This window comes from Bos taurus, chromosome 21, assembly GCF_002263795.3.
Source record: "Bos taurus isolate L1 Dominette 01449 registration number 42190680 breed Hereford chromosome 21, ARS-UCD2.0, whole genome shotgun sequence".
Taxonomy (NCBI): Eukaryota; Metazoa; Chordata; class Mammalia; order Artiodactyla; family Bovidae; genus Bos; species Bos taurus.
In genome coordinates, this window is record NC_037348.1 from 62995941 (window position 1) to 63140119 (window position 144179).

Here is a 144179-nt window from a genome sequence, read left to right on the forward strand (position 1 = left end):
CTAGCTTTGTTTGTAGGGATGCTTCCTAAGTCCCACTTGACTTCACATTTCAGGATATCTGGCTCAAGGTGAGTGATCACACCATCTTGGTTATCTGAGTCACAAAGATCTTTTTTGTGTAGTTCTTCTGTTTATTCTTGCCACCTCTTCTTAATATCTTCTGCTTCTGTTAGGCCCATACTGTTTCTATCCTTTATTGTGCCCATTTTTGCATGAAATATTCCCTTGGCATCTTTAATTTTCATGAAGAGATCTCTAGTCTTTCCCATTCTATTATTTTCCTCTATTTCTTTGCACTGATCCCTGAGGAAAGCTTTCTTATCTCTCCTTGCTATTCTTTGGAACTCTGCATTCAAATGGGTATATTTATCTTTTTCTCCTTTGCCTTTCACTTCTCTTCTTTTCTCAGCTATTTGTAAGGCCTCCTCAGACAACCATTTTGTCTTTTTGCATTTCTTTTACTTGGAGATGGTCTTGATCACTGCCTCCTGTATAGTGTCATGAACTTCCATCTATAGTTCTTCAGGCACTCTGTCTATCAGATCTAAACCCTTGAATCTATTTCTCACTCCCACTGTATAATTGTAAGGGATTTGATTTAGGTCATACCTGAACAGGCTAGTGGTTTCCCCTAATTTCTTCAATTTAAGTCTGAATTGGGCAGTAAGGAGTTCATGATCTGTGCCACAGTCAGCTCCCAGTTTTATTTTTGCTGACGGTATAGAGCTGCTCCATCTTTGGCTGCAAAGAATATAATCAATATGATTTTGGTGTTGACCATCTGGTGATGTCCATGTGAGTCATCTCTTGTGTTGTTGGAAGAGGGTGTTTGCTATGCCCAGTGCATTCTCTTGGCAGAACTCTGTTAGTCTTTGACCTGCTTCATTCTGTACTCCAAGGCCAAATTTGCCCATTACTCCAAGTATCTCTTGACTTTCTACTTTTGCATTCCAGTCCCCTATAGTAAAAAAGACATCTTTTGGGGGTGTTAGTTCTAGAAGGTCTTGTAGGCTTCATATAACCATTCAACTTCACCTTCTTCTGATTACTTGTCAGGGCATAGACTTGGATTACTATGATATTGAATGGTTTGCCTTGGAAATGAACAGAGATCATTCTGTCATTTTTGAGACTACATCCAAGTACTGCATTTTGGACCCTTTTGTTGACTATGATGGCTACTCCATTTCTTCTAAGGGATTCTTGCCAACAGTAGTAGATACAGTGGTCATTCAAGTTAAATTCACCCATTCCAGTCCATCTTAGTTCATTGGTTCCTAAAATGTCAATATTCACTCTTGTCATCTCCTATTTGTCTACTTCCAGTTTACTTGATTCCTGGACCTAATATTCCAGGTTCCTATGCAGTATTGCTCTTAATAGCATCGGTCTTTACTTCTATCACCAGTCACATCCATGTTTTTGCTTTGGCTCTGTCTCTTCATTCTTTCTGGAGTTGGTTCTCCACTGATCCCCAGTAGCATGTTGGGCACCTACCAACCTGGGGAGTTCATCTTTCAATGTCATATCTTTTTGTTTTTTCATATTGTTTATGGGATTCTCAAGGAAAGAATACTCCAGTGGACCATGTTTTGTCAGAACTCTCCACCATGAGCCACCTGTCTTTGGTGGACCTACATGGCATGGCTCATAGTTTCACTGAATTAGATGAGGCTGTGGTCCGTGTGATCAGGTTGGTTAGTTTTCTGTGATTGTGGTTTTCATTCTGTCTGCCCTCTGATAGATAAGGATAAGAGGCTTATGGAAGCTTCCTGTTGGGAGAGACTGATTGAGGGGGAAACTGGGTCCTGTTCTGATGGGTGGGTCCATACTCAGTAAATCTTTAATACAATTTTCTGGGCTGTGCTCCCTCCCTGTTGTTTGACCTGAAGCCAAACTATGGTGGAGGTAATGAGGATAATGGTGACCTCCTTCAAAAGGTCCCATGCAGGCACTGCTATACTCAGTGCCCCCGACCCTTGAGCAGACCACCCCAACCCATGCTTCCACTGGAGTCTCCTGGACACTCACAGGCAAGTCTGGGTCAGTCTCTTGTGTGGACACTGCTCTTTTCTCCTGGATCTTGGTGAGCACAAGATTCTGTTTGTGCCCTCCAAGAGTCTGTTTGCCCAGTCCTGTATAAGTTCTCATGTTTGAGCAGCCCTTACCACATATAAACCTTTTAAATTATTTTAAGTTTTCAGCATCCTCTCCTCCATTCTCCACACACACACATACACACACACACCCCTCATTCCTATCCTGCTATTCTACTGCCCATCATGGTCAATTGTCCAGTCATGTCAGACTCTTTGTGACCCATGGACTGTAATCCACCAGGCCCACTCTGCTTAGGATTCTCCAGGTAAGAATGGGCTGCCATTTTCTCCTTGAGTGGGTTGCCATTTTCTCCTCCAGGGGATTTTCCTGACCCAGGGATCGAACTCGCGGTTCCTGTGTCTCCTGCATCAGCAGGTGGATTCTTTACGGCTGAGCCATCTGGGGAGCCTCCACTCAAAGGAATAGACTAGAGCATATTATTTTTCCAACCCATGCCTCACTTTCTCTTTCCTATGGCAAGGGTAGTTCTTCCAGGTCATCTGGAGCAGAGGGCATATGGCACCTCCTCCCCATAGACTCCCTTCAACACACAGGCTCACTTAAGTGTTCTTCACAGGTCTCTACTAAGTCTTGCCCCTCTGTCGGGGCATGGAAGGACTTCCTAAACTTTGGAATAATTCCATGTTACTCTCATGTATTTACTCCCAGATTGTGAATTCCTTGAGACAATATTTTATTAAAATTTGCTCTGGAGGCTTAGGGTAATACCTAGAATTTTCCTGGCATTTGCTATATATTTTATTGGATAAAATCATCAGTTTGTAAGTTGGACATAATTCAGGTTAGGTTTGTCTCAACTGAACCAAAGACCTAATAAAACCCCGTCATCACAAGCAATTGAATTTTAGGATTCATCTCCATCACCTTTCGGAGAACACAATGGCAACCCACTCCAGTACTCTTGCCTGGAAAATCCCATGGATGGAGGAGCCTGGTAGGCTGCAGTCCATGGGGTCCCTAAGAGTCGGACATTACTGAGCGACTTCACTTTCACTTTTCACTTTCATGCACTGGAGAAGGAAATGGCAACCCACTCCAGTGTTCTTGCCTTGAAAATCCTAGGGACGGGGGAGCCTGGTGCACTACCGTCTCTGGGGTCGCACAGAGTCAGACACGACTGAAGTGACTTAGCAGCAGCAGCAGCAGCCATCATCTTTAATCACCACCAAAAGTCATCTCCCTCTTCTTTACATTGCTGCCATCATCATCTTCATAATTTTATATCATCAGCACCACCATAGTCCCCCTCATTATCACCATTCCATCATTATCTTTACATCTTTGTCATCACCATTCTATAAGTTCCTGTGACTTCTAGCACTTGGTAAATATTTGAGAAATTCTCTGAAGTTCCTTTCGGACCAAGCCTTCCAAAGCAGGTTAGATTTTATTTATTCAGGGGGATCATTCATTTTATCCAGTCCACTAGGAGGCAGGGCTTCAGTTCTGTGGGTGAAATGAATTCTCTCCACTGTTTCAAGTTAGTAGAATAAAGGAAGCTGGAGGTTGGCTTTGAGTTTTATACATTTAGGTAATTCCCCTGAGTAGAACTTCAAGGGAACTCAAACTCCCATGTCTGCAGCTGCCTAATTTCCTTGCAGAATCTGCCACCTATCCTGTGACGTCTCATCATATTAAGGTTGATGGTGCATTAAATTCCAAGCAGATAGAGCTGGTCACATGCTCCCTACCGAGAGCTTAACCCCCTACTTTTTCTTCAGTTTTGGGAGTTGAGTATCTGTAGTCTTTATCTGGGGTCCTTTGGGAAGTGTTTCTCCATAAAATACCCTGAGTTCCCTGGGATGTAATGTTGCCCTCTCAATAAACAGTAATATCCCACTCACTAAAAAAGTAACTCTGAATCTAAATGATTTGTGGGACATATGCCTGAGACAGAGACAAGTCAGCCTTGAGGATGACTTTTACAGAAGTCATTTATCTCATTTTGAAGAACATACTCTGCTAACACATTGTAATTCATTTTAAGGAAAAGCATAGACCTCAGAAATAGGTACTTATATATATACTTTATATAAAAACTTTTTCAAATGCTTAAAATTATGTTTGTAATTCTTAGTAAACGTGTCTCTTTGTACACTTCTATGTTAAAATGTGTAATTTTTAATTAAAAAAATCCAGATCTATTCATTTTTTTTTAGCTATAAGATGCTGTTTATATGAAATCTACAGAATAGGTAAATTTATACAAAAGCATACTAATGGTTGTCAGGGACTGGGGGGGAGAAAACTGCGGACTGACGTCTTAATGGCATGAAGTTTTTACATGGTGGTGAAAATATTTTGGAATAGATAGAGTTGATGGTTACACAACATTATGATTGTGCTAAATGTCATTGAAATGTACACCTTAAAATGGCTATTGACATTGTGTCAATAATTTGACAGTGTGTAAATTTTGCAAAAGAGAGAGAGAGAGGAAAAAAAAGGCCGAGGGAAAGAGAGAGAGAGTGCAAGGTAACACAGATAGCTATTGGTCAGAAAGAACAGAACTTTATTTTGATCTCACTGGTTTTGGAGGATAAAATCAGAGAAGTAAGGGAGATATTTTGGAGTCACACAGCATATAAGTTCAGGGCTGAACAAGTCATTTCAATTCACGGGAGGAAGAGGAGAACAGCAGTGTGCCAGGCCTCCTCCCTGGTCTAGAGGGGAAGGTAAGAAGGGACACAGATCCCCTCCAAGTCCTTCCATCCAGCCCCTGCCTCTGTCCAGAAATAATGTGTGCATGCTCTTGACTCCTCCTTCTCCCCATCTACCCAGACCTATTCTAAATTCACCAGGTTACTTAAAGTCAGAGGAATCTTGAAATGTATTAGTTTCTTCTGGCTGCTGTAACAAATTACTGCAAACTGGAGGCTTAAAACAATAGAAATTATTTTTTTCACAGTTCTGCAGGCCAGGAATCTGAAATCAAGGTGTTGGTGGGCAGAGCACCCTCCAGTCTCCAGAGGAGGATCCTTCCTGGGCTCTTGCAGTTTCTGGTGGCTCCTGGCATCCTTGGCTTAGAACTGTATCAATCCTTTTTCTCTGTGGTCACAGCCTTTCCTCTTATGTGTTAAGACTCACTCTGCCTTCTCTCATGAGGGTATATGTGATGGCGTTTAAATTCAGCTTCTCTCTGTAGCTTATCTCATGTCTTTTGGGCTTCCCATGTGGCTCAGTGGTAAAGAATCTGCCTGCCGATGCAGGAGACACTGGAGATGCAGATTCATTCCCTGGATTGGGAAGATCCCCTGGAGAAGGAAATGGCAACCCACTCCAGCATTCTTGCCTGGAATATTCTATTGACAGAGGAGCCTAGCCATGCACAGTACATGGGGTCACAAAGAGTTGGACATAACTGGACACAACTGAGCAACTGAGTGCAGCAACAATCACATATGTTGCCATGTTATTACTGTTCATTCACTGAGTGATGTCCAACTCTTTGCCCTCCCATAAACTGCAGCATGCCAGGCTTCCCTGCCCTTCACTATTTCCTGCAGTTTGCTCAAACTTGTGTCCATTGAGTCAGTGATGCCATCCAACCATCTCATGTTGTGAAGGTTCCAGGCCCCACATCTCTTGCAACATAGGATACTAGTAATATGCATGGTTCTGGATATAAGGTCATGGATATAACATATCTAGACATCCATCCATCCACCCATCTACCCATCCACCCACCCACTCACTCACCCAGCCATTCATCCATCCATCTGCTTATCCACCCACTCTCCCATCCATCCACCCACCCACCCTTCCATCCATCCATCCATCCATCCACCCATCCATCCACCATCTCTTCATTCAGTGCATATTTGTTGAATTAGGCAATGGCTGAAAGGAGGCAGACAATTTAGAAAGCAAACAAAAACCAGATCATTTCAGAAAATGACAAGCACTACGATTAAACACAAATAAATATAGATGCACGATAATATGCAATCTTAAGGCCCTGAAAAAAAGGGATCAGGAAAATTTTATTCAGGGTTAGCCATAGGTGACCTTTGTTTATGAATAAGGAGTAAGGACAATTGCTGTTCTATCATGTTTGCATTAAATATGAACAAGGGAAAGGGAAGTCGCTCAGTCGTCTCCGACTCTTCACGACCTCATGGACTGCAGCCTACCAGGCTCCTCCGTCCGTGGGATTTTCCAGGCAAGAGTACTGGAGTGGGATGCCATCGCCTTCTCCAAAATATGAACAAAGTTATCCCAAACTCATTCCCTGTGCCTTTGGAGGAAATGTAGGTTTAGGATGTAAGAGCCGTTCTGAACTGCCTACAAAGCCTGAAAACAGGATCACTCTTCGCCCCATCATCTTCTCTGCATTGGGTCCAGTACAGTTCTGTCTGGAGACTTGGCTCCAAATGAATCTCTGGGATCATTTCATTCTTACGGGGTGAAGTCAAAAGAGAAATGACCCCCAAAATTTTACGCCCTAATCCTCTTGAACTGTGGATATGTTACCTGACATGGAATAAAGGACTTTGTAGATGTGATGAAATTAAGGATGTTGAGATGTAAGGATTATCTTGCATTACCTAGATGAGTTCAATGTCACCACAAGTATCTTTATAAAAGGAAGGCCAGGAGGCTCAGAATTGGAGGAGATGTGCAAATAAAAGCAAAACAAGAGAGTCGAAGATATTATGATACCGCCTTTGAAGATGAAGGAAGAGGTCATGAGCCAAGGAGTGTTCAAGCCAACTTCTAGAAACTGGAAAGGCCAAGGAAACAATTTGCCCCCTAGAGTTCCCAGAAGGTGTATGGTCCTGTTGACATCCCAAGTTTACATTAGTAAGATACATATTGAACCTTTGACCTCCACAAATTTAAGATAAGTTTGTGCTGTTTTAAGCCAATAAGTATGTGGCAATTTTTTTAAACAGAAGTCATAGGGAAGTAATAAAGAAAGTTTCAGAAGAAGTAATATATATCCACAGAATCAACCTATTGCCCTCAAGATCATTCCATGTTGTTATAATGACAGGATTGCCTTCTTATTCATGACTGAATAATATTCTATTGCATATACATAGATACACCACAGCTTTATCCATTCATCCAGGGAAGGACAGCCAAGTTGTTCTTCCATCTTGGCTATTGTAAATAATGCTGCAATGAACATGGGAATTCAGATATCTCTTTGTGATACTGATTTAATTTCCTTGGGGTATATACCCAGGAGTGGAATTGCTGGTTCACACAATACTTCTATTTTTAGTTTTTTTGAGGCATCTCTAACTGTTTTTAATAGTGGCTGTATCAATTTATAATCTCACCAGTAGTATACAATGGTTTCCTTTCTTCAGATTCTCACCAGCACTTATCTCTTGTCTCTTTGATTATGCACGTTCAGTCGCTTCAGTCGTGTACAACTCTTTGCAACTCTATGGACCATACCTCAACAGGCTCCTCTGTTCATTGGATTTTCCAGGCAAGAATACTAGAGTGGGTTGCCATGCCCTCCTCTAGGGGATCTTCCTAACTCAGGGACTGCACCTGCATCTCCTGAACTGCAGGTGGATTCTTCATCGCTGAGCCATGGGGGAATCCCCCTTTTTGATTGTACCCATTCTAAATGTGAGGGAATATCCATTGTGCTTTTAATTTGCATTTTCCTGTGATGTTGTGATGTTGAACACCTTTTCATGTACTTGTCAGCCACCTGTATGTCTTCTCTGCAGAAATGTCTGTTCAGCTTTCTACCCATTTTTAACAAGATAGTTTCATTTTTTGCTATTGAGTTGTATAAATTCTTTACATATTTTGAATATTAATCCCCTTGTCAGGGCTTCCCTGGTGGCTCAGACCGTAAAGCGTCAGCTTGCAATGTTGGGAGACCTGGGTTCGATCCCTGGGTCAGGAAGATCCCCTGGAGAAGGAAATGGCAACCCACTCCAGTACTCTTGCCTGGAAAATTCCATGGACAGAGAAGCCTGTCAGGCTATACAGTTCATGGGATCACAAAGAGTTGGACATGACTGAGCAACTTCACAACTTCACATCAGGTACATAATTTGCAAATATTTCCCCCCTATTTCATAGGCTGTCTTTTCACTTTATTGATTGCTTCTTTTTCTGTGTAGAAACCTTTTTCATTACACTAAGTGAAATAAGTCAGATAGAAAAAGGCAAATACTGTGTAACATCATTTATATGTGGACTCTAGAACTGTCAAATTCATATAAACAAAATAGGATGGTAGTTAGACCAGGGGATAAGGGAAATGGAGAGACAGTCAGAGTACAAACTTCCAGTTATAAGACAAATAAGTTCTGAGGAGAGATATGACATACAGCATTGTGATTATGGTTAATAATACTGCCTTAGGTAGGCTTCCCGGGTAGCACTAGTGGTTAAGAACCTGTTTGCCAATGCAGGAGATGTGAGAGACATGGGTTTGACCGTGGGTTGGGAAGATCCCCTGGAGAAGGAAATGGCAACCCACTCCAGTATTCTTGCCTGGAGAATCCCATGGGCAGAGGAGCCTGGCAGGCTACAGTCCTTGGATCGCAAAGAGTCAGACTTTGCAACTTAGCATGCATGCTTATACTTGAAAGTTGCTAAGAGTGTATATCTTAAATGTTCTCACCACAAAAAAGAAAGAGTAATTATATGATGTGATAGAAGTATTAATAATATTATGCTAGTAACCATTTTGCAGTATATATAAAATCAACATATTGTGCACCTTAAATTTATACAATGATATATATCAATTATGTTTCAATAAAGCTAGATAAAATAAAATAATAAAAATGAGCCTACTGTATGATGAACAGTATACAGCATTTAAAATATTATGTTGTTTATTTCTCAAAACACTTCCACGAAGCTATTTCCATTTTAGAGACGAGATACTGATGCACAGAGAGGTTAAGTACAATGGCTGTTAGGAAATATTAAATTTCAAGGAGAATGGACAATAAAGGATTTCTCTAAATGGGATATAAGTATAGAGAAGCAGTATCAAGAAGAAAGCAGATGAAAGAGCTTTCTTCATTTCCTTCTCTCTTTTTCTCTCTCCTTTCTTTCTTTTTTATTCTTTCTTCCTCTCTCCTCCTTCCTTCCACCCTCTCTTCCTTCCTCCTTCCCCACTCCTTCTTTCTTTCTTTCTTTCCTTCCTTCCTTTCTTTCTCTGTTTCTATCTTTCTATCTCTCCTGGAGAGTTGGGACAGAAGCAATGACCAGTATTCCTTGCAATAACATAAGAGGCAAAAAGGAGAAAGGAATTTTGGTTTACTGAGGTGGCACTTCCCGTCTCTCCTACTTGCTTGGCCTGATGGTTTATTTTATGTGTCAACTCAAAGGGAACACTTGGTGCCCCAATTAAATATTATTTCTGGGTCTGTTTGTGAGGTTGCTTCCACAAGAGATTATCGCTGAGACTGGCAGTCTGAGTAAAGCAGATAACCTTCCCTATGTATGTAGACAATGTAGCTGGGCATTACGTTAATGTCAAGAGCTGGGGTAGAACATGGAGGAAAGGGGAGATTTGCTTTCTCTGCCTGACAGTTCCAGTGGAATACCAGCCTTCTTCTGCCCTCAACTGGCACTTTTACCACTGGCCTGTGGTTCTCAGAACTACATCATCAGTTTTCCTGGGTCTCCAGCTTGCAGGGACTTAGCTTCCATAATCACACATGAGTCAGTTCTTTATAATAAATTGGTTCTATTTCTCTGGAGAACCCTGGCTAATGCACTAACCAGTCTTGAAGTGCGGGCAAGGCACAGAGCTTCAGTGTTTCTGTTTCCTCAATCCCACAATGTATAGAAATAAATTGATCCAGAAAGGATTGTTTTGAGTGAAGAACAAATTGGAGAAAAACATTTTGTAAGGATTCTGTTTATCAGATTGCACTTGCTGTCATTAAGCTTTTGTTGTTGCCTAGTACTACAAGAGAACTCATCCCCCATAAAGAAAGCTAAAAGTAGTACATGATATGGATATTTGACCTGTTAGAATCTTGTATGTGTTTTGAAACAAGATCCGTGCAACTTAAGCCCTTTCTATAAAGCAACCGTGTACCTATTTTGTTCAATTTTCATGTCTTTAATAATTTATTCATTTTTAAATGGTTGCAATAAAAATAATACAGTGAATATACAATTAAATATATGTGCAGCTAGAATGTTATGGCTAGAGGGGGAAATGTGAATGATATTCCAACCTAGAATGACTCAGTTGACTTTACAATTTGTTGCAGAGCATTCTGATATTCCAAGTGAAGTGCAAGTGCAATCAGTCATGCAATTTTCCTTGTTGACAAAGAGGGTTAAGACCAGTCTGTTGGGGTAAATTAATATATTTTAGGACTTCCCTGGTAACTCAGTTGGTAAGGAATCCACCTGAAATGCAGGAGACCCTGGTTCAATTCCTGGGTCAGGAAGATCCACTGGAGAAGGGGTAGGCTGCCCACTTCAGTATTCTTGGGCTTCCCTGGTGACTCAGTTGGTAAAGACTCAGCCTGCAATATGGGAGACCTGGGTTTAATCCTTGCATTGGGAAGATTCCCTGGAGAAGGGAACAGCTACTCACTCCAGTATTCTGACCTGGAGAATTCCATGGATGTATAGCCCATGGGGTCACAAAGATATACTTTAAGCCCATAGGGTGGCAAAAATATATTTTAAGCTGTGAAATTATAAAAGTAATTTTTCCATAAAAGTTTTTATATAATTTTATATTTTGAAATTTAGATATATCATGGCATAGTACTAAATGTGCAGAATATTATGGCAGACTCCTTTCAGCTCAAATCCTTTATAAAGTAGGTTTATGGCAAACATTATTTGCTATTTACTTTTACTCTCAGAAATACAGTTTCCTCACCATGTTCAGAGAACCATTTATGTTTAGCAAGGTCTCTGATGCCTTGTAAATTCTCAGTATACAATTGTTGCTATTACTACTATTTTTATTATCATTATTTGGAGGGCCAGGAACACTGAATGATTGAGCAGACAATATCCTTCAAACATGATTCCAGCAAATGTGTTTCTGGTAGTATAGCAAGTTGATGATCAGACGAATGTCATGGCTGAAATACTACCAGATCTTGGGTTAGCTAGAAATTAATAACAGAAAAACAGGTAAACATAATTGCCATGCTTTTCCAGGCTTTATAGAATATAAGAGGCGTCTAAAAACAAACAACTGTACAAAAAGATGACTGAGCCTGATTTCAACATGGAACTTGAATATTTAGCAAGTCTCCCTTGAAGAATCTAAGTCTAGAGTCTAGACTCTAGTATTATGGAGGAGCTCAACCTGAGGGCTATACTTTGAACCAGGAAGCTTATAAACCAAAAGTAGTCCCAGGCTGTAACATTCTCTGACCCTCAGAAAAAGCAAATGAAAACCCTCTCTGGAGATCATATGAGGCTCCCATATACATGTATACAGAGTTATACATATGATGTAAAATAAATGTCTGTGAAACGTTTAAGAAAATAAAACAAGCTTAGAAAAGGATAAAATTCAATCAAATGTGTCTATGTAGGATTGAAAAAAATAAACATTAATCTATTTATAAATAAAATTATTTAATTTCAAAACCCCATAAATGGGTTAAACATTGACTAGGGCACAAATGAACAGACAGTTTGGAATCACAATGGTAAATCAGAAGAAATTCTCAGAATATTTGAAAAAGAGGCAGGAAAATGAAAAACATTGAAAGCAGTTATAGAATAGAAATAATAATAAGATAAAATGCACTGTATATTAAACAATGTTAAACTGAAGAACTTTGCACTAGACTCGGTGTAAAAATGCAGAACATCAAATAGAATTCTAAAAGCGGAAAGAAAAAGATCAACCAGCTGAGAGCAGACTTCTCAATGGAAATAATGGAAATTAGACAGTGGAACAACATTTTTTTGAGTTTTGAGAGACTACAACTTTCAACCAAAAATTGGACAGCCACAAAAACTATCATTAAAAATCAAAGTAATGCTATTTTCTGATATTTCAAAGCTATCAGATAAAATTATGATCAGCATCCTACTCTAAAGTAAGTTAAAAAAATATTCTTCAGGTAGATAGAAATACATTTTATAAGCAAAATATCTGAGATTCTCATATTTCTTTTTTAAAAAGTTTTAAGATACTTATTAGCTTTAAACTTTATTTAGTATACATGGCAAAACTTTCAGATGTAACTATCAAAAATAAAGTTACATACATAAATTTCAAACCAATATAGAAAAAAAAAACAATTAAGCAGCCAAATTCTACAGTTAAATCCCTAGAAAATAAAATTTGAGAAAACTGAATAAAGAGTCCAAAAAATGGCTTTATCACTAAAGGCATCAAATAAATGCTATGGACAATCAAAATAAATATAAAAGGATTAAAATCAGTAAAACATTTAAGACTCGAAAAATTACTTATATGTTGTTTACAAAGTTATACCTAACATATGACAACATAGAAAGATAGCAAAATATATGAGGCAAATAGTAACCATACTGAAATTACAAAAATAAAATTTAAGACAGGAATGATTATTATGTATAGTGGTAGTTTTTCTATAATGACAACAGGTGGCAAAGAGTTCCCAGGTGGGGCCAGTGGTAAAGAACCCACCTGCCAACGCATGAAATGTAGGAGATGTAGGTTCAGTCCCTGGGTCGGGAAGATCCCCTGGAGGAGGGCATGGCAACCCACTCCAGTGTTCTTGCCTGGAGAATCCCATGGACAGAGGAGCCTGAAGGGGCACAGTCCATGGGGTCACAGACAGACACATGGAAGCCACTTAGCACACACACACAATAGGTGACAATTAATCAAGAAGATACAAATAATATGACTTGATTTTAATATTTAATACATTTTTAAATACATAAAGCAAAAATGATAGAATTACAGGGAAATTGAAGAATTGACACCATTGTAGTAAGATATTTCAAAATTATTATTATCATATTTCAAAATTATACAAAATTATTATATAGAATTCAGTTATATACACAATCACTTGATAAATATTTATTGAACATACAGGTGGGGAATGCTTATGATTATCTCTTGGTAGCATTAGATTTAAGCTGATGATATAAAATTTAAACCTTGTCAAAGTTAGGAAGCTCTGGCAAGGACCAGAATATGTGGGTTTCCAAACTGAGCTGTCTAGAAGGAGCATGTCTGAGGTAGCAGTTACAGACACACAGCACATTCCTTAAAGAAGCTTCCATAAATCTTGGGCAGGCTTTTGACAGGAACATAGAAACATGATGGTCTGATGATACCTTCTCTGAGTACCTACAAAAATGTCCATATTCTGAATTAAAGAGTGAGTGTTCCGTTATAAAAGCCTATTGAGCATTCATGAGGCTCCCTTTTGCAGGCATACTTGAGGGCCTTAAGCAAGACTCCTGAGGATAGAGGTCATTGAGAGACGGCGTCGGTCTCAGCAATCCAGTGAATGTGTTAGCCACTCAGTTGTGTCCGACCTTCTCAACCCCGTGAGCTGCAGCCCACCAGACTTCTCTGTCCATGGAATTCTCCAGGCAAGAATACTTGAGTGGGTTGTCATTCCCTTCTCCAGGGGATCTTCCCAACCCAGGAATTGAACCCAGGTCCTTCTGCATTCTAGGAAGATCCTTTGCCCCATTCAGCAATCCAGCAACATCTTTAAATCATAGACTATGTTTAATCAGCAAGAAAGTCATGCTTTCAAACTAGGGGGACAAGGGGTACCTACATGTATGGCAAAGTCTTTAAAAGAAAATTTGATTTTGAGGTCAATGGCCTGAGTTCCAGTCCTGATTCTACTCTTTAGAAGCTTTGCGAAGCCTCTTGTCTTAAGTAAGTGAACCATGACATCTTACCTACATCTCCAGTTTGCTTACCTCCGGCACAAACATCAAATGAGATAGTGGACACAAAATCACATTGCAAGCTCCAAAAGCAGTGTACAAATGGAAAGATCTGTCGACCTTGTAACCAAGGAAGGCAAGCCCACATGTGACCCTGACTCATTTGTGGACTAGGCTCTTAGGAAAGAGTGGAGAACACTGTCACCAGATAAAAATCTCAACAGAGAGAAGGCTGCTTTGAATATGGTCAGAATACTTTGTGTGTGACTTGTGAAGAACCATGAAGCCTTCATAGAGGCATTTGGGCAGGTTGCTTAAATATTAGTGGTATCAAAATAAGGATGGGGTGGGAGGGGAGAGGGAGGTTCAGGAGAGAGGGGACATGTGTATAACTATGGCTGATTCATGTTGATGTATGGCAGAAATGAGCACAGTATTATGAAGCAATTATCCATCAATTAAAAATAAATAAAATTTTAAAAACACACACAAAAAATGAATTGAAGTGTATATGTTTTGCTTTGTCAACTCAGAATAAGGATATCCATTGAGAAACACTGACCCTTTCATATCAGTGTTCTACTGAAGTTCTCTGAATAGTTTATTTTAATACAAATTGGTCACATGACAGAAACTAAACCAGTCAGAATTCTTCCCTGGAATATTTTCTAATTTAATCTTGAAAAAGAGCCAGCATTCCTCTCTGGTGACGACAGAATGGCCACACAGTTCCCAGACACTGCAGAGCCAGGATGCCGGCTCAGTCTTGCCAGCCCACTGCCTTCTTACCATCTTCTGTTACATAATGGTGGAGGTGGCACCGCAGCCAGAACCCTTTCTGCTGGGTCTTTCATAACCCCCTGACCTTAACCTCTAACGCTAACCCTCCTCTATGCATTACCCGAGCGATTTCTCTCACATCATCCCATTTGATCCTCACAACAGATGCATGACCCGGACCCTGTTGCTGTAACTTAAAGGTGAGGTGTGAATAGACCGATGTCATCCAGTTCAGAAACAGTGATGCCCTCATTCCAACACACCCCATTACACGCTGCTTCCAGCCGTATTTTCTCCTATCCTAAACCCAGGATAGGTTCTAGTCAGTGCTCTGGTTTGGATAGGATTTTAATTCTAGCGGTTTTCTATTCATGTTGAGGGTGGGGAGCATTTGTGTCACATTACCCTAGACACCATTAACTGGAAACACACACACAGCATGGAGGACTCTAAAGCCATTTTCCCTTTCTGACAATGACAGGTGCTTTGAAATCTTATGTTTTGCCCTGGCAGTTAGGTATTGAGGAAGAAGTCTTTCCCTGTTCCATGGAATTAGTGCAGATCCAAAAAAAAAAAAAAAGAAAAGTGGATTTAATTTGCAAGACAAGGCGCTGAAAAGCAGATAGATGAAAAGTAAACAAACGACTAAATCACGAGCTAGAATAAAGCAAGTCCCCTTTGAAAGCTTGCTTCTCAGTGTAGCTTTTGAGCCAGAAATGTTCTTCCTGTCGTTGCTACGAAAAAAATTTCTGCCCCTGATCTGTCAGTTTGTACTTCAGCACGTGGAGATTCAAATGCGATCAGATGTGGGCACTTTTCCTTAGCTGCATTTTTAAGGGCCTCAGAATTTTCAGTTTGATTAACACATTGATGAGACATGGATTTTACTTAAAGCAAGGATGTCTGGTGGGATTTGGCGGGGGGGGGGATTCCAAAAATGAGGCCACACTGGAAATATTAAATGCAGATACAGTAGTAAAACATTCAGCTAAAATAGCAATAAAATGGACCTTCGATGGGCCTCCTGAGGAATTAAAAAGAGCAGCTTTATTCCGCGGGTGTGTTCAGACAGAAATAAATCAACTCCGTGCTGCCGAGTAGAAATAAGACCTGGGTATATCTTTATTTAAGATATGGGATGCCAAGTCCGAGAACAGTAGAGGAGAGAGACATATTGTTTTTGAAACTGAAACATGAATATGGTTGCGGTTTTAATGTTTCTTGCTGGAAAAAGGTCATCTTTGGCGAGGTCGGGGTTTTCTTAAGGTCATTTCACATACAGATCTCTGCCTTCCTTTGACATTTCATCTTGCAGAGACCCAACTCTTCTGACACATGAAATGGGTTCTCAGCACACCCCATGGCTATTTCTATCAACATCTGTGATTCTTACACAGAGAGGAATATGCGCTGATTGGGGACAAAGATCCAGTCTCTCTGAGGCTGGAGATCAAATTGAAAAAATGGAGAGAAAGTTTTTATTATCATTTAAAGGGACAGTGGTCGTATTTCCAAAAGAAAAGTATAGCTCCAAATCCCTGGGTGGAGGGAGGGGATTGGAACAGGATATAAATGCAGGAAATATGATGCTTGCTGTTGCCTTCCTCCATAAAAAAGTATACTTTCAAAGAAGATGCATTTAATTCATTTCAAAGTACGACAGGTGACCCTTTCTTTCAGGAAAGGCAGCCCAGATATATAAATTCACAATAATGGTTTTAATTAAATTGTCTGAGGTTATCCTTGCTGTTGTTTTAGTTACTAAGTCATGTCTGACTCTTTTGAGACGCTATGTACTGCAGCCCCGCTGCCCCCCAGTCTTTTCAGTCCATGGAATTTTCCACGCAAAAGTCCTGGAGTGGGTTGCCACGCTTTTGTCCAGCAGATCTTCCCAACCCCAGGATCAAACCCATGTCTCCAGGTTTGCAGGCAGATTCTTTACCTTTGAGCCACCAGGGAAGCCCTTGTCTGAGTTACTTTCTAGTAAAATAGACCACAGCTTAGTCCTTTCTATGCTCAGAGTCTTAGTGCTGAGTCCTGAGGAGCTTACAAGGGTCATATCTAATCCTGCCATATGTCTCCGAGTGGTTTATAAAATGGTCTGAAATGGAAGGAATCACTATTATTATTACATTTTCATAACTGACAATTATGACATTGAGTTCTGTAGCTGGGTATAATGTAGCTAGATTTCCTATAGGGAACGTAAAGAAAATGCAAAGAAAGGAAATTAGAAAGAGAATACAAAACAAGGCTGGCTTGCTAGGGAATTGATACTGTATATGTAAAATCTAAGCTGAGCCTTTCACCTGTCTTTTCCCAATATTGTGTTTTTGGACTTGGTAAATAATTGAATCAAGGTATAGGAAAAAAAACCATCATTTTTGCTTACCTCCTGGTTCAGAGCCCTTTGTTGTCTGAACATTTCACTATGCAAATCATCCAACCCCTCCTACTGGGGTGGGGGTTTGGACTTCTCCTGTGTGATAATAGTGGCCTCAGAGAAGAAAATCATCTTCCTGAGAAGCGGGAGAAGCTATAATGCACGGTGCGGGATGGTGGCGTGACTCATTCAGAGCCCACTCCCATCCCACCCTCGCTGTACCCCTCCTCGGATGTGGGGTCTGAGTGATCTCGCAGTTGACGGTTCTGTCCAATATTTCAGCAGGAAACAAAGATGTGTGGAAACCCTCCAGCCCGTGGGGGACCCAGGTGTTCCCTTTCTGGAAAGTATCCAGCTGCCCCCAGGGCTCAAAAGAGGTGAATATCCAGGTGTCACTGCAACTTCTGTTTCTTGTTGCTTCCCAACCTGCGCCCTCCTGCCTGCACCTGAATGGTCTCGGGCAAGTGCCAAGACCACACGTTCATGTTCTGCCACGTGCAGAGGCCAGAGGCCACCAGGGAGGGCTGTAACGTGTTCTGTTCATTCATTTAGGATGATTAGGAAAATAGAGCACGAAAGTTCTTCTCCTGTACCTCCCCTGGAGGACCTACCAAAACAGTTCTCTAAAGACAGACCTTTCCTGCCTCGTAAGCCAGAATCCTCTCCCTTTTGACAGAGAGGAAGCAAAATGCTATACAAACAGCTCTGCAACCCATTGTAGGGAGACTGCATTCAGGCTCTCTCCCCTTCTTGTTTTGTTTCTTCCCTCACTCCTTGAGGGCTCTGTCTTTGAGGAGCTCATTATCTAGTGGGGGATGTCCACCAATAAAGGTTAAGAGGACAGTAGTGTTGAGTGCTACAAAGAAATGGTAGGAGAAGCAGGTGTGGACAGGGGATCAGGCTTGGAGTCTTAGGGAGAGGCTCCTGGAGAAAGCCAAGAAGGAACCAGCATCCTTAGGATGGAGAGGATCAATCTGGCTGCAGGGAAGGAATGGGCAGAGCCTATCACAGTTCTGGAGGGAGCTTTGATGGTGCCCTTGGGGAGTGGAAGGGAAAAGTTCAGCAGCTTTAAAATGTGATCCACAAATCATCTGATCTCCTTTCATCAAAGGATGGGGTTTATGTCCTTTGAAAATGAGTAGTCCATGGGGTCGCAACTGAGCGACTTCACTTTCACTTTTCACTTTAATGCATTAGAGAAGGAAATGGCAGCCCACTCCAGTGTTCTTGCCTGGAGAATCCCAGGGACGGGGCAGCCTGGTGGGCTGCCGTTTATGGGGTCGCACAGAGTCAGACTCGACTGAAGCGACTTAGCAGCAGCAGCAGACTTTTGTGATGACCTCGAGGAATAGAACTGATGGAAGTGATGCTTTGTGACCCACAAAGCTAGAACATGCAAGGCTATGCACTTTCTGGCAGCCTGTCCTCAGCCATCCCAGCCCAGACCCCAGGCTCATGATGAAGATGCCATCACGGAAGGGGGTCCTCCAGCCTTCTGAGCCCCAGCCCCTGGTCTCAGACATCTTCATGGGGCTCTTTCTGAATTTCCCACCCATAGAATTTCTGGTTTCATGAAACATTGCTGCTGGTTCTTCTAAATGTGGAATGGTTTATGTCACAGCAAAGGACAACCTGAACAAATGGCCTGGGTAGTGTCCACCAACGAGGTCAGAGATGCTGTGAAGTGAGATGGGAAGATAATATGCTCTAGACTGTACCTGGCCTGGGGACCAGATGGTAGGCTTTGATGGCTATCCATAGAGATGTGAGAATTTACTGGGAGGTTTTAATACAGGAGAAACAAATCCAGATTTGTTTTTTGTAAGATTATAGACACTTCAGAGATTGTTTGAAAGCGGCATGGATTGGGTTTGGAATTAGAAATCGTTAAAGTGTCTGGATGAGAGATGATGACATCATGAGTAAACAAGACTGTGGTGGATCTTAGTTTAAGTGATAAGAGTAGAAAGAGGGTAAAACTGCCTTGTCTTGGCTGTGGGTTGACTAGGAGGATGAGTCTCTACAAGAGGGCCTATTGACTCCTAAGGGACCAAGCCACATTGCTTATTAATGGTGATGCCACTTATTAAGGGGCTTCTCAGGCGGTACTAGTGGTAAAGAACCTGCCTGCTGATGCAGGAGACATAAAAGACACAATTTTGATCCCTGGGTTTAGAAGATCCCCTGAATGAGGCCGTGGCAATCCACTCCAGTATTCTTGCCTGGAGAATCCTGTGGACAGAGGAGCCAGGCAGGCTACAGTCCCTGGGGTCGCAAAGAATCAGACACGACTGAAACAACTTAGCACCGCTTATTAAGATGGGGCATGACAGAGATCAAGAATTTGGTCTCAAACATTTTGAGTTTAATAGAACTTTCAGCATTCAGAGTGGAGGTAATGTATAGGTAGCTAGATATATGGGTCTACAACTCAGAGGAGGAAACTTGTCTTTATCCACCAGGTTGGAAGTCACCAGTCTAGAAATGACTTCTGGAGCCAGAGGTTGAATTTATTTGGTTTAGGAAGGAAGTACAGAATAAACATTTGGGGTGGCAGATGAAGGAATGACAACATTAAATGACAGTAATGGCAGAGAAGAAACTCATCTATGGAGGAGGAAAGCCAGAAACCATGGGCCCTGGAAGGCTGAGGAAGACCATGGACAGGATGGAACACCCCATGGCCTGAGGAAGAGCATCTTGAAGCACAGATATGAGCAGAATGTGAATAGTTATGACGGAAATGTGATGCTTAGGGATTTCAACGGGAGCAGTCTCTGTTCATAAGACATCAGTGAAAAGGAGAAGTGATTAAAAGGAGGTTGAGGGCAGTACTCTTTTTGCTCTCTAAAAGTGGCAAGATCACGATTGAATGATTGAGTATTGTTGTCAAGAATTTAGCAAAGTGTACTGGAGAGAGACAAGAAATAACTGAGCTCTTGAAATGTATGAGAGCAGGGAAGGCCCTCAGAACATGGGGACAGAAATAATCTTCCATGAAAGAGGGTGTCCCCTCGAAGTTACCAGAACAGAAGGACAGGATGCAGGCGAGCTGAAGGTCCAGTATTCATGTGAAGTTGAGAGGGACCTCATCTCATTCTCCCAATTTTCTCTGAGATGCTGGAGGTTCTGCCCTGTTCTGTGTATTACAGAGAGACGTGGTTAGAGTCTGACATATTTGTTGTAAAAACAGGACCTTGATGGGCTCCTGAAACCCAGGAGGGCTGCCTGGCGCTGGTGAGTCTGCTTTTGAAGTTGATCATCAATACATTCTTCCTCGCTGGACCATGTCCACCATTACTTTATTCTTGAGTGAAGATGATGGATCCCTGAGATCTGCTGGAGTTTGGATTTCACTCAGACGATTGTGAAAAATGGAAGTTAAGGGATTAAAGGGTATTGGCAAACATATTCCTGAAATAATCTAGACTGCTCAAGGAGGAAAGTGAAGACAAGAGTAGGGAGAAATCCAGGAGATTGATTGATTGGAGATTTTTAACATCTTCTTCCAGGTAACCCTGGGAACTGCTCAAAGACACCAGAATTTATTGAGAATATGAAGCCCTATGCAGCCCCCATACATGTTCTAGAAATATGAGGCAGTTCAGCATAGGAGCTATGAGGTCAGAAACCTACATCACGCTGGCCAGAGCTCAATCTCAATTCCTCTACCTAATAGAGTTGCTAGCATTGGCACATCACTCAGTCTCACAGGAGGACCACTCTCCCCACCTGTAGGATGGAGAAGGTGGTCATTGTCGAAACTACTTCACAAACATGCTGCACGTGAGTTAATATGCACAGAATATATTGACAATGCAGGCCTGTGTAAACAACGCATGTTAGATAGCATTGCCTCAAACACTCATCAAAAACCTTGAAGCAGTTCTTACCGCCTCTCACACATACTTGAAGAAATGGAGATATGGAGAAATTAGGCAGTTTGCCCAGGATCTCAGATAACGAAGGTCTAAGGCCAGTGTAACCATACTAATACTTAAATCTTACATATTGATAGGTTTGCTTGACATCCATTGCCTTATCTAGCAACTGGGCCAGTTGGAGCATGAACAGAGAGCTGGCTGTACGTCTAAGTTGCTGCACCTTGCACTGTTCCTAAAATGTGTTCTGGAGAGTTCCTTAGGCTGTTTCTTCATCTGCACCTTGGGGGTTATTGTATTTGCTCTGTCCACTTTATAGGTGGATTATACATATGAAATGGGATGTGAGAAATGGATTTGACACCTATAGACAGTTTCTCTTCTCTGACTTTATCTTCCTCCTTCTTTCTGCCTTTCGTATCTTCCCATCTTCTAGGGTACCTTGTACCTCAGTGTGCAATAGCCCCTGGATGTTTCTGCTTTGCTCCAGTCATGCACAAGAGGATTGGGAACAAAATTGAGGGATTTCAGCCAAAGAGATCTGTCAGCAGTGCCATCGGCCTCTTAAAACAAATCCTCTAACAGAGATAGTGGATATTTTACCTCTTTCTTATCAAGACAAAGTCAACTAAGGAGATGGAAATACAAGATAACAGAGGACACTCTTTATCATGACCATCTGGAAGGGTCCCAGTCTTTGTGACCTAGCCACACTATATTCTGTATCTAGCAATCAACTATTTCCCTCTTGGGAGCTCAGAAGCCAGAATCAGCTATTTCCTTCTTGTGGCTTACTAAAAAGATGGAAAAAGGAAAAACGCAGGGTGGTCATAGAGAAGCTTAGTGACTGAAAGGCACTCAGTCATGTCTGACTCTTTGCAACCCCATGGAACATACAGTTCATGGAATCCTCCAGACCAGAATACTGCAGGGGCTAGCTGTTCCCTTTTCCAAGGGATCTTCCCAACCTAGGGATCGAACCCAGGTCTCCTGCATTGCAGGTGGATTTTTTTTTTTTTTTTTTTTTTTACCATCTGAGCCACCAGGGAAGCCCAAGAATACTGGAGTGGGTAGCCTATGCCTTCTCCAGAGGACCTTCCTGACTCAGGTATCAAACTGGGGTCTCCTCCATTGCAGGTGGATTCTTTACCAGCTAAGCTACCAAGGAAGCCTAGAGGAGGAGCCTCAGCATCTCTCAAAGAAAACTTTGCCACTTCTCTCTTCTTCAGGTTCATCTGTGCCTGCTATGTTAAGGAAGAAGCCTTTATCTGTCAGAGCTCCTCTCAATAATGCCGTCCTTCCATCCTCCAACACATCTGGGCCCTTGCAGTTGAAAAGGGGATCCCGTCAGTGGCTTGCTACACTTTGTCACCCTCTGCCCAGCACAGAGCTAACCTGGCTTTCGGATGCTTTATTTAACTCCTGGGCTTCCCAGGTGACTCAGTGGTAAAGAATCCACTTGCCAATGCAGGAGATGCAGAAGACGTGGGTTCAATCCCTGGGGCACGAAGATTCCCTGGAGGAGGAAATGGCAATGTACTCCAGTATTCTTGCCTGGGAAATCCCAGACAGAGGATCCTGGCAGGCTACAGTCCATAGCGTTGCAAAAGAGTCAGATATGACTTAGCGAATGAGCACCGCACAGCACAGTTGAACTCATGACTTGACATACTCCCAGCGGTTCCCAGTCTCTACAGAAAAATACCCGAACCTCTAGCAAGATGTTTTCCATGGAAGGAAGTCAATGAATAATACTGGAAAGGGGAAATTAAAAGAGCATCATAAGGATATCATTTTAAAGTATATCAAAACATAAACATGTAGATGAGATGCAAGTGCTTGGCTCTGAGAAGCTGGATTTGGGAATGGACAGGAGAGGGGTCAGAGATTATGCACCATTTGACTCATTATATTATGTACATAGATTACTTTGATAAGCATTAAATATAAAAATAGCACTTTCTGAATGTTTAGATTCTATCTGTTGAGGGGTGGGAGAAGGTAATGACTTTTGCTAACTGCTACTCTTTAAGAAAAGCCAAAATGTAATTTTTCCACTAATACTTCAGTGCCGTCTGTGTTTATCAGTTATGACTTATCTTTTTTATTTCATCAGAAACATTTTATAATTGGAAAGAAAACAGGTAGGGGAGAGATGACAATCTAATGTACATGATAAAAGAATATTTAGAAAACCATTAGATAGCTAAGGTCCAAGGGCAGCCTACCCATTTAAAGTTTGCATGTTGCTTAAAGTTTTTAACGTTTACTCCTTTATCTTAAGTTTGCAGAGAATCAGAGCTTAGTATCTCCATGTTAGCTATAAAGATGCTGATTCTACACAAATTAGTTTGCCCATGGATTCATAGTCACAAAAGGAGTTTAAACTGGAAAATGGTAGTTTCTCTCTTCTCCCCTCCTTTTGCTGAGCTCTGTCCAGGACCTTAGATAAGCTGGGTCACGCTGTAGGAAGAAATAGCCCCCACATCTGGACAGAAGAGATGTCATCCTGCACCACGGAGATTCCTTCCTGCGGTAATGTTGTCCTCCCTATACATCTGTATGGACCGAGGAGCCACTGACTGGGTCAGTGCCAGACACCATAGAAGGACAAAGATCTGAGGCATCTACCTGGACAATCATATACTCTAGCCTGGAAATGCTGCCCCAAACTTCTGTTCAAACTCACTGGTCAAAAGACTCTTGGACTCCCATATATACTGTGCTTCCAGCAACATATTTTTTTTAAACTTATACTTGCTTTTTTTAATTTAATTTTTTTGGTTGTGCCAGTGGTATGTGGGATCACAGTTCCCACAGGGATCGAACCCCTGTCCCCTTTATTGGAAGCATGGAGTCTTCACCACGGAGCCATGAAGGAAGTCCCACTTACAGTTATTTTTACAGCTCAGAAGGAAAGGGATGAGGTATTTGTAGAAAAGGTCTGATGACTACCTTGTCTTCATGTGCCAAAACCACTCTTCTGTAACCACAACTCTGTTTTTTTATCACAGCTAGCTATGACAAACGTTTACCCTTATTTTCTTCTCATGGTCTGTGGCTCATTGATCCCCACCTAGCAGCAAACACTGGGGCAACAGCAGGAGAGGGGCTGAGGAAGGTGATGAGTATTATTAATAACGCAAGTGAAATATATTCTAGGGAATCATCAACTCAGTAATAGTTTAACCACTGCTTGCTGCCCCAGGTGTGAAAAAGAGGACCTTCCTTGTGTGATCCCCACCCCAACCCCTGTAGCCACCTGAGTAATTATTATCATGATAAATCATGGCAATAATGATGGTAGGTTTGAAGTGGAATTTTATTTGTTTTTTTGTTTTTTTCTGCCACAAAGATAATCTCTGGGAAGGAAGAAGCTTCTTTCACGTAAACAAAAAATTAGGGGAGGCTAGGTGAGGATGGAAAACCCCATGGACGGAGGACCCTGGTGGGCTGCAGTCCATGGGGTTGCTAGGAGTCGGACACGACTGAGCAACTTCACTTTCTCTTTTCACTTTCATGCATTGGAGAAGGAAATGGCAACCTGCTCCAGTGTTCTTGCCTGGAGAATCCCAGGGACGGGGGAGCCTGGTGGGCTGCCGTCTCTGGGGTCGCACAGGGTCGGACACAACTGAAGCAACTCAGCAGCAGCAGCAGCAGCATGTGAGGATGTTCAGAGCTGGAAGACATAGCATGAGGACAGGCAGTCAATACAATTATTTATCTTTGCACTGAAGATGAGGCTTTGGAGGCCAAGAATGGTTACACTGCTTACTCACAGCCATCATGAAAGAGAGAGCTAAAAACACACATCCATTACCAGGAGTGGCAACCAGAAGACTAGTCAAGAAAAGGTGAACACTTGAGAAGAATAACGGTATCTTATGTATATGGTTAGATAGCATCACTGACTCAACTTGACATGAATTTGAGCAAACTCCAGCACACAGTGGAGAACAGAAGAGCCTGGATTGCTATAGTCCATGGGGTTGCAAAGAATCGGACATGACTTAGGGACTGAACAATAGCAGCAATATATTGATACCTTTTCTGCTAAAATAATCCAGATTTTGATTGCCTAGGAAAGTACAGAGTAGGCAGAACCATATATAAAATCAGCCTGCTCTTGGGAACTTCAATAATGAATCTTCAAGTGTTGGGGAACAAAACAATAACATCTAATAGTGTGGAGAAGAGGGGTTCCAAGTCAGGGCAAGTTGTGGTGAGTCCATATCCCCTTCACCACTCAAATCAGCAGGTGCTTTTGAAACATTAAGGGGACAGTGCATGTTTTTTACTCTATATTTCAGTTATATGTGGGATCTAAAAAGACAAATGAACAAGCTTACCTAAACAGAACCAGTCAGGGATTCGGAGAACCAACAGGTGGTACCAGAGGAAAGACACATAGAGGGTTGGGAAAATAGGTAAAGGGGATTAAGAGATGTAAACTCCTAGTTACAAAATAAATAAGTCATGGAGATGCAATGTACACACAGAAAATACGGTCGATAATACTGTAACAAATTTCTATGGCGACATCAACTGCACTTATTGTGGTGATCATTTTGCAGTGTACAAAAGTATCAAATCACTAAGTTGTACACAGAAACTTCTGCCCCTTCTTTGGTCTCTTAAAGTAACGAGGTATAGATCACACACTGAAGGAAAAATCCCTACTGCTGGCTTTATTCAGGACAAGCCCTCATTAGTAAATTGAAACCCAAATGAGATGGAAAATAAACTTTTCTTGTCTCTAGATGAATGAGACTTGTCTCTTCTGTGTACCAGTATTTTTCCTCTAGGGCTGCCAGGCAAATGACCACAAACTGGTAGGTTAAACAATATAAATTCATCCTCTAAAAGTCTTGAAGACCTGAAGTCCAAAAGTGAGACGGAAGCAGGCCCACACTCCCTCTGAAGGACCAAGGGTAGAAAGCTTCCTTGTCTCTCCCAGATCTTGGTGGCTTCAGGCATGCCTTGGCTTCAGAAAACATCACTCGTCCCTGTGTCTGTGTCTTAAATATCCCTCTGTCTTTCTCTTATAAGGACATCTGTTATTGGATTTAGGACATACCTTAAATCTAGGATAATCTGATCTCAATATTCTTAATTATGTTTTCAAAGACCCTATTTCTAAATAGGTGGTTGAGTGGTAAAGAATCTGGCAGTTAATGCAGGAGACACAAGGCAGGTGGGTTCAATCCCTGGATTGGGAAGCTCCCCTAGAGAAGAAAATGGCAGCCCACTCCAGTATTCTTGCCTAAAAAATCCCATGGACAGAGGAGCCTGGTGGGTTAAAGTCTGTGGAGTCACAGAGTCGGACACGACTGAGATCACACACGTGCACACACACACACACCCCAATAGATACATACATACACACTACACACATGCATTCATCCATTCATCATTTAAGCTCTCCTCTATCCATCTATCCATGCATTCGCACGTTCAGTTATCCATGCATCCATGCATGCATCCTTCTGTGTATTCATTCATCCACATATGCAAACATACATAACATATATACATCTATCCACAGCAACTCATCCATCCGCTCCCCTTTCACACTGTAGGGTGAGGGCTGCATTCAGTGCTGAAGGTAAATAGGGTGAAGTAAGATTTATTGTTAAAGATAAAAAAAATGAGGTGAAACTTAGTTCAGGTAGGCAGGGTGAGACCAGGTATAGGCTTATGGATAGACTGGATAAGATTAAGTTTAGGGTTAAGAGTGGGCTTCCTTGGCAGCTCAGTGGTAAAGAATTCACCTGCCAATGCAGGAGATGTGGGCTTGATCCCTGGGTAGGGAAGGTCCCCTGGAGAAGGAAATGGCAACCCACCCCAGTATTCTTGCCCGGGAAATCCCAAGGATAGAGGAGCCTGGCAGGCTGCAATCAATGGGTTGCAAAGAGCTGGACATGACTTAGCAACTGAGTTTGGGCAGGAGGGTTCAGGGTGGAGAGCAAGGCTAAAGTTTAAGTGTAGGAATGAGTAGAGTAAGGCTCTCATGCTTCTCAGGTGGCGTTAGTGGTAAATCATTCACCTGCCAACGCAGGAGACAGAAGAGATTCGGGTTCAGTCCCTGAGTTGGGAAAATCCCCTGGTGGAGGGCATGGCAGTTCACTCCAGTATTCTTGCCTGGAGAATCCTATGGATGGAGGAGTCTGGCAGGCTACAGTCCATGGGGTCACAAAGAGTCAGACACGACTGAAGCCACTGAACACAGGCACAAATCTCCAGGGTAGGGCTTGGATGGGGAGAGGGAAGGCTAGGTTTAGGGAGACATAGATATCTTCTGTGAGAGGTGATATGTGATCTGACTCTTGAATAGCCAATACAAACGAGTGTGTCCACCAACAAGTGGATTCAGAATTACTTCCCTGCAGAGGGAACGGCATGATCATATGATCGAGGAGGGGAAGCAGAAAGATGAATGCAGGGGACTTCCCAGGGGACCCCAGGCAGGCTGAGGGTGTTAGGAGGTGATGAGAGACAGGACGCTGAGGGTCAGGAAGGAAGTACCGAAGCAGCAATAAAGTGTTCAGTGTAACCCGGAGATTGTGGACAGTGTGGGAGGATTTTAGACAGGGGTTACCATCCAACACCTCCTTCCAGCTGTGAAGAATTCTTTCCTTTTCCTTGGATGAGTCCTCATTTGCCTCTGGAAAGATCTGCCAGCATAGACTGAGGGGATTTCAGAAACCCCTTTCCTAGGCAATGAAAGACTCTGAAGATATGAGTGGTCAGTTCAGAAAAGCTCAGTCTTCCCTGTTGCTGTACCTCTGGCTCCTGTTTGACCCCCTGTAACTCATAAGGATTTTAGCAGGATTCCTTGCCAAACCATAAACAATTGGTGTGTGTTCTTATTCCTCCACTCCCCCCTTCCTTTCATTCTTTCTCTCATTTGTTAAGGAAGAACCAAGATATTCTTCCTAGTTATTAACTGGGGAGGAACACTGAGAACACGAGCAGCCTGGCATCCTACAGAGTAGCAGGCAGAATGTGCAGAGGCCCAGGGACACAGGAGATTCTGGGCCTTTGAGATATAAAATGAAACCCTTTCTTTTTGAGAGCGGATACAGACTGAGTAGGAAGAAATGAGGTGATGGAGGTTATGAAAGCCCTATTAGCTCACTGGATTTAAATTTGGTTCTCAGGAGGAAGAAGGTAGAAGACAATAACATATTTTAAATTTAGGAGGGAGGTATTAACTTTGCGTGTTGAAGTCTTTAGTCATAGCTACAAAAGTTACTGAAGACAGAAAAGGGGTGTGTGTGTACACACATGTCATCACTGTTGTCCTTTAGTTGTTAAGTCGTGTCGGACCCTTTGTGACCCCATGGACTGCAGCCCACCAGGCTCCTCTGTCCATGGGATTCTCCAGGCAAGAACACTGGAGTGGGTTGTCATTTCCTTCTCCAGGAGATCTTCCTGACCCAGAGATGGAACCCGTGTCTCCTGCTTGGCAGACGGGTCCTTTCCCACTGAGCCACCAGGAAAGCCCATACATGCATGTATATGTATGTGAAAGAGAAATGATAGAAAGGTAGGAAAACACATAGATAGGGTACATCTTGGGGTGGATCACATCTTCCAAAGAAAACGTATGAACTAGAAGCCAAAAGAAAAGAGTGGCATATTCAAATACATAAAAATATAATTTTATGCCTTTGAAGATGCTATCGGAGAAGGCAATGGCACCCCACTCCAGTACTCTTGCCTGGAAAATCCCATGGGCGGAGGAGCCTGGTGGGCTGCAGTCCATGGGGTTGCTGAGGGTAGGACACGACTGAGCCACTTCACTTTCACCTTTCACTTTTCACTTTCATGCATTGAACAAGGAAATGGCAACCCACTCCAGTGTTCTTGTCTGGAGAATCCCAGGGACGGAGGAGCCTGATGGGCTACCGTCTATGGGGTCGCACAGAGTCCTACACGACTGAAGTGACTTAGCAAAAGATGCTATATAAGAAAAGACAACAGATGTATAGAACAGTCTTTTGGACTCTGTGGGAGAGGGAGGGGGGATGATTTGGGAGAATGGCATTGAAACATGTATAATATCATATAAGAAATGAATCGTCAGTCCAGGTTCGATGCAGGATACAGGATGCTTGGGGCTGGTGCACTGGGATGACCAGAGGGATGGTATGGGGAAGGAGGTGGAACAGGACAGGGAACACGTGTACATCGGTGGTGGATTCATGCTGATGTATGGCAAAACCAATACAATATTGTAAAGTAATTAGCCTCTAATTAAAATAAATAAATTTTTCAAGAAAGAAAAGACAACAGACTGAGAGAACACACTTGCCATAAATACATAAAAATATTATTTTTCAAAAACAATTTAATAGGAAAATTAGCAAGTGAATAGAAGAATGAGATATCAGTTCACAAGAAGAGAAATGCAATTAGCCACTATTAGTCTGAGAAATGCAAATCAAAGCAATAAGACAGCATTGTTCAACCACCATAATGTTTTTCTTAAAAAAAAATACAATAATTCTAAACTGCAGAGAGCTTTCACTTCTACTGAAAGCTGCTCAGTGAAATTTTAAAATTAGTGTGGTCTTTTTGGGGTATAATTTGTCAGTTAACTTTCACATATTCGTGTACAACTTTTTATCCAATGCTATGCATGCCCCAGAATGTATTTATTGCATCAGTACTTACAAAACAAGAATGGCACCCAAACTAATTCTGATGTCTATCAATACATGAAAAAAAAATTAAAGTATCCTAAATCCCCAAACCCTGAAATACCAAAGATCCATTGGAAATAAGATGGGTGGAGGAGAAGAAAATAAGATAAGACAGCCATATGAACTGATTTGAAATTCTCTCTCTACTGGTTGGAAAGAAAAGGCTGAAGAAATCGATGAATGTTCACATTCATCTAAACACACAAACAGAAAATAGAGTGTGTATAAATAGTTCTCAATGAATAAAAGATGGTCTGGAGCCTGGGGGGTTGTTTGAGGGTGCTATATTTTTTGGGGGGTGAGAGGGAACTCTTAATTTGCCCTGGTGGCTCAGATGACAAATAATCTGCCTGCAATGCAGGAGACCTGGGTTCAGTCCCTGGGTTGGAAAGATCCCCTGGAGAAGGAAATGACGACCCACTCCTATATTCTTGCCTGGAGAATCCCATGGACAGAGGCGCCTGGAGGGCTACAGTCCATGGGGTCACAAAGAGTCAGACACAACAGCGACTAACGTACACACACATTTTACAGTGAGAATGTATCTATTATTTATCCATGTGATTTTAAAGAAAACAAAAAACATGGCTTCAGAAATAGATCCTTTTGTTCTATTTAAAGTGGGGATACCGATATAGATCTCAAGGATTGCTGATGGGATTTTTTAATTAGATCATGTTTGTAAGTTCTCCTGCCTACAGTAAAGGATCCAGAAAAGTTTTTCCTCTTCTTTATTGGTTGACCTCTTTGATTCCCCATCCTTGTTCTGAGTTGGAATTTCCTACCATTTCAATGACCTTCTAAGACTCAGCTTTTTATCTTTAAAGCTTTCCTCCAAATTACACTCATTCAGTTCAAAAGGCTTTGTTCAAGTCAGTAGATCAGGACTGAGGATCACAAGAGTCTCTACAAAGCTGGAACAGGGTTCTTGGTCATTTGACTTCAAAGTCTAGCCTCATTTCACCACACCAACCTAAACTTTCTAGCAAGATCATACATGACAGTTGTATAGCTCAAAGATGATTGGAGAGAAAATATGGAGAGATAAAGTATTGAAAGAAATTTGAACAGCTTTCATGATCAGTTCAGTCCAGTTCAGTCTCTCAGTTGTATCCGACACTTTGCAACCCCATGGACTGCAGCATGCCAGGCTTTCCTGTCCATCATCAACTCCTAGAACTTGTTCAAACTCATGTCCATCGAGTCGGTGATGCCATCCAACTATCTCATCTTCTGTTGTCTCTTTCTTCTCCTGCCTTCAATCTTTCCCAGCATCAGGGTCTTTTTCAATGAGTCAGTTCTTCACATCAGGTGGGAAAGTACTGGAGTTTCAGCTTCAGCATCAGTCCTTCCAATGAATATTCAGGACTGATTTCCTTTAGGATCAACTGGTTTGATCTCCTTGCAGTCCAAGGGACTTTCAAGAGTCTTTTCCAACACCACAGTTCAAAAGCGTCAATTCTTCAGTGCTCAGCTTTCTTTATAGTCCAACTCTCACATCAATACATGACTACTGGGCAAAACCATAGCTTTGACTGGACAGATCTTTATTGGCAAAGTAATGTCTCTGTTTTTAATATTCTGGGTTGATCATAGAACCCCATGAATACTTTTTAATTAGTTTTTAGGACTTCCCTGGTGGCTCAGTGGTAAAGAATCCGCCTGCCAATGCAGGAGACATGTGCTCAATCCCTGGATCAGGAAGATCCCCTGAGAAGGAAATGACAACCCACTTCTGTATTCTTGCCTAGAAAATCCCATGGACAGAGGAGCTTGGTGGGCTACAGTCCATGGGATTGCAAAGAGTTGGCCATGACTGAATGACTGAGCATATGACCATTCTTTAAACAAGAAAAATAATTAAATTAACTATTTATACATAAAAAGGAAGTGGATACTTCTGGCAGTGATGCCCATGATAGATTGGAGGGATACGAGAGAGGAGGCAGGAATCTGGTGAAGAGGACCCTGTGGACAGAGTCTGAAGGTATGTGGGGAAGAGTTTCAGAGTCTGGAGAACAGAAGCTGAAGTCACGAGATGCTGAGAAGGCAGAATCCGGAGCACAGGGCGAGGCACCTGTCAACAAAGATGCTTGGAGTTTATTTGGTACGTGGCAGCATGCGGGCAGTACTGTTAACAATGATAGTCACAGAGAATGTGGAAAAGCAATTGAATTCTGAGCAAACGTGTATGACATTATTTTAGGCAAGGGTTATACATAAGAAAGACAAAACAACAACTGAGATCAAGGCTGGAGGAGATGTGTGAGCAGGTGGAACATTTTGTTTGGCCTAACTTAGGTGCAAACAAGTTGACTTAAATTGTCATGTGGCAAAGGTGAAATAGACAAAACTTGGCTTGGCTCCTAATCTAATGAAACTGAACTTTTTTCTAAAGCTGCTCAAAGATGCCAGGGAAACTCCTAACAGGTTGGCAGTGCTTTCAAAAGCCTAAAGGAAACCCCCTATCTGGGATGAGGCTGCCCTCACTGACTAAACAGTCCTTTGCTTTGCTTTTGCCTGAATTATTCCACATCTCTTGCTTGCCTGTGGCAGCTTTAAAAGCTCTTAATGATTAATTAAGTGGGAAAACCAAGAAACAGTCAAATACTTGTGGAAAACAATGATCTACAAAGAACAAGCTGCATTCCAGACATCTGTGGGTTGGGTAACAGCATGGACCTCAAGGCTGGGAAGCCTGGACATTCACTTTGCTCTTTCCCAGACTGGCCAGCAAGCCTTTTAGGGCTTGTTTTCTCCTTGGCAAAATGGATTCTTTTAAGTTCATTTCTGGGCCTTCCCTAGTGGCTCAGCGGTAACAAATCCGCCTGCAATGCAAGAGACGCGGGCTCCATCCCCTGGTCAAGAAGATCCCTCAGAGAAGTAAATGGCAACCCACTCCAATAGCCTTGCCTGGGAAAATCCCATGGAGAGAGGAGCCTGGCAAGCTACAGTCCATGGGGTCGCAAAGAGTCAGACACGTCTGAGTGACTAGACAAGTTCGCTTCCGTTTCCGTGTGACAACGTGTGATCAGCCTCAGTCTTGCCCTCTCCCTACTCTCACCCCTCCATCAGTGTATAATTTTTTCCTCTGAAAGGATAGTTGATTGATGGTAGAAGAGAGGATGGTGGAAAGAAAAATAAATTGAATTTATGCAAGTGGGGAGGGAATTGCCTCATTAACAGAATAATTGAGCTGTTAGTTAATTTTACTTGTTATCCTTAGAAAAGGGCAAAAATCTTCTAAGCAATGACTCCTCTTCTTCCAAATGATTAGAAGAACAACAAAAAGGTTTGTAGCTTAGATGTATCTAGTAATTATGTGCCTAACACTTTTTTTTCCCTCTTTTTAAATATCATACGAGGCAGATGTATTTTTAAAATCCTGGCAATTTACACAACACTGTGAAAGTGTCAGCTCTTCCTAATCAGAAATTTTCTGCACTTCCCCCAACCTTATTAGCAGTAATTCCTGCTAATTGATAATTATTACCTTTTCTTAGTCAAATCTAGTTGTTGGTGTAACAACACTTCCTGCTTTGCTAAGATCAATATGTTTAACTATCGCTGTAAATAATGCATAAAATTAATAAGAAAACTATGCTTGCTCAATAGAATGCAAACTTCATCTATTTTCATATCAGCTTCTTAATTTACAGGCATTTCATTTATTTATTTTTGTCACAGACTGGTAATAATAAGTAGTTCTTAAGTCCAAATAATGAAATTCTTCACATGTAAGTGTCATTAGGATTTTGACTAAAGCCCACTGGCTCAAAGATGTGAACCATGGGCTAAGTTCCAGGGGAGAATAAACCTGATCTCTCCTTCAAATCAATTGCAATCAATCTTCATTGATTTGTATACGAGCATTGTTCTTTAAGTACTTAAGTTGGACTGGACTCAGCCCTGTGTGATCACTCACGGGTTTGTGAAGGCTAATTTCCTGGACATTGATGATGTCTTCAAGGCAGTGAAGGGCAAGCCTAGCAGACATCCAGGTCTTAGTCCAAAATGACTTCTAATAAAGGAATATTGGCAAACTGCCTTGGAAGAGTTTCAGAGAGGGTAGCATAAACATCACATTATTCTGGCAAATGTCCCCCACCCCAAATCTACCTCCTTCCCACATTCTCAATTAAATTAGAAACACATAAGACAAAGACTGTGACTTCAAAAAAATTGAAATATAATTGATTTAAAATGTTGTGTTCATTTCAGACATACAGCAAAGTGATACATGTATATAGATATATAGACGTGTGTGTGTGTGTATGTGTGTGTGTGTATGTGTGTGCATGCACGTGCATGCTCAGTCTCACAGTTGTGTCCAATTCTTTGCAACCTCATGGACTGTAGTCCACCAGACTTCTCTGTCCATGGAATTTTCCAGGCAAGAATACTGGAGTGGGGTGCCATTTCCTACTCCAGGGAATCTTCCCAACCCAGGGACTGAACCCGCATCTCTTGTGTCTCCTGTATTGGAAGCTGGATTCTTTACCACTAGAACCACCTGGGAAGCCTCATATAGATATAGAGATATACAGGTATATTTATATGTGTGTGTATATATATATATATATATATATATATATATATATATATATATATATATTCTTTTTTAGGTTCTTTTCCACTATAGGTTATTACAAGATACTGAGTGGAGTTATCGTTTGAATATAGTAAGTCCTTGTAATTTATCTAATCCATATATATGGACGTGAGTTTGAGTAAACTCTGGGAGTTGGTGATGGACAGGGAGGCCTGGCGTGCTGCAGTCCATGGGGTCTCAAAGAGTCAGACACGACTGAGGGACTGAACTGAACTGATACACTAGTGCGTGTATGTTAATCCTAAACCCCTAATTTGTTCCTTGCCCTCTTTCCCCTTTGATAAACATAAGTTTGTTTGCTCTGTCTGTGAGTCTATTTATATCTTGTAAGTAAGTTCACTTGTATCCTTTTTTAATAGATTCCACATTTAAGCAATATTATATGATACATGTCTATCTCTGTGTGATTCTTTAAAAGTATGATTCAGAAACCTGAAAATACAGAAGGAAATCATAGATGGAAGAGACGTACTTACAGAGTCAGGGCTTTCTCCTAATCTTGCAGCCGGGATACTGAACACTGCTCATGGTGGCAGGAAAGGTGCTCCGGGTTCTGCATCATCTCCTTGTTAGAAATGATGCTCGCTGGGTGCTGCAGCGGAAGAGCAGGGCACGTCGGCTCCTGCTTTTGTGAACCTTTGCACCTTAGCTGTGTGACTGCACATGCCTCATCTTTATGGGCCTCAGTTTCGTCATCTGTAAAATGGAGAATTTCACAGTGTTAGAAGCTTCTCAGCCTCTTCCTACTCTCTCTGTTGTTGCTGTCCAGTCACTCAGTAATGTCTGACTCTTTGTGACCCCATGGACTGCAGCACGCCAGGCTTCCCTGTCCTTCACTATCTCCCAGAGTTTTCTCAAACTCATGTCCATTGAGTCGGTGATGCCATCCAACCATCTCGTCCTCTGCCATCCCCTTCTCCTCCTGACTTCAGTCTTTCTGTTCGTTATATGAAAGGATAGACATCTCCCCTATGAGATAGATTATGTTCACATCCACATAGCAAGCTCTATACCCAATAAGGCACACAAACCTACTGTATAGAACCCTCACAGGAAAGGAAATAAATCAAATCTGACTCATCACCCTTCAGTCTGTTAATTGTTGGTTAATTTGCTGTCTTCTCTTCTATTGGATTTTGAGCTCCACAAGGGCCAAAACCTCATCTCTGTAACCTCTATGCAGGATATTTTTCTTAAAAGTAGAGAACTAATAACTATTTGTGGACTGCTGGTGAATGAAACCTGAGACTGCCTTATTATGTGGTTCATAACTAATAAAAGTCCCTAGGTTTACAAAAGATCTTAGCATAAAGGTTAAAGTATAGTCTGTGATTAGGGAAACACAATAAAAATAAAATTAAATCTATAGATATCCTGAGAAAATGATCATGAATCTGCCAGGTCCCAATGTCCATGGAATTCTCCAGGCCAGAACTGGAGTGGGTAGCCTATCCCTTCTCCAGGGGATCTTCCCAATCCAGGAATCGAAGCTGGGTCTTCTGCATTGCAGGCAGATTCTTTATCAGCTGAGCTACCAGGGAAGCCTGGTTAAAAAATAGTCTGCCTACAAATGAATAAAAATCATACTGCTTTGAACTCTTTCTCTCCAACACAAAATGCATATAGACTGTTATCTACGGGCTTTGTGAGGAAAATCATTGTGGCCTAAATCTGTGTAACAGATAATGTTTTACTTCATCTAGTGCTTCCCTGGTGGCTCAGATGGCAAGGGATCTGCCTGCAATGTGGGAGATCCAGATTTGATCCCTCGGTCAGGAAGATCCCTTGGAGTAGCAGATGGCAACCCGCTCCAGTATTCTTGCCTCGAAAATGCTTGTGGACTGAGGAGTCTGGCAGGCTACAGTCCATGAAATCACAGAGTCAGACATGACTGGGCGACTAAAATTTCAACACACGTTTGTCGTTGTTGTTTTTATTTTAATTGGAGGCTAATTACTTTACAATATTGTAGTGGTTTTTGCCATACACTGACATGAATCAGCCATGGGTGTACATGTGTCCCCCATCCCGAACCCCACTCCCACCTCCCTCCCCATCCCCTCCCTCTGGGTTGTCCCAGTGCACTGGCTTTGAGTGCCCTGTTTCATGCATCGAAGTTGGACTGGTGATCTGTTTCACATGTGGTAATATACATGTTTCTTTTCTATTCTCTCAAATCATCCCACCCTCGCCTTCTCCCACAGAGTCCAAAAGTCTGTTCTTTATCTCTGTATCTCTTTTGCCATCTCACATATAGGGTCATTGTTACCATCTTTCTAAATTCCATATATATGCGCTAATATACTGTATTGGTGTTTTTCTTTCTGACTTACTTCACTGTGTATAATAGGCTTCAGTTTCATCCACCTCATTGGAACTGATTCATATGTGTTCTTTTTAATAGCTGAGTAATGCTCCATTGTGTATATGTACCACAGCTTTTTTATCCATTTATCTGCTGATGGACATCTAGGTTGCTTCCATGTCCTGGCTATTATAAACAGTGCTGCGATGAACATTGGGGTACACGTGTCTCTTTCAATTCTGGTTTCCTCGGTGCGTATGCCCAGCAGTGGGATTGGTGGGTCGTATGGCAGTTCTATTTCCAGTTTTTTTAGGAATCTCCACGCTGTTCGCCATAGTGGCTGTACAATCAAACCACGTTTTCTACTCAATGTTGGAAGGCAGGGGGATGGCACCATCATCTATCTAGACACTCAGAAACGGTGCCACTCACTAATCCTTCTGGAAAAAGAAATGATGAAGAGAAACAAGTTTTCTGAAAGATGAATCCAATTTGAGATCCTCAACGATCAAAACATCATAGCTGTTAAAAAATAAGATTAAGGTAACTGTGTTGGTAGCTTCTGATCAGAGGCTGTTTTACTGCAGATGGAGTTGTAGGTGTTTCCTCAGTTTAGGTTTCGGCAGTAGTAATCTATTTGGGTCCTATCTTACCTGTGAGATCCGAGGATGAATTTTGTCCCTAAATCAGGAAATATACTTTCTCAAGCCCATTTCTCAACCCACTTCTGTTGCCCAAATTTGATGAGCCCTCAGATAAGTCAGCTTTGCTGCAATCACAAATGAAACCCAGACCTCCGTGGGATACAGTAGCAACTGAGTCGAGTCTTTTTCACACTGAACTTCACCCATAAAGTGTTTCAGGTGTGCTCAGGTCTGCTCTGCCTGTCTGCATGATAGGCTCAAGACAAAAGAGATGCTTCTCCTAGGACTTGTTTTCATGGCCGAGAGACGAGGATGAGAAAGCTGTGAAAAACCAAACCCATTAACGGTTGTCACAGCTCCCGCCTGATGGAGATCTGTATATCACTTCCGCTCATACGCCATTGGCCAAAGAAAGTTATAAGGCTACACTCCGTGTCGGTGCAGCAGAAAAGCATATGTCTTATACAGGAAGGGACTGCAGCAATGACTGGAGATGTTCTTTTTTCCCTTTACTGGGAGGAGAAGTGAAAACCAGAACACAGGTTAAATTCAGCGTGGAAATGAAAGAAAAAGTTGGTAACGGGTCTACATGTGAGGCAAATTACTGAGCCATCCAAGCCGCCCTCAGAAACTTCAGAATCTGACCACAAATTACCTAAACTACTGTTTCTGGGCCAGGTTTGCTATGTCCCCCATATATCCCATTCTGTTATTTCCTTCTCTCCCAAAACCAAGCTGTTGTTTTTGTTGTTCAGTCGCCCAAGTCGTGTCCGACTCTTGGCAACCCCAAGGACTGCAGCATGCCAGGCTTCTCGTTCCTAATCATCTTCTGGAGTTTGCTCAAGTTCGTGTTCAGTGTACTGCTGATGCCATCCAACCATCTCATCCTCTGTCACCCTCCCCTCCTTTTGCCCTCAATCTTTCCCAGCATCAGGGTCTTTTCCTCTTCACATCAGGTGGCCAAAGTATTGGAGCTTCAGCGTCAGCAGCAGTCCTTCCAAAGAGTACCCAGGGTTGATATCCTTGAAGACTGACTGATCTGATTGCCCTGCTTTCCAAGGGACTCTCAAGTGTCTTCTCCAGGACCACAGTTCGAAAGCATCAATTCTTCCGTGCTCTGCCTTCTTTATTGTCCAACTCTCACATCCACACTTGACTACTGGAAAGACCATAGCTTTGACTACACAGACCTTTATCGGCAAAGTGGTGTCTTTGCTTTTTAACCAAGTTAGACCAAGCAAAATAACGGTCCAATTTTATTGCCAGAGAATTTACTGAATAACTTTCTGCTTCTTTCAACTTTACACTGAATGACTTAAGTTAATTTGAATGACTAATAAACTATCTAGTTATAGATATTACTGCTTTAATCAAATCTAATTCATTATCAATCATAAGAAGTATCATTGTTTCATGTACCACTAAGAAAAAAAAAAAGGTGTCAATTAAACTATGATATGCCATTAATTATAGCATGCATCCCAATTTCAGAGATGTTAAAATGTGAAAAATATGTCTTAGAATCAATGAAATATGATAGTTAGTATAGTTCTTCATTTCCAGTTGTTTCAGATGAGACCTATGAATTTTGTACTAATCATAATTTAAAACCAACTTATATACAAGATGACATCAACAATGTAAAACTGAAAAATATGTCAGCCTTAAAATATTCTAGAATATTCAAAGTGATTGTTATATCTGGACATTAAGACTAATTAAATTTCAGTTTCTTTGCTATATTTTTGTGGCTTTCTATTTTTAATAAATTACTGTAAATTTCACAATCATTAGTACTGTTTGTAGTTTAAAATAATGACATATGATTTTATATATGCAATATGATCAAAATTTTTGTAAGATACTGAAAAAGAGTAATAGGGAGCCATCAAATTTTAATGTTTCTATATCTGGTAATAAACTATGGCTGATATTTTTTCCTTTTCTCTACTTGTTCTCTTTTTTCTGAAAATTTTAGAAACAGGAAAACTTTTTTCCTTTTTTTTCCAGAAAAGCAGGTTATGTCCTTTTACAGAGATTTGAGCACACTAGTTGTAAGTCAAAAGTGAATTAATATTTGCCACCAAAGACCCATTCTCTCCTTTCTTAAGACGATTCCATGTTTATTCCAAGTAGTAAAGCACTCAGCTAAAGACTACTTCCCTGTCAGTCTTCTTCCACTGCAAGTGGCCATGTGAATAAGTTCCCATAAATGAAATATAAGTGAAAATATTCAGTGAGACTTCCAGTAAGCTTCTTAAAATCAAGGCAGGTGTTTCTTTTGTCTTCCTTTCTCCCTTTTTGAATACTGCCATAATGGCCAGAGCTTCAGCAGCCATTCTGGGCTTTGGGTTAGCTTGACAATGGGAGCAAAGCATGCTGAAGCAGACTGACAAAGTAGCCTGGGTGTTTGCTGATATTGGAGTTATCAGACTACCCTCAGGCTTCTCATCTTTGGACCACATATACAGGAAAAAGAAATAAGCCCCTACCTCATTTAAGCCTCTTTCAGTCATAACTGGTGGAAATTTGTAACTCACGCAGAAATGTAAATGGAGGTATAACTCAGAAGCCCTCCTCTGAGTCTATTCTATGTATGATGTTGAATGCAGACAATATGTTCCCAGACGATTTGAATTAAACATTTCTGAGTTGTCAAAGTTAGGTTAAAATCAGGCGTGTTCCACATGAGTGTCTAGAGCAGGAGGAAATTCTGAAATTTTCCTGCAATCAGATGAACCTGGCTACATGGATGGCATGATCTCTGTTACAAATGAGTGTTTTTTTGTTTGTTTTTTTTCTAGCCATTTTCACTATTCCCCATATGGGTCAGGGTTTCTGACCTCTTCTTTATTTCTTCCTGTGCTACCTTTTCCCTGAAGCACTTAGCTAATTTTGTGCTCCAGTGACTAAGATGGGCATTTGTCACTTTCTTCACAGAGAAATGAAAGCAGGTGAATGTGACGTTCTTAGCCACACTTAACTGAATCTTGGCTCAAGTGACAGCCCACAAGGCACTTTGCTTGGATATATATATATCTAGAACATGGACATTTTTCACAAGAAGCATGTATGTATTTCTTTCTATACTTCATGACAATGAACTTTTTTTTCCCCCAGAATACAGAAGATAAGATCTAAAAAAAAAAAAAAAGTGTTCTAAAAACACTTGAAGAATTCTTTCAAGAAAAAGCCCCTATGTAAGAGCTCTGCCTTATTTAGGGAATCTAATGGTCAGGCCTTAGTAATGCCGGGCAATTAAATCAATACACCTACAAAATGAATTGGCATGGACAGATGTCTAATACAAACAAACAGATCAACTTAGGTTTTTGTTGTTGAATTTTGTGGAAAAAAATGCTCTGCCCTCTCATTCACCTTGTAAACACTGTGGGGTTGATGACTAATTGAGGCATATGATTTAAATTATCCGACACCACAGCTATGGTCTTTGGCAAACATGCACCTCTGAGTTGATGTTACGCACTGGAAGTCTTGCCCAAGTGCAGCTCCCCACTATCTTTAGGAGGCTGAGTGAGGCAGTCCACGATCAGGACCATTCCCATCTGCTCCCTCCTTCTGATCTTCAAGGTCCATACTTACCCATCTGATATTAAACTCTTTGCATAAGCTCTGCCTCAAGAACCACATTCCTGGAAGTCTTCTTTTGTTTGTAGATTCCTCCCTTTGTATGCAATGCCATGCCTGTTCCCTCTGTTTGCTTAAGGAACTCCAGCCCAGTCTTCAAGATCCCGTCTAATTATTCCATTTTATGAAGGAGAAAATGGAGACTCAGAGAAGGAGAATTATTTGCCTAAGACCACAGAAGTGGTACCATGGTCAGGACTTGACTGTACCAGTCCAAATTTTGTATTTGTATCCGCTTGTGGGCAGAAAAAGAGTGGCTATATGCACTTATTAGATCACAGGATTATTCATTTATGATATCATTTATTTATATCAAACCCATATCAGAACCCAGATTCATTCATTTATATTTAAATTGGGTTTAATTTTATCCTTTTAGCTTCTTAAAGTGGAAGCTGAGGTCACTGATTTGAGGTCTTTCCTCCTTTCTAACATAAGCATTTTAGTGACATAAATTTTCCTCTAAACACTGCTTTGGCTCCATCCAACAAATTTGCTAGTCTGTGTTATAATTCTCATTTAGTTCTAGTATCTTATAATTTCTATCTTCTCATTCTGTTTTTGATTTCTTCTAATTTCTGCTTTTGATTCTTTCTGCCTAGAGTTCACCAAGATTCTTGTGTGTATAGAACTATAATTTTGATTAATTTTTAAAAATTTTAGTTGTTCATTTTTCAAATATTTTTCTACTTTTCCTTCTTTCAAGGATTCCAGGTGCATATATTTTCCATGGGCCTCTAATACTCTATTCATTCTTCTCTGTTTCCTATGTTTCATTCTGGATGGTACCCATTATTATATCTTCAAGATCACTAATCTTTTTTTCTGCAACGCCTAATCTGCTGTTAATCTCATATAACATATTTTTCATCTCAGCCTTTATAGCATTCATTTATAGAAGTGTAATTCTGGTCTCTTTTCACATGTCTCATTTCTTAACATACTCATTCCTCTAGATCACTGATCATATGAAATGCATTCAAAAATAGTTATAAGGCTTGTTTTAATAGACTTGTCAATTAATTTTATCAACTATTTAATTCTGAGCTTCAGCTGATTAATTTTACTTCTCATTATGACTCATATATGCCTTCTCCCTTCAATGACTTGTAATTTTTTTTTTATTTGATACCAGAGACTATGAATTTTACTTGTTGAGTGATGGATAATTTATAGTCCCATAAATATTATTAAGTATTATTCTGGTATGTAGTTAAATTATTTGAATACAGTCTGATTCATCTGGATCTTGGTTCTAGGATTCATTAGAGAAGACCAGAGAAATGCAAAAAACAAACAAAAAACCCCTCATTTGACTGTCCTACCTGATGTCCTGTGAGTTATTAGTTTTCCCACTCCTACTGATGGGACAAGGAACTTTTCAAGCCTGTGTGAGCTCTGGGGGACTTTCCTGGTGGTTCATGGGTAAAGAATCTGCCTGTAATGAAAGAGATGCAGATTCGATTCCTGGGTTGGGGAGATTCCCTGCAGGAGTAAATGACAACCCACTCTAGAATTCTTGCCTGGAGAATCCCGAGGACAGAGGAGCCTGGCGGGCTACAGTTCGTAGGGTCACAAAGAGTTTGGCATACTGTAGCAACTGAGCACAGCACAGCATAGAGCTCCAGGACAGTTTCCTCTGATTATTTCAGGGGGATCTTTCCTAGTCTTTTATTCCTCACCTGCCTGTGCTGATCAGTCTTCAGTTGGAGACTTGAGGGAAACTCACTACAGATCTCTGAATTCTCCCTCTGGGCAGCTGTCTCTTCTCCGATACTCTGCCTGGTGAACTCTATACATCTTGGCTTCCCAGTTATCTTTTGTCCACTCCTGGAGACTGCTAAGCTCTGGTAGGTTGCTTTTCCTTTTGCTGTAGACTGGAGATGCTCTCTAAGCAATAAACTAGGATCATTTGCACTACATCTGATTTTATTCTCATTGCTCAGGGATCCCTGCCCTTCATTGCCTCATGGCCAATTCTTGAAAACTCTTGATTTGTATATTTTATTATCCTTTTCTATTTATTTCATTTGTGACAGTACATCTGGTCTCTTTTACTTCCTCTGGTCATAAGTAAAATTTTGATTCAGCTTTCTATTGTAAAAAAAAAAAAATGACTCATGTTTGAATATTTGAGAAATGTCTGAGACACTTGTGCTGATTAGTAATCTTAATATTTTTGTAATATTGTAGGCAATTATTTCCTTAGCAGGGACCATGTTTCTTTGACCAGCACCCTTCTCCATTTGCCCCCAGTCCGAAAGACTAGTTTCACATCTCAATTGCCTCTTACAAGATACCTGGTATCAGGAAAATCATCTGAATTCTCTGACTTCAATGTTTTTTAAATCTGTAAAGTGGGAATACTACTATCTACCTAATGGACTTGTAATTGTTAAATAGCATATAAAACATTTTTCTCATAAGAAATGTATGAAAACCAGTTGTATAATTAAAGACAATTAAAAGTTGTATGCTCTAAAGTGTCAGAATTTGACATTGTGTCAAAGTCAATTATAGTTTTATATATATATATATTTACATATCTATTTTTATTTTCATCAAGGATTGTCTATAAAATGATCTCCTTTGTTAAAAGAACTTAAACTTTTTTTCTTTTCATTGCTGTAATTAAAATGATGCCATAAAATATATAGAAAGAAAATATTTATTTGAGTTTGATGTCTGCAGCCGTGTGTCTCACATATAAATGGGATTGAACCTCCTCTTCCAGGAGATAGTAAATTCTTCAATTAATTGGTTTATCTCCATAAGATGGCATTTTATTTGAGAAACCTGTTGCGATTCAGTGGAAGGTTCATCACTGGCAAAGCCAGAAGTTCCTACAATTCTGCCTGGTTCTCACTGAACTGTGGGTACAGAGCTGCCCCCAAATCTCAGTCTGAAGACTGCCTGTCGTCTATTTCCCCAGAGAGAGAGCATGTAAGACGCAGCCAGGCACAATGCTCTCATTCTGACCAGGGTGCATTGTGTGAAGGAAGCTTAAATACCATGTTGGTATTTAAGCTTCCAGAGGTTCACAGTGGCTTCCGGTTGATGTTTTAGTATGATCATCCATATAGTTTATTTTCCTCCACTGTTCATTCTGTAACGACCTGCAACAGAAACCAAGATTATTTCCTTATGTCAGTGGAATCCCCGGTGAAAAAGGGGGAGGGGACATTCCTTTATTTTTATATTCTTTTATAAATAAAAATGAGATTCTTCTTAAACTCTCACTGTAGTAGACATACTCACAGCCCCCTTAAACATACCCTTACATGCAGAAGAGGTACTTCAGAATCCATATTTATAAATGGTCCCAGTGGATTGGGCCAAGTGTGGACAGCTGACACAAGATGGGTGAATACATTTTAGAACTGACATTTATCAATTATTATTATTTTTTTAATTTGTTATTTGTTGTTGTTCAGTCACTCAGTCATGTCCGACCCCATGGACTGCAGCAGGCCAGGCCGCCTGTCCTTCACTATTGCCCAGAGTTAGCTCAAAAACATCAATTCTTGAGCGCTCAGCCTTTTTTATGGTCCAATCGCACATCTGTATATGACTACTGGAAAAACCATAGCTTTGACTGTTTGGACCTTTGTTGGCAAAGTGATGTCTCTGCTTTTTAGTACTCTGTCCGGGTTTGTCATAGCTTTTCTTCCAAGGAGAAAGTGTCTTTTGATTTTATGACTGCAGTCACCATCCACAGCGATAGTTGACACTAGATTAGCTGCTAACAACAACAACAGCAGCAGCAGTATCTTTGAAAGCCCAGAGTTGTGATTTAGATGTCCTCTACCAGATGGATACTATAAGCAGGAAAGAATATATGCAGCTATAAGAGAAGGAGTTGGGTTGGAAAAGTGAAGCAGAAATAGGACACAAAAAGTCCATTCGCTAGGCTTCCCAGATGTTGTTTCATCTTTTATCCAAGGACTGGCTACGTTCCCAACTTAAATTCCTAGGAGGCATGAGTATGTCTTTAAACCAAACACTACAATTTTACTTTGGCTTATGTTAGTTTCTTCTGCTTTCAAACAAAATGCCCTAATGAAGAACGATGGAGTGATGAGATGGGGGCAAGAGGAGAAGGGGATGACAGAGGATGAGATGGCTGGATGGCATCACTGACTCGATGGACGTGAGTCCGGGTGAACCCCGGGAGTTGGTGATGGACAGGGAGGCCTGGCGTGCTGTGATTCATGGGGTCGCAATGAGTCGGACACGACTGAGCGACTGATCTGATCTGATCTGATCTGATATACCTCTAAAGAGAGAGGCAGAACACCTTGAAATGACTAAACATTCAATGCAGACCAACAACCTTGCTACAAATAGATTCATTTCATCCAAAAAGCAGCCCGTAGGTGGTAGGCTTAGGTACAATTTACAAAGAAGTAAACTAAGGCTTGGTTAATTTAAGCAATTTGGCCAAGATCATAAAGTTAGTAGATTCTGAAGCCAGGTTAGCTGGCTAATTCCTCCAAGAACAAAAAAAAGTGATGGGTGTCATGAGGCTTCTAAAGTCCTTGACCACATGCTGGGTTTGGCTTATTGACAGATCATTGCAGTTTCCTCATCAAATTAACTTAAAAATCGTCTCAAGTGTCACTTAAAAGGAGTAAGATACAGCTAGGGACCCTCAGAGAAGACCTATTCCCTCCATGTATAATAATCAATTAGGTGAGTTTTGTGTTAATTCAATCAGAGAAGCAGAGAAAGATTACAACTCTTTGGATTAAAGTCTGAAATCAAATATTTTTTTTACACAGTTGACCTTTGTCAGTTTATTGTAAGAGGAACTGATGATGAGCCACTGAACTAGCAAATTAGCTTTGCAAAGCTGTTGACAGGGTCAGTAGGAAATCAAACCCATTTGAACAAATATGAGCTGGTTTCTAAGCTGTAGGACTCAGTTTGGGAGACTTTAGCCATAAAGATATTCAGAGGCACTTTGGAAGCAGGTGCTAAAAAAAAAATGCAGATTTTTTTTTTTTACCTTGAGATACTTAACTCTTTACTTCTTCTAGAACCAGTCAAGAGTGTAATGTTGGCTTACTAAAGTCTTCAGGAAGGCTGGACTCTTTCAACTGCTTAAAATCAAACAGAAATGTCAGGCACCTAATGTTTATCAGGCACATTCACTGCCATGGTGTGTTGACTCCTCATATCATAATCAGAGGCCTTCCCTGGTGGCTCAGATGGTAAAGGATCACCTTCATTGAGGAAACCTGGGTTTGATCCCTGGCTTGGGAAGATTCCCTGGAGGAGGGCATGGCAACCTACTGCAGTATTCTTGCCTGGAGAATTCCCATGGCAGAAAAGCCTGGCGGACTACAGCTCATGAGGTCGCAAAGAGTTGGACTCAACTGAGCAACTAAGCACACATCATAATCAGAAGTTGTTTCCAATTTACAAGGGAATAAAAGAAGGTACGGGAAAGTTTTGAAACTTACTCATCTCTTATCCCCATACTTATGTCAAAGTTTAAGATCACTGTGGAGGACATAAGATGCAGAAGTAAGGCAAAGACTAGATAGATGATCACAATCCTGTTCCTGACATATCCCAATTAAAAGCTTCACTTTATTTCCCAGGTAATTAAGTTCTAGTCAACGGGCAGTAAGCAGAAGAAATATGTAAAAATCACTTTCTGGTGTATAAAACATTCCCACAAATAACCTTTTGATTTTCTCTTTCAATGGCTTTATAAACACAGCAAATCGGATGCTCTGTGTTAGACATGAGGGAGTCACAAGGCGGATGTCATCTGGGCCCCTGGATCACCACTTGGAGGAGGGCTCCTCACCAATTGGGAATATTTATTTTGGATTTCACAGGGCAAAGACAAAAAAAATCAATGGTAGTATGCTTGAATCACCAAGACTGTAGCGACTTAGCGTGCAAGAACACACACACGCACCACAACTAATGTTAACTAGACAAAGAACAAAGGACCGTGAAAGTGATGAGGGCGTTGACGGAAGGTCTCTTACAAGGGCAGGAGGAGAAGCAAGTAACAGAGGATGCAGTGGTTGGAAAACGTCACCTTCTCTACGGACATGAGTTTGAGCAAACCCCAGGAGCTAGTAAAGGACAGGGAAGCCTGGTGTGCTGCAGTCCATGGGGTTGCAGAGTAGGACACTGAGCAACTGAGAAACAACAACTTTTACAAAGAAATATAGTTCCTTAGTGTGATGAATAATTTTATATATCAACTTGGTTAGACCGAGGAGCCCATAGTCTAACACTGATCAAATATTTATTAGTCTAGGTGTTTTTGTAAATGCATTTTTATTTTATTAAGTTTTTAGTTGTTCGTTTTAATTTTTTGATATCAAAGTGTAGCTGATTAGCAGTAATGTTATAGTTTCAAGTGGGCAGCAAAGGGACTCAGTCATACATGTACATGTAACCATTCTCCCCCAAACTCCCTTCATTCAGACTGCTCCATAACATTGAACAGACTTCCCTGTCTCTGTCTCTTTCTTTGTAGACGTGTGTGTATGTGTGTGTGTGTGTGTGACTTTTAAATATGTCATCACAATTCTAATTGGAAGGGCATGCAAAAGCAGGTCATGAGCTGGATTTGGATGCTAGGCATAATTGGCTAACCCCTGGTTGTACCTATTTCTTTGGGGCCTATTGTGCCCATTTCTTTTGATTTACCTTATAGGAGATCTCCACCTAACTTCTTTTCTGGAAGGAGCTAAAGGCTTATCACAAATAGGTATTCACCCCACACACACTTTGTGCATGCCCTGTACTAGTCAGCACACTTTCCCTCAATGCTGACCACGGGTCATCGGCTCTGCTCTTAGCTGGCTTCAGTCTAATAACATGGAAATGATATAGCTACTTGGCCCCTGTCCCTCAGGAGTGAGGTGGTCTCATTCATTCCTCCAGTAAGTACAGCTCATGAAACTGATTCTAGCAGGGAGAGCAAATTGTTTGTTTATGTGGATAAACGTTGATGAGCCACATTGTGACGTAACAAAGCACTTCCAGTGTGGGTGCTCAAGGTTGGCTTGCTGGATAGAAGCAGCATGTGGTTAGCGTGGATTCGACCTAGCCCTTCCTGATGGTCATTGTGGTCCACAGAGGTTATGGATCCACTTGTTGAGGGTTGTTATGAGAATTGGATGAAGCAGATGTTTATGGTCCATTGTAGAAAATCCCCACTGCAGGATAGTTTTCAAGATTGGCCCCTTCTAATACTTAACACAATAATCCCAGCCTTCCAAGTTCCTTGACAAAGCAATAACTGCCGTAGCAGAATCATCTATTTCCCTAAGAAAGATCTCAGGCTGCCTTGCATCACTTCTCTGTAGGCATGGCCCTACATTGGTTCACACTGGCTGAATCTGACTATTTTGCAATCTTTTTTAATAATGTTGTCTAACTCAGCTATTGCCTCTTCTAGTCCTTGGCATTGGCTTTGTAATTCTGTTTGTCCATCTGTTATTTGTCCTTCTGGCATTGTTGCCTGCCCATTTTTTATATTTTTCTGGATTTTTTTTTTGTTTTGTTTTTCCTTTTTTCCCCAGTAATTTTACAAAGCCTGTCTACTGTTTGATATTCTGTCTTGCTGCTTTTCTGAAGACATGCTGTGAGAAATTCTAGAACTGGAGGGAAATACTGGGTCTTGTTTCTCTGAGGGTTTGTGTCTCAAACTGAAGTGTCTCTGGGCACATTAAGAATGCAGCTGCAGATTTGTGGAAGCACAAGAAAAAGTCTCCATATTTTCCCAGGGCAGTTTTACATCACAAAGACTTTAATCTCTTTTATTTTAATAAATGTAGATTTTACATAGACTAGGTCAACCTTTCTGTTTGTTTTTAAGTAAATAAAAGTGCAACATTGCTGAATGCCTCTTTGGGTTTTGCATCAAGTCCCCCCTCTCCTGCTGGTAAAGGACTTAGATGAAAAAATCTGAGAAACACTGACTAAGTGATGGGTGGTAGGGGAGAGACCCACCTCCTGTACCTTCCTCTGCATTGGCTCTGCGCTCGATCCCCTGGTGTGTCTTCTTATTTAATTCTCATAATACATGGGGCCACAGTGATGTTTACACTTTTGATAAAATCAAGGTTGAAAGACTCAAACTCAGAATAAGACCGATAATGTTATTACCATTATATTAAGTAATTGTGCTAAAGGCACATCTTAGAAACAGACCAAGCTGCAAACGGAGTGCCAGTCTCTCACTTAGAAGGAGATATTCTTCCATGATATTATGGCCTGGATTGTGTCTCCCCTAAAATTCATATGTTGAAGACCTAACCCCTAAAGTGCCTCAAAATGTGACTGTGTGGAGAAAGGCCTTTAAAGAGGCAAGTAACCATGAGACCTCTAGGGTGGCCCCTGATTCAGTGACTGGTGTGTTTATAAGAAGAGACACAGACATACACAGAAGACAATGTAGAGATACAGGGAGATTATCTAGAAACCAAAGAGAGAGGTGTCCAACCAAACACCTTGATCGTAGACTTCAAGTCCCCAGAACTGTGATAAAATAAACTTCTCTTTAAGCCACCAAGTCTTTGATACTTTGTTACAGAAGCTGTAGGAAAATTAGTGCACATGGAAAGGCTTTTTAAAACTCAATTATTTTTAATTGAGGAATACTTGTTTTACAATATTGTGCTGGTTTCTACGACGGGCTCTTAATCATTCTTTTCCTTCTGTTTCTTCATTCCTTCTTTCTTTCTTTTTCCACCAAACTTTTTATCTCTCTCTACCTATCCATCTATCTACCTACCTACCTACATATCCTCTACTGATTCATCTATCATCTACAGCACATACAAACATCCAATTCATATACAAAAGTCTACAGGAAATATCTTTATTTATCTTTATCTTATTTATCTTTATTCCTGCTATCCTAAAACAGTTTCTGCTTTAATGGTGACACAGTCTTCTTATTTATACCTGCAAAATCACGGCAGATGATGATTGCAGCCATGAAATTAAAAGACACTTACTCCTTGGAAGGAAAGTTATGACCAACCTAGATAGCATATTGAAAAGCAGAGATATTACTTTGCCAACAAAGGTCCGTCTAGTCAAGGCTATGGTTTTTCCAGTAATCATGTATGGATGTGAGAGTTGGACTGTGAAGAAAGCTGAGCACTGAAGAATTGATACTTTTGAACTGTGGTGTCAGAGAAGACTCTTGAGAGTCCCTTGGACTGCAAGGAGATTCAACCAGTCCATCCTAAAGGAGATCAGTCCTGGGTGTTCTTTGGAAGGACTGAGGCTGAAGCTGAAACTCCAGTACGTTGGCCACCTCATGCGAAGAGTTGACTCATTGGAAAAGACTCTGATGCTGGGAGGGATTAGGGGCAGGAGGAGAAGGGAACGACAGAGGATGAGATGGCTGGATGGCATCACCAATTCGATGGACATGAGTCTGAGTGAACTCCAGGAGTTGGTGATGGACAGGCAGGCCTGGCGTGCTGTGATTCATGGGGTCACAAAGAGTTGGACACGACTGAGCGACTGAACTGAACTGAACCATAACATGTATATACATGCACATGTGCAGGCTCAGTCATGTCTGACTCTTTGCGATCCCATAGACTATAGACTACCATGGGATTTCCTGTCCATGGATCTCTGTCCATGGGATTTCCCAGGCAAAAATCCTGGAGTGAGTTTTCATCTCTTCCTCCAGGGAATCTTCCTGACCCAGGGATCAAACTTACATCTCCCGCAGCCCCTGCATTAGCAGGTGGATTCTTTGCCACTAAGCCACCCAGGAAGTCCCCAACATGCATATACAAGAATGTTCTCATACTTCCCCTGATCTTTAGTGCTTAAATATTGATTAAAATTTACAGAATATAATGAATCCTGCTAAAGTACATATATTTCTTTGTATATATTTATTGAAATATTACACATTTAATTATTATTTTCATGTGTTTATTCTAGAATCATTCTAGAAATGTACACAGAGTAGGAATATAATCTACAGAAGAAATTTTAAACTCACTCATAATTTCATCATGCAGAGATATTTGATTTGAACTGTTTTGCCTTTCGTATTTTACTCTATATTTGCATGGATATAAGGACATACACAGAGACCTCATAAATATGTAATATACTTTATTGTGTTCTTTACATAGAAAATATAGCAAGTCATTATCTGTTACCTTTGAGGCAAAGAGTCTCCCAGATTTCTGTTATTGTTATTTTCATTTAAAGAACTTTTAATTCTTACACATTCTGTGATATTTAATCATGTGGGATTTTTGTCATTTTTCTGCTCCAAACTTGTATCTCTATTCTGAGATGAAACAAATAGTCACCTAGACACTCTAAGATTTCATTTTTTTCCACTCAGTTGTTTAATCTATCTGAAATTTGATTTGCTACAGAGTATTTTATGCAAATTACTTCATAAGTAATTGATAAGCTGTTCTATTAATATTTGTTGGTAATACTACCCTATTACTATTCATTTTCAATTTCTGTGTTACAAACCCCACAAACATGTTAACTTAAGATGTCACCTAGTTATTAGCTCATGGTCTGCAGGTCAGAAGTCCTGGTACAGTCTCCTGCCCAGGGTCTCACAAAGCCAAGGTCAAAGCAGCAATGGCTATGTCTTCATCCAACAATAAAAGTTTTCATAATATAGTTAAGCTAGGTGCCTCTCCCTCGCCCCCCATCATTTTATCTTTTTTTTCAAAAATAATTGTCTGTATTCTCTTTTATTACTTATTTATTCTCTCAGATGAAATCTAGCGTGATTTATCAAAGATTCAGTCTCCATCTAGATATACTGTCATTTAAATTTTGATTTCAAGATAGTTAAATACATGCTTTTGTATTGGGGGATAATTTGCCTCTTTACAAAATTAAGTTTTATGTACAGACAATGCTCAGAGAAGGCAATGGCAACCCACGCCAGTACTTTTTGCCTGGGAAATCCCATGGACAGAGGAGCCTGGTAGGCTATAGGGTAGTCCATAGGGTCTCAAAAAGTTGGACACGACTGAGCGACTTCACTTTCACTTTTCACTTTCATGCATTAGAGAAGGAAATGGCAACCCACTCCAGTGTTCTTGCCTGGAGAATCCCAGGGATGAGAGCCTGGTGGGCTGCCATCTATGGGGTCGCACAGAGTCGGACACGACTGATGTGACTTACCAGCAGTATTTAACTTAATTAAAGGAATGTATGTTGTGTGTTTACCTTGCATCAGACATAGAAATGAACAAAAAGAATCATGTTCCATGGAGTTTTCATTTAAGGAAAGGAGATGGATGATAAACAAATAAATAAGTGGGTAATTTCAAATAATGGTGATAGTTGACAAATAGAGTCAAGTCATATAAAATGACTGGGGATGATAGTGGTCAACTTTGGATAAGGCATAAAGGAATCTTCTTTGAAATGACATTTGATCTGAAGCTCAGAAAAACTCTGAAGCATGAAACAATCAGAGGGAAAAGCATTATGGGCAGAGGAAACAGTAAGCACCAATGCCTCAGAACAGTGTGAGATAGAATCCACCAGGTGAGTAGGAACAAGATACCTCAATCAAGTCTTTGTTTCTATTTTTAATTAATGAATTTATGCAATGTTACCTGTGTATACACAGTATATATAGTTCTAAGTTTGACTTCTATGGAGAATAATTTTTCCCTGATATTTTCTACATGATTGATGCTAGTTTACAGAAAAGTTATTGATTTTTAGAGTATTTCTTTTGAAATGGTCACCTTACTTAACTGTGGTTAATTCTGCAAATTCTTCAGTTTATGCACAAATGGATTTTCGCTTCTTGTCTTGTGTTTTTGAGATAGACACCCAAAACAAATGTAGTAATACTATTTTTGCAGTCACATGCATTTTTCATGTTCCTTTTAAAAGGTCATTACACCTTTGATTTCTGTTTCATATCCTAACACTCGTTTTATTTTCACACATCTCAGTAGGAGTTATATTTCCCTTCTATAGTTAGTTGCATTTTTGTTTGAAATGGAAGGCATGGTTCTTTTTTAAAAAAATATATTTTCACAGTGAATATAGGAGTGTTTCCCTATTTGGATCTGTTATATGTAAAACCACTCTAGAGTATTTGCTTCTTTCAGCATTTATTTCTCCTCTAAATTATTCCCTTCAAGTGCATTAAAAGACCTCAAATTTATGGGTTAAAAGGAATCACTGGCTGTTGGACAGGGGTCACTGGGCTCTGGACAAACTTTACTAGCTACTTGCCTTCAAAAACCTGTCTAGGAGTTTACATTATAAATAATAATTTGATTGTCTTAGAGAAAAAGTGAAACTTTACTACAAAGTTGGGGAGGGAAAAAAAAAAAAAAACAGGAAAGGCAGACTGAGCCAGTCAGGGTCTTGAGAATGTGATTGGAAGTCTGCACCATCCCATTTTTGCTAGGCGGTTCCTGACTGAGGAATTGGCTCTCTCTGTCCCTGGGGAAGCTGTACTGTATACTGACCTGAATTCAGACTCTGCGGTTGATTTGCTGTGCAGCTTTGGACAAGCCGGTTAACTCCTCTGAGCCCCATTTTTCTTCGAGGAGACTATATCCTGTAGCTTCAGGGGCTGCAATTAAATTACAGAAGGTACCCCATTTAAAGAGTCAAGCGTCTTACTGTGGACAGAACAAGTTCTCAAATATACTAGTAGTTCCTTCTTTTTCCTTCCAAGCCAAAGGGGCTTTCTAGCTCCCATGTAATCTACAGATGGTTTCCGTTTGCCATCTCGCATGGAAAGCAGCCCCTCGGTGACTGGGAAGCGTTGACGCTGTGGCTGCTTTGTTGTTACTGTTTTTGTCGTCATCACGAAGAACATCATCATCACCTCTACGGAGATGAATCTAAGTCGTCTGGGTCACCTGGTGAGCACGGCTTCTTAATCTCCAGGCCAACTATGTATCTTGAAATACTAAAGCATGCAGGTAGTTACAGGCAAAAGAGGTGCTGCGTTTCTCATGCACTACAGGGTTGAGCATATTATTGAACAAAGCATCCCGTTTGCCTCTGTCTCTGCCCCGTGGAGACTCCTTCCCCACTCCACCACCTCAAACCCCCTCTGCTCACCAGCCTCTTCTGACTGAACAGACACTTCCGAGAGCAAACGTACCTGCATTTATCATAACTGCTCTTTACACGTCCTGAGACCAGACTGCCACTCTCTCCTCCCCACCCCACCCCCAAGCCCAACACACCAAATTTCTGTCAATTGTATGAATTGGTGTCCAAACTCGGCCATAATTTTTAACCATCTCTTTGGGTGCCATGTTTCCAGAATTTATTATTTCCTTTTCCACATCATTTCACAAAGAATGGGCTATGTACAAAATGAAATGTAAAATGGAAGGAATGATCAGAGAAATTTAAAGCACAAATGCCATTAAAATTCATGTTCCTGGACCTGAATGGTTGTGTTGAAACGATGTGGGCAGGTTGTGCTTCCTCGGGTACAGCAGTCCCTGTGCTGCCTCGTGGAGACTGGCTAGTGGTGACTTGGGCACTGTCCATCTGCCACGAAGCACCGTTCACGAGGGCCATTCTTGGCTCGCATGCAGACTGTCCACAGTGAAGAAAACAAAACAAACGAAAGGCTCTGCGGCCAAACTGCTGATCTCTGACATGATGTCAAATAATCCGATAGACCAAGCTTGAAATCTCGGCTCCTACACACAACTCTCCCAGAACTCAGTTTTCCGCCTGGAAAATTGAGAAAAGAACATTTCCCAAAATAGGAGCTTTTTGAGGGTGTCAGTGAAATAGTATTCATTTTATTTTATAAATAAAATGTTTTCTTTATAAAATAAAATTTTATCAATTAAAAATTTTATTTATAAAATAAAATTCATTTTATACAGACTGGCACTTTGCAAACCTCTAATAAATTATAACCCTCGTGGGTTTATTTATTATTTCTTGAGCCTCTAAAATAAAATGATTGCCATCGGTTGAATGTTGATAGCTTGTACTCTGAGCTGTGGTTTCAAGGACCAAGCCCTCATCAACACTTGTGAAGTCCATTTGCTTATTTAAAACTTGAAAACAATTTTCTCTCCAGTGAGCTAATTTAGGTGAACCAAGATCAACTTTCTTTTTGTAACCTCTGCTTGCTCCATCTCATTTACCCAACCCTGCTGCTGAGGGCTACCAGCCTTTCTCTTTGAGCCAAAGCCATAGCACTTTAGGAACCAAGCCTGGGACAAAACAGGAGCCTCTTCTGGGTTGTTCAGTGGGGTCCGGATGATGTTCATTTGCCCCTGTTTCATTGTGTGCTTGCATTAGGGATAGATTTAGGACAGATGGTAACTGCAGCCATGAAATTAAAAGATGCTTACTCCTTGGAAGAAAAGTTATGGCCAACCTAGATAGCATGTTGAAAAGCAGAAACATTACTTTGCCAACAAAGGTCCGTCTAGTCAAGGCTATAGTTTTTCCTGTGCTCATGTATGGATGTGAGAGGTGGACTGTGAAGAAAGCTGAGCGCTGAAGAATTGATGCTTTGAACTGTGGTGTTGGAGAAGACTCTTGAGAGTCCCTTGGACTGCAAGGAGATCCAACCAGTCCATTTTGAAGGAGATAAGCCCTGGGATTTCTCTGGAAGGAATGATGCTAAAGCTGAAACTCCAGTACTTTGGCCACCTCATGCAGAGAGTTGACTCATTGGAAAAGACTCTGATGCTGGAAGGGATTGGGGGCAGGAGGAGAAGGGGACGACAGAGGATGAGATGGCTGGATGGCATCACTGACTCGATGGACATGAGTCTGAGTGAACTCCGAGAGTTGGTGATGGACAGGCAGGCCTGGCGTGCTGTGATTCACAGGGTTGCAGAGTTGGACACGACTGAGTGACTGAACTGAACTGAACCGAACCAAGTAGACACTGCAAAAGATCAGCCCTAAGTCCTGGATGATCAGACTACATCACTGCATATCTTAGAGCCTGGTAGTCCCAAGAAACAGAGCCTGAGATGGAGACTTTTATGCAAGTGACTTATTGAGAAAGAAACTTAAAACAAGAGTGAGGAAAACAGGGAAAGGACAGGGGAAAGAACTGTTCCTACAAGATAAAGTTGCAGTTTTATGTGGAGTCTAGCTTATGCCTGATCCCATGAGAGCTGTGGAGTATGAATTGTACTGCAAGGCTGATGCCCCTTGTGACCCAGGCACCAAGCCTTAGCTACTAAGTGTCAGTCATCTGTTAGCTGCAGGTCACCTGTGTCAGGGGTGGGTAGGTGGAGAATGCAATTTTTAGGACAATTCTCCATAAACTCATTCAACAGCCAACTCTTGGAGTAATTGGAGGATGGGTGCTCTGGCTCTGTAAAGCCAACCTCTACAGAACACTCAAAGTGACCTCTAAACTGACCCTTCTACTTGGGTCCCTGATGCATACATCTGTTCCCATTTTGTGTAGAAATGAGGACTTGGTCACAGTTCTCAAAGAATGCCCAGAAGATTCAGCAGCTTTTCAGAACTTGACTCTGCACCTGACAATCTCCTACAATACTGACTGCTAAGAGCATTTATTACATTCATTTATTTAACTCATATCTTTTTCAGCAGATGATAAACTTCAGCCTGATAAGGACTCTGCACGGTAGGCCCTGCACCCAGACCAATACCTAGCTTATAATAGATGCTCAGTAAAAAATCGTGGGCAAACATATACAAACACACATGTCACACAGATACAACATTACAGAGACACATAATATTCAGTGACACATAATAACTCTCAGAAAAAGAGCAGTCTAAGTTCGTGTTAAGAGAAAATTGGCTATAACTGTAACATAATCTGCTTCTGTGTGCAGTGGAATTGGCGCCATCCATCACATACATCATCACACTGAAGAGACCCGGTCCTTTCAGTTAATCGTCCTGATTGCTGACCGTGCTGGAGTTCACCATGAATAAAAATGGACCCCACTACAAAATGACTGGTATCTCAGATAGATAAAGATTTAGTAGAAGTTTATAAGAATGGATTTTCTTCATCTCAAAGGACAGTAGTTATCCAAGTGACCCCAACCTGACCCAGAATAAAATCCCAGGGAAGATCTTCAGGTGTTTGACTTCCTCTTGGGTGCTAAACACAAGCAAGAAAGAGCCATATCCCAGTACTCACACCATGAAAGGAGGTTGCAAGGGATCTCATATCCTTTCCTGGTATGCAGAGCACCCCTGCCTCTGGTCACCCTCAGTCCCAAAGTCTCATTCCAGTCTGTTACTCCAGTCCGAATTTCCAAAACTCTCTTTTCTCTTCGGTTTTTTGATAGTTCTCCTCTCTGCATGCCCAAAGCATAAAGAGACTAGAATCAAAGTTCAGCCAATGCAGCTCAGGATGATGGTATACAAACATAACCACAACCCCGTAGTCCAAGCTGTCCCCAGACGTGAATGGATAGACAACCATTTGTTGTTCAGTTGCTCAGTCGTGTCTGACTCTTTGTGACCCCATGAACTGTGGCCAGCCAGGTTCCTCTGTCCAAGGAATTTCCCAGGCAAAAATACTGAAGTAGGTTGCCATTTCCTACTCCAGGGGATCTTCCTGACCCAGGGATTGAATCTGAGTCTTTTGTGTCTCCTGCATTGGCAGGCAGATTCTTTGCCACTGCGCCACCTGGAAAGACAACCCTTTGCTTTGAGTCAAAAATCACCCTCCTTATTCTCCAGTTCTCATTCTGTCACCTATATGCATACACAAAATGCGTTTCTAACTTTCATGATTGCTGTCATTTCTGAGATGATGGCAAGCATAAGCATGTTGCCTGCATGTGGTAACACACAAATTTAGGAAGCAGGACTTGAAACTAGAGGCAAAAATAAAATATTATTTAGATATAGGGAGGGTCTGAGCAAACAGAGCTTGAGATTCAGAGAATATAGCTTTTCTAGAAGGGAAGTCTGGAATAAGGCCTTAGAATTTGGTACAAGTTAAAGGGTAATGGCCACTCTTAGAGCCAAAGGACTCATCTTGGTTAGGCTGCTGCTCCTGAGGCTACAGAAGCACCTAGTGCCCCAGTGGCTCGATGGGGCTGGTGCAGCACAGCAACCTGGGAGACGGCAGCACCTCCGATGGGCAGGCTTGATTTGGTAGCTCAGCCCATATGATGCTGGGTGCTGGGGCACTCATGCCTTGCTTTCAAAGGAGCTCCTGAAACCTGGCTTCCTACAGCATCCTCCCGAACTAGATCTAGGGATGCTGAGACTGAACTTAGGATTAAGTTCACCTGTGAGAAGCCAAGGATATAGTGGGTAAGCCAGAAATTATCAAATTCGTCTTTCAAGCTTTTGAAGGTAAATGTTTCTCAGCCAAAGCTGTGTCTTCATTATGCTAAAAATCTCCAGCCAGCATTGCCACTGCCTGTACTTAACTCAGAAGTATTTATCCAGCACCTCCTGTTTGACAGACACTGTAGAAGGAGCTGAGGCTATTCACACAAAGTCCTAATTCCTGCCTGTGCTGGTTAATTTTATACATCTGCTTGATCTGATAACAAGACTCAGATGTTAGGTCAAACATTATTACGGATATTTCTATGACACCATTAGTTGGAAGAGATTAACATTTAATGGTAGACTTAGTAAAACAGATTGCCCTTCCCAATATAGATGGGCCACATCTAATCAGTTGAAGACCTGAACTGCTCCTCCTGAAAGTAAGTGGGAACTCCTCCTATTTGTCTATGATTTGAGACATAATTTCTTTCTGCCTCTGGACTCTAACTGAAAGATGGCTTTCCTGGCTCTTGAGTCTTCTGACCTTTGTACTACACTGTCAGCTCTCCTGGGGCTGTAGATTGCAGACTACAGATCTCAGGACTTTTCAGTCTCCTTAATCATGTAAACCAATTTCTTCTAACCTCTCTGTCTCTCTCTGTCTCTGTCTCTCTCTCTCTCTTATTGGGAACCTTAAAGAACCCTGACTAATATGTCATCTTCAATTTCATAGTATAATTACAGATATTTCATGTGGGAGACATAGAATGCCAACAAGAAGCCTGTCAATGCAATAATATGGGAAAAGTGTTGCAGTCGAGGGTAGTCCTGGTATGTATGGAGTTCAAGCTTGAGGAAGGCAGAAGATTCCAAATAAAGATTTTCCATTGCAAATGCAGACCCTTGTGCCTGGTGTACAAGGACACCCCTGCATCTGACTGGTGCTTCCCTACCTCTTATCTCTTCAGCATCATTTCCCCTCAGCTAAAAACCTGGGCTTTCAAGTTGAGCCATGCTGTTTGCATGCCACCTCTCCTCCTTATGAAGTATAGGACTTCGGGTAAATTACTTGACCTCTCTTTCCTTACAAACCTTAGTTTTCTTATCTGTAAACTAGAAATGTTAATATCCACCTTGCAGAATTTTGTAGATTAAATAAATACTATACTTAAAGCACTGAATGCAATGCCTGATACATTAAAAATGACCCATGTTAACAATTTTCAGCATCTTCTTTATCATCATCACCACCAAAATTTTCAGCATCACTGTTACCATTATCATTACTGAACCACCCACTTTCCTCTTCATCATCATCTTCATGGTCAACACCACAGCGGCATCGTCCTCTATTCTGTTTATTCATCATCTATTTCACACATTATATGTGTCAAATAAAATAAACCCCTCCTCAGATTATTTTAAATAAAATATACGTCTTTGGGGCTTATATAACTGTAGAATTCATACTCATCTAGTCTGAGGTGAAGATTGATCCAGCAACTCAAACAATATCACGTGGACCCATTTCGTCTCTGTCTTTCTGTTCTGACTTCCTGCAATAGTTCTGGCAGTCTTGGATCCTTCCCTGTCAGTTTAAAAATAAAAGGCTGACACAGGTGTAGACCTTACAACCTCATACCGCATTATCCAGAGAAAGAGTTCTGAGAGATTTGTGGAAGAGAGAGGAGGCTTCTCTTTCCCAGAGTGCACGCGTGCTCAGTCACTTCAGGCAAGTCCAGCTGTTTGTGACCCTATGGACTGGAGCCTGAAAGGCTTTTTTGTCCATGAGATTCTCCAGATAAAAATACTAGAGTGGGTTGCCATGCCCTCCTCTAGGGGATCTTCCCAACCCAGGGATTGAACCTAGCTCTCCTGTATTGCAGACAAATTCTTTACTGCTGAGCCACCAGGGAAGCTCCCTCTTTCCTGGAATCCCCAGAAAAGGCCTTAAGTTTCGTTGGCTTTGAGTGGGTCATGAGGTCACCCACGAACCAATCACAGTGGCCAAAGGTACGGGCACAATAATTGATGAAAACAGTGACAGCCTATCCCTAAACCTAAGGATGGGGCTCAACTGTACTACCTCACATGCCTCCGAGTGTGGGCGGCTCCCTGAATAACGTTCAGTGCTATCTGCAGCGGATGGTTGGATGGAGAGAAGAGAGCAGGCTCCACAGAAGTTTCACTACACTGACCTTCTCAGTTATATCTTTGAGTGTGCTTTTGCTCTCTCTGCCTCATCAACTCCCTTACCCTCATCTCAGACTAGCTCTTCCACACCCAGTTCAGCACCTCTCCTGACCATCCCCACCCTAAGTCTCCTAACAAACGCCTGCTTTTCTCCCAGCACTTATATCACAATGTATGCTGTGCTCAGTTGCTAAGTTGTGTTTGACTCTTTGAAACTCTGTGAATTGTAGCCCACCAGGCTTCTCTGTCCATGGAATTTTCCAGGGCAGAATACTGGAGCAGGTTGCCATTTCCTGCTCCAGGGGAATCTTCCTGACCCAGGGATTGAACCCATGTCTCTTGTGCCTCCTGCACTGGCTGGCAGATTCTTTACCGCTGAGCCACGTGGGAAGCCCTTATATCACTATAAGTGCATGTTAGTATATCGAGTCACTGGTTATTGTTACTGTGACCCATTAGGCTATAAGTTTTGGGGAATAGAACAACTTGGTTGTTTTTCCTATTATCACCAAGAGGAAACATAAAATCAGGAAGTACTAATTAAGCTAAAAAAGATTTTAAAAGGGAACACAGGGCTGGATGAACAAGCAACAGAATGACTGGGTAAATAATGCCGTGATTGAGTGAAGTGACCTGGACTTCAATCTTAACTCACAGGAAAATAAACATCTTATTTCCTGCACTCTAGCAAGCCAGGGGAGATTGTGTCTTCCTGGCTACAAGTCAAAATTGATAGAGGTTCCTGCTTGGAATAAAAGAAATACTGAAACTGGGGACAAAACCAATATAACACCATAAGAAAGAATTAGGGATACAAAAAAAATAGCAAATGATCACAATTACTTGTGATTTAAATAGTGGCCATATAGGAAGCTTTTCAGCCTGAATTAATGTAGTGAATTCCAAACCAAGGACCCTGTGGAGTCACATGAAGACTAACTGTGGGCCACGGTGCTGTGCTGGAGGACTGACTCAGGTCTCTTCCTCCTTCTGGGAATGTCACCCTTGGAGGTGACATTCCAGAGACAGGCATGAGTCTAGAGAGACAGGCAGAGGTGGAATTGGCATAGATATAATCAGAGATGGAGCGCAGGAGTGTCACTGAAAGGGCTTTCCCCCAAATCATGAAGCCGATCGTTAATTGCTACTGTGGAGCTTCATTCTTGCAATCATCCAGGTTGTTGTTGTTTTTTAGTGGCTAAAAGATGTCTGATTCTGTGCGACCCCATGGACTATAGCCCACCGGGCTCCTCTGTCCATGGGAGTTTCCATGCAAGAATACTGGAATAGGTTGCTATTTCCTTCCTTCCAGGGGTCTTCCCAACCCAGGGACTGAGCCCTCGTCTCCTGCATTGCAAGTGGATTCTTTACCACTGAGCCTGATACTCAAAATACAAGTCTGTGTCAACATTGCAATATACATGAGAAGGAACCACCCTGGCCATAATCACAATAGAAATTAATCAGGACGCACGGCCTCGGCACCTTACAGATAGAAGCCATGGCACTCCTCATGTTGTTATTGCTCCTTATCCAACCAGCCAGGAGGAAGTCATGCTTCTCCCATTTTACAGGAGAGAAAACTGAGGCTCAGAATACTAATGGGATTGGTGCAAGGCTACTAATAATTGTTCATCTGATGATTTGAACTCAGATTGCTTTTTCTACAGTCCATAATACAACTTGCTCACTCTCCTCCTATGTCAAATGTGAGCAGCATTAAATGGAACTTTCTCTAAAAGAACATTTTCATTCAGAAATTGAGGCAAGTCATTCATGGCATTGTATATACATCTGTGTGTGTGTGTGAGCATGTGGGCATATATGTGTTTGTATATATATGTTTGTGTATATACATGTGTGTATTCTTATGTATGCTAGAGTATAAAAAAATGTATAAAAAATAAACAAACAAACAAAAGCACCCCCCAGAAGTCAAAAAAGAGAATGATTTCCAGTAGGTTCCTGCAGAGCCCTTCTCTTTATTCCTGAGAGGTTCAATTAACGGGTGCAAGCCATAAAACAGTGCGTTTTCCCCCTGCTATGATGCATTGTTTTTAATCTCACTGCCTTGTATTATATCACATTCCTATAATTCTTCCGACAGGAAAAGGCTTGTTTCATAAAAATATAGTCCCCCGCATTTGAAATATAAGTTCACATGCAGGCAACATATATATCACCGCGCCGGCAAACTAACTCACTTACTTAATCCACTAAACTTCAGGTGCTTCCTATATTATGTGAAATGGCTTGAAACAGGCAGCAGCTGCCAGGACCCATCACTGCCTCTTTGCTCAAGAGAGACAGGGAGAGGGGAGGTGGGGGAGTGGAAATCCCCTCGGTGGATGCCAAATAACAAGTCTTTCATTATCACCCAGTGTCAGGACACTGGGTAATGTTCATTGTGCATGCACAATAAATTACTATTTACCTGGCAGCGCCTTTGATAAGCCCGTCTTCTCTCCCTCTTTCTGTCCACGCAGCACGGAGCAGCGAAACCCCTTTGCCTATAATTCTTATTAAGGTGATACCTTTTCTGAATAAGAAAGTACACACTTCCAAAGCCTGGCGCTCTCCGGGGTTTTTGAGGGACATTGTTTTTATTGGTTCCCTTTTATTTCTCCCTCCCTGCTGTGTTTTAATGCTATAGTGACTTCTGTGTATACAACTCTCATATTGAAATGTCGGCGGCTGCAGATATATGCAATATTAAAGAGCGCTTATGAATTTTTGACATCTAATTAGTCGCTACCCAGTTAACATGTCAGGACTCAGAGGGATTAGGGAGGCAGCCCTTTCTGAATAAGTTACAGCGAGGCCCCTGTCCTTTTCATGTATTATTCTTTAATGTAGATGGTGATTATTTGGCTGTGATTAATTGATGAAGCTCATTGGTCTGGCAAGTGGTACGGAATCCACCATTCTTCACTTTTATTTCTCACAGTAGGGCTCTGCCACTTACTCGGAAGGACTCACTTCCTTCCAGGCAGCCTGTGCTCTCAGCCCAGTGCTCCTGGTCGGGGGCTGGGGTGGGGGGTGGCGGCTGTTCCCTGGGCCTGGCCTTGACTTCTCCCACCTCTTGACTCACACATCGGCCATGGCTTTTGCATCCTGCCTTCTCTCGAAGGCTCCCTCTGGTGGTCCAGGCCCCCCAGAAACCCCATGGGACCCCTGTCCCCGAAGAAAAGCTTCTGGTTGCTCTGCTGTCTCCTGGCCGATGTTTCAAGCCTTGCCCCGGTGCCTTTAACACCTGTAGCATCCCAATGGGGTTCAGTTTCCACCGAGGTTCAGCTGCCTGCCAAGATGCCAGGTGACAGGCAGGGCCCTCCGTGGCCACTGCTGCCATTGTCTCCAGTGGTGGGGCCCCGGGAAACCTCACATGCCGCGATGTGCAGTCTGATAGTGTTCTCTCTGCCCCGAAGGGTAAGTGACACCAAGCTCTTAAAGAGATCGCCTTGTAAGCGGAGGTCTGCGGGAGGAAGTGCCCCGGCTGCCCGGAGAGGTGCCTGTCCGATGTCTCAGCTGTCACCCTGAATGAGTGTGAAGGCGGGCTGGAAAGAAACACCTCAGCCTGTTCAGTGCTGGCGAAGCCCAGGTTTTGCACATGACTGGGTCCTCTTTGGGTTTGTGAAAGTTGGGTTTCCATTGTCGTGGATTTGAAGATGAGCATGATTTTTAATTTTTAAGATAAAACAAGGATTGGGATGGTTTGTGATCTACAGCCCTGTATTTATTGCAGGGGTGGGGGTGCTATTAAGATTTATTTGTCTTCACTTTATGAATCTCCTTCAACATACTTGTGTATGCACACAGCCACATACACACTCAAAGACATGCGTGTGAACACACAGGGTATACACACAAGCACACACACATATGTATACATACAGACACACGCACCCAGTCAGGAACAAGCATCTACACTCACAGACACACATCCCATGCACACGTATAGCCACACACACACTCACAGACATGCATGGGGACACGCAATGGATATACGCAAGCATGCCTACATATATACACAAAGACACACATACCCACGCAGAAATGTAGGCATCTGCACACAGACACACATCTCATGGACACACATAGACATTCACTAACACACATACACACATGCACATTCTCTCCCCTGTGGCTTCTCAAACAAAGGCTCTGCCATCAGACTTTCATACCCCAGCCTCCTGGTTTTATGGGCAAATAATTATTTCCTGCAAAGCAGAATCACCCCCGCTTATGAACCCCCCACCATTTAAATCTATAATTGGGGCAGGAACAGAGCTGTGGTGGATTCTCCTTTTTAAATGCACCAACTCTGGACAAACCATCCTAAAAAATGTATAATTATAAATAAACCTTCACCTACGTCAGCTGGCGGGGTTTTTAATTACCGCACTTGATGTCAATCAAGGCCAGCACTGGGCACGCATGCGAGGGGCAATTTCAGAGAAATTTCACGGACATAAGCTGTCGCCTTATTCCATTATCTATATTTAAAAGAGACGGGAGGAGATGAGGCGGCTGCCACCAGAATGGGAAAGGGAGAATGTGGCGGGCTGGAGGGAATGGTGTGGAAGGCACTTTCCCCAAAGGGCAGTGTCCTGCCCTGGAGAAAGCTGGACTCCACGCAGCTGACCGCTCTTTGTCTCCCCAACCCTTTTCCTCCAGGAGATGAGCTGGGAGTGGGGTGTCTATTTGCTGATGAAAGGGGGTGGGGTGGATGGACTTCTGCAGGGACAAGGCTGGCTGAGTGGGGTGGTGGGGAACCAGGCAGAAAAGCGGGGAGCACAGAGAGCTAGAAAAGAGGGGCGCTAGAAGGGAAAAAAATCAACTGATGCAAATTCACTTTCTCCTTGACGGCGGATTCTCTCTGAAGGAAACACTGAACTTTGTAGTGTTAGCAGCAGCTGAAATTTAGAATTATTGTTTCCTTCTAACAGAAGACTCATTTTCCACGGCCGCATTTGCAGCATAATAAGCTTTTTGTTATTTTTTCAATTAGAGTCAATTGACCTAACAAAATGCTTGGCAATTAAGTGATTTTTGTAATGGTCCGGGGGTAATTTAGTCGAGCTTGTCAGCTGTGTTTCATGAAGCCGAGATGTCTTTTTTTTTTCCCCACTGCCTCTCTCTCTCTCTCTCTCCCTCTCTCTCTCTTGAGCATAATGGCTCATAATTTCGAAATCTTTTCCTTCTGTTTCCCTCACAATAATTCGCAATTACAGGAAGTTGTTGGAGGTGATTTTTTTTTCCTACCTTGCCTTTTGAGTCAGTAATTTTAAATAAAATGTACATACTTATAAAAAGGCAGCTATTACTGAAATCACTTTTTGTGTAAACTCAATTATTTTATGAATAGTGACACCAGCTTATACTGGGTCCTGCTCCTGAAAGCGGAGGCATTATTATCTTCAGGGTAAAAGGTTTGGAACACTCAGAACACACTTTCCAAATCAAACCAGCGTTCAGTAATGTAAACACAACTTGAGGAGACAGGAGGCATCAGGGTTACCTGGTCATGAAAAATGGCAGCAGCTACATCTCCAGTCTCCTGGCCGCCCCCACCCCTCCGCTAGGACTGAAAAGAGGGTCTCAGGCTCTGATTTATGAGGGAATTCCTCATTTGCCTAATTGATTCATTTTCTTAAGACGACATCTGGAGTTACATTTCCTTTTTAAAAGGCTGCAGTTAGATCTGATGACTGGATCAGATGTTCCTTCATTGTACTATTATCTGTTTATACCTATATTGAAAACACACACACACAATATTCAGTTTGTAACTGCATGCACACATACATATACAAATGGCGAGGAAGCCGTGCGCCCTTTTCTTTCAGAACAAATTTGACAAAAGTCACATTTGACAAGGCAAGTCATTGTGGGGATGTGTGTTATCAAGGTTCATCTCTTTTAACCTTTAGGAGGCTTGAGTCTGCTCCCGCGTTAATTTTTTTTAAGACAGTCTCTGGTTTCTAGCCTTGAGCTAGAATCTCCTGTTGACTTCAGTGTGCCCCTTTGTGAAAAACAGCTCAGAAGCCGCCCACCTCACACCTTGGCAGGAAACTCCCCAGTAGGGGGCAGTAGAAGAGCAAGCCAACCAAACCCCATCTTGGCAAGCCCTACAAGAGGGGCAAGACCACCAGCCCTGGGAAACCCATCCCCTCCTGCCTCACGCGTGGCCACAGCTCGGAAGATCCATTAGTACAGATCACTGGTTTTGAATGGGTCTCCCAGTTCTGTCTGAGAAGCATCTAATCAAATGCTCTTCCTTCTCCTCTCTGGGCGTCTGTTTCCCAAAGAGGCTCCTTGAAAACTGAGGCTGTTGTCAGCTGGGTGATACAAGCCTTGGATGCATTCCCTGCCTGGATTGCTTAGGCCGCTTGGGGGGCTGGGAGACTTGTTGAATCCTGGAGGCTTTTGCAAGGCCTGAGAAGATGAGTGGTCAACACTGTTTTTATGCCAGTTTACTTAACACTTAAATTTGGCTATCATTTCCTTTTCTTGCACCTCAATTTCCCCAGTTCTAAATTGGGGAGAGGTCAGGAGGTCATGCTAGCTGCAATCTGCCAATCAATTATGGGTTCATTCATTCTTGGCTACATGCATTTATTCTTTACTATCTGCATTCTTTCATTATTTACTGTACACATTCACTCGTTCCTTCTTTAGTAAAGGCATATTCATAGGCAGAAGACATACTCCGTATTAACAAGGTCATCATATTCTTGAATTTGATTCGATTATCTTTTGAAATATGGAGACTTTGTTCAACTCTGAGTGGTTCTTAATTTTTTTTTTTTTCTAGTTGACTAATCTGTCCTTGGTGAAGGCATAAAGAGATTTTTGGAGAATTCAGCGTATATCATAGCTTTTAATGTGGTGTGTGCTTTCCACATACCACTTGTATTTAGAGACACTTGGGAATCTCTCCTCATTTCCCCAGTTGTCTTGGGCAGCCCCAGGTCTGGTTTAGTTGAGATTCTAAGTTCTCCTGCATTGGTCTGGGCTGGAGCTGGGCCCAGCCTCTCAAGGCTTTGATTAATCCACTGCCCCTCTCATTTCCCCGACTATAAAAGAAGCTACAGTTCTGAATAAGCATCTTGAAGAAGAAAGAAGCCAAAGCAGAAAGTATTAAACTTTCATCCAACACCATAGGAGAGATGTAGTTATTAAATTTCAGCTGCTTATCAAACTGATATGAAAGTCATTTTGCATGATTGCTTTGCATCCTCAAATCTTCTGCTTTTATTTGCAATGCATCTCTGTGCTTTCTTATTAGAAAAATACTCAAAGGATAAAAAAAGCTGATAATATTATTCAGTTTTGACAATTAGGTAGGAAAAAAGCATTCAAAGAAGTGCTTTTTTATTGCAGCTGGTAATAATATCAGGGGTCCTCTTGATAGCCATCCGTACTCACTCTTCCAAGGTGACACTGGTTTTACCCTCTAATTGCTGTTTACTGGTTATACTGGCTCTAGGCAAGAGAGGCTATTTTTTCTAGTCTTTTCATTGGAACATGCAAATCTGGTTTATGAGACATGTAGACGTTTTCTGAGTCTCCTGCATTTGCCCACTTTCATCTTTATGGCAGACCCAGTATGCTTATTGGACCCCAGAAAGGGACTTTTGCTATTTATTCAGTATTCCTTTGTCAAAAAATAACTGTGTTGGGAAATGTGATCAGTCCTAGGGACAAATCTCCAGGCAGCAGTCTACCTACATTTGAGTTTCATCTCTTGTTTATTAAATCATCATAGTTTACTTTTAAATATATACACATGCAAAATTATAAATTATGTATATAGGTAGGGCCTTTTCCCCCCATCACTTCACTATGTTTCCATGGTCTGTAGAAATGCCAAAATAATACATTTGCATCTAGCAGCCTACCTTATTTTATTTTGGCCTTCTTAAAGCTTTATGAGTTAGAGATATTTTCTCATTGGATAGCAGTGGAAACTGAAGCAGACAAGTGAAGTGACTTGTTCAAGGTCACACAGCTGGTGCATGATAGCTAAGTGTTTCAAGTTGTATCTGAGTAACTCTCAAGAGGGTGCTATGTTGACCTTCGTCTTCTGTCAAAGCACCTTCAGCCTCATTTCCCCCGTGGTCTCCATTACCCTTTATTTCCAAATATTCAAAGACTTACACAACTAGCATTGCCCAGTAACAGAGGTGAGCACCAAGCCTTCAGAACAGAGAGGGGGCAGTGGAAGCCAAGTCACCAATCCCATCCTCCCCACCTTCCTTCAGAGATGCCATCTACCTCTGCTCCTCTTACTTAGAAAAACAGACACCCTTACCCTATCCATCAGACTGATACTTACAAAAGGGAGGTGCGGCTACTGAAACCCAATCCTGGAGCGTTAAAAGAGCCCCCAGCAGAGGAAGGGATGACCACGCCCAGTGGAAGTCATTCTTACTGAAAGCCAAGAGAGGTCGTAATTAATTCAACAAGATTTACTGAGCATCTATGAGTCAGACATGGTTCTTGGCACCTGGAACAGGAAACATAGACAGGCAAAGCTGCTTGCTACAGAGAAACCTACCTTCCAACTGGGGAGCCAGGCTGATAGCAGTAGACGTCATAGCAGGCTCGAGGGCAGCGAGCGTTGCAGACAAAGTGAAAGTGAACAGAGTGGAGGAGAACTATAGACCATTTTTAGAGTTAAATAGCCTGGTCAAAGATACGGGACCCAACCTTGGGTGTCTCTTTTGGGAAAGTGTTATCCCTCTGAGTCTCATATGTCATGATTGTAAAAGAGGAAGTTGAACTAAATTCAGTTCAGTCAGTTCAGTTCAGTTCAGTTGCTCAGTCATGTCCAATTCTTTGCAACCCCATGAATTGCTGCACCCCAGGCCTCCCTGTTTATCACCAACTCCCGGAGTTTACTCAAACTCATGTCCATCGAGTCGGTGATGCCATCCAGCCATCTCATCCTCTGTCGGAACTAAATTAAGAGTTCCCAAACTTGGCTCATAGAGGAATATTTTTCCTTTTAAATTTTGTCTATTAGTCTGAACTTATAGATTCAGACTATAAGATTATCATGTACCTGGGGCCTAAGGAATCTGTATTGTTAAAAAAGAATCAAAAGAGATGAAGGTGTTCATCCAAGTTTAAGAAGCCCTGGACCAAGTGTCTATGTGTACTCTAAGGATTTCGGGGTGTCCTCTGTGACCTTGGAATTATTCATCAACATACAGATATTCTTTATCCCCAGGATTGTTAATGAGGGTTGACTGATCCAATAGCTGGTAAAACCCAGGTCTTGGCACATCACTGGAGCCCAATATGACCTTCCTATTCTTTCTTGTAGTTCTAACATCAAATGATGCTTCTCTGGAAGAGTGAACAAAAGACAAAGACATTTGAAGAAGAGCAACTAGATCTATGAGGGTTAAGAAGAGAAAAGAAATAAAAATTGGTAAGGTGATTACCCTGCCAAGAGTAAAAGGACTCTAAGCCATAATTTAGGCAGAACCAGTTATATCAACAGTGTTAGCAAAATATGCCTGCTACTAACTGAGGTGATGGAGAAAGGTGGGCTTCAGCACTTTTCATAGTCAGTGCGTCTTGTACTGGATGGGCTCTGATTTCCTCCAGGTTGCAGGTGATGGAACATGATCTCTGAGCCTAGTGGGTTCCATGCAAGAAAGCATCACTGAGCCTTCTGTTCACTTTCACAAAGCCCTGACATTCAACCTCTGCCCTTAAATCATCTCTGTGCTTAGAAGTTCTTGTTTCATTTATCACATCAGCTCTTATAAGACTGACATTATATTTAAAGGAACAAAAACAAAGCAGAAACAAGAGTGCCAGAAATCATATACCACATGCTCATCTACCAAAGGGTGAAATTATCCATTCTACCTTGGTTGCCTGTGAGGGCTCCCCCCAATCCATCGCTTCTTATTTTCTCACCCTGTTCTATGTTTTGTAGGGTTTATTCCCATCTGGTAGATCATCATTTTCATTGTTGGTTGTCTTCTGTACGTGGTTTCTTTTCCCCCAACTAAGTAAAAACTCATGACATTTGGGACTTGGAATCCCATACATTTTTATGCCCTTACTTATACCACATAACAGGTGCTCAATAAATGATATTCTGAATACATGATTTTCAACCTCAGTCAGGTTGAATGTCACCAATATTTTCTTCTCATTCTCTCCTTTCAATTCCCTTAGTCTTTTAAGCTGGCATTGTAATGGTATAAATGGCAAGCTGGTAGAAAAAGGAAATTCAAATAAGGAAGAGAATAAATTAAAGGAGAAAGAAAAAGCCTAGTAGAAAATTGAGCATAAAGGTATTTGACTCAGTGCTGTCATCTTTATATATGAGAGTTGATGCCTATAGACTTCATAGATACTATATTTTGAATTTTAATTTGGGACACACATTTGTAGAATCCACCATGTTAAGGCCAGAACAGGATTTTAATGGTCAAAGGCAATTTGCAGATTCATTTCCAAATTGCCAATTTCTTGTATATTACAGGGAAACGAGAGGCTGAGATATATTTGCAATGAGTCAAATATAGATTTTATTTTTTAAAACATTCTTTGATTAATTTCAGGTACTAATTATCTCCTCAATTTAACAACTGTTTCTGTTTAAATGACAGCTTTTTAAATATTTGACTCTAATAAACCTCCCCTGGAAACTTGTTATGCTATTAATTTGATAATATTTTTAATGGAATGTTCATTTAGTAAAGAAAACCCAGTGCATATCTAAAAAAGTCAATCTCTTTGAAGAATGTGATCCAAAATTGTATTTTACCCTTTCACTACCAAAATGACTGTGCTGAGAGAATCCATTCCACCATGTGCTCTGATGGACTAGGGTGATGTCTTTTCTGAGGTTGGGGACTAGAAGAGGGTACTGCAGACGGGAACCCATATGATGTCCTCAAGTCCATGCGGACTCCTGTTATGGGAGTGATCTTCATTGCAGTTCAATCTCATATGCAAATACAGCTTGGGAAACTCAGAATTCTACCATTCCCCACGTGTTCTTGACAATGATGACAAAGACGTCTATAATAGGTAATTATGCTTTCCTTTCATTAAATCATCATTTGTTCATCAGTAACAGAAGATTAAGGAGAAATAGTGACTAAGAACAAATGGATTTCCCCATTCCTATGGTGTCATATCTGGAACTTTGGCCTGGGAATCAGAAGACCTAGTTTCTAAGCCTAGTCTGCTAAGGACTGTACGCTCAAGCCCCCATATCTGTATCTGTATGCTGAGACTTTGGCATGAGCATTAATATTTGAGCCATTTACAAAGGTAAAAAGCATGGCTGTGGACCAACTTTTAGACTTGTGGAAATTCAAGTCAGGAATCATTTATCCAGTGAGTGTTCCGTGCCAGGCCAGTACTAAATGCCTTCTGGGGAGTGAAATTTAAATATACAGATACATGCATGCATAAGAATACACACACACACATACAAGAGTGGTTGACCTCAGGAAAATTACAAATTTTTGGATACTTGCAACTGGAAAGAAATTATCATATAGAAGAAAAATGTAAATATCCTGTATTCTGAGTTTAACATCACCTTCAGCATCTCTGTGATCATGGGCAAGGGACGATCTTTTTGACCCTTGCATCTCAAGTGTGCATCTCAAGGATGCCGATATGGTTACATACATTATGGCTCAGTTACAGAGATGAAGGTAATTTGCTCTAATAGACCACAGAAGGCACCCAGGCACACAGTAGGTCCCTGGGGAAGAGTGGCTTTGATGACAAAGATGACAATGATGGAGACAGAAAGATCTAGTATGTCACTCCCTAAATAGGTTCCAAAGGACAATAGGAGATTTCAGCCCAGAAGCTCTAAGTCAGGGACCCAAAGACTATGAGTCACCACTTTGCTTCGTGCCTGTCAGTTCATTTTTGAGAATCCACAGAAATAGAAATGTTCTATCAGACCAACTTGGATTGCCATCTGGCCCACACATTTTCCTGGCACGGCCCGAAGGCCGGCACTGCTATTCTCCCCTCCAAGCAAAACCCCAAGTTTAGCAGAACAAAATCTGCTGCTGAAATCCATCAAGCACAGCATCAGTTCATTATCATGATTAGCGTATGAGTAGTTGTTATAGGTAATTAATATGCATAATAATTTAATCTAGGTTATAGTAGTTAACAGAACTACTAATGATAATAAGGTCAACTGGAAGAATACCATTTAATAAAACAGCAACAGTCATTGGGAGGAATTCATACTTTCCAAGGGGCTTTCATATTCATTAGCCCTTTGGGTCTTCTTTTGGGTATATGACTATCCTTGGTTTCCTTCTAAGGAAACAGGCTTTTAACAGTTGAAACTCATTCCACGTGATGGTGATGCAGTGATATGCAAAAAATCTAGAATTAGAAACTCTGTCTTCCAACTATTACTGTAGCAGGTCCTGAAGACACAGTGAAGAGAAAAGAGAGAAAAATTCATCAAATAAAGCATTCTTTGGCTGGATCACTGAGTAGCACAGTATGCCAGGGCCAGAGGGGCCTCAGCACACGTTAAATACAATGCTTACATTGTACAAATGAGGAAACTGAGGCCCTGAGAGATGAACGATTTACCTCCAGTTAACAGAGCTATGAGGCAGATTCCAAACTGCTTTTCTTTTTTAATCTCAGTGTTCCTTTGTGCAGTCCCAGTCTGGAACTGGGAAAACAATCTTTCTAAAATTTTTCTGTGAACTGAAAACCAAATAATCACATTTGCTAAAGGTGCATATTGACTTAACCAGTTTAACTCTAAACCATGATCTTGTGCTGTATTTCCAAATTGTGCCTCATTTAACTAATTTGGTAACATGCATTCAGTTCAGTCACTCAGTTATGTCCCACTCCTTGCGACCCCATGGACTGTAGCATGCCAGGCTTCCCTGTCCATCACCAACTCCCAAAGCTTCCTCAAACTCATGTCCATTGGGTCAGTGATGCCATCCAACCATCTCATCCTCTGTCATCCCCTTTTCCTCCTGCCTTCAATCTTTCCCAGCATCAGGGTCTTTTCCAATGACTCAATTCTTTGCGTCAGGTGGCCAAAGTGCTGAGTCCCTTCAGTCGTGTCTGACTCTTATTGACTTACGGACTGTAGTCAGCCAGGCTCGTCTGTCCATGGGGTTCTCCAGGCATGAATACTGGAGTGGACTTCTCTGCTCTCCTACAAGGATCTTCCTAATTTGGCAGCACAGTATTAGCTATTATGACAAAAATAGTATTCCTTGGTCAGTTACATTTGGACTATTCTGGGTTAAAACATGAACTAAATAGGCTTTTGTCTTACTGATCCTTCTGTTTTTTCCCTTGTGGTGGTGGTTTAGTGGCCAAGTCATGTCCAACTCTTGTGACCCCATGGACTGTAAACCCACTAGGCTCCTCTGTTCATGGGATTCTCTAGGCAAGAATGCTGGAGTGGGTTTCCATTCCTTCTGTACACAGATAGTATACTGTGTTCTCATTCATCTTTGACCATGAAATCCTTGGCTCTCCGAAAATCCCTTAAGACTTCTATTTGAAAGATTCCAGTATGAGAAACGAGTGCAGTGGCATTTTCTCCAGGGTTCTTGTCCATTTAATTTGTAGCAGGTATTCCTGATATATCAGTCTGCTGTTTATTTCTGAGTCTCTGGCAGCTTTTAGAATGTGGATGCCCCTAAAAATATAAACTGCAGATACAAGGAGAGCCTTAACAATCTAGTTTCATTTTAACTGCCATGGTTTTCGAAGCAACTAAATCCACACTACATAAGATGATTTCAGACCTCTTTCTCTGTCCTAAAACTCTCTGTTAGCGACACTCATCTTCAATTGCTGCTTACCAAGTACCTACGATGAGCCGGTGTTCACATGATTTCTTGCTATTTTAAGCTCTTACTTCTGGATCTTGGCTTCCCTGTGGTGAGACCCCTGAGGAGAAAGCCTTCACAGAAGGGTGAGTATTTATAGGTTTGGGGACTATGAAATTAGGTAGTTGTACTTGAACAAATAATTTCTAACAAATAATCATAATCCTTGAATATCATCATATCAAGTGAACAGTGAAGGCAGCCATATTTCCTAGGTGTCCTAGATAATATAACTACTGAAAAACAACAGACTTTGATGGAATAAAAACATTTTTAATGAAAAAAATTAAGACGGATGGGAGTCAATGAGAAAAATCAAAGCATATTGACCAAAATCTTGGTAATATTTGCTGTTCTCAGAGGCACATTTCCTCTGCTATTAATCCTTAAAATTGATAGGCTTTGAGTTGGAGAAGTGAGTTCTTACCAGTGGAAAACGTGACTCCATCTGTGTCTGTCCTGAAAATCTGATTGTCTGTTTGCTTCTTTATGATTTTTTTTTTAAGGAAAAACTGTTGACTTTAAAAATTGCATGCAAATAAACAGATGCAGGATGGTTTGGGGTGTGGTCATCCTAACTTAAATTCAAAACATCACAATTCACTCAAAATTTCCAGTCCAGCATAGAAGCTCAATATTGTTTGCTCCATTTTGGGAAAGAAAAAAATAATAAGACTAGCCAAAATGCTGAGGTTGAAAAAGTGTCAAATGAACCATAACTTTCTTTCCCAAAAGATCTGCACTTATGGATTTTTTTACTTTGCACTTAAGACCATGTTTTTCAAAGGCTGTTCCTCCCCTCGTCTCCTCTTTGAATATGCAAAACTGCGGGCATCTAATCGGTCCTTCAATTGTCCACTTGCACTTTCAAATTATGGGACAAGTGGCCAATTGGGCCTGCAATTGGCTAATTGCAGTGACAATTAGCCAATTGTGGGTATAATTAGCTGCATGTAGAATTAATCATACGCACCGAGTGGGCGGCCACTCTTTGAAAGCGTAGAACGAACTGTGTTCTAGATGCACATCTGTACCCAGACACAAAGGGGACACAGGCGAGGATCCTAGATGAATCACTCTTAAGAGAATCATTAAAATAAATCTGGCGCTTGGTTAGAAAGACCACACGATTAACCACTGAGTATCCAGTCTATTGGTTTTCTCTAAAGTTCCCGTGTGGAGTCCTGTGTGAGCAAGGCAAAGAAGATCCTAGCCTTGAAACTTAATTCTTTAAGTTTAAGCCATCCTGGCTGCTGATGCCCTCCAATTAATTTTTTTTAAAACTAAATCTTTGGATGTATGGTATAGTTGGTGAGTTGTACCAGGCAGGCTCTAACTACAGTCCTCAGTAGGGAACCTAATGCATTTTGGTTCAAATACCTGCCCCTGTAACACATGAGTGATACCACCTCATTCATACCTAACATCCAAGCTGGTGTGTGGGCATTCCTGGGGGGACCAGGGACAATCCCAGGATAAGCACTATGTGTATCTATGAAGCTTCCATTGTATTTGATGGTAAGCAATATAAAATAATTGTAAATGTTAACAGAAAATTTTGAAAATGGTTAAAGTCGTAGTAATAACCCACATATGAGTTTATTTACTTAACTTCTCTACCACCTAGTTTCTTCAACTATAAGGATAAGCTAATGCAACTTAATGAGAACTATCTCACAAGGATCTTTGTAGGGTTATATAAGGTCATATAAAATTATATACTGAAGGTGAGATTATGAGAGAGGGAGAAAACCTGGAACTCAAGACTCAATCAACCAAGAAATTAACACACTAAAACTTAAAATTTCATGCTATAAAGAATTCCTTGTTTATTTCAGCATTTTTTCAGAACAAAAATTACAAAAGACCAGTCTTTTCAGGTCATGCCTTTTACTTCATGCTGGGAAATGCCATTCCTGGTGAAAAATAATCAGAGGAGGACCACTAGCTACAGGAAAACCCAGGTATGTTGTCTACTTCCATCCCTCATCATGGGCCACAAACTTCCCTTCTACTCTAATCCTCCATTTATAGCAGAACCTTTCAGAAATCCACCCATTCTGCAGGTAGGTCTCTCCACTGAATGTTTTTATCTGTATCTGTCAACTCTTTCTACAATAATGCTGCTTAACAAACAGCTCCCAATTATTTCCCATTCCACCTCACTCCAGGATCTAGATTAAAGAAACAGCCCCCACCTGCTGCCTGACATTTGCTCATGGCAAAGATCAGGAATAAATGAGTTGGCAGAAACCCACTGCCTCGGCTGAGTGACTAACACTTTCACTTTCACTATGTTATCGACCTACATATTATCTTCCCCACACTGATCAATAAAGTATCAGAGCACAAGATACGTATTTGTCCTCTTCTCTCATTACTAGTTGAGATAGTTATGAATTATCTAGAGTTACCTAGAGTTGGTGTCATTTTAAAGAAGAGAAGAAGAAGCCTAAGAAGACTTAGGGAAGCTAGACAATTTCTCCACAGTCACACAGCTATGAAAGTAAAGAAGAAAGAGCCATATTCAGACTTCCTTGACTGCTGATTGTATGATCTTAACCTATAAGTTGCACTGAACTCCATCTTCTTGTTCTTTGTAGTGTATGGTGAAAGGAGAAAACGGATGAAGCAGAGTAAGCTTCTATGATGATGTGCTAAGATATTAGGATCAAGAATAGTCCTACTATAGTGTATTCTTCTTGCTGGAAGATACAGCTGTGATGATACAGCATGTGAGGGTACCCTTGTAGAAATTAGCAGCAGACACACGTGGATGATGAAATTGTTATCTAACAGTGCTGACCTAATTTTTTATATCAGGGCACACATAGGAAATGTTTTTATTGGTGTTGACACCAGGGTGAAAAATAGCAAATATGTGAGTGATCTGGAAAAAGGTGACTGGCCAGAGGCCTCTAGTTGCCACAGACCCCCATCTGACCATCTAAAGGCACTGGGGTTCTCTGCTGAGGGCAAGCCTATTGAACACAGCCCTGAAATTGAGAAGCACACATGTTTACGCTAGTCAGAATCAGAGGAGGGCAGGGCTGGAGAAACAGACACATCTCAACCACAGGTGGTGTGGTCAATACTTTGCATAACATATTTCTCAGTGGTTTGCTAAGCACTCTTGTAGATATAGTAAATTCTCTATCCAAAATTCAACTGAAAGCATCGCTGTTGGGGTAAATTATAATACAACAATCAGGTCTTTTGAGTCATTAATATTAGGATACAAAAGTACTTAAATGTCAGTATCCTGATTCCTACTGCCAAAGTTGAATACTTTTATCTGTAAATTACTCATCTGAGTCCACAACTCTCCACATCACAGCCAAGAAGCTGAAAGGACTTCTCAGGCTTTAATTATGCATACATATGTGCATTCTAAGTTGCTTCAGTCATGTCCAGCTCTTTGCAACCCCATGTACTTTACCTTGCCAGGCTCTTCTGTCCATGGGATTTCTCAGGCAAGAAAGCTGGAGTAGATTGCCATGCCCGTATCAACTTGAATCATGTGTGTGAGATTTTAGTCCTACTCTGCAGACTCGATTCAGAATCAAAAAATACAATAATAATCACTTGCTTTTAAGGTTACTGAAAAGGACAAATAACTGAGATGGCTCATAAAGTTATTATTATTACACAGAAGATTGACTGCTAATAGGCCAACCAGGAAGAGAAAGACAAAAGAGAATTGTTTCTAAAAATTAGAAGGTGGAGGCAGTGACAGATTTTATTTTCTTGGGCTCCAAAATCAATGCAGACAGTGACTGAAGCCATGAAATTAGAAGACATTATTTCTTGGAAGTAAAGCTATGACAAACCTAGACAGTATATAAAAAGGCAGAGATATCACTTTGTCAACAAAGGTATGCGTAGTCAAAGCTATGTGTTTTCCAATTGTCATGTATGGTTGTGAGAGTTAGACCATAAAGAAGGCTGAGCACTGAAGAACTGATGCTTTCAAATTGTGGTCCTATAGAAGATTCTTACGGAAAAGGCAATGGCACCCCACTCCAGTACAATTGCCTGGAAAATCTCATGGACAGAGGAGACTGGTAGGCTGCAGTCCATGGGGTTGCACAGAGTCAGACACGACTGAAGCGACTTAGCAGCAGCAGCAGAAGACTCTTGAGAGTCTCTTGAACTGCCAGGAGATCAGAGCAGTCAATCCTAAAGGTAATCAACCCTGAATATTTATTAGAAGGGATGATGCTAAAGCTGAAGCTCCAGTACTTTGGCCACCTGATGTGAAGAGCGGACTCATTGCTCTTGCTGGGAAAGATTGAAGGCAAAATAAGAAGGGGGCAACAGAGGATGAAATAGTTAGGTAGCCTCATAGACTCAGTGGACATGGGACTGAGCAAACTCCAGGAGACAACGGACAGGGGAATCTGGTGTGTTGCTGTCCATGGGGTTGTAAAGAATCAGACATGATTTAGCGATTGAAAAACGACAACAAAGCAAAAAGAATTATTTCATTCTGGAGGCATTTGGTACAAGGGCAAATGGTCCTACAGTTCCCAAGTTTACGATTGTAACTGAGGGGTGAACAGTATGTACAAAATGACAGTTGAAGAATACTTAAGTAGTTCAGGATGTGCATTGGAAAGTTTTCTCATCATTTTTAAAATAAAGCAAATAAATAAAAAACAAAAATAGGACAATAGGAATAAATTTGCCTTCAGAGGGAGAAAGGGAAGAAAGCCACCCTTTTAAGTTCCTATTTGTTATTGTTGCTTAGTCCCTGAGTTGTGTCTGACTCTTTTGTGACCCCATGGCCTGTAGCCTGCCGGCTTTGTTCATGGGATTTCCCAGGCAGGAATACTGGAGTGGGTTGCCATTTCCTTCTCCAGAGGATCTTCCTGACCCACATGATCAAACCCACATGGCCTACATCGGTAGGCGGATTCTTTACTACTGAGCCACCATGGAAGCCCTTCTAATCAGGATAGAAAGAGTTTCAGATCTGCTTTATCTTGGTTTTATCAATGAAGTTTAAGGATATCTCCTTTGCTTAAAGTTCCATTGTGAGTTTCAAACTCAGGGATATTCTTTTTCAGTGCCCATGTCTTGAGATGCTTAGACAGTCCTTCTATGGGACACTTCATTTCCTTGCTGAAGTAAGGTAAGCTGAAGTCCTGTTGTTAAAGGCAGTGATTAAGGGGACAGGAATGTGACGGTGCTGTACACATTCACCAACAAACCGACCACAGAGGCGTGTCCTTCTTTCCCCGCCTGGTCCACGACAAGCCCTTTCCTTAAGCGAGTACAGAGAAGGAAGCTCAGGCTGGAGTTCACACCTGGACCCCCGTGTGAGTCATCTGTAGCAGGCAGACCCAAGGCATTAACTAAATGTTGCTTTTCTGTATTTATAAATAATAACAACTCTGTGCCACTAATGCAGTGCCATTTCATTTAATGGCATCCAGCACTGAGCAACTTAATTATTCTTTTAGTCACTGAAACATTCATCATAATTTTCCTTGGTTCCAAAACAGCCCGGTTGCCTCCTGAAGCCATTAAAGTAGACTTGGTGAGTTGCTTTTTCCTTAAAAAATTTGCTCAGCTGTGAATCTGGGAAAAGAGGGCCGATACCTTTCAAAGTTTCATTTCTATTTTTGTGATTCATGGATTTAAAAAACAAAACAAAGACTTATTGTGTTCCTGATACAAGTACCTATTGTGTTCTGGCTTCTGCACTGAGCTCTTTTACTTAAGTGTTCTTATTCATTCATCACTGAAAACTGTGAGTCAGGTATCCTTATTCCCATTTTATAGGTGAGAAGACTGAGTGCCAGGGAGTTATTAATAAAATGACTCCACCAATGCCACACATTGATCTGAGATTTAAACACATGTCCAATTCAAAACTCTTATCAGGGCCATCAGATTTGTAGATAATTGCAAAAACACTGATAATAGTTACCCTTGAAAACAATGTATACCAGGCATTTCACACTGATGGTATTTTTGAATCCTTCAGATAACCCAGCAAGTTAGACCACTGTATTCTCAGATAAGGCAACAGACTCAAGGAAGTTGAATGATAAACTAAAGAGCACATAAAAATGTACAGAACCAGGGCTTATTTGGGAGTCTAACTCCAAAGTCAACCTAGCACACATTAGTATTAATAGAATGTAATAGAAGTCTTCAACAGTTATTGTGAATATTAGTTAACACGCAAAGGTAGCTCCCCCTTTTGCCAAAAGTTTGATTCCTAGTTTTTCGGGGTTTTGTGACGTTTAAATGAGATCATTAATAACATTTTTCTATCATGCATAATGATGAACATGTAACTATTTTTATTGGGTAAATGAGAAGGCAATGGCACCCCACTCCAGTACTCTTGCCTGGAAAATCCCATGGACGGAGAAGCCTGGTGGGCTGCAGTCCATGGGGTCGCTAGGAGTTGGGCACGACTGAGAGACTTCCCTTTCACTTTCCACTTTCATGCATTGGAGAAGGAAATGGCAACCCCCTCCAGTGTTCTCGCCTGGAGAATCCCAGGGACGGGGGAGCCTGGTGGGCTGCCGTCTATGGGGTCGCACAGAGTCGGACACAACTGAGGCAACTTAGCAGACATCTAAACCACTAGGCCTCATGGAGTTAGCCTAAGGAAAAGTCAGGTGTGCTTTTCAAAGGGAACTAAGCTACTTTAAGATATTCCAGGGCTTCCCAGGTAGTGCTGGTGATGAAGAATCCTCCTGCCAGTGTAGGAGACTAAGAGACAGGGGTTCGATCCCTAGGTCAGGAAGACCTGGAGGAGGAAATGGCCACCACTCCAGTACTCTTGCCTGGAGAATCCCATGGACAGAGAAGCCTGGCGGGCTACAGTCCATGGGGTCTCGAAGAGTCGGACACAACTGAAGCATCTTAGCATGTATTCACAAGCTACTCTAGTGCCCATTTCCATCTAGACTCCATTCTAAAACTAACTGCATATTTCTCAGATCTTTAAAATGATCATACTATATGACACTGAAATTATATTTTAGGAATTTATTCTAGGCAAATAATCAGAGATATGTGATGCAGTATATAAGTATTCATTGCTAGGTTGTTATCACAAAAAAATAACAGAACCATCCTACAGACTGTCATTGGTTATGCAAATTATAGTGCATTCAGTCAACTGCATTTCATGAAGTCCTTAAAGATGATGATACATACAGACTCAGACATATGCGCAGGAACACACACAAACACACACGCACACCCAGACAAAACAGTGAGAGAATGCTCAGAAACAATCGAAAGTGTCTTCAAGTTAGATGAGGAGGGGTATTGTGGATGTGTTTTGAGAGAATATGCGTGTGGGTGTGTGTTACGTTTACCAAGCTTCTATGTTGGCCAAGTTTTCCTTCTTGATTATAACTTCCTTTTTGTTGTTGCTTAGTCGCTAACTCAAGTCTGACTGTTTTGCAGCTTCATGGACTGTAGCCTGCCAGGCTCCTCTCTCCATGGGATTTTTCAGGAAAAATGTTGGAGGGAGTTGCCATTTCCTCCTCCAGGGGATCTTCCTGACCCAGGGATTGAACCCATGTCTCCTGCTTGGCAGGCTGATTCTTTAACCACTGAGCCACCTGGGAAGCCATGACTTCTTTAGCAACTAGCAAATAGAGGATCATGCCTAAATACCCTGTCATAAAGTCCCGTCCTGCTCTGTAGTTCAGTTGTTAAGTCATGTCTGACCCTGTCCTTTAGCATATCTCTCTCAGAGTTTACTCAAACTCATGTCCATTGAGTCAGTGATGCCATCCACCCACCTCTTCCTCTGCCGTCCCCTTCTCCTCCTGCCTTCCATCTTTCCCAGCCTCAGGGTCTTTTTCAATGAGTCCTGCTATTAACTATAAGCATTGCTATAGTTCAAACACCCTGAAACAGCTATTTTAGACCCACAGCCCCTGTGAAATGCGTGGTTTCCTCCGTAGTGGTGGATATCTGATAAAGGCTGCCTGCACTGAAGGAGACCATGACGGCAGTCTCCATAACAGAATCTGAAGGGCACTTGTCTTAAACATCTGCAAGTGAATGGAGGAAAAATCCCTACCTTTTCTCCTTAGGCTATGAGGTGGCACAGTAATGGTTTTGGCAACAAAACCAACTTTATCTAAGGACACTGTTGGTGTAGATAATGTGCCTTTATTTATTTAAACTCTTGGTCTTTTGGTTTTCTGCCAGTTGTTTCTAGAACAGAGTTAATTCAGTATGGGTAGGCACCCTCAACCATTTCAAACATTAGGCCTCCTACATTAACAACAAAACATAAGTCTGTGATATTTGATTATAGCTTATGTTGATTATAGATTATGCATAGACTATTATAGATTATGTTGATTAGGATCTGCTTATGAGTAAAAGACGTTGATGCATTAATTCAGGAATCCTTTTAAATGATTTGCTATACTTTAATCCCAATAGAGTCTAGGTATGTATGTGTATACATATTTATTTATATATGCAAGCATGCCATGTATTTCTGGGCTTCCCAGGTGTTTTGGTGGTAAAGAATCTACCTGCCAGTGCAGGTGACCTGGGTTCAATCCTTGGGTTGGGAAGATCCCCTAGAGAAGGAAATGGCAGCCCACTCCAGTATTCTTGCCTGGGAAATCCCATGGACAGAGGAGCCTGACGGGCTACGGTCTGCAGGGTCACAAAGAATCAGGCACAACTTAGCAACTAAACAGCAACAATGCAATATGTTCCTATGTCAAGTATAATAGTTTCATAAGGTTCATGAAAACCAACTTTTGAGCACTTACTATATGTACCAGGCCTTGTGTTCAGTGCTCTGGCAATATTATTTTGGTCAGTACTCATGGCAAACTCATGGGGTAAGAACGGCCGTCACTCTTTCTACAGCTGGGAAAGAGTTGGGTTGGAGACGTTGGCCACATGACATGGTCATGTAGTGGATTTCATCCTGACTCTTGAGCATGGGTAACTGCAAGTTTCACAAAGTTTGTTTATTCCTGCAGAGCACCACAAGGCCTTGGACTATCTTACACTGAGAACTCCTATAACAGGGTCAATCCAAATATTTTTAGAGAAAAAAAAAAAAAAGGCTTTGGGATTGACTCTGGGGGTGGCCGCTGGCTGAAAACTGAGGCTTGAGTCCACCCTCCAATGCTCTGTGGTGCATGTAGGCATTTGTACAGCTGCCAGGACAGTGGAAACCTCCCTTCACTTGGCACCATCACCCCCAGCCAGTGAGATGCCTGCGCCCTTGAAGGAGCAAGCCCATGCCGGCTTCCTCGTTGCTCACTGGGTTTATCACTGTGGCGAGGACCTTCCTCTCTCTGGCTGCAGTTTCTTCATCAGTAAATGAGTTAAGCGAGAGGTTTGGGCTGTGAGTGCCAAGCTCTTGTACCCGAGGGTCCCCAGACATAAAAGCAATGAGGTTTTATTCCCTCTGGCATTGCACACACAGGCAGAGGCACTTAAATGCCTTCATTTGAGATAAGACTATTTACAAAAAGATCCAACAGCCTTACCCTCTTAGAGGATAAGCTTTTTTTAGTTTCGTATTTTTGAGGGGTGGAGGGAAGGGCTTTTTTTTTTTTTTTTTTTCTCTTTCCCAGATTCAACTCATACTGTAAGAATTAGAGCTCGATTTTTTATTCTTTTCAGGCCTTCCTGGGACAGTTTCCTCTGTCTCCCCAGCACCAGCAAGTGGACTCTTTATGTCCCGGCATCTCAGGAGACAGCAGGGAGAAAGGGCCACAGAGCCAGCCTCTGAGTCCTCGGTCGGGGTGGCGGAGGCATTCCTTGCTGCCAGTTCTCAGGGGCGAATCTGTGTAGATCAATGCATTCATTTCTCTCTCCCAGCCTCTCCCTCGGTTAACACCCCAGCACACACAATACCAACGAAGGTGATTATCTCTGCTAGCATAATTCCTCCCTAACATCTGCTTTCGCCCATAACACTCCACTAATTTTTCCCTCATTTCATTACACATAATTTTCTTTCAACACAATCTACATGTATTAAGTGGTAATGACTTTCCAGTTAAGAGCAAATCGACACCAAGGGACCCCCGTCCCCCCCACGGTTGCCTGCAGAGCCTGACTCTGGCTATTAGAGATAAATTCGGTACCTCAGGAAGCTGCAGTGAGGTAATCAATCAATTAAGCGGTTAGGACATACATTATCAAACTTCCACAGTGCGGGGGGCAGGGGGCATGCTGATCTACTTGCCATGATTTTTTTTAGGAATTCAAAAAAAAATGAATAAATAAGATGGAGAGCTATTATACAACCAGGCTATAATTTGCCACTCAAAGTCAGGGGCTGGTTTTGTCAGACTTAAGGCTGCAGAAGGAATGGGAGAGACATGGGCCTTGGGAGTGCACTCTCCAGCGGGTAGGAAATCCAAGGTCTGGTATTTATTGGGGTGTCCTGGGGCACACAGTGCAAGCGGTGGGACAGGGGAGTCTGAGAACCTTGTCCTTTAAAAAGAAAAAAAAAAAGAAAGAAACCTGGAATTATAACTCTTACCGCCCAGGTTTGCGGCAGGGATTAACCAAGGCCACATACACGGAAGCACCAGGCACATCATAGGCGTGTGGGGCGCCTTCATTATCTTACACCTCCTCATAGACTGTGAACTTAGGAAGTGTAAGGTAGCTGGAGATCACCCAAATGCTGGCACTGAACCGTGCATTAAAGATCACAATCATTACCATCATCATGATCATTTTCCTCAGGTATTTTTTTTTTTTTAAATTGTATTGAAGTATAGTTGCTTTACTCTGATACAAATCTTTATCGAGCTTTCCTGGTGGCTCGGATGGTAAAGAATCTGCGTGCAATGCGGGAAACCTGGGTTTGATTCCTGGGTCAGGAAGATCCCCTGGAGAAGGGAATGGCAACCCACTCCAGTTTTTGGTCTGGAGAATTTCATGGACAGAGGAGCCTGGTGGGGTATAGTCCTTGGAGTCGCAAAGAGTTGGACATGACTGAGCAGCTAACACTTTGATTCACTTCATAATTGCTTTATAATGTTAGTTCCTGCTGTATAGCAAAGTAAATCGGCTATATGTGTACATATATCCCCTCCTTTGGGGATGTCCTTCCCATTTAGATCACCCCAGAGCACTGTGTAGAGTTTCCTCTGCTCTATGGTAGGTTCTCATTAATTATCTTTCACATACATAATATCAATACTGCATCTATGTCAATTGCAATCTTCGAATTCAGCCTACCCCCCTTTACTCCTTTTGTTTGTTTTTAAAGAAAAGTAGCAAAATGTATAGCTTTTGAACTTACATTCAGAATAGTTGCCAGTCCCCATTTACCAGCTTTCCCTGTGCTCCCTTTTTGCCCATCTCATTTACCTCCTCTGTAAAATGGATGTTGTAATATTTCATCTACCACAGTAAGGCTTATGGGAAGACTCAGAAGAAACATATAGTAAGTGTTTTAAAAATTGTAAATCACCAAAAAATAAGGTTATTTTAAATAAAATAGTCTACTTGTATTTTTTTCTATACTTCATTGATCTTATAAATATCTTGTGTTTCTGCAAAATGCATTGAATGCTACTTGAAAGATAAATCAGTCACAAAGGCAGAGGATAAAGAAAAAGAAACTCTAGGTAGATGAGTCAACATAAAAACAACATATTTCTGAAACAGACAAAATATTTTCTACATATGTGTCAACCAATGATATGAATATGCATCAAATCAGATCAGTCGTGTCTGACTCTTTGCGACCCCATGAATTGCAGCACGCCAGGCCTCCCTGTCCATCACCAACTCCCGGACTTCACTCAGACTCCTGTCCATCGAGTCGGTGATGCCATGCAGCCATCTCATCCTCTGTTGCCCCCTTCTCCTCTTGCCCCCAATCCCTCCCAGCATCAGAGTCTTTTCCAATGAGTCAACTCTTCACATGAGGTGGCCAAAGTACTGGAGTTTCAGCTTTAGCATCATTCCTTCCAAAGAAATCCCAGGGCTGATCTCCTTTAGAATGGACTGGTTGGATCTCCTTGCAGTCCAAGGGACTCTCAAGAGTCTTCTCCAACACCACAGTTCAAAAGCATCAATTCAGCACTCAGCCTTCTTCACAGTCCAATTCTCACATCCATACACAACCACTGGAAAAACCATAGCCTTGACTAGACGGACCTTTGCTGGCAAAGTAATGTCTCTACTTTTGAATATGCTATCTAGGTTGGTCATAACTTCCCTTCCAAGGAGTAAGCATCTTTTAATTTCATGGCTGCAGTCACCATCTGTAGTGATTTTGGAGCCTAGAAAAATAAAGTCTGACACTGTTTCCCCATCTATTTCTCATGAAGTGATGGGACTGGATGCCATGATCTTCGTTTTCTGAATGTTGAGCTCTAAGCCTACTTTTTTACTCTCCACTTTCACTTTCATCAAGAGGCTTTTTAGTTCCTCTTCACTTTCTGCCATAAGGGTGGTGTCATCTGCATATCTGAGATTATTGATATTTCTCCCGGCAATCTTGATTCCAGTTTGTGTTTCTTCCAGCCCAGCGTTTCTCATGATGTACCCTGCATATAAGTTAAATAAACAGGGTGACAATATACAGCCTTGACATACTCCTTTTCCTATTTGGAACCAGTCTGTTGTTCCATGTCCAGTTCTAACTGTTACTTCCTGACCTGCGTACACATTTCTCAAGAGGCAGATCAGGTGGTCTGGTATTCCCACCTCTTTCAGAATTTTCCACAGTTTACTGTGATCCACACAGTCAAAGGCTTTGGCATAGTCAATAAAGCAGAAATAGATGTTTTTCTGGAACTCTCTTGCTTTTTCCATGATCCAGCGGATGTTGGCAATTTGATCTCTGGTTCCTTTGCCTTTTCTAAAACCAGCTTGAACATCAGGAAGTTCACGTTTCACGTACTGCTGAAGCCTGGCTTGGAGAATTTTAAGCATTACCTTACTAGCATGTGAGATAAGTGCAATTGTGCAGTAGTTTGAGCATTCTTTGGCATTGCCTTTCTTTGGGATTGGAATGAAAACTGACCTTTTCCAGTCCTGTGGCCACTGCTCAGTTTTCCAAATCTGGCATATTGAGTGCAGCACTTTCACAACATCATCTTTCAGGATTTGGAATAGCTCAACTGGAATTCCATCACCTCCACTAGCTTTGTTCATAGTGATGCTTTCTAAGGCCCACTTGACTTCACATTCCAGGATGTCTGGCTCTAGGTCAGTGATCACACCATCGTGATTATCTGGGCCATGAAGATCTTTTTTGTACAATTCTTCAGTGTATTCTTGCCATCTCTTCTTAATATCTTCTGCTTCTCTTAGGTCCATACCATTTCTGTCCTTTATCGAGCCCATCTTTGCATGAAATGTTCCTTTGATATCTCTGATTTTGTTGAAGAGATCCCTAGTCTTTCCCATTCTGTTGTTTTCCTCTATTTCTTTGCATTGATCGCTGAGGAAGGCTTTCTTATCTCTTCTTGCTATTCTTTGGAACTCTGCATTCAGATGTTTACATCTTACCGTTTCTCCTTTGCTTTTCGCTTCTCTTCTTTTCATAGCTATTTGTAAGGCCTCCCTAGACAGCCATTTTGCTTTTTTGCATTTCTTTTCCATGGGGATGGTCTTGATCCATACACATACATGGGTATGGTCTTGATCTTGATACACATACAGGGTATGTGTCTCCTGTACAATGTCACGAACCTCATTCCATAGCTCATCAGGCACTCTATCTGTCAGATCTAGGCCCTTAAATCTATTTCTCACTTCCACTGTATAATCATAAGGGATTTGATTTAGGTCATACCTGAATGGTCTAGTGGTTTTCCCTACTTTCTTCAATTTAAGTCTCAATTTGGCAATAAGGAGTTCATGGTTTGAGCCACAGTCAGCTCCTGGTCTTGTTTTTGTTGACTGTATAGAGCTTCTCCATCTTTGGCTGCAAAGAATATGTATGCATGAATATGCATACATGATATGTAATATTAAATTCTTACAAGCCAATAAAAAGGAGAAAATAAAAATAGAATATGAGTTACAATCATGGTGAGCAATCCTTACTATTTCCCAAATATTCCTAAATGTTTTATGTCTTTTAATTTGATTAATAAGATAAGGAAAAAGACACTGAAATAAAAATGAACAAATGAAATAAACACTAAAATAATACATAAAATAATATCCTCATAGAGAATTGTAAGATGAAATTAAGGAGAGAGGACTTTCCATCTATCAATAAGGTTTTAAAATAATTGGTGCTAAGGCATCAGGAGAAGAGGTGATTTCTACACTATTCTTAGGAATGTAAATTGGTAAAAACAAATAAATAAAGACCACTTTTTGAGGAGTGGGAGAGAATTTCCATTATGCTTGAAAAGCCTTTAAATATTCCTACCAATTAACCCAGAGATTATATTTTCCTGCACTTTATCTTTACACAGCTAGAGATGATTGTGTAAGTAAAAGATGTTCATCACAGTGTTATTTATAATCACAAAATATTGGAAGCATTAGAGTCCAGCTTGGGAAGATTGTGGCCATTTATTAAGAAGCATTTCTTTAATAAACTGTCCTTGGAAATAATTGTAAAAACTTTAATATTTTTTCTACCATGTATTCACTTTCATTACACACCTCTATTCATTTTTATTATTTGGCTTCCAAAATGAGATTATTTTGAAAAAGATTTTTTCTTTATGTGCTATCCATTTCAAATAAATCAATTAGTCAGTCAATTCAGTTGCTCATTTGTGTCCAGCTCTTTGCAACGCCATGGACTGCAGCACACCAGGCCTCCCTGTCCATCACCAACTCCCGGAGTTTACTCAAACTCATGTCCATTAAGTCAGCGATGCCACCCAACCATCCCATCCTTTGTCATCCCTTTCTCCTGCCCTCATCTTTCCCAGCATCAGGATCTTTGCCAGTGAGTTGGCTTTTCACATCTGGTGGCCAAAGTATTGGAGTTTCAGCTTCAGCATCAGTCGTTCCAATGAATATTTAGTTAGGAGAGCTGAATATCAATTAGTAGAAATTTGTAAATGACAAAATTAGTGTCAAGTACTGTCAGAAAGGTATTGTTTTTATTAATAATTCTATGCAATAAAAGCTGATTATCCATAAAAAGTAAAAAATAAATAAAAAAGAAGAAGAAACATTTCTTGAGCAGCTATTTAGTGCCAGGCCTTGTTCCAAGCACTGAGATTGCAGCAGAGAACAAGACTGGATAAGATTCCATGCCCAAGGATGCCCAATTATAGTGCAAGGACATCTAAACTGAGCAAGTTATGATGCACATGCAAGGTGGACTGGAGTAAATTTGTTTGCCTAGATATTTATTTGGGGCCTTTCTCCGGTGTTCCAGACACAGCTTTAAATCTGAGAGACATAGCTATGTACAAAGCAACAAATCCTTGTGCCCACAGAGCTTGCATTCTATTTGGAAATATTGGAAATATACATCTGAATATGAATATGATGCTGCAGAAATGTATTCAATGACATTGAAAATAAAACATGTTCTAAGAAGTGAAAATGTTTATATGACAGTGCACACAGTATGAAGCCATTTGTGTAAACAAGTAAAAATATTCATATGTACATTTCTAAAATATTAGAAAGATTATACATCAATTTTAAGCAGTAGTAGAATTTTTTATTTTCTAAATTTTCTTTATTTGCTGCTTTAAAATACAAGAAAATAAGTAAAAAAAAACTACTGACAAAGATGGCAAGTCCAAGCTGAGCTATAGATTCCATTAACAAATAAATCGTTGATTTACCCATTTAAGCAGCCTCAAGAATTGATTTGACTTGATTTCTTAATAACGAGGATCAATAAAATAACGTGAGTCCTCGGTCATTTTCCAGATTTTGCTTTTCACGACATGGAAGAGTTCAGTGCTAGGCTTCGATGGGAGGAAAGGACCTAAGGAATTATCCTCAGCTCCAGTAGAGCAAACTCAAGTCCCCAAGAGTCAGGAGGAGTCAAGCAGGACTTGAGTCTAATTCAACTCAAACTGACTTCACTTTCCAGTGTTTTCAACGTTAGTATATAACTGTCTTCTATTGTGTGATCCTATTTAATCCTCTGCCTACTTCTGCTCAATATCCCAAAGGATGGAGGGCAACAAGAGGAGAAAAAAATATCCCCACATTGTTAGTCATTCCATGATACCTTCTTTGTTTCAACAAAAGCAGAACGAAGTTAAATAAACTATTGCTAAAACCCCGTGGAATCGATGTGGCTCTAGATCCTGCGCAAAAACAAAGAGAACATGGGAACCTGTGGAACACAGAAACTCTCCTGATGATTAAGGAGACTTTAATGATTAAGAGATGATTAAGGTAAAATACCTGATAGGTATTTTGCCTCTAAACCAACATTGTTCAAGCCTATACTGATCAGATGTGGTTCTAGAAATTTGCAGATGAACCCTGAGGTACCACAAAGCAGGGAGCTAGAAAATGTTAACATCATTAACATTAATGATAATAGGATAATTATCAGGTTATAGCTGTAGGTCCTATATTGCTGTTCAGTAGCTCAGTTGTGTCCAACTCTTGGCGACTCCACAGACTGCAGCACTCCAGGCTTCCCTGTCCTTCACCATCTCCTGGAGCTTGCTCAAACTCATGGTCACTGATGCCATCCAGCCATCTCATCCTCTGTCGTCCCCTTCTCCTCCTGCTTTCAATCTTTCCCAGCATCAGGGTCTTTTCCAGTGAATCGGCTCTTCGCATCAGGTGGCCAACATATAGGAGCTTCAGCTTCAGTATCAGTCTTTCCAATGAATATTCAGGGTTAATTTCCTTTATGTGTATATAAACTTTATAGCTTACAGGTCCTGGGATTCTCCTGAGGGTTATATTGTGTCATTCTTGTACCCATTTCCTAGTTGAGTATGTTGAGGTTCTGATAACCTGACCCATTTACCTGCAGTCACGTTTCAGGAATGGAACTGAGCCAGAACAAGTCATCTGACACCTAGCCCATTGTTCTTTTTAAATAAAAAAATGGGAAAAGGCTTTTGTACAATAGACTTTCAACTTAAAAAATCTTGTCAGGAATTTGGAGAGGCAGTGCAAATATCAAATCAAGAAGTTATTGTATTGCCTTTTTTTTTTCTTTTTAATGAATCCAAAGAAGGCAACTGTGTGTGTTCTAAACATCCAGCTGTCTGTTTTTTGTCTTCTAAAGCTTTTAAACTAAACTAAACCAAACCTTTACCTTGTTTGGTTTTTGGACTGAAATGTCCTTACTCAGCCAGATCTTCATGCCAAGCAGGCTTTTAATTTTTTAAGAAGTAAATCTGAAGAAGACAATATAAGAACTCCAAAGAACAGTAGTCTATGAGAAAACACATCATTTGTTTATTTGGCCATTTGTTTTAAGACAGAAGTAAAAACACCGGGCTGAACAGATCAGGAGGCTTCAGGCTATTTCCTCTGAGACCGTAAGACCGGGCAGGATGAAACGTGAACAGAAAACACGCCAGATGCACATGGTGCAAATACAACTTTCTGTCGCACGCTGCTTTGGTTATTTCTTTTTTCCTCCGACGCTAAAGCCCCTAACACTCTACGGAGCTGGAAAATAGAGTCATATGCAAAGTGATTAAAAACACCCCTTTGCACCAAGCCAGTCCTGACACAAAACACCTTTTACCCCCAAGGGGCTCACAGTGCTTCTCATCGTGAACTTTCTTCTTGGCTGAGATTAGTATCTTGAACGTGTCAGAGAAGAATGCTGTCTAAATGGCTTAGGAGTACGATTTTATTTTCTCCCATTCTGTTCTTCTATTTAGCCACTATTTTTCTTACTCCCCCGATCCTTCCCCTCCCCACTGCAAGATGTCTGGCACCCAACGTCTGGCATGAAATCTTACGGGTCTGCATTTTCCGCAGGGCTGTGACAACAGGTTTCAACTTGACTTGCCATCCCTGGGAACATGAAGTTACATTTGTTTGTTTCTGAGGATAAGGAGGTTTGTAGCTCCTGGTGCTGAAAAGGGACATCTTTATGTTTGATTGGAGTTTTCTAAAGAGAAGATGAATTCATCTGTTGTGGATTATTTCAGAAAAGTATTTTATTGTGTTATATATTGTAAAAACACATTCCACTTATGCCTGACATTCTGTTGCTTTGTTGTTTTAAAGTTACTGTTAGTCTTGAGAATATCCACTGGCAGAAACCTGCGCTTAGCACCCTAAAAATGCTAGCAGCACAAGGATGTAGGGAATCATGTCACCTGTCCATCACAGTGTATTGATGCAATACACCCTGATTTTACAAGCTCGGGAATCTGAGGCCAGAAAAGAGAATTGATTTTCTCGAAGTCAGAGCTGGTTCATGAAAATGTTGGAACTTGAGTCAGAATATCAGGGTACCTCAGATCCCTGGGGTCTTTGACATGGTCCTATGGAGGCTTTAAATATTCATTTTACTTTTTTTTGATTTAGTCAGTCTCTTATATTGCAGCTAGTTATGTTTTTAAATGTGGCCTTTCCACATAATGGTATCTTTATGGATTTGAACATATTACTAATATTTGATTATTTTGCAGAATTGAATATAATGATTTTCCCACTCTTCCTATTTTAAGTGCTATTGTACACTTTTATTGAGTTTTGAATTGGAGAATACCAATTTTATCCACTTCCAACAGACTGTGATCCGTATACAGAAAATGATTTTAAAAGGGAGGAAAAAGGGATGAATGGATGGGTGGGTGGCTGGATGGATGAATGGACAGTGGTTGCATGGATAGATGGATGGATGGATATTATGGATGAGTGGATATATAGATAGATAAATACATAAGGCTTCCCTAGTGGCTCAGACAGTAAAATCTGCCTACAATGCAGAAGACCCCGGTTTGATCCCTGGGTCAGGAAGATCCCCTGGTGAAGGGCATGGAACCCACCCCCTCAGTATTCTGGAGAATTCCATGGACGGAGGAGCCTGATGGGCTACAGGCCATGGGGTCGCAAAGAGTAGCACACGATTGAGCAACTAACACTTTGACCTTCCAACATATATATTTATATACACATGCGTAATTTAAGGATATATTGTATTGCTTTTCACAGAGTTCAAATTAATAAACGCTGTGCATGTGCATCTCCTCAAACATCTTCAGGGCAGAGTCATCTTCCCTTTCTGGCTGCAGTGCCTGGTACCCATTAGATGCTGAAAATGATAGTAGAACAATGACTATTCGAAGGGCTCAAAGTTACAGAAAAAGCTGAGGCTCAGGATTCAACAGAACTTCATCAGTTGAACCAGCTATAGCCTTGAATCCAGATCTTTCTACTTCCACATGCGGTCCTCTCCCCTGTCTCAGCTTTTGGGGACCTTACAGTCTGTTGATGTTTGAGGACAGGCTGATCTTTTTCTGCAAGGCATATCTGGGGTCTACCTCGATGCCTTTCTCTCAATTAATTAATTGATTTTTTTGTCTCTTCTCTCCCCCTCCCCCCGTCCACGCCCCCTCCCTGGTGTGTTTACTCGCAGCATCCAGAAAGACCACCTTCCACCCGCTCTCTCCGCGGTTCAGCTGCACCTCTCTACTCCAATAAACCGTTTGCATTCCATCTGGCAAGCGTTTGCTCTGAAGACATTTCTCTGTCAATCTCTCCCGCCACATTAAAAATCTGTCATTACGATTGCATCGCCGCCTGGCTCCTGAGATTTCTGACTGCTTTATTGCTCTCCTCATTTTTTTTTTTTTTCTCTTCCCTGCTACAGCCGAGAAGCAGAAATAAAGGTTTGTTGTTGAAACATGGCCGGGAGGAAAGTAGGAGGCACACATCTGTCAAGGTATTACCTTTCTTCAACCAGGGATTAAGGTGTTTTACGGCACTCGCTACCGAGCATCACACTGAATAAATTTTCTCAGTAGAACATAAAAATGAACTCATACATTTTGAACCAAGATCCCTTCTTTTGAGCCAGCCCAGATCATTATGCAGCGGCACCCACGTGCAGGGGGAACAGTGAGGCAGGAAGTGCCTGCCACCCACCCCACCTCCCACCGAAGCTGCATTATTCAAATGCCAGTGGAGTCTGGGGCAGCATCTGGATCCGGGGAGATGCTGGTTGTGAATGCACAGCCTTCCCTGCCTCCTGGGAGAGAGTGGAAGGATCCAGAAAGGACCTGGCCCCAGAATCCATCTCCCCCTTCCTGCCTGGCAAAGAGGCATATTGAATCAAATCACATTCCTTGGGGAAGGTCCCTTGATCCCTCCTGATGCTTCCTCAGGACCTGCTTTGTAGGACTCTGCTGTGATAAGTGTCTGTCGCAGGTCTGATTCACCCACTGGTCCATGACCGTCTCCAGGCCAGGGGCACGTACTTCACCCTGGTGCCTCGTGTCTACAAGACTTGGCAATATTAACTAGGAGTATCCCAAGTCCCTTTTTTTTTTCAGGTTCCCTCTCTGCATTCTATTCTGTGCATAGATTAATCCATTTAAAATTCCCAGTAATCTGCTTCAGTGGACTATTCATATTTCCTTTTTTGTAGACCAATGAACTAAAGCAGAAAGAGGGCTGTGTCTTGTCGAAGGTTAGACAGTTAGCGTGGCTGGTCTGGGGTTAGAGCCCAGCAGGCTGGTCCATTCTGTGAATGGCAGGAAGCACAGGAAGGAGGGGGCTGTAGTGTGGCTTTGAAACACCTTTGTGGCACAGCAGGGGCTCGGGAAGAGCACTGGTGCCAGAGAACACTGTGTCGTCTTGGTGTCCTCCATCCCTCTGAACTGTCACAGTCTCACCAGAGGTCGCAGTGGCTCATGTCTCTGCAGAGCTCAGGATTGGTGCCACAGGCTCTGGTTTCCTTTGCGCATCACCCCCCAACACACACAGGCCCTACATACACATATGCACACTCACACACATACATTCACGCACAGACACACTTTATTATTCCTATATTCCTCTCTGCCTATGATGTCCCCCTACATGGAATTATCTTTATTTTTTTAAAGAAAACTCATATTCACCCTTAAAAACCTTTGCTTCTCTATGCATTTATTCCTTATAAGCATTAGAGACTCCCAAAAGACCCCCAGAAGCCTTTTCTTCACCTCTTGATAGTGGATGACACTCCCTGAGTTTTATTATACATCATTTGTTTGCATGTCAGCATCCCCAGTAATGATCAGAAGCCCCTCTGGTCTATTTATAAAAGGATAAATACAGTTAACAGTCGTCACTCCTGCTGCAAAAGAAACTTTTCTTTATATATCCATTTTATGCTATTTGAAGTTTTGGGGGGTTTTTGGCAATGCACATGTAATGCTTGTAGTAAATTATGAATTGATTTTATTTCAAGTGCTCTATCCTGGGGGACCGTCCTAAGGGACTACTGATATGTAGAGACAATGGCATCAGCTAAGGGGCTGTGACCATCCACAGACAAACCACATGAGAAGTTGGGATCTCCAGCTTGGTCCATGTGCTCATGAACATTTGGGACTTGGGAACCCAAGTCAGGTCTCACCTTCTCAGGCTGAACCAGCCCTGCCTTAGGGACATATAGCTGCGATCTTGTCATCTTGGTGATTCAGGCACTGAGAAAATGTCCCTAGCTCCCCTGCCAGTTCCCTTTCCTTCCCTATTCGGTATGATTTCTGATCAGATAGATGGACCAGTTGGCATGACCATTGCGATTGACCTTGGCTGACCCCTGAATGAATGACCTTTTGAATAGTGGTTATTTGTCCTGTCCCAATCAGCCACGATGTAGAAGTCCAAACATCACCCATACCCAACTGGGAACTCACCAAGGAACAATTACCTCATGTACGGGGTGTGGGGAGGGGGGCATTTCCCAATGGCCCTGGGAGCCTGACTCCACCTGTTAAAGGACATCCAGCTTGCTGAGCGCAAACCCGAGTCAAGTTCACCTTCTGGAGGAGCGAGGAAAAGGGAAAACAAGAAGCTGGCAAACCTTGAGAGCCTACGAGGCAGTAAGCACAGAGGTAGATCGACATATTGATCAGATAAAATCAATTCTTGTCCTAACAACAGCCCTAAGGAGTGGGTTTTTCATTATCCCCATCTGCAGACGCAGGGGCTGAGCACACCTGGGAGATGATGAAGATGGAGACAGGAGCGTCTCAGGCACCAGGGAACAGACTCCGTGACCCCGTGACTCCTTGCACTACATCTTCTGGCTCCACCTGGACAGTGAAGTGGGGGTGTGTGTGTTGTGGAGTTGGTGTGGAGTCAGCCTGCATGGGCTGGATTCTCATCCTCACCACTGGAAAGCCAAGTCAACCGGGATGACTGCCTCACTTCTCTACTTTGGTTGTCTCATCTGTAATGAGGAACTGACCCTGGTGAGCCATTGGGAGGATGAAATGAGATACTCCTTAGAAGCCTCAGCGTCTGGACTGACATACGGTAAGTGCTCAACGAGCCCTAGTGATCCTAAGAATCCATCTTGCGGAAGCGCCCCTCTTTGGGTTGATTCCTTGCTGGGAATTCACACATGTAGAGACCAGGACTCTATTAAGTCTCCCTTTCTGCCTGCCCTTTCCTCAAATTTGTAAAATTTGTTCTGTTTGTGCAATTATGTTTTCCTTGTGACCATTGTGTAAAACTGGTGTCCGAGCCCAAAATGCTGTCAACTTGAGCACGTGAATCTGAAATTCACATCAGAATATGTCACGTGATTTACAGACGTATTTTCTTCTGCTTAACCATATCAGGTTCACATTACACTCACAGCCTCTTTCGTCATCCCACCAAACTTTGGAGTTTTATGGTTGCATCAAATGAATTGCGGCTATGTATTATCCCCAGCTGTCAGCCTAATTCTTTTGAATGAGTGGGGGCCTGCTGGATGGGGCACAGTGGACACACACTGGCCAAAGGGCTGTGAAGGCCAGTGTTCTTCATCCAGGCCCTGAGAACTATTGGGGCTGATGCGGAAGGCCCAGCTCTGCACCTCACCCCAGGGCCGGCCAGCTCTGCTCATCTCTTCCTCCTAGAAAATCCCCACCAATGATGCTTCCAAGAGGTCGGGTTTGCAAACAAGTCCTTGGCTTCCTTCTGCCGAAAAGCAAGCTGCTCTCCCTTGGTTTTCCACAACAATCATTGAGGAACCCACCTGGCTAGTGTCAGGGCTGCTTTCTGGCCCAAGAGAGAAAACAGAGGATTTTCTTCAATCAAAGGAGAGCAAGGCAGGATGGGGTGCAGGGCTGGGTGGGGAAAGGGAGCTCAGCATTTATAAACCAAACCCATGTGTTTAACCTCTGGTCACATCTTAGCAAGCCTGTGGGGGACGACGGGTGTGAGCCATGATGTTCTACACCAAGTATAGAGACAGAATTTTCTAGAAAGCTCAGTCAAAGCTCAGCTTTCTGTCCACAGGCCCTGCCACACCCCCACAGAAACAACCTTGGTGGACAGTGTTTTCCAGCTTCCGTCTGCCTCCCTTGTTGAGCACCTGCTCTGCATCAAACACCATGGTGGGTGCTCCCACCTGCCTCTTCCCGTTCCTCCTCAGGTTGGCTGTGAACACCCAGAGGCCCAGGACCAGATACCTGATGCCCCCTGGGAAATATGTGTCAGGGTCACTGTGCCCCACAGCAGCCCACGTGGCTTCTCTCTCGTGAGGACCTCCCCTGGTTGCCATGATAAAGTCCCTTGATAAACCAACTATTTCAAATGATGTGCTTCTACACCCAGGTCTCTTTCAAAGAGTTGCTTTGACAGTGGTTTAGTTTGAAAGAGGCAAGTTCAGTTGAATGGCACAGTGGCCATGTGCCCTCTGTCCCTCTGGCCCCATTCCGGCTGGGGGAATCCTCCAAGTGAGAAAAACAGCCCCACAACGGGCCTGGCAGCCTGCACAGGCCACCATCTTCCTTCTGGCCCCATACCCCGTGGCCTCCAGCTCACGCGCAGCCTCGCTGACCTCCGGGCCCGGCGTGAGCGCATGCGCAGGTTCGGGCCCCGCGATGCCTCCCCGGGCCGCGGAGTGAGTGTTGAGCCAGTTGACACCACGGCTTGTGGTTTGCTCTGCCGAAGCCTGCCCCTGAAAGGGGCCTTCCAGGGTGACTTGCAAACCGGACCAGGGCAGAGTTCTAGCAGCAAAGGATGTGACTAACCCACAGTGTCTTCTTAAGGACCTGAGACAGTGGGAGTCTCCAGGGTGGGGGAGGGAGGCATATTTTCTTAGAATGTGCACGAGAGGTGTGTCTTTCAGCCCCGAATTCTCCCACCACATTAAAAAGAAATACGTCAAATTCGAATGAAGGTAAGGACATGCCCCTGAGTAAGAGGAAGAAGGGAAGTTGTTGGAAAGGTTGAGGATTAGACAGAAAAAACGGTGACCAAGGTCTCAAAGACTGTTTGCTCGCTTGTCAGCGGGGGAAATAACTGCTGTCCTGTGTCTTGTGGGGACGTTCAGAGGTGGGAACAGGTGCAAGCGTTACTAAACTGCAGGGCGTGGAAAGGTGTGAGGGTTTCATAGTAAAGTGTTATCCAAACTCACAGAAAGTAAAGGGGAGACTCTGAGAGGGGAAGCAGGGAGGGGAGGGGAGGGGAAGGAATAGATTCTACATGGGTCCCCCCACCCCAGCCTCCACAGACCATGCACCCAGCGCAGAAGGAGGCAGTGCAAAGACTCTAAAGACGCCCAGAGTTCCGTCAGAGAGGCCCAAGCTGAGGCAGAGAGAGCAAGATTCAGTCAGAGACAGAGAATTTAATCAGAGATGCTCAGATTTCAGTCAGAGATGCCCATGTGCAGCTTGGAGATGCCTAGTTTCAGTCAGACTTCTGAAATCTTCAAAGATACAGCGAGATCAATCAGATGCTCAGAGTTTAATCAAAGTTGCTTAAGTTCAGTGTCATGTGGCACCTTGGATGGGAGGGGGTTTGTGGCGGGGGGAGTGGATACACATACATGTATGACTGAGTCCCTTTGCTGTGCACCTGAAAATAGCACGACATTGTTAATTGGCTACACTCCAATATAAAATAAAATGTCAAAAACAAACAAAAAAAAAGATGTCCAAGATCTCAGTTCAGAGACATCCAGAATGCAGTCAGTGGTGCTCAAGTTCAGCAAGAGACCCCCAAGTTCAGTCAGAGTTTTGCCTTCAGCAGCATAAGGAGGAATCTTGTTTTCGAGGCACTACAAGAAATATTGAAGGATTTGCTAACTAGATTCAAAGGATACATGTGTCCTCTAGTGCCATTCTGGGAAAACTTCCAGAAGTCCCCACCATCATCCAACCCCCAACTCGAGATGAAAGTTCAAAATGCGCCATCGGTGCTGAGGGGAGGGTTCTCCCTGGATCCCCTTATTTATTCTAATTTTGGAGTCTTGTGAGTGTGTCTTTAGAGGAAGGCATGTTGGGTTTGAAGGAAGACTGTTCGGGGTAGAAACTAAGCTCTGTAACGTGCAAGTCCTATGAACCTGAGCAGAGCAGAATGTCTCTGCAAACGTAGGGAACAAAATACTTCTCTCAAGGGGCCATTATGAGGGTGGTGTTTGAAAACGAAGCTTCACACAGAGACCCCAGTGTAAATTAGATCCTCAACAAATAGGAGTCCTTCTTCCCTAAATCTCGTACAGAGTCCTGACCTGTGTGCAGGAGGGCAGGCAAAAGGTGGGAGGAAGGAAGGAGCAAGAAGGGAGGGAGAGAGGGAGAGAGGAAAGCTTTATAAATAGATCTATATTTAGCATCTAAATCCCTACATTTTACCCCCTTATTCTCCAGAATTTCTTCCCCAGAGAATATTAGCCTTAGGTAAATGGAGATATTGTGACAAGCTCTTAATACACATTTTTTATTTATTTCTGTAAATTTAACTCATCAGTGATCAACTACTACTGATTTGTTATCAGAAACTACCTATTTGACTGACCAAATAAAAATATTATAAATTCAGTTTCCATTAAGAAATCAGATACAGTAGTAACCCAGGGATGGTCAAGTTCAGAGCCAGCCCATCTCAAGATGTGAGACAGAGAGGTTCAGACAAGAGAGTCCCCCCTCTCTTGTGAGGATTACAGGGCAAGAGAAGCTGTGGGGCCACCCCCAAGAGTGCAGGACTCTGTGGAGGGGACTCCAGGGATGGTGATTGTTGTTCAGTCGCTCAATCATGTCTGACTCTTTGCAACCCCATGGCCTGCAGCACTCCAGACTTCCCTGTTTTTCACCATCTCCTGGACCTTGCTAAAACTCATGTCCATTGAGCTGATGATGCCATCCAACCACCTCATCCTCTGTCACCCTCTTCTCTTCATGCCCTCAATCGTTCCCAGCATCAGGGCCTTTTCCAATGAGTCGACTCTTTGCATCAGGTGGGCAAAGTATTAGAGTTTCAGCTTCAGCATCAGTCCTCCCAGTGAATAATTATTCAAGACTGATTTCCTTTAACATTGACTAGTTTGATCTCCTTGCTATCCAAGGAACTCTGAAGAGTCTTCTCCAGCCCCACAGTTTGAAAGCATCAGTTCTTTGGTTCTCAGCCATGTTTAAGGTCCAGGTCTCACATCCATACATGACTACTGGGAAAACCATAGCTTTCACTATACGGATGTGTATCAGCAAAGTGATATCTCTGCTTTTTAATATGCTGTCTCGGTTTATCACAGTTTTCCTTCCATGGAGCAAGCGTCTTTTAATTTCATGGCTGCAGTCACTGTCCACAGTGATTTTGGAGCCCAAGAAAATAAATTTGGGTCAGGCCTGGATAGGATGATAAACCCTCATGGAAGATTCTGGACTTTCTGCAAGGGACACAATTTCGAGAATGAAGGAATTGCTCTGGAGTGCCTATGCTTGTGGTTTAGCACCTAAAGGAAGATGAAAACATTCACGCATGAGCTCACATGATAGTAAAGTTCAAAAAGAAGTTGTGGAGGGCTGACCACCCCTGTCTGCTCTGACAGGATGGAGGCCAGGGATGCAGCTGACATCTTAGTTTAGGGTACAGAACAGACCCCCCAACAAAGGATGATCCAGGCCCAAATGTCAACAGGACCAAGGTCTTGAACCCTGGCCTAGAGAGGTCACCAACAAACCCCTTTCATGTGGTCCACATAACACTTTCTGCATCACTGCTGACTTCCATCTTCTCATCTGTGGGTCTCAGACCAGATAGTGGCTAAAGTAACTCAGGCCTTCTTAGGCTGAAGCCTATGCAGACCCCAGGCCTGCCTCCTTCGGGACCAGAGAGCTGTCATCTCCTGAAATGAGGTGCTCTGACTGTGAGTCTCACAGGGGCCAAATCTGGTCCATCTCCTTCCTGGGGCTGGCCGGGACCAGAGTCGTGTATAATTAAAATGTATTGAATGGACTTATGTGCAAACAGAAGGACTGTCCACTGGGCAGGTTTGGACGACCCTCCAGCTTTATCGGGGCCAGTCTGCATTCCATCACACTTAGCTGGTGACCTTGAACTGGTTGCTTCACCTCTTTCCATTTCTTCTAGAGAGGAATAAGCATGATGTTATCCTCAGGGATGGTTTCTGAGATCGCTAAAGTGTTTCAATGAGACTTTGAAAAGTTTGGGGGCCAGGTGTTTACACCTCGAGGTCTCTGAGGGTAGGAGCCGCAGCATGTGGTCACAGAGTTTATAGAATGTTCACAAAGCTGGCTCATGCAGCAGCTGGAGACTGGAGGAACAGGACTTCCAGGCGATCCCAGCCTGGCCCACAGCTTCCAACTCTTCCATCCCAGACCACGTGATGGATTTGTCCACACGTCTATACAGCGGTGTTTCTGGAGCAACTACTTGTTCCACTTGTGGGGACACGTGGCACTGTGTGCCTAGGGGGTGGAAAGGGCCAGAATCAGCTCCTGTCTCAATGCCATGGGGCCCTCGTTTATGCACAGAAACACAGCAATGCCTTTATGAGCCGGGGAGGCCCTCTTAGGGCAAGGACATCAGATCTTTCTGGCTTATTTAAAAAATGAAAGCCATCCTCAAGTCCCAGAGCATCAACTGTGATTATTAATCATTCAGGGAAGTAAGCCGTGAGTAGTGGGCTTGCAGGCATAGAGGTGGTGGGAAAACATGAACCTGTGGGGTCCTGAGAGCAAAAGAGCTGATCCCTGAGCTAGGACCATTTTGCTGGTGGGTCTTCCAAAGAGAGGCAGGACTTTGCCACATCACATCAGCTGGTAGTTGGAGAAAACTGGGAAGGGCGTTCAGGGGGCGGGGATGGGACCAGTAGGAGGCACGTTCCTATAAGGCAGGTAGCAGATGTAGGGGGGGAGACCTTGAGTGTTTCTGTTGCTGAAGAATAGATATGAGGGCAGATGTGGCCGAGGAAGTCAGTAGTGATGCAGAAAGTGTTACATGGACCACGTGAAAGGAGGTTGTTGGTGACCTCCAGGTCAGGGTCCCTGTTGATGTTTGGGGCTGATGACCTTTTGTTGGGGGAACTGTTCCATGTCCTAAAGTAGGATGTCATCTGCTTCCACGACCTCCATCCGCTGGATACCCATAACATCTCTCCCCAAGTTGTGACAACACAAAAAGTTCCTAGGCATTGTCACATATCCTCTGGGGGACGACCTGGCACTCTGTTGAGAATCCGCTTTAGACGAGAGACTGCAAGCATGGAGGGGCAGCTGGGGTTGACAAGAGGGATGTGGGTAGGCAGTGAGCCTGCAGAAGCCAGGGGTGCCTGCTGCAGGACAACTGGCCTGGTTCCACTGCCTGGCACGAAGTAGATCCTCCATGAATGGTGCTAAGTTACAGAGAAGGCAAGGCTTAAGAAAGCAAGGTTTAAGGTCCTTAAGAGAGCAAGGCCCTTAAGGGCCTTAAGAAAGCAAGGGCTTAAGGGCCTTAAGAAAGCAAGGCTACTGAAGATCCTCGGAGGCTCTAGGTATCCACGGGATTAGCACACAGCAGGGCCTGGCCCTTGTCAGGCTACCCTCCCCTGGGCTGGGAGGCCACGAGGGGCACCTCCTTGGGGGCCAGGTCACGCTGGGTGGCTGTTTATCTGTGTGCCCAGGGCTGCCTGCTGGGCGTATTAGAGGCCATGAAATAATGATGAGACCTAGGAGGGGTAATTAAAAGCCATGGTGACATTGATCTGCTGAGATTTCTGAGCGAACCCAGAGCACACGGGGCGACTCTCCATCTTACCTCATGCAGACCCAGCCTGATTGGCCCCCTGGGCATTGCTGGGGCCACAGCATCTCACCTGTGGCCAGGAGACTCCCAGGGCAGCAGCCGGGCAGGCTTCAGAGGCTGTACAAAACAGGCAGCCTGGGCCTGGGGGTAGCCAGCTGCTGGGCTCAGCCCTGGAAAGGCAGGAGTTGGTGAGTCTGTTAAAGACACAGGTCATCATTCTGCATGGTCTCAAAGGTTAACCTTGTCCTCTCCAAGGCCCCAGAGGTTCCCCAGATAAAGAATCTGAGATACTCTAGAGCCATGCTGTCTGTCTTGGTGAAGGGCGTGTCCACCTTTCCAGTTCAGACCCTTTTCAGCCTGCAGTGTCTAAGGTTGCTCTCTGGATGCGAACTAAACTATTCTTGACCCTCTGTCCTGGGCTGAGAACCCAGCATACTTTAAAAACTGAGAACTTGGAATATTTACTCATCTTAGTCTTTGTGAAGCGGGATGCTTTGATTGGAAGAATAATGCTTTTCTTGCTGTTAGTACAGGCTATCAGAGATTTGCTTCATAGTTGTTACTTTAGTTTCAAAACTGACCTAGTTGAGTGAATTTAATACAGTATAGAGTTAGACAGCCCTGAGACGTGCTCTCAGGTCCACCAACATCTCTATGATCTCGAGCCAGTCACTTGATATTGTGTCTTAGTCTTCCTGTTGGTAAATGGAGATAAAAATAATCAATGCCATAGTGAGGACTGAATAAGATGTTTGCAAAATCATGAACAATGAGGGTTAGTTCATTAGGTGAGTTGCTATAGGCTTAAGATCCTTCTGTCCTCCAGGCCCTGCGAACTGGCCAAAGGAAGCCCACTTCACGGATGAGAAAACAGGCAGCAAATTTTTTTATGAGCTGGGGTTCCATAGTGAGCCTCCCCACTCAGCCCATCTCAAGGACAGCTACCCAGGCGCTCGCTCTGCAGGAAGCCCCAGGATTGCCTTCCTCCCCACCCACCCCTGAGCCTGAACTGGCAAGTACCCTGCCTAGTTACGTAATCACAGCCTCCGTGTGTCTCTGTGAAAACCTGGCCTATTTTTCTGCTCTCGGCCTTCACCACGTGGCAGAGGGGTCGGGGGGTGGGGGATGGGAGCTGCATCTCTGCTCTTCATACTGTAAAGGAAGTAACAACCCTATCAGATGGGAGGAAGGAAAAGTTTCTCAGGGGCTTAACAAAATAGCCCGTCTCCCACGCGAGCGCAGGCCTGCGGTCAGATTACTAGTTTAAACGTAGATGAGCCTGTTTCTTTCTTGTAAGCTGCCTGGAGTAGGTTGAAAGAGTCTTCCGGATTTTGGAAAGGATGCTCTGAATTAAAGTCTTAGAAAAAACACCACCTCCTCATGATTGCAGCCTCACGCCACCCTTTGTAACAAGGGTGATGCCTGAGCTTTGATCGGCCAGGGGGACATCTGCAAACTGCTCCAAGTTAAACGCAGAGTGTCACCCAACGTGGATGGAGAAAAGCTTGGAGGAAGGAATGACCGTGTTCTGAATGCCCTGGTCCATGTGTCTGTTTATTTAATAGAAGTTTGATCTGACTGACACCAGGCTCTTCCGGGTGATGACAGTCACAAGCACTGTCTGCAGAATGTTTACCGAGCCTCAGACCCTGGGCTGTCGCGGTCAGGCTGCGACACTCTGCCGTCCACTGCTCTGCTAAAGAACCTTCTCTGCTTTGCACGTGTGCTCTGCTTGCGAATGACATCAAGTTTATAAACTGAAACTGTGCATGATCCTTGGGCTGCCATACGTGCCATCTGTCACATGGAGAAAAGAGAGAGCATCCCCTATCTTTTAGCTTGTACCAGTCCATAATCTTAGAGTCTCAGTTTCAAAAAAGCTTTGCAAACCAAAGTCATTTTCCTTGTTGATCTGGTGGCAAAACCGGACTTGAACTGATGGGACGGGTAAAGGCTATTTATAGTCCTTTTTCCCCACACAGTATGGATATTCATACATTTTGCTGCAGAAATCTGAATGCATGCTATCCCACGAGGTGCTGCCCCAGAGTCTTCTTGGAGGCAGGGTGTGTGTGGGGGTGCTGTTGTATAGTATACAATTGTGACACACAGTAGCATTCTATAAAGGGCCAAATTCTGATTTCTGAAGGGCATCTGGCCCCACTAGTTTCCGAACAAAGATGGCGTGCCCGTGAATCACATCTGCTGTCTCTCTTCAGAGTTGGACTCTGCACACAGCGTAGGGTGGTGGCAGCTGTAGGCATTGGAGATCAGATCAACTTTGCCCTCGAGTCAGCTTGATGCAGGTGAGGCCTGCAGCATTCTCAGAAGGTGGAAACCATGGGAGCCTCAGTTTCCCCATCTTCAGGACAGAAAGAGATAACAAAGCATCTCCCTTGCAGGACTGCTGGGAGGTTGATGTGGCTGATGTGTGAAAGGACCACATAGGCATGGCCTCTGGGGGCATGCTCAACTGGGTCCCCATTTTCATCTGCTCTGAGTAAGTGACTTTCAGGCCTGATGCAAAGATGTAGTGAAACTTTCACCTCTTCGGAGATCACTGCCCTCAGCCTGAAGTCAGATGTGGCCCCAGGGAACTTGGGCAGGGGCGATAATGACACGCCGAGACCTGCAGAGTCCGCAGCAATTAGCAGGAGCCACCAAGACCTCTTCAGTATTAATTAGCTGCCCCTGACCTGGTGCTGCCAGGACTCCCAGCCTCTCGGGGGCACTCAGGGAGGAGCGCAGCCCTGACCTGGAGAGCTGAATAAATAGGACAGAGTTTGGCTTCCCAAGCGACAAGGGCGATGATGCAAGACTCTCCCTGGGATCAGGTGTGAAACAGGCTCTCTGGACAGACAGACAGGGACACTGGTAGGAAGGACAGTGCGGGGGTGGGCGGCAGTTCTCCCGTATTCAGCCTCCCCACTTCTGCTCTGACAGTTAGATTATGATTCAGCTCCTCTCCTTCTCTCTCCAGGTGTTTCTCTTGTCTCTCTGTGGACGGTTACTGCAGGAGTGCTCTCGGCACCGAGCACAAGCAACCCTCTGAGCACAAAGCTTCGTGGATGGGACAGCCAAGCGTCCTGGCTCTTCTCCACTGAACCCAGGGTTAGCTCCCCGAAGAAGATAATTCATAAAATGCAGGAGAGCTTGCCTTTCCTGGGTGAATTTTCCGCTTTATTTCAGACATAGGTATTCAGTCAAGCCAGCTGCTTACCTGGTACATTTTAGATCCTGAGGATACAGTAGGGAACAGGAGAGAAAGTCCTTGATCTAATGTTGGGGGTGGTGGGCAAGAGGGAAATATAGAGATAAAGCAAAGAATTTCAGAGGATGATAAGTGCTATGAGGAAAACTAAAGGTGGATAATAGGATAGAAAATGCTGGAGGCAGGAGAGGATGATCAGGGAAGGGGTCTTTGACAAAGGGACACTGAGGTCATACGAGTGAAGTGACCAAAGAAAAAAAAAGTCTTGCTAACTGGGAAGAGCAGCCCAGGGGCAGACAGAACAGAGAGTGTAAAGACCCTGGGACAGAAGCCTTCTTGGCATATTTAAGGACAATCAAGGAGGATATGGGGCTTCCCTGGTGGTTCAGATGGTAAAGAATTGCCTACAAGGCAGGAGACACGGGTTCGATCCCTGGGTCAGGAGGATCCTGTGGAAAAGGGAATGGCAATACACTCCAGTATTCTTGCCTGAAGAATCCCATGGACAGAGAAGTCCAGTGGGCTACAGTCCATGGGGTCACAAGGAGTTGGACATGACCAAGTGACCAAAATTACTTTCACTCTTTCCCTTCTCTAGGAGGATGTAGGAGAGATGAAGCTAGAATATAGAGTCAGAGAAGCCAAATGTTTTCTCAGTTAATCACTGCACTCTTCTACATAGAGGTCATCCACTCCATTTCACAAAAAACGAAACTGAATCAGAAAATGGAGTGTTTGCGCAATGTCATCAAAACTTTAAGTTACAAAAGAGGATCCTATCTCAAGTCCGCAAAGCACAAACCGCTTCCCACAATACCTTTCTAGAGCTGGAGAATTTAGAAAAAGTTGTCTAAGCCCCAGCCAGCTAGTGACGCCTTACCTGCTAAGACTTAGTAACTATCCCAACCTGCACGGTAAGTGACAACCGTGGAAATCCAGGCTCCGCCTTCTACGAGGAGCAGCCTAAGGAGGGGTTGGAAGTAAAAGTGTCAGTCACTTGTGTCTGCCTCTTTGCGATCCCGTGGACTCTAGCCCATCAGGTTCCTCTGTCCACAGAATTCTCCAGGCGAGAATACTGAAGTGGGTAGCCATTCCCTTCTCCAGGGCACCTTCTCCACCCAGAGATCTAACCCTCGTCTCTTACTTCTCCTGCATTGGGAGGCAGGTTCTTTATCACAAAACAAGCAGGGACTTAGAACTAGGGAGACTGAGGCTCAGAGAGGCTGAGCACCTCATCCAGGGCTTGTAATCAGTGAGGTCTCCATCCAAAGCCTGACCATTCACCACGTTGGATGGCACTGGATACAAATGAGATGGGAAAGTCCAAACAAAGAAGACCAGAAAAAAAAAATGTTATCCTTGTATTTGAAAAGTTCCTTTTATTGGATTGATCGGATTTCTGAGAAATCAGCAACTTCATTTAACTGACAAAAGACCACTTTTCCACCGAGAAAAAAAAAAAGTTATTATTTAAACCGCCCACCTGATTCCTTTTTAAAGAGTGAAACGTGATTTTGAAAGAGTAATTACATATATTTATATCCTATGAGTGGGAAGCAGAGCCCGTCAATGAATCACCTGCTTTCTACAACTCTGCCGTCGGCCCAGACACGTGAGATAAACCTAAAGTTGATGTCTGAGGGGTGGGACCCCTGCCCTGATTGGATAGTCACTTGTTGGGGAGGGTTGAGGTGGAGGAGGGAAGAGGCTCCCACCTGCCTCCCCATCCTCCTTCACAAAGAGCTGTCACTTCACTCAGGGATGGAAGCGTTCATTCACTCATGTTTTCTGCTCCTTTCTCTCTCTCCCTCCCTCCCTTTCTCCAAACATTTCCCTGCTACCTACTGGGGTTCCAGCCCCTTGCTTGTATGAAAAGCCAAATACCAGCAAGAGGCCTTGACTCTTGCTGAGTTGAATTTATTTATAAGAAACCAGCCCAGGTTCCTTCCCTCGAAACCCTCACATTCCAGGGATGCACGTGTAACTCATGACATCAGGATCCGGCCTGAGATCCGGAGAGAAGGAGCCGAGGTTCTCAAGACTCCAAGGACCCGGGTGGGAAGAGGTTCTGCCTTGGAGAGAGCATCAGAGCAGGACAGAGGGGCCAGCCAATGCCCGTGGGAACAGCGGTGTTTGTCAGAGTGGATGGAGGAAAGGATATGCACCACTCTTTACATGGAAATAGTGATCACTCGAGGCTCTGAAACCCAGGCTGACTCACATCCTCTGGTAGGAAAGCCCCCACCCCAGTGCCTCCCTGAGGTTCAGCCAAATAGCCGGAGACAAACAAGGGGCCCCGGCACAGCAATCACAGCGCCAGGATTTCTGTTCTGACCAGTTATGCCCTAAACGGGCCCTTAAGATCATATTCTGACTCTTGGGATTTTCTGAAGCCTCAAAAACCAACTTCATACAGAGGTGAGGGTGTGGAGAACAAGATACTTCTGTGGGCAGGCCGAGAGTGTCTAATTAGATATGAGGCTTTGGGCAAATTACATAACCTTTATAAGCCCATCTCATCACCCGTGAATAAAGGACTATCACCCACTCCATCTAAGTGCTATGAAAAATGAGTCGCTGTATTACAAACACTCTAATCTGTCATATTTATTATAAATAGGAGAGAATTAACATTCTTTAAAGAATTTATTGATATAATCACACCCAGTGTGTGTGTGTGTGAGTATAAATAATAAATGGATCTATATATGCGGTGTTATATATGCCAATATATGCAAATTGATTTTAAAAATGGGTCTTGAAGTATTGTTTTAACTCTCATAGCTTTCTGATGGGCCTGGAATCAAATTAGTCGACGGCTATGACTGCCATGGGGAAAGATCATTTCAGGAATGATAAGAATTGCCGTATCAGTTAGTACCGGCTTGTTAATGAAACTTCAAAGTTGAAACCAAAGTAGGAGTCTTGCAGATGGCTGCAGAGAAAACGTCGCGCATTTCTGCAAATCTTCTTTCTGTCTTTAATGAATGTGTCACCTCTCTGCACTCACATTTGGGCATCATGGCCACTAGTCAAATTTTCACTTTAGTTCTTGTATTTTTTTTTCCCTCGTTTAATCCTAAAAATCTGTAGCCACATCATCAGCTCCTTCTTAATTATACCATATTCTTTACATCTGTCCTGCTAAATAACTCTAATTGAAATAGCACCGGCGTGAATTTTTGTAATGTTCCCCCCAAGACATCCCCAAAGTGACTCACGAGAAAACAGACTGAAGTCACAGCTGGAAGCACGTCAAGGATCATTTCCATTTTTACATGATTAATTTGAATTTAATATCTTAAATCAAAACCTGATTAATTTAAATAAAATTTTGATGGTGCCCTGCTTCTAATATACATTGCAGTAATTAGATTCGGCTTAATGTGATTTTTTTTTACATAATTAAAAAAAAGGGGGAACTCAAGTGTAACAATGCAATGTTGATACAAATCTGTCTAAATATATATAGGGGACCAGTGTTTTGGACATTATTCAGGTGAAGAGAGAGTGGTTAATGGAAGGGATGATACTGAGCTGATGATAAATATTCATATTCTGTGCTTGCCCGTATCTTGAGAAAAACAATTCATCCTAAAATTAAAAAGGAGACAAAGTTTTCATTCCAAATATGTGAAACTCACCATGTGTCACAGAACCAAGAAGTAAATCATGGACAACATACAATCTTGCTGGACTTCCCTCAAGTGTCCATGCGTGTAGTCAGTTGTGTCTGACTCTTTGCAACCCCAGAGGACTGTATCCTGCCAGGGTTCCCTGTCTCTGGAATTTTGTGGCCCAGTGATTAAGAGTTCACAACTAAGCCACAACTAGAGAGCCCATGAACCCCAACCAAAGATCCCACATGATGCTGCAAACATCCTGTGTGCCGCAAATGACTCGACACAGCCAAATAAATAAATATTATATATAATATTTATTTGTGGATATACATGTGGATATATACATGGATATACATGTGGATATACATGTATACACACACACATATACATGTGTGTGTATTTATGTACATGTACACAAGTATACCCACATATATAGGTATATATTTATATATGTATGCATATCCACATATATTTATACATATATGTACATATACATATAGAATGTATATATACAATCTCACTCATGCCAAGGTACATTTCTCAAGTTCTTCAGATGCTGAGTGAATGCCTCCTATATCCCAAACTTGCAGCACTGCAGACCCGGCCCAGACAACTGGGAACATGGGGCTGATGGCTGGCAGCTCCCTGGCTTTAGAAATGCCAGGCTCTGAGGACCCTGCTCTGTATGACTTCCTCCTCTTGAGAGAAGGAAAGAAGTCTGAAGGTTATTGTAAGCTTTTCATTAAACTCATTCTTCTGTTTACCCCAGTTCCAGTTAGCCTAGATTTATATACTATGAAGTCCCCTACAAAGAAGGAAGCATCCACATCCAGACATTTCAAGAGAAGGATCTCATTCTAGAGAGATCTACCTCAAACTCCCTCTGTAATAACCAAGAGGAAGTAACCTGATAAAAGAGTCCTACAGAGAGATTCTGAAAAATGTGTTTTCTAACCTGAGTCTTACCCCTATTTGGACGAGTGACCCTAGACCAGACACATCTTCTCAGTCCAGAGTCGGTATCTTTGGAAGATGATTGGACGTGATGGAAGTGAAAGTGTTAGTCTCTCAGTTGTGTCTGACTCTTTGTGACCCCATGGACTGTAGCCCACCAGGCTCCTCTGTCTATATAGTTCTCCAGGCAAGAATACTGGGGTGGGTTGCCATTCCATCTGAGCCACCAGGGAAGCCCTTTTGGATATGATAAGGGTCTTCCAAGCTAGTTCTGCAGGACCCTTGCCTGGAGAAGATGAGCCTCAGAGATCTCAGAGCTAAAGAGGACTAAGATGGCCAAGGTCTGTCCCACACCAGGGTTCTTGGGTGGATTCATTTGATGTTGTCCTGCAAAAGCAGAGGTCCCTGTCTGAATGTTAATGAACTCATGATTTTCAGAACCAAAGACAGGAGGTACAGTAGATGGCAGAGCAGAAGGCAAGCTGAGACTGACGACTCCTAGGTCTTCCAGTTATTTATTAAACGTTGTCTTCCCTGGTGGCTCAGTTGGTAAAGAAACTGCCTGCAATGCAGGAAACCTGGGTTTGATCTTAGGGTCAGGAAGATCCCCTGGAGAAGGGAATGGTTACCTAATCCAGTATTCTTGCCTGGAGAATCCCACTGTCAGAGGAATCTGGCAGGCTTATAGTCCATGGGGTTGCAAAGAGTCGGACACGACTGATCAACTAACATTTTCACTTTCAAGGAGTCCTTGGAATATGAGGAAAAGAGATGAGATAACATAGACCATGTGTTAAGCAGAATAAAGGCTGCTGGTAATGATAAAAATTACTATTGTTATCCAAATTTAAGTTTCACAGTCCCTTTGAACCCTGGTGGCTCAGATGGTAAAGCGTCTGCCTGCAGTGCAGGAGACCTGGGTTCAATCCCTGGGTGGGGAAGATCCCCTGGAGAAGGAAATGGCTACCCATTCCAGTACTCTTGCCTGGAAAATTCCATGGACAGAGGAGCCTGGTAGGCCATGGGGTCGCAAAGAGTCAGACATGACTGAGCGACTTCACTTTCTTTTGAATGAATCACTGGTATTAGATATTTTCTATATTCATAGCACTACTATGTGTGGAGCAGTACAAGTCCTGTTTTCTGTGAATCAGAAACTGCAAAATAGCACTCTACATCGGTAAAATGCCTCCTACTATAAAGATTTATTACCCACCTCTCTTCTCTCTCTTCCTTTTCACTCCCTCCCTTCTTCCTTCCCTTTTCCTCCTATTCTTTGTTTCTTCCACCAATTCAGGATCCATACTCAGGGCTGATTTCCTTTAGGATTGACTGCTTTGATCTCTTAGTCAATCCTAAAGAAAATCAACCCTGAATATTCACTGGAAGGACTGATGCCAGAGGTGAAAGCTCCAATACTTTGGCCACCTGATGTGAAGAGCCAACTCATTGGCAAAGACCCTGACGCTGGGAAAGATGAGGGCAGGAGGAGAAGGGTGTAACAGAGAATGAGATGATTGGATGGCATCACAGACTCATTGGCCACGGATTTGAGCAAACTCTGGCAAGTAGTGAAGGACAGGGAAGCCTGGTGTGCTGCAGCCCATGGAGTTGTAGAGAACTGGACACAACTTAGTGACTGAACAACAACAACAGCAAACAATTTACTCAGAAGTTTGTCCAGGCACCATGACCCCACAGGATTTAGGGAAGAGAGAAATCACCAGGCGGGTCAGAGCACAGAGGCAGGAAAAGAATGATGTGCAGAGACTCAGGGGAAAAATCTGCCTAATTTTAAATGGCCAAAGGTCACACTTAGTCTAAGTTCAGTCATTAAATTGTTGCTTGAAGGGTTTCAGTTGCATGTTTCATTGTGAGTTTTAGCTGCAATGAGGAGGTTTGAGAGCTTTTAGAAGGGAGCCTTGCCTCCTGTCATGAAAGGGAGGGAAAGCTTGACCTCAGACTACTATTCATGACCTTTTATCCAAACTGGACAGAACACACTTGAAAGTCACTTTCAGATTTCCCTATGGTTCCCTTCGGAGTCTGTAGTATCCCGTTACTGAAGCTGTCTACAGCACTCCCAGTAATTATTGTAATTCTGATAGCTGCTGTGGATCTTGGACACCTACATAGTTAGCATGCTGTGCTCACAGTCTCCATACAGCATCCCTAATCCTTTGTCCTCTCTATATAAGGTGTAGTATTCTAACCATTTTCCAGATGTGAAAACTGAGGTCCGCAGGCAAGGGAACTTAGTTGGATCCCAGCACCAGTTGGAACCAGATTCAAATCAGACTTGTCTGCCCCTCTTTGTGCCACTGGATGGGGATGTGCCTATTGGTCCAGGTACGGGGATGATGGACCAGTCCCTCCCCGGAGGCCAGGCTGTACAGAACTCTGACAGATCCGTAGCTACATATCTGAGAAGCTTTGTGTCGATGAACCAGCTTGTGTCTGCCTCACCAACACATCTTCTGATGCTTCCAATTGACAGAAGGAAAAGAACTCAAACAAGAATTTCAAGGAAATCGCTGATTTATTATTCATCACAGAGGGTCTAACACGATGACTTTCTAATCTGACAGCCAGGACTTTCGATGACAATCAACAATTTAATTTCTTTCTAAATTTAGATTTTTTTTTTCCCCTCAACACCAAAGCCAGCTAAAAATAGCTGAGTGGTGAATGTTAGAGGGGACAATTTTACCGATTACAGCTTTTTTTTTAGTGTCAAAGTTAAAGTCAAAACAAAATTAATCAGAAGGGGTTATCTATAATGAATCACCATTCAGCTCAGAAGGAAGGGGGTTGGGGGAGATGTCTCTCCCAGTTGCTGAAGGAATGTTTTTTCAAAAAGCTACATCAGACTATAGACTTCAAGAGAAAGGTGGATCTTCCCCACCCAGCAGCATGAATCAAAACTCCTTGACTCTGGTCTAACTTGCTTTTTTATTATGAGGCAACAGCGGGTAGGGTTTGTATTGGCTGTGATCTAAATGGTTAATTGAAAGGGAGCCCCAGTGAGCTGTTTCTGGCTACAGTATTACTGGGACAATCTTATCTGAGTTTACAGAGTTATTTCCAATTTGTAAATGCTGTATACATGTCTTCCAGATAAAACCCTCAAACGTCCCAGACCTGAGGAAAGGGGCCTTGCTGTTCTAGACCCTTCTGCACCTGCCCCTGTCATCTCTCCACCTCCTCTTCTTCTCTCTGGTGCCCTCCCCTCCTCCTCCTTCCTGCCTCTGTTAGGAAGTCATTTCACTACCCAAAGCCACAACCTTAACTGAGCCATAGAGCCATGGGATGAATAGGAAACTGGCCTCCACACCCCATTGGACAAAAGGGGAAACAGAGGGTCAGAGAGGTCCTTCAAGGACCTCTTACAAGTCCTCACAAGTCCCACTGTAACAAATTACCATGAGAGACCAACATCGTTCAGATCAGACTCCAGGCTTTGCTCCTTCTAAGCCCAATGTCCTCTGGGTAGCTTGGAGGTCACCAGCGGGGTAGCCTCCCCAATAGGATCCAATATGAGGTGGTGACCTGAGATTACATATGTGACAGCTAAAACCATGCAGTCTGCTGACCTATCAACATGACTCTTCCAGAGGATCCTTGCCCAGGAAGAAAAAAAGTTGTACATATCTTCATCATGAACTTCAGGAACATCAAATGATTTTACTTTTTAATAGAAAGCATCAAACAATAGTGTACCCCCAAGATTTTAAAATCTTCGCCTTGCAGTGTCCACCCACCCTCACCTACTGTATCTGGACTCTCCATCTCCGGTAGTCAGCAAGGCACCACATTGCAAGACCTGCCTTAAGTCAGAGTCCAAAATCCTTGTAAATATCTTGACGTTGGCCCAGCTTCCTCCACCCCATCCTACTCAACCACTGGGACCATGTCAAGGGCATGCTCTCAGGAAGAATGAACTCAGCATCCTCAGATCAACAGGGCATATTTGGAAAGCCAGCATCTGGCCCTGGTAGGACCCAGGATGATAAATGTGATAAATGTGTGCAAGTGGGATGATGCACTAAAGGAACAACAGGCCAATGAACAGAAAAGCTTCCGTGGAGAGGGTAAAGGTAGAAATGAACTCTTGCTGCAGTCTCAACCCAGGGTGGGCGTGGAGCCTCTGATAGAAAGAGGAGGTCTTGGCCCTCCTGGGGCTCCCAGCTCCAGTGATGCCCCACATCACAAGGGGGTTTGATGAGGAGTGAAACGGCAGACTGGGTGAGGGCAGATAGCATCTCTCGGTTGGCTGGGAAGATTCTGAGACAAGATGACTTGAACTTGACAAGGAGCACCCAGGTTGAGAGTATGGGAAGACCTTCCCAGGAGAAGGGCATAAGCCTGGCACTGGGGCCCCAAGCACCCTGCATCCAGGCTGAAGTGGCCCAGGTACACACTGGGAGCTGTATGGGCCTCAGGCCACTGTCTTAGCCTTGCACATGTCAATGTCTTCATTCATTAAAAGGGAAATATACTAGTAGTGCCCACCATGGCAGGTAACTTTCAGTGGTAAGCACGGAAAAATGACCACACGTGTTTATTAGCTTCTTTGACCCTCTTTTTTGTCCTCTGTCCAATAGAGTTTAGGAACAAGTCTCCAGTTTGTAATGAAACACATTATTTGAGGAACTTTGATGTGTTCCTAACAAACTTTTAATTAAAAAAACAAAAGCCAATAGCCACCATCTTATTAGAAATTCAAGGGTGGATTCAGAAGCTACCCATTCTACCATTCCCAAACAGTTGCCCTGTCCTCTATGGTTGCCCTGTCTCTCCCATTCCTACACCTGTCTCCTTATTTATAAGGTGAGTGGGGTGGGGGCACAGGATGACTTAGAGAGGAGCAGATGGTCACGACACCAGCCCTCACCTCTGTAGCCCATCCCCCATCTCATCATCTTTCAGGAACATCACCTTTGCCAACTCATCTCTTGCCTGAGATGTGAGGAGTATCGCCGGCTTTGTTTCTCTATTATAATAGATGTAAATTAATGTTTTGCCTTTGTTTGCCATGGTAATCATAGAGGCAAGTATATATTCCTAACAGCTATCTTATTTTCAATTTGCAAAGCGTCCTGTGCTTAATCCCACGAGGCAGCCCATGGCTCCAGATATGAATTTTAAAAGATAATTAGCCCAGTGCAGGAAGCGCTCTCCACAACAAGGAGCAGGCGCCAGAGCCTGGTCAGAGGGGTCCTCCAGGGGACCCTGGTGGGTCATGGTCCCCCCGCCATGATTTATTACTTTATTTCATCGCTCCTGCCTTTGTGCAAACCAGCTGATTTGTTCATGAAAATTTAAATCATGTCCATACTGGAAGCTGAAATTTCTTTGGGGGGTTGTTATTTGAGGATTCCCACCACTGCCCCCCACCAATATTTCTTTTTATGCTATTCATGGCAGGTGACAATTTATTTTCTTTTCCCTTTTCCTTTTTTTTTTCTACTCCTTTTTTTTTTTTTTTAATAAAAACCATCTAACTGGAAGAGCACCAGGCCTATGTTGCTTATTTGTATTGTTTGATGCCAATGGCAGATTAAGTAGCCATCTATTAGAAACAGCCTCAGAAAGTCCCAGGTCCAGGAGACAAATGTTCTGCTCAGCCCTGGTCATGGATTGTTCCTGTGTGAACTATATCCCCAGCAGGAAATCAGTTCTGAGAACAAACAGGCAAGTAAACAGGCTGAGGAATTGTGCTGTTCACTTGCATCTCTGGGACTTTAGTCAATGGAGCATCAGACCCAAGCAGGCTTTACTGTGTTTACCTCCTGGACTTGATGCCCAAGAGTGGCACTGCCGTGTACCTGGCAGTGTGCCAGGGGGCCACGGGGACGTGGGCGGAGTCTGCATTCTCGGGGACCAAAGGCAGGTGGGGGTAAGAGCTGCAACAATCTTCGCTGTGATCAAAGGAAGCAGAGCAGATCCTTTCCCTCTGAGAGAGTCTGGGGTGCCTGCCTGGAGGAGGTGCCGCTTGAACTGCTCAAAAGTAGGTAACTCACATTTTAGCTGGATCAGGCCGCTAAACGTTTGTCCCAACTGCCACAAGAATGAAACCTCGAGGAAAGGAACAGTGGGTGGTTTCCTAATGAGCCCATTTCCTGTACATCACCGGGCTTCATCCCCATGACCTTGGACTTGTTCTGACATCCAAACGAGGACCCTGAGACACAGAAAGGATTGAAACATACCCCAGGATCTTCATGAAGGGGCACAGGTCAGGATTTGAACCCTAGCAGTTTTAGCAGGGGCCTTGCTGTAGCAGATAACTGGTTCAGGGAGTGGTCACCCGCCTCGACCCGGACACCCTGATGGGGAGTCGAGAGAGAAATGCACTTCAAAGCTTCATTCAAGGAGGTATTGCATCACAGGACGCGCTGGGCTGGGACTGAAATGCCTCCTTCACAGCAGTTTGCAGCCAGCTTTGGTTGACTTCCATATAATCAAAGAGCTGAGCTTCAGTTTATGTGCTCGAATTCAAATCAGGTTAATAAAAAATAAATAAATAAAGGCAACTTAAAGGCATGTTTCCCCTTTATTGCATAAGCAGATAGGGGACTTCCCTTGTAATGAGTGAAATGTCACTTCATCTTTAATTCTTTGAGTTCATGGAACCCTGCGCTGAAAAAGTATGTGTGCGCGTGTGTTTGCGTGCACGTGTGTGCTCACTACTTACGTGGTATAAGTTTCTGTGAACTCTAAGAATTAAAGATGATATATCTCATCAGTGTTAGCTGCTCAGTCGTGTCCAACTCTTTGCGACCATGGACTGTATGTAGCCCTCCAGGCTCCCCTGTCCATGGAATTCTCCAGGCAAGCATTCTGGAGTGCATTGCCATTTCCTCCTCAGGGGATCTTCCCAAACCTGGGGATAGAACCTGGATCTCCTGCATTATAGGCAGATTCTTTACTGTCTGAGTCACCAGGGAAGCCCATATAAATACATATGCATATATATGTATATATATGTAAAACATAGACTATTGATGTATATGTATGCATCCATCATACACATACATGACAGAGAGAGAATCAAACTGAGATTTCAGGTCAACTGCAAAAGTGTTGAGTGAGAGCCTTTTGAAATTTGTTCTGACTTGTTCCTGGCATTTGCTGTGTTGTCACATGCTTGGAGATTTCCTCCTGGGCATTTCTGAATTTTTATCCTATGTGGCTGCACAGGACACTTTGTATTCAAATGGACAGCTATAAAAAAAAAATGAATACAACAACTTATTGATGCTCTCTAGAAGGGAGAGAAAAAACAGTTCTGGAGCGTTTTAAAGCATGTCCTTCCTCCACCTGGGTCCAGAAAGGTGGGGAGACTCAGTAGACTCATTTCCTCGAAATCAAAAGGATGGCTTGGAGTTGGCATCATTTCACTATAAATCTTGAACTGTTCATCAGCAGTCCTGTTCAGAATCTCGTTCTCTTATATTTCCATATACTTCATGATTTCAGGGAAGAACGACGTCTAGACCCTATGAGAGGATACCTATAATGCCACAGAAAAATCCAATCATAAGATGAAGAGCCCGCTTCCAATTGGTGAAATCTCATCTTGGTGTGACCAAAAGCAAGAAAACAACAACAGAACAAAAGCTGAATGTCTCCACATAGTGGTGATTTAATTTTGAATGGCAAGGAAATCCTATAAGACAGAATGGAGGCTTCATTGATTATAGTCTGGTACCAGAGAGCTTGGTAATCAAAAGTCTATTTATTTGAGTCTCTTTCTCTTTTGCAAATACATTTATTTAGGTGATTTTAAATTCCACAAATAAGTGACATCATGTATTTGTCTTTCTCTGACTTGCTTGGGGAGGGGGTAATGAGGTCAGGGTGAAATAAATTAGGAGTCTGGGTTTAACATATACACATTATTATATATACAACAGATAATCAACAGGGACCTACTGTATAGCACAGGGAACTCGGCAGATTTTGTAATAACCTCTGTGGGAAAAGAATCTGAAAAAGAGTGGATGTATGTGTATGTATAATTGAATCACTCAGCTGTGCAGTGAAATTAACACAACATGGTTAATTAACTATGGTGGTGGTGGTTTAGCCACTAAGTCATGTCCAACTCTTGCGATCCCATGTCTGTAGGCTGCCAAGCTCCTCTGTCCATGGGTTTTCCAGGCAAGAACACTGGAGTAGGTTGCCATTTCCTTCTTCAGGGGACCTTCCTGACCCAGAGATCGAACCTAGCTCTCCTGCATTGCAGGCAGTCTCCTGCATGGCAGGTGGATTCTTTACCACTGAGCAAACAGGGAAGTCCCAAAATACCATAATAAAACAAAAATTAAATGAAAAAAGGGTTTATTTCTTACACTATAAGCTAATATATCAAGCAATGTTGATTCTCTTGTATATCATGGTGATTAAAGATAGGAGTGACCAATGATTCCTTTGCAAAGAGCTTTGTTTATGGGACATGAATATAAATTGCTGGAGAGGGAATTATGAGATAATTTCCAATAATCTCTCCTTGAAAATAGACTAAACAAGCAGAGTTGTTTGCTGACATTTAATGAATTCTCATTACACTTCCTTTTGCCTTCTCCACTGGCCTGGGAAGCATGGCTGCCTAGAAAATATTCATTCAAAAAAACTTTCCTGAGGTCTGTCCTTAGAGTAAAACACTGCCTTCTGTGGCCATGTCCGGAGAAGGCAATGGCACCCCACTCCAGTACTCTTGCCTGGAAAATCCCATGGACGGAGGAGCCTGGTAGGCTGCAGTCCATGGGGTGGCTAAGAGTCGGATACGACTGAGCGACTTCACATTCACTTTTCACTTTCCTGCATTAGAGAAGGAAATGGCAACCCACTCCAGTGTTCTTGCCTGGAGAATCCCAGGGACGGGGGAGCCTGGTGGGCTGCCGTCTATGGGGTCGCACAGTCATGACTGAAGTGACTTAGCAGCAGCAGTGGCCATGTCCAGGGCTCCCACCTGCCCCCAGGAAAGCCTGTTGCCTGGCTCCTGGGAGATTTCTTCTAGTTTTTCCTGCAGACCCCAAGCACATGCTCTGGGGGTCTGTGATGTTCCCCTCCCATCACATAGGAAGATGAATGAAGGTTAAAGCCACGTGTGGTCACAAAACCAGATATGTTTCCTGCCACCTGCTCTTCCCCTCTGCCACCCTGGATGAATTTTCACACAACATTGATGAAAATATTAAGAAGGAGCTAAAGCTTTCCCTGGGAAGACCCCCTGTACAAAGTCCAAAATCTCCGCTACAGCTGAAGACCCCAGCATTCTTGGTCAACGCTCCTGCTCCCGAGGCCACCAAGGTGGGAGCTCTGCTGGAGTGCTGGGCATGCGGTGAGGACTGAGTGAGGTACTGTCTCAGGGCTTTGGGAAGCCTTCAGAGCACAGCGGAAACAGACAGTAAGCATCACTATTATTATTATTATTTGAAAGAATGCGAAGAGCAATTCTTTGTCACTCTGCCTTAGAATTCACTCTTTTTTCATCATCTCCTTTACCGTAAAAGCATTCTCTTTTTTCAAAAATATATATATATTTTCACACACCTTGAAGTTGAGTCATAGCAAGCCAAAGCAGTCGCTATGATCGGCTACGTAAATCACAGATCACAGATCAACTCCTTCACTTTTCTTTCAGAAGAAAACTGGCGACTGAAATTTAGATCCTGTGGCTTGTCCACCTGGATACTTTTAGTGAACAACCGGGAAAATCAAGAAAGCTAAAACCAAACACATCTGTTCTTGGATCATCAACATGTTTCTTTGGCTTCCCAATCAATAAAGAAAGACCTTATTGCATATGTGAAAGGCCCTTCTTAAGATGAAAACCTGTCACCCTAACAAAAGTTCTGTCTTTATCCATTGTGATGGGAAGTCCAACACAGTGGTCTCGTTCTCAGTAACAGCCTCCAGGAACTGTGAGGGCAGGGAATTTTCCTTCTTAATCAGTGGTCCCAGCACCTGATGGTGGGAAGTTTCAATTGTCAATAAAATAGCCTCCTAGGCTGGGAGGCATAAGTGGTTGTTTTAAAGGTTTAGGTGTTTTAAAGGTCTATGATTTAAAGGGCAAGACCCACGTTCCAGCTTAGCTTTCATTTTTAACTGTATTTCCTGAGGGTCTGTCCACTGTTGGATCTTCTTGGAAATTCTTGCTGACCTTGGAAGTATATTATGGTGGATTCCTTCAGAAGATGAAATTTGCTTATTACAAGAATTGACCTTCTTTCTGATATTATCTCCTTTGGACTTAACACTGCTGAGTTCCTGCAGCCTTGATTTTTCACAATCAGAGAACCAAGCTCCCCTTATTTTGTCAACCACTAATGCTAATTCTTAACAAATGAGTCATAACGGCAAGCAACTGTGTCCTTCTGTTCATGTTGTACTACTGGTGCTTAGCCAAGGGTATGGTAGTTATTGATAGGTAGAGAAAAAGAGGGCTTCTTAGGTGACGCTAGTGGTACAGGCGTCACCCGCGTCACAAGAGACATACGTTCAGTCCCTGGGTCAGGAAAATCCCCTATTGTAGGGAATGGCTATTCACTACGATATTCTTGCCTGGAAAATTCTGTGGACAGAGGAGCCTGGCGGGCTACAATCCATGTGCTTGCAAAGAATCAGACATGACTGTGTGACTGAGCACACACTGCTGCTGCTGCTAAGTTGCTTCAGTCGTGTCTGACTCTGTGCGACCCCATAGATGGCAGCCCACCAGGCTCCCCCGTCCCTGGGATTCTCCAGGCAAGAACACTGGAGTGGGTTGCCATTTCCTTCTCTAATGCAGGAAAGTGAAAAGTGAAAGTGAATTCGCTCAGTCGTATCCGACTCTTAGCGACCCCATGGACTGCAGCCTACCAGGCTCCTCCGTCCATGGGATTTTCCAGGCAAGAGTACTGGAGTGGGGTGCCATCGCCTTCTCTGGAGCACACACAGCCCAGAGAAAAAGGAAGAAGGAAGGAGCAGAGAAGAGAAGGAAAGGACAGATAGAGCTTCGATTAATGTCAATAGAAAACTTGCCTAAAGGAGATCAGTCCTGGATGTTCATTGGAAGGACTGATGTTGAAGCTGAAACTCCAGCACTTTGGCCACCTAATACAAAGGGCTGACTCATTTGAAAAGACCCTGATGCTGGGAGAGATTGAGGGGAGGAGGAGAAGGGGATGACAGAGGATGAGATGGTTGGATGGCATCACCAACTCAATGGACATGAGTTTGAGCAAACTCTGGGTGATGGACAGGGAGGCCTGATGTGCTGCAGTCCATGGGGTCACAAAGAGTCAGACACGACTGAGTGACTGAACTGAACTGAGAACTTTTGAGCAACTTCTTTGGTGATGCTTTGACAACTTTGTCTTGTAAGAATAGAACAAGGGTCACTGGTGAGAGGGTTTGAAGACATGGGTTTGAGTCTACAATCAGAACATTCTCAACAAAACTTTTTTAGTGGGATACAACCTTAACCCCTATACCAAGTGCTAGAGAGACAGTGTCAGTTACTGCCTTTGACACTGAGGACCCAGGAGTTCAAGATTCAGCTTCCTTGCCCAGGACCTTAGAGTTTAAGAGTTTTGCTCCAGGTCAGTCAGCTGGCATCTCTCCCTGCTGTGTGAACATGTCAACGATGCCGGGAGGTATGGGCCAGGAAGCTGCATCCTCAACTCCTAGATCCTCGACTCCTCGATCCTCCATGTCAAGGGCAGTGACTGCTGCTGTTTCTCTAGAACTTGGCACAGGGCTCATGTAGAGTGAAGTGAGTCAGAAAGGGAAAAACAAATATTGGATATTAACTCATATAGGTGGAATCTAGGAAAATGGTACAGATGAACCTATTTGCAAAGCTGAAATAGAGGCACAGAAAACAAATGTATGGATACTAAGGGGAAAGGGGATGGGGTGAGATAAATTGGGAGATGGGGATTGACATATACACACCATCGGAATGATGTATAAGATAGTTAACTAATGAGGACCTACTATACAATATAAGGAACTCCATTTAATACACTGTCCTGACCTGAATGGGAAGGAAGATTGAAAGGGAGGGGGATATATATATACATACATACACACATATGGCTGATTCACTTTGCTGTACAGTAGAAAATAACAACACTGTAAAGAAACTATACTCCAATAAAAAGTAATTTAACAAGAGCTCTAAGGCTATGTATGAATGTGTGAAAACACTTACTGAAGGGCTAAGTCTTTACAATTAATAAGAAATTATTATGTAGCTCTTGCTATGATCACACGTATTAACACTGTGTATTGTAGGTTCTTTTTTTTTTTTTAAAAGAAAATCCATCCTGAACCCTCCTCCCTCCTCCCTCCCCATACCATCCCTTATTGTAGGTTCTTATATCTACATGTTCACCTGCTCCAGAGACTCTCTCTTGAAATGCAAGAGGAAGAGTTTCCCAGGCTTGCTTGGATGTCTCCTGCCCCGGAGCCTTCCTGAGCAACAAGTGGCTCTAGAGGGAAGTCCTTTCCTTGATTGAGCTTGTAATGACCTCCTTGTCATGCTCTTCCTGTTCTCCATGACCCCAGGAGCCACACATTACAGATCTTTCCATCTTCAAAAGGAGGAAATCTCTGCATGTTCCCCCTGGTGGATCGATTACAAGTCACCCATCCCACTGATCTTGACTGGGTCTTGGCAACCTGAAAGTTAGCATGATTAGGGGACTCTAGTGATGGGAAATGGAGAAAAGACACAATTTCATGAGTGCCATAGATTACCAATTGAAGGGGCTTCCCAGGTGGTGCTACTGGTAAAGAACCTGCCTACCACTGCAGGAGACATAAGAGACATGAGTTCAATCCCTGGGTCAGAAAGACCCCCTGGAAGAGGTCATGGTAACCCACTCCAGTATTCTTGCCTGGAGAATTCCATGGACAGAGGAGTCAGGCAGGCTACAGTTCATGAGGTCCCAAAGAGCTGGACAGGACTGAAGTGACTTAGCATGCACGCATGCACCCAAGTAGATGACCAGTGTGGTTGGGAGCCCCAACAGAACTTAAAGCTGATGTCCACTTATGATTTGTAGTTCAGGGAAGTACTGCCCAGCCCATGCAGGTAGGAAATCAAGAAATTCTTTGGTCACATCCTGCTTCTAACCAATTAGTATTTATGTTCCTCCAAAAGGAAGAAGCTAGAGATCTCCTTGGAAGATCATTAAAACTGCAACAATTAAATAAGGTGAAGGATGTGAAAATGCCACTGTGAAGCTGACACTGAAGAGTCTTTTCTACCTAAGAGTCTTAGCTCATGCCTCTTCCTTTCCCAATGAGACTGTAGGTTTTCTGAGCTTGGAGGTCTTGCAGAGTGCACAGCAATTGTAGAACAGCTCCTCAGCATACAGGACAACAGGCTCTGCAGTTGCACCAACACTCCACGGTTTACAAAGCAGTTTCATACAAATTACATTATCGCACTGCAACCTCATAGCTGCCTGGGGCTAGAGGCTGGTGGCAGACAGTGGGCACTGCTACTGTCTTTATCTTCTTTCTATAAAAGAGGGAAGTGAGTCTCAGGGGAGTTCGGGAGTGTCCCCAGGCTTCACTGCTAGTAAACGGTACCTAGATCTTCAGCATCTTCATTTTTCACTGGAAAAATATCTTTCTGCAGTCTGCCTATCCAGCCATGTAGTCCTTCCCTCCTGACCCTGCCAGGGTGGGACGTGCATTCTCTAATTCTTCGTCCACCTTCTTGGCCCCTGCCTTGGACATCCAACTTTGTCCTGGACATACTCTGGAGTTTGAGCTCAGCTACCCTGTCTGGAGGTTAGGAGGAATTTTAGTGAGTTCCCAGCTGAAATCCTGGACCCTTCTCTCACTAAAGCATTAAAGCCTTGAAATCACTCCCGAGACCAGCTTGGTCTATTCCTCACCTCTCCTCCCCGACATGCACCCCAGGGACTCAATACTGCTATTAACCAACTACGTGTGATTTTCTGCCCGTAATCATGGCCTGTCCAGCTCCTTACAAATTACTGACCCTTGAAGACAAGTCAGTAGGTTCTCAGTGAAGTGATTGCCTACAGGACTGCATTAACCAAGGCGCTATGTAGGCAAGTAAACAGAAGGACAGACATCAAGTTCTGTCCATGGCTTCTATCTTTCTCAGGCAATTCTTAGATGTCCTTTAGCACTCCGAACTATTTGATTCCTGAGCCTGAAACTTATTAATTAATCTTTTGTTCTTTCAGGTAGGACTGAGCTTTCAAACTGGGCAGACCACCAGAGTTCTGGCCTTGGGGGAATAATTTGCCTTGTTGGGGACTCTCAGTCTTGAAGCCTGAGTTATAAAGATCAGTTGAATAAGACTTTTCACAGAAAGGCCCCTCTGGGCCATACCCTGTCTCCCTTGGTCTATTGAATTATTTCCTGGGATCCCCTCACTCACAATGCTTCCTGATCTGCTTCTAGTCATAAAATCTCAATCTGTATTTACTGGGGGCTGACAATTCGGGGGTTGGAGTAGAATGAGGCGCTATCTCTGCCATGGCCGGGTATCAAGAAGTGTCTACAAGGCCACTTGAAACCAATTTTGGTAACAAGCCGCAGGAATCCTCTCCACTTCTGGGAGACAGGTGCCCTGCACCTAAAGAAGACCCAGGCTTTGGAAAATTTGGGGAGTCATTTGGGAAAAAAAAATAGCTCCAAGTATATATTTTCTTTGAAGAGGGTGATCACAAAAATAGAGTCACGCATGAAAGGAAGAAGACGAAATGAAAACATGCAGCGAAAGACAACATCCGCTCTCATTTCAGTTTCCTGGAAGCGGAATGTGGTTGCGCAGATGGTGCTCTTTTGTTTCACTAGAAGAAACGATAAGATGTAAATATGCAGGGCCATCTTTAGCAGGGCAGGATGGAGAAGGGGCCCGTGGCCCTGTGCTCACTGACCTCTAGGCTTGTGGGGCTTTTTCTTCTTTGAGTTGGTCATCCCCACTGAGTTCCAAAGATGCTGCCTTAGACGGACAGCTCTCAATCAGGGCTCAAGAGTTCTCCAGCATTCCATAAACAGGCCACCAAAGAACCTGTGAACCCCATTACATGGTTTGAAAAACGTTACTGGTTTGTGTGCTTCCTACAGTGGCCTCTGTATTTTTCAAGAGAGGAGTAGATGACTCAGTGTCCATTGCCTGCCCGCCTCTTCGCTCAGCACCGTTCACACTTTGCATGAAGCTCCACGTGGCTTTGCAGACTTGTTTTGTACCATCGCCCCACAATTTGCCTTGTGTTGCAGGCTTTTTAAGACTCGTTCACATAAAGCTGTCTCTTTTGATTCAGCGGCAGGAGCAGATACCGGTAGCCTCATTTCACAGCCCAGGAAACCTGGCTGGCCCTGTGGACCCACACACGCCAAGCAGGAACAGGACAGACACGGCACATAATCCCTGATGTCTCCTAGTCCAGTGGTCCTTCCACCCCCTCTTTTGCCCTCATTTTGGGGAGGAGGGTTGGGCAAAAAATTGCCATTGATATTTTATATCATTGAAGACTGGGGCATTTGAGTCTAAGACATATGTGAAATGAAAGAAAAGGAAAACAGAGAAAAATAGAGATCACCAGGCTTCTTATTCTAGGTAATTATATATATGTTTGTCTCCCTTCACAAAGTAGTTTTGAAGCCAAAATTCTATTTAACTCTGTATTTTCAGTGTCAAAACAGTATCTTCTGGTACATAATAGATGCTCAAATATTTGATGTATATGTATGAATAAAGAACTGGAACTAGTTGTACAAGGAATAAATTGCTTGGTTTTTAGGAACCTACCAAAATTCTGTTATGCGTTCTCAGAAGGACCTTTGCTGAAGTGTTTGAGATGATCAGACTAATTACAGGATGACGGCAAGGTTTGCTAGAAGGAAAGCTCACTGATAGAATGGTTCCCATGTCCCTAGATCAGAGGTATCCATGCCAGGGCATTTGGATGCTACTATTGAACTAACTTTCCAGTTATTAAGCCCAGTGAGTTGTGCTCTTAGTCAAATAAGCTGTTCTTAAGCTAGTCACGGAGATTCCCTGGTGGCTCAGACAGTAAAGAACCTGCCTGCAATGCGGGAGACCTGGGCTTGATCCCCGGGTTGGGAAGATCCCCTGGAGGAGGGCATGGCAACCCACTCGAGTATTCTTGCCTGGAGAATTCCATGGACAGAGGAGCCTGGCAGGCTACAGTCCATGGGGTCACAAAGAGTTGGATACCACTGAGCAACTAAGCACAAACTAGTCACACATCCCCTAGGTGCGAGAGACAGAAAGATCTCTTGCCTCAAATAGAGGAAGTAAAAACAAATTACCAAATTCCAATCAGAAAATGGATGAGATGGAGCTGTGAAAGCCTGTCCCCAAGAGCTCTTGAGAGAGAGAAATGGCAGGGGGAGGGTATTGCAATGAACGTTCTATATAAGTATAGATTCCAAATGAAACAGCAGTCAGATGAACGGCACACAGACTTTCAAGGACTGTGGTACTAACCTCAGTTTGACCCCTAGACCTAGAAGGAATCCCAGTTGGGATGCTCTTTTTCACACAGTTGGAAAGGTCAGTCTTACACATTTCAATGTGTCTCTGAAAAACAAATCATTTATTTTTACAACAGATCTTGGTATTAAGTAATACAGGATACATTTCTAAATATGGACCCCTCATTGAGAATCTCATGCATTTTAAAAGTAAAAGGTTTTCTTCCACCATTGATGAGCATAGATCTTTCTCTCCAGCACCACTTACTCATCAAGATGGGGCCACCGATATTAACTTTGGGGGAAAGAAAACTTTGAGAGTGAGACAAATTGTTTCACATCATTAAATGTGAGAAGCTGGTTAAAAGACCTGGTTATGCAAAAGGAAATTTTGCTGGAAAAACTTCACATTACCAAAGGGAAATTTTCCTGGTTGTAGATCTGTCTTCTGTCCCCTTGGAGGTGTTGGCATCTGAAAGTACCATGTCAATTCAGTTCAGCCACTCAGTTGTGTCAGTCTCCTTGCAACCCCAAGAACCGCAGCACGCCAGGCCTCCCTGTCCATCACCAACTCCCAGAGTCTACCCAAACCCATGTCCATAGAGTCGGTGGCCATCCAACCATCCAACCATCTCATCCTCTGTCATCCCCTTCTCCTCCTGACCATGTCAACTATGTATTAATATGTATATCTGTTTTATATAACTTAAAGGTCTTTGTCGGGCTTCCCTGGTGGTCTAGTGGTTAGGACTTGCCACTTCCAATGCAGGGGGCATGAATTCAATCCCTGGGAGGGGAGGTTCTGCATGCTGCAGAACTGGTACCAGTTATCTGGTACCAGTTAGCATTGACATTAGTACAGCATGCAAGTTCCAACTTCTCTTTCTGAAGGACAACTTTTTCCTTGACAAATATATTGCCATGATAATACTAAAGACAAATCTAAGGCAACTTTCTCACCCTCTGTTCAATAAACTCAAAAGCTCAGAGCCCGGGACCAGATCACCATAAACATATTGAACTAGAATTTTCAGAGACCTAGCATTGAACATACTGGCTTGGGGAGGGGCACATAGACTGGAGCTCTTGAATTATTTTTCCTAAGGAAATAATGTTATAAGAGCAGAAGTCTTAGAAAGCATCTTTTCTAAAACATTTGCTACTGAGTTTTCAGCCAATCCCCAAGGATTTACCAGAGCCACAGTGAAGAGGTACCAAAACTGAGGAAGTCACAGGGATAAATCCCCATCATCTGACTCAGAGAAGGCGCCCCATATTTCACATCTTCGATAATGTATTTGCTCCTGAGAACAGCACAGTGAGCGAACAACTCACGTTTACTCTCATTGTACAGGAAGGAAACCAAGGCATTGCCATTCATTCTTGTGTATTCTTGCCTCTGTACTCAAGACTCTCTCCAAGAACCTATGGAAGCATGACTTGTTTTCCTAAATGTATGCCTTAAAATGAACCTGAAGGACCAGCAACTCTTTATTCTACAGACATTGACTCCCAAGCATTTCTCTCCTCTTTGCCAAGATTGCACATAAGCTTGTTTTGGACAATATTGCTAAGAATTAGAAAACACAGGTTCCAGCACTTTGACTTGATCTCACCAGCTCAGAACCCGTTTTTTCATCTGTATATTTGGATAATAAGATCTGGTTTTCACTACTTAAAGGTCTTTGCAGGGTTTCCTTCGTGGTCCAGTGGTTAGGACTTGTCACTTCTAATGCAGGGGACATGAATTTGATCCCTGGGAGGGGAAGTTTGCATGACTCCTGCAGCCAAAGAAAGAAACATCTTTGTAGTCATCAAATAAAATACTGAATTCCATTTCCACTGCACAGATACAGATTAAAAACCATGCTAGGCCAGATACCATATACAAGGCTCTGGAAGAGCAATGGTGAACAAGACTTAGTCATTTATATCTTCTAATAAAGTCTACAGTCTAATGGCCAATCTAGACACTAAACATATGTCCATATGCTTAAAGAATGCAATGCAAAGGAAGGTATGGGGTAGCTGGAGGTCATAAGAGAAAGTTCTAAGGGCATTGACAATACTAAGAAGAGGAATCTAAGAAGTTTTCCATGAGGAAACTAAGGGAAATTAAATCTGAGCTGAAACATTCAAGTACAGGAACATAAAGCCATATTCTTAGCGTGTGCTAGCACTGGTCTCAGAAGTAGCCTTGACATTCTGTTAATATGAAGATCTATATCATCTCAGTATCCTGTTCAGGCAACTCTCCGAGCACCTTCCAATACAGGCAGGGGAGCAAGCAGCATGCTGTCTGATCCTGTCAACCCCACACCGACATAGATGTTTAAGACTTAGAGAACTCAGGGTGGCTGGTTGGATGGCATGATTGGAAGCGCCCACTCCTCACTGGCATTCTCTGGAAGGGAGGAAGAAAAGAGAATGTTGCAGCACCCACACTTCCCAAGGGAAGAAACCTGTCAGTTGCACCCACTCGTGTCATCTCTACTTAGTGACAGCAGAAGCACGCCCACTCCTGGGGGCCCAGTCTCCAGAAGGATAGGCTTGCCAAAGCTGCCCACATTCCCAAGGACAGCATGGGAGATGGGTCAAGGCCCTTCCCACCATCTCCAAGGGCTGAGAAAAAGGAAGGATCTAAATCAGGTTTCAGTGCCCACCTCATTCTCTGAACTAGAGTATCCTTGAGGTCAGAGCGGACCAAGAATTCATCATCTCTCATAACACCGACATGAGACGCAGGACCTGGCGCAAAGCAGAACTTTAATGCAGATACAACAACAACCACAACAAAAAATGCTGTGGTTATTGTTGCTGAACTGAATCTGACACATGGTGAGGAAGGAGATGCATGAGAAACAGATCCAGAAGGGACATTTTATTTAGAATAATAACTAATTTTATTTTAAGACAGTAACTTTATTATTTTAATGAAATTGCTTCAAGAGCATTACCAAAGCCCTAAAAGTTTAAAAGTTCATGGGAGAAGGCAGACAAAACAACAATGAAACTCAAAATTCAAATCCATGCAACTTTATGTGAGCAGGAGCTGAGGACATGGGGACAGGCAGCAGGGAGTAGAACAGACAGGCATGCCTTCTGTTAGGAGGACCGAGCTGGCCTCTAAGTGTCCCCTGGGGACATCCTGGCAATGCCATTGTGGCTTTTCATGGCTGGCAAAGGCTTCTCCACTTCCAAACTGACTGAGGATGTCTATGCCTGCCATTTGGTTACCAGGGATGTACCGAGGGTCTGGGTGTCTTCCTCATCAGACCTGGAACAAAAGCTAAAGGCAACATGGGAGGCTGAGACACTAATGGAGGAGGATGTGTTTGTAGGAATCATCGAGAAAGGTCAGAATCATTGAGAAAGATGAGAAAAAAGCACGGTGTCCTAGAAGGGCTTCCCTGTGGACAGTGGATCTGGCAGAAATGCCAAAGGCCCCAACAGACGAGAGGAAAAAGAAAAGTCCTACTCTGTGGTTAAATTCAGCACTGAAGCCTCCTGCTTATTTGAAGAATCACAGAAAGGCTGAACTCTGTATGAAAAGCTGCCTTTATCATAAAGAGATCAACCCCTCACCTCCCCTAAAACAGCATTAGAGATCAAATCATTGAAAAATCCTTTATCTGTCATTCAGAATTCCACAGAAAAGTCGCTAGAAATGTACTTATAGACCTACCACACCTGACTGACCCAACATGAGTAAGTACAGAAAACAAGGAGCCCATCCAGTGACCCCAGTGCTATGTTTGAAGCATCCTGGGCTTCTCTTCAAAGCTTTGAGCTAGTGACTCAAGGCTAAGAACACCTGAAGAACCGCTGCAGGTCCTAGAGGTACCCACACTGCTCTGAGAAAATGGGCAGAGAGGAGAGGGGGCATTTAGAATAATATGGAGCTAAAAGAAGTTAATGACTGATTTTCACTTTTATTTGTAAGTTTTGTGAGTTTTTAGAGAATGAATGAATCATGTAACATACAATCTATGTATGTAGGTCAGACTGGGGAGATAAATAATCACTTGTAAGGGATTCTTTGAAATTAGATTTCTTGTTATTGTAATCTAGGGAAAATTTTGAAAAGCAATGTCTTAACACTTGGGTTATTACTGAACACCCAGGTTAGAAGCCTATGAAACAGGGGAATTCATTTGTAACCTAAGTTTCTGGAGCTAAATTAATGTCGTTTTGTATTTGCCTTCTGTTGAGTCTCACATATTCAACAAAACTTTATCTAAAGCTACAGATTCAATGATAGTCATAAGGTCATTAATAAAATGGAGTCTAATTTGCCATATCCAACAAAATGGACCTAAAAGAACAGTTCAACTGAAAAGGGAAAGTCACTCAGTTGTATCCAACTCTTTGTGACCCCATGGTCCATGGAATTCTCCAGGCCAGAATGCTGGAATGGGTAGCCTTTCCTTTTTCCAGGGGATCTTCCCAACCCAGGGATTGAACCCAGGTCTCCCACATTGCAGGAGGATTCTTTACCAGCTGAGCCACCAGGAAAGCCCAGTTCAACTGAAAAGGTATTTAAAACTGTTGCAAGAGCAATAAAAGCAAGAGATGTGTCCGTGGAGAGCATACAAGCTTCCTTCCATCTTGTGGGCCCAAAGCAAGTGTTCTTGAAGGAAGTGACATTTGAGCCAGGCCTTCCAGTTCAAACAGGCTTTTGTTCAAAATGCAAGAGAAGGACACAAACCGTGGTAGCAATAGCATTTAATGTGGAATATGGGGGTATGGGGGCTTCACTGGTGGCTCAGTGATAAAGAATCCACCTGCCAATGCAGGAGACATGGGTTCGATTCCTGGGTCAGGAAGATCCCATGGAGAAGGAAATGGCAACCCATGCCAGTATTCTTGCCTGGGAAATCCAATGGACAGAGGGGCCTGGCTGGCTTATAGTCCATGGTGCTGGAAGAGTTGGATAGGACTTAATGACTAAGCCACCATCATGGGGGTTCTGGTAGGACATCCGGTGGTCTAATTGACCTGGGGATGTATGCAAGGCCCTGGACCCCTTGGAGGCCAGGTCAAAACCTTTGAACTTCTTCTGTAGCTGGCAGGGAGCGCTGGGGTGTTTTCAGTGGAGAAGTGGCATGTTTAGAGATATTTATGCTTTGGGAAGATCAAATTATTACTGATGGTGAGAACACTGGAAGAAGGCAATCTTAGACAGGGCATTCTGCCATGGGGCTGTCACAACAGAACAAGGGAAAAGTAAGGAGGAGATTCTAAGGTCTTTGGAGGTGAAAATTCCAATCTGGTTAGATCCCAGACTCCTGATTTCTGGATACCCAAGGGGCAAAAGTGGCATGTCTAAGTTTGACTCCATGTCTGATTTTCCTTATGCTGGCATGATCCTTTCTTCTTGGCTGGATGGCTGTACCAGTAAATTTAGAACGGCTGAACGAGCTGCTTTCTTGTCCCCTGTAAGACACTTCCATTCTTGAGCTATTTCTACACCTCCCAGGTGGCAGCCATGGGGGTTTAGTCTGATGTCTTGGTTCAGAATGCAAGCTTTAGGATTGAGGAGAAAGAGCAGACCTCACCCTGCTAGTTACTACTCATGTGACCCTTGCTGACCCTCAGTTTCCCTGTTATGACACTAGGGTGAGAGCAGAACCAGCCTTGTAAGGCCCTAAGAAGGCGGTGGCCGGGCACAGTTGGCACAGAATCCGGCACTGGTTACACATTCAGTGTTGGTTCTCATCTCAGGTCCGCAGTTCCTCACTTACAATTCTGAAAATTCCAACACTCTGAAAGCCTACATTTTAGAACTAATTTGGCTACAACAACTGACCTGAACTGAACTCATCTGACAGCAAAGTTTGACCTGGGCTGACACGTGGCTATTTATAGTCCTTATCGATCGCACTTCATGCTTATATTCAGACATTTTGCTGAAGAATTATTAACGTGCTTTGATGGCAGGGTATTGCCCCATGCCCCACTGGGCATGTTAAATAAAACCGAGCATGCAACATATTACCGTCCGAAAGCTGAAACATTTCAGAAATCAAAGTGCATGTGGCTCAAAGTTTTTAATATGGGGTGTGGATACACACTGAAAAACTCACCTTTTCTCAAGGAGTGGTGGGTGGCCTCCACCTTTAAATGAAAAGAAGAAACTGCCAATGTTGATTTTTTTTTCTTTTAAATTTTCAGACACTTACAGAGGGAAAGAAAACTGGGCTTCTAAAATACCAATGAGCAGTACTGGAAGAACAGTGTGTGAAGCCCACCTCCCACCTAAGAAGTTTCAGTTTCAAAAACCTGTCTCCTTCTCTCATCTCAGCTTCCTGTTGAGAGAGCATGAATGAGGAGGACGAGTGATGATTCTTTTCTATTTTTATTTATTATTGAAGTATATTTGATTTACAATGTTGTATTAGTTTCTGGCTTACAGCAAAGTCATTCATATACATATACATTCATATACATATGTGTGTGTGTGCATATATATAGGGCTTCCCAGGTGGCGCTGGTGGTAAAGAACCCCTGCCAATGCAGGAGACGTAAGAGACGGGGGTTCGATGCCTGGGTCAGGAAGATCTCCTGGAGAAGGAAATGACAACCCACTCTAGTATTCTTGCTTGGAGAATTCCATGGACAGAGGAACCTGGGGGGCTACAGTCCATGGAGTCACAAAGAGTTGGGCACAACTGAGCAACTGAGCACAGCACACACACACACCTATATGTATTCTTTTTCATATTATTTTACATTACGGCTTATCATAGGAAGCAATATAGTTTCCTGTGCTACACAGTAGGTCCTTGCTGTTTATCTACTTTGTATATAGCAGTGTGCATCTACGAATCCTAAAGTCCTAATTTATTCCTCCCTCCTCCTCCTCTTTTGGTAAGCATAGTTTTTTTTATTTTTATTTTTTCCGTGTCTGTGAATCTGTTTTGTGTACTCGTTCATCCGTATCATGTTTCAGATGCCACGTGTAAGCGACAGCCTAGGCGTTTGCCTCCCCCTGTCTGATGTATCCCATCAGCAGGACCGTCTCCAGGCCCACGCATGTGCTGCAAAGGGAGTAGCCATGCTTCTTTATGACCAAGAGGCGTCCCACTGTGTGTATGTGCCGCCTCTTCTGTTATCTGTTCTTTGATAGGTATGTGAACCTTGTTTTCTAGTTGATGTTGTTATTTATTCTCCATTCCTTCCTGAAGATGGGGAAACTGAGGCTCAGAGAATGACTTTCAAGAGATGCGGCCACAGGGCAAGGAAGCAGTGCAGGAGAGCCCTAACTGCCTTGGAGTCTAACAACCAAAGGGAGAGGCAAGAGACCAGAGCTCCAACCAGGCTCCGGTGCCAGAACCTTCTCCCTTTATGCCCTGGTCCGGCACCGCACAGAGTAGGTGCTCAGTAAACACGAATGGGATCGAAGCGAGTCTTTCTGAGATTTTTTTTCTCTATATCTCTTCTCCCCTCCCTCCCCACTCTCTTCAGCAGCGGGAGGAGGGATGCCGAGCGGTACAGAAGCAGCCCAGCTCTCTTTCATCTCTTGAAAAGCCTGCCAGAAGTTGACGGGGTGGTTTGCCTTGTGCAGTCGGTAGTTCGGCAAACCCTGGGTCTGCTGGCTGTTCTGCTCTGTGTCCTGAGCCACTGGCCAAGGTATGCTGGCTTTCCATCCCGCAAGATGGACCTTCCACCAGACTCTTGGGACTAGAGTCTTTGGTGTGTGGACAGGGATGTCAGGAAATAAACATCTTAAGTGAAACAGTGTTCAAAGTGAAGACAACCTGGCTTTCTGGGGGAGAGTCAAGGTGGAGGACACTGCGTGGAAGGGTCCGAGCCTGTTCCATTCAGCCCCTGTGTCAGCAGGGACTCGTGAAACTGTGTGTGTGTGTGTGTGGCAGGGTGGGGGCAGAATTCCTGAAACCCTGTGCGTTCTGGTGTTCCTGGAATCTTTTTTCTTTCTATATAAGTTGTGTTTGAGAATAAACCTGCCACCATTATTCCAGGAACGCCTCAAATGCTGCCTCAGCCGTAAAGCCCCATCCCTTCCACAGCCAGTGTTTGGTGACCTAGAATTTCCCCCAGGTCTCAGCTCCCTGGAACTACTCTCTGGGTCTACACTGTCCTGCATGGTCACTGGTTTGCTCATCCACAGCCCCCACATCCCAGTCCAGCTTGGCTGGACCTGGTTGGTGCCTCTTACTTTCCCTGGGACATCGCCTTTTAAATATCTTGCTGTCAACCCACATTTCTGGATTGTCACTTATTTAATCAGAAGTCCTCGCTCCTTTCACATCACCCTGAGGCCACTTCCACAGGTAGGGCCACCACATTCCCCAAGGAAGACAGCCCCTCACATTGGAGTCATTAACAGCTCCCCATCTTTTCACCTCTGTGTTCTGGGTCTAAGCTGTTTTGAGATCAGAGGTCTCTTTGGGACTCTATGACACCCACCTGAAACACAGGTGATTGTTGCTGTTGTTGTTGCTTAGTCACTAAATTGTGTCCCACTCTTTAGCAACCCTAAGGACGGCAACATGCCAGGCTCCTCTGTTCATGGGATCACACAGGTGATAGTAATCCTCTGAGCTTCATCCATGGACCCCCTAATGCAAGGCTTCTTAGTATGGTTCTTGCACGACTGCCTCAACCCCCGGTGGGTGTGCTTGTTTAAGGCATATTCTCAGACCACCCCCCAGACCTACTGTAACAATGGGCACTCAGGAAGGTTAGATGAGCTTCCAAAGCACACAGTCAGATCACAGGGACATTGCCTTTCCAACCCAGGGGCTAACTCGCAAGGTCATGTTCTGATGAAGGAAGAAATCTGACATTTTGCTGGTCCAAGAAGGAAATTAACAGGATGAGGGAGTGTGTATGTGTGTGGGGGGGAGGGGCAGAATTAGGATGAGTTAAGATTTGAGGAGGAAATGGGTGCTATCAAAATATTCCCAGGCTCTGTCCCAAAATGTCTGAGCCCCAGGAGGAGAAAACACAGGTCAGACACCCCATCCGGGGGTGCACTCCCCAGCAGGTGGTTTGCTCTAGCCCTCTTAAGCTTGCCCAGTGAAAATCAATGGTGGCCACTTTTATCTGAAAGGCCAACATCCTTGGAACCAGAAGTCACTGAAAGTAAGTCCTGTAAACACTAAGGATTCAAGGTCGGCAGCCCCCGAGAGAAGCGCCCCCAGGGGGACACGTGGGGCGTTGGACAGGAGCAGAGTCCTCGCCAGGTGGGACTTTCCAGGCTCGTCTCTGAGGGAAGTTGACAGATAACCAGGCCATGCACCGCGGGCAAGGTGCCCAGAGCCGCGAATTGCTGCATCACCCTTTGCTCCCGCGATTCGCCTGCAGGCTGCTGGGCTGGGCGTCGGAGGAACTGGTGGTTAGTTTGTGGTCACCCAGCAGTTTTATGAAGGCCCTTGAGGTGCTTCAAGTACCAGGTGGCCCCAGCGTGGTTTAACTGTCTGGGGGCCCGAGCTCTCTCAGTGGCCAGCTAAGCAGCACAGACAATCTTGCTGTGAGAACTGTTCAGTTGACTGTGACAATTACATAATGCACCCGAGGAGTCAGTTTCACCATAGCTGGAGAGGAATATATTATAAATGCATATATTAGGAATTAATGAATTAGTCAGCACCCCTGCCACATTTCACCGTCAATAAAGCACTCAGGGTAGGGGGAGGCATGGTCTCATTGAGGGAGTTATTGGTGTCTCATTGGTCCCATTTCACAGATGTGGGTAGTGAAGGTCATCAGGGTCAAGGACCCATCCTATGTATTGAACAGAAAACTGGCTAAGAGACTATCCCAGCTGAAATTACATTATTTGTCAATGACCCCTCAAGGCTGAGAGTATTCCCACGTTGCAGACAATGACACCCCCAGCCTCCAGCCAGTCCTCTTCCGCAGCCAGCGCCTCCTTCTCCCTGGAGCGTCTCTGAGCCGCAGTGGCTTACAGCTCCTCAGCAGGTAGGAACAAGGTGGCTATATTTTCTCTTGGTCTTATTCCCAGATGCTCTGACAGGGAGAAATTCTTAGAACAAATGCAGAATACAAAATAACTCATACTTCTTCAGGAGCACGCAGGAAGCTTTGGGGTGACATTTTAACTGTCTTGTCTCTCATCTAGGCCCTTGCTTTCCTTTCCTTAAGCATCTGTCATAGTGAGTGCCAAGGATATGGCTGGGTGTGGACCAGGAGCCCTGGGAATGCAGGAGATGGAAGACATGTACAAGCACACAGATACCTGCACACACACACACACACACACACACACCTTCCACCCCTGGAAAGAGTGGTATACCAGAAAGACAAACCAACCGGTTCACTGAACATTTATTATAAACACTTCATGTTGTGCCAGGTGCTTCACTTTTTTGTACACAGAACTTTATGCATCCTTACTATGGTAATTCCTTCTACCATCATCCGTTGTAAAACCAACCATCTTGGTGCATGTAGATTTGTTTATAGTTCTGTTTTCCTCACCAGGCTATGCACAAACTTTGGATGGAAGAACCCTCTCTTAATCATGACATTTTTGCTCACTGAGTCACCCAATCAATGTTTATTGAGTGTCTAGTATAGACCATACTGACGCCAAGCACAGGTGAAGAGCCGGCCTGGGGACATGCTTTTGCATCAGTAAATAAATGAATGAGAAAACGAATGGTTTGGTGGCTGCTGTGTGCCAATAAGAGGGTGTGACCAAGGGGGTTCAGTGTGTGCAGGTGGGGGCTGGCTCTTCACCAGGAGCTCAGGGACCATCAGCTGGCCTGTCCCCTTCTGTCACCATCAGGACTCACATCTGTAAACTGATGGGGATGAGTCCCTACCCTATGGAGGTCACTTCAACATTAAGTAAGCCCATGCACATGAAACAGCCTGGGGCCTAGAAAGTTTCCACTCAAATCTAGCAGTTACTCCGAGTGTAAGTAGATACACAACAGACTAAGCAAGCATTTGGGAATACAGGCATATGCATAAACATTTTGGTAATTAAACCCGAAAGCAAAAAAAAAAAAATAGAGAATGATGTAACCAGATCTGGCCTTTCATGATTACTACTGTCTCCCATCTTCTGGATGAAGTCCTTGTGAATTCTGCAAGAGGCTCCTGGCCCATGAGGAGAAGCCAGGTTTCTGAAATCATCTGGGTGTCCCTGGGCTCCCCGCCCCTGCCTGCAGCACCCCCCTGGAGACAGGGCCTTCCCTCCTTCAGGGCTGGTAGCCGGAGCCATCTAGTTGCAGGTCCCCTGAGCTGGGAAGGTAATCCAGCCTGCCAATTATTGGAAATTAAAGCCAGGTAATTTGAGCCCATCTGCTGGTCGCCTGACCACAAACCACCTCTTAGCTAACCCTGAGCAGGATCTTGTTACTCCCTCAGCGCCTGCCAGGCTTCATTACCACGGCCCTGGGAAGGAAGGAAACCTAGAGGTTACTGGGGTCTTCAGTTAGAGCTTTGTCATTAGTGTGGTTATGACCCAAGTCCTCTCTCCCTGGAGACATCAGGATGCAGGCGCTGGGAGACTGACTTGGTAACAGGACGACCGGCTCCCAGGTCTCACCAGATGGAACGGGGGCCTCATCAGATGGGCCAGCAATTTGGGGTGGGGGGGTGTCACTTGTCAGGGTAGGCAGATTCCAGGAGGCCAGTCCACAGTTCTGCCAGCAACTCAGTGTCTCTGGCTTCAGTGCACTGCAGATGGCTCTTATGGGCAATTATGTTGACCATGTAAAGCTTGGACAATGACATCAGGCAGACTGGGGATTGAAAAATAAATCTGCTCCTTGCTAGATCTTGGGGAACTTCCTTAAACCCCAAAGCCTCAAGTTCCTTGACAGTACAATGAAGATAAAATCTCCATCACAGTCAGCTCTCACCATTGTTAGCTTGAACTACCTTCCTAGAGGCTTCTCTGGTGGCTCAGTGGTAAAGAATCTGCCTGCCAATGTAGGAGACATAGATTTAGCTCCTGGTTCATGAACATCCTCTGCAGGAAATGGCAACCCACTCCAGTATTCTTGCCTAGGAAATTCCATGTACAGAGGAGCCTGATGGGCTATAGTCCATGGGGTCGCAAAGAGTTGGACATGACTTAGCACTTAGCGACTAAGCAACAGCAGCAAACAAAGATTTCTGGAACCAGAGTAGGATTAGAAGCCTCCAGTGAGGCTGAGCAGACCCAGGCTGTATCATAGAAGCTGAGAGAGGGGGTTCCAGCCATCTGATGGGCACATCAGATGCACCTCAGCGGCTGCCGAAACCCCCTCCGGGGATCTTCCTAAATCCCACATCCACTCTTTGTGGGAAAGAACGTCTGCTGCCTAGATGCAGATGAGTCCATGCCAGGTACCAGTCCTGCGGGAGAAAACACACACCCGAGTCTGGAAAAGTAGCTAAAAATGATCTGGACAAAGTATCTGCTTCCATTTTATTCCACTAGCGTTAGAGGGTCAGACAGGTCCTCAATCAGTGGTCCCATTCTTAGAAGCAGAGTTTTCCTGGGGAAATCTTCAATTGCAAGTAAGTATGAAAACTCCTCTCCCCAGTGTAATGATCCTTTCAAACACATCCTGCATTTTTTTTTTTTCTCTAAAAGAGTGAGCATTAGGAGAATATATTGCCTCACCAATTTAGGGACAACGCCCCTTGTCAGCTTGGAAGCAGTTATGGAACGAGAACGACGCCCCTTTTCCCTAGGCAACATAATTCTCCTAAAAGAAAAGGGGGGAATGAGAGAGTCAGTTCCTAGGCAGGTTGACAGGAAGTCTAGGGGTCCCCAAAGAGAGAGGGGTCTGGAATTCTCAAGGGGGAAGAAAGGACAAACTTTTTTTTTTTCTCCACATTCCTTAGGATTATATAACAATAATGTATCCTGCCTGAGGACAGTCTCTGGATTAAGGACAGTCTTTGGATTAAACCTTCTGGCTAATTCTATTATCTTAAAATGTAAATTATGGGAGTAGGTCTGATGAGGTCTTTACAACCTCCAGACATTCTTTGGATTCACTGGAGAGTATATAACTTCATTGTTAACACTAGCAAGCGGGTACTCTTTCTGCCCCCTTCTGATGCCTATGTCAGAAGCTTTCTCTATCTCCTTTATACTTTAATAAAACTTTATTACACACACAAAAAAATAAAAGAGTGAGCATTTTGTGCTGAAAACTGATAAAATCCATTTGCCTTCAGAGGGGAGAACTAAGAAGTTGTTTTTTTTTTTTAATTATGAAAGTATGATAACACATTTACAGAAGACTTGGACAATACAGAACAAAGTTACATATAGTTCCACTATATATTACAATTAATTTTTTAAGTAGATAACAATATTTCTATTTAGAGTTTCAATATCAAACTCTCAAAAATAGAATGAACAGAAAAGTAGAAAAGTAGAAGGATATAGTAGATCGGAAAAGCACTATGCACCAATTCAACATAATTAAGATTTATATAATTTTCACTCCACAGCAGGGTACAAAGCCTATTCAAATTCCCATAGACTATAAACCTGGAGACACTGGAACATGATTTCAAGGTGCAAAAACTTCATGGTGTAAAGGTATTGAAATCATACAGAACTAAGGGAGCCTTCGAATCGAAATTAAGTTGATATATCGGGAGCTGCTGTCACGGTGACAAGACATCAGGAGAATCGTCACACATGGCTCTGACTGCCAGCATCTTACCAAAGCTCTACTTCTGGTGCAGAGGGCTTTTGATCAAAGAAGTGGTGCTGTCTTTCAAACTGCATTTAAATTCTAATATCCTATCATCAGTGTAGAGTAAGGGCAGAACTGACATAAGATCTTTTTAATTTACTGATTTGTCTGTTAATGGTTTTAGTAATTATTGGGAGGAAGCATTGAAGGTGGCCATAGACTCTAAATGAGGCATGTCGCTGGCTCCCCTGATGTCCACCATATCCGCTGGATGATGTCCAGTCCTCTTCTTGGTTGGCATTTTCAGTGCCACCCACTACCACCACACCATGGTAGCTGTGCCCCAATGTTGGCTACGTGTCAGATCACATCTGCTAGGAGATGAAACCTCAGGTGTCCCCAAATCCTTTTGAGCATTTTCATGGCAGACTTTCAGCCTTTGCCCTTGAATCCCTTTCTCAGTCTCCTGCATCCAATATTCAGCTTCCTCTTAGACACATCAGAACTGTGATCATTCTCTCCTTGTGTTCTTCCATGGCTGGGGAGCTCACCACATCACAGAGATCCACCCTCCCTGTAAGCTTAGGTGCTGCACGAGTCATCATTTGCCCATCTTTCCAACCTCAATTCATACCACCTCCATAAACACCTGGATCTCCAGCCATGCTGACTTTGTCCTCAGCAAGGCTGAAGTTCGTCCAGCCTCAGTGAGGGTGAATGAGGGGCTCCCCTGGCTGGGGAAAGCTCTGGCCATGGCTATTCACTCCTGCCCTTTGGTCTCAGCTCAGGTGGCACTTCTTAAGGGATACCTTCTCTGACCACTCCATCTACCATGACTCCCCACTCCCATCACCTGCACTCACTCCCCATTGTTACCACATCTTATTCATTCCTCTCATGGCACACTGATCATGTGCCAACTGATCTGACTAACATACTTGTGTATTTACAAGTGTGTGACCACCTACAGCTTATGCTTGTGTTTATCTGTGCATTATGATGTTCTGTTTATGTACACATTTACCTGTGCACCATCACCTACCGGGTATGAGTATGCACTACTCATGCACGAATTAACCTGTATGATCATGTATTTCTTTACCCACTTAGCTGTGTGTGATCATATACTAATTTTGCATGTGTTGATGTGTGTGCCATTATGCACCATTTGCATACTGTATAGCACAGGGAGATGTATTCAGTATCTTGTAGTAATCTATAATAAAAAAGAATCTGAAAAAAGAATATATATATATGTGGGGCTTCCCTTGCAGCTCAGAGGTAAAGTATCCACCTACCAATGCAAGAGACACAGGTTTGATCCGTGGGTCACTAAGATTCCCTGGAGAAGGAAATGGAAACCCACTCCAGTATTCTTGCCTAGGAAATCCCACGGATAGGGGATTTCCATACCGCAGGAGCCTGGTGGGCTACAGCCCATGGGGATGCAAAATGTCAGACACAATTTAGTGACTAAATGACAACAATGTGTGTGTATATACACAAATGAATAAGTATGCTGTACACCTGAAACTAACACAACTTTGTAAATCAACTGTATTCCAATTAAAAATATAAAAACAAAAAAATAAAACACAGCGATTGGATCTTAAGTTTTCTGAGGTTACTTGAAGAGAGGATACCCCAAATATTCAGTCATTTGAAAAGACACAATAGAAGCAAAAGGGACCTGACAAGCACATGGTTCAACCGCATAATTTTGCGAATGAGAAAACCATGGTCCAGTGAGAAGTTGATGACGTGCAGATGAACAAGGCCAAGACCATGGGCAGGTGACTGGTGAGTGGGAGCCAAGCTTGCAGTCTGGGGTCATGCCCTACAGCAAAGAGGGGTTGACCTTAAATCTGGGGGCCCAAAGAGGCCAGGGCAGAAACTGAGAGCAGCCGTCTCTCTCGCTACCGGACTATGGGATCAGGAGTCAAGTTCAGTTCAAGCACACTGAGTTTTAAAGCTGGAGAAGCATGCCTTAGATGCCAACCATTAGTGATTGCCTAGGTTTGGTAGAGGGAGCTGAGGTGCAAAGTCAAGATCAGAGGTCAGGGGTCGTGGGTGAATGAGATGCTGGCATTTAGGGATGAATAGAAGAGACAGAGGCTGCGGCCAGTGCTGGCCAATACTGGCAGAGTCTGGGACAGAGCCATTAGAGGCAGATGAAACTGTGAATCAGTTATCTGAGTCTTAACCACCAAAGAGACCTTGGCTGACCTTTTGGAGGCCCTTGGAGACCAGTAAAGAGAGGTCAGAAACTCAGATGCATTAAATCAATAGAGTGTCATTCAGGAGGTTGGGAGTAGGGGGAGGTGAGTGTGGAGTGGCTAGTGGATCTCGGAGTTAGACAGGATACTTGAAGGATGAAGAGGTATAGACTAGCCCATGAGTAGGGAGGGAGACCACCCAGTGGTGGAGGGGAGGGTGGTGGGAGGGAAACCACAGAAGCAGAGATGCAGAAATAGGATGGAAGGGAAGGTACTGGAGGGCACACGTGGAGTGGCGCCTGGCAGGGGGTGTAGGAATCCTCCTCCCTTACCTTTCTGCCTCGGCCATTCAGATGCAGAGAGCTAACTTACAAATTCTCCTCTTCTCATTTTGATCACAGCTTGAAACTTCAGCTAAGAATTGAAGGGAAAAATTAGAAGAGAATGCCATTCATTCTAACAGACATGGAGGGAAAGGTTATTGGATATTTTCATCTTTCCAAGACAAGCTACAGAAGAATGGGATCATTGGTCAGCCTCCTTGCCCCTCCCCACATCCTGCTCCCAATTATCTCAGTCCACCTGGGACTGGACAGGGCATGTTCTCAATGTCTGTGTCCTTGGCTCTGGATCCACACATCCACAACTGGACCTATTCCATCAGGTGGGGGCATCTGTGAGCATCAATTCTTCTGGACATTCCATGGACCCACCTGGGCAGGCTTGAC